General features: G+C 44.7%; 28 non-coding genes across 28 annotated transcripts; 24 read left to right on the forward strand and 4 right to left on the reverse strand.

Moving 5' to 3' along the window:
• The first annotated feature begins 17,840 nt into the window (after nucleotides 1–17,840).
• On the forward strand, nucleotides 17,841–17,913 carry TRNAN-AUU (transfer RNA asparagine (anticodon AUU)). Its single transcript has one exon. It is a non-coding gene; the product is annotated as a tRNA-Asn (tRNA).
• A 75-nt stretch (nucleotides 17,914–17,988) lies between these two features.
• Nucleotides 17,989–18,061, forward strand: TRNAS-GCU (transfer RNA serine (anticodon GCU)). Its single transcript has one exon. It is a non-coding gene; the product is annotated as a tRNA-Ser (tRNA).
• Nucleotides 18,062–19,456: 1,395 nt separating this feature from the next.
• TRNAN-AUU (transfer RNA asparagine (anticodon AUU)) lies at nucleotides 19,457–19,529 on the forward strand. Its single transcript has one exon. It is a non-coding gene; the product is annotated as a tRNA-Asn (tRNA).
• A 75-nt stretch (nucleotides 19,530–19,604) lies between these two features.
• Nucleotides 19,605–19,677, forward strand: TRNAS-GCU (transfer RNA serine (anticodon GCU)). The gene has a single exon. It is a non-coding gene; the product is annotated as a tRNA-Ser (tRNA).
• Nucleotides 19,678–23,267: 3,590 nt separating this feature from the next.
• Nucleotides 23,268–23,340, forward strand: TRNAH-GUG (transfer RNA histidin (anticodon GUG)). Its single transcript has one exon. It is a non-coding gene; the product is annotated as a tRNA-His (tRNA).
• A 10,202-nt stretch (nucleotides 23,341–33,542) lies between these two features.
• TRNAA-GGC (transfer RNA alanine (anticodon GGC)) lies at nucleotides 33,543–33,615 on the forward strand. The gene has a single exon. It is a non-coding gene; the product is annotated as a tRNA-Ala (tRNA).
• A 10,501-nt stretch (nucleotides 33,616–44,116) lies between these two features.
• On the forward strand, nucleotides 44,117–44,189 carry TRNAK-UUU (transfer RNA lysine (anticodon UUU)). Its single transcript has one exon. It is a non-coding gene; the product is annotated as a tRNA-Lys (tRNA).
• Nucleotides 44,190–46,319: 2,130 nt separating this feature from the next.
• TRNAK-UUU (transfer RNA lysine (anticodon UUU)) lies at nucleotides 46,320–46,392 on the forward strand. Its single transcript has one exon. It is a non-coding gene; the product is annotated as a tRNA-Lys (tRNA).
• A 1,396-nt stretch (nucleotides 46,393–47,788) lies between these two features.
• On the forward strand, nucleotides 47,789–47,861 carry TRNAK-UUU (transfer RNA lysine (anticodon UUU)). Its single transcript has one exon. It is a non-coding gene; the product is annotated as a tRNA-Lys (tRNA).
• Nucleotides 47,862–52,176: 4,315 nt separating this feature from the next.
• On the forward strand, nucleotides 52,177–52,249 carry TRNAT-GGU (transfer RNA threonine (anticodon GGU)). The gene has a single exon. It is a non-coding gene; the product is annotated as a tRNA-Thr (tRNA).
• Nucleotides 52,250–62,530: 10,281 nt separating this feature from the next.
• TRNAK-CUU (transfer RNA lysine (anticodon CUU)) lies at nucleotides 62,531–62,603 on the reverse strand. Its single transcript has one exon. It is a non-coding gene; the product is annotated as a tRNA-Lys (tRNA).
• Nucleotides 62,604–66,757: 4,154 nt separating this feature from the next.
• TRNAH-GUG (transfer RNA histidin (anticodon GUG)) lies at nucleotides 66,758–66,830 on the forward strand. The gene has a single exon. It is a non-coding gene; the product is annotated as a tRNA-His (tRNA).
• Nucleotides 66,831–67,638: 808 nt separating this feature from the next.
• TRNAH-GUG (transfer RNA histidin (anticodon GUG)) lies at nucleotides 67,639–67,711 on the forward strand. Its single transcript has one exon. It is a non-coding gene; the product is annotated as a tRNA-His (tRNA).
• Nucleotides 67,712–68,666: 955 nt separating this feature from the next.
• Nucleotides 68,667–68,739, forward strand: TRNAH-GUG (transfer RNA histidin (anticodon GUG)). Its single transcript has one exon. It is a non-coding gene; the product is annotated as a tRNA-His (tRNA).
• Nucleotides 68,740–69,987: 1,248 nt separating this feature from the next.
• Nucleotides 69,988–70,060, forward strand: TRNAH-GUG (transfer RNA histidin (anticodon GUG)). The gene has a single exon. It is a non-coding gene; the product is annotated as a tRNA-His (tRNA).
• A 220-nt stretch (nucleotides 70,061–70,280) lies between these two features.
• Nucleotides 70,281–70,353, forward strand: TRNAH-GUG (transfer RNA histidin (anticodon GUG)). Its single transcript has one exon. It is a non-coding gene; the product is annotated as a tRNA-His (tRNA).
• Nucleotides 70,354–75,123: 4,770 nt separating this feature from the next.
• On the forward strand, nucleotides 75,124–75,196 carry TRNAK-UUU (transfer RNA lysine (anticodon UUU)). Its single transcript has one exon. It is a non-coding gene; the product is annotated as a tRNA-Lys (tRNA).
• Nucleotides 75,197–76,004: 808 nt separating this feature from the next.
• On the forward strand, nucleotides 76,005–76,077 carry TRNAK-UUU (transfer RNA lysine (anticodon UUU)). The gene has a single exon. It is a non-coding gene; the product is annotated as a tRNA-Lys (tRNA).
• A 12,644-nt stretch (nucleotides 76,078–88,721) lies between these two features.
• TRNAT-GGU (transfer RNA threonine (anticodon GGU)) lies at nucleotides 88,722–88,794 on the reverse strand. The gene has a single exon. It is a non-coding gene; the product is annotated as a tRNA-Thr (tRNA).
• A 6,650-nt stretch (nucleotides 88,795–95,444) lies between these two features.
• TRNAH-GUG (transfer RNA histidin (anticodon GUG)) lies at nucleotides 95,445–95,517 on the forward strand. Its single transcript has one exon. It is a non-coding gene; the product is annotated as a tRNA-His (tRNA).
• Nucleotides 95,518–96,325: 808 nt separating this feature from the next.
• TRNAH-GUG (transfer RNA histidin (anticodon GUG)) lies at nucleotides 96,326–96,398 on the forward strand. The gene has a single exon. It is a non-coding gene; the product is annotated as a tRNA-His (tRNA).
• A 955-nt stretch (nucleotides 96,399–97,353) lies between these two features.
• TRNAH-GUG (transfer RNA histidin (anticodon GUG)) lies at nucleotides 97,354–97,426 on the forward strand. Its single transcript has one exon. It is a non-coding gene; the product is annotated as a tRNA-His (tRNA).
• Nucleotides 97,427–98,674: 1,248 nt separating this feature from the next.
• TRNAH-GUG (transfer RNA histidin (anticodon GUG)) lies at nucleotides 98,675–98,747 on the forward strand. Its single transcript has one exon. It is a non-coding gene; the product is annotated as a tRNA-His (tRNA).
• A 220-nt stretch (nucleotides 98,748–98,967) lies between these two features.
• TRNAH-GUG (transfer RNA histidin (anticodon GUG)) lies at nucleotides 98,968–99,040 on the forward strand. The gene has a single exon. It is a non-coding gene; the product is annotated as a tRNA-His (tRNA).
• A 4,770-nt stretch (nucleotides 99,041–103,810) lies between these two features.
• On the forward strand, nucleotides 103,811–103,883 carry TRNAK-UUU (transfer RNA lysine (anticodon UUU)). The gene has a single exon. It is a non-coding gene; the product is annotated as a tRNA-Lys (tRNA).
• An 808-nt stretch (nucleotides 103,884–104,691) lies between these two features.
• Nucleotides 104,692–104,764, forward strand: TRNAK-UUU (transfer RNA lysine (anticodon UUU)). The gene has a single exon. It is a non-coding gene; the product is annotated as a tRNA-Lys (tRNA).
• Nucleotides 104,765–117,408: 12,644 nt separating this feature from the next.
• TRNAT-GGU (transfer RNA threonine (anticodon GGU)) lies at nucleotides 117,409–117,481 on the reverse strand. The gene has a single exon. It is a non-coding gene; the product is annotated as a tRNA-Thr (tRNA).
• Nucleotides 117,482–128,338: 10,857 nt separating this feature from the next.
• On the reverse strand, nucleotides 128,339–128,411 carry TRNAD-GUC (transfer RNA aspartic acid (anticodon GUC)). The gene has a single exon. It is a non-coding gene; the product is annotated as a tRNA-Asp (tRNA).
• Nucleotides 128,412–142,594: the final 14,183 nt, after the last annotated feature.

Raw genomic sequence — 142,594 nt, forward strand, 5'->3', positions numbered from 1 at the left:
CAAATGTGACGATATTCATTCAAAAAAGTGTTAAAATTCAATTTTCAATAAGAAATCGTTGTCACGGATTTTGCATCTTGAAGGAAAAAAAACATGCGATTTTTTCGGTACACTTTTGAATGCATTTTTTTCTGGATAAATTTTTGACCGAATTCAGCTTAATTCCCTATAAAATACTCATTAAAAGTGATTTCACCTCGATTGAACAATAAATAAAAATGTACCTCGATTTTTAATAACATTTTCAAAATCGACGTTTCACGGCCAGAGAAGCATATTTTGAGTATTTCTTCACTATTTTCAAATATAACCACTGAAACCATAATTTTTGTACTTTTTGCTTTAATTCAAGCAAATGTAACGATATTCATTCAAAAAACTGTTAAAATTCAATTTTCAATAAGAAATCGTTGTCACGGATTTTGTATCTTGAAGAAAAAAAAACATGCGATTTTTTCGGTACACTTTTGAATGCATTTTTTTCTGGACAAATGTCTGGCCGAAATCAGCTTAATTCCCTATAAAATACTCATTAAAAGTGATTTCATCTCGATTGAACAATAAATAAAAATGTACCTCGATTTTTAATAACATTTTCAAAATCGACGTTTCACGGCCAGAGAAGCATATTTTGAGTATTTCTTCACTATTTTAAAATATAACCACTGAAACCATAATTTTTGTACTTTTTGCTTTAATTCAAGCAAATGTAACGATATTCATTCAAAAAACTGTTAAAATTCAATTTTCAATAAGAAATCGTTGTCACGGATTTTGTATCTTGAAGAAAAAAAACATGCGATTTTTTCGGTACACTTTTGAATGCATTTTTTTCTGGACAAATGTCTGGCCGAAATCAGCTTAATTCCCTATAAAATACTCATTAAAAGTGATTTCATCTCGATTGAACAATAAATAAAAATGTACCTCGATTTTTAATAACATTTTCAAAATCGACGTTTCACGGCCAGAGAAGCATATTTTGAGTATTTCTTCACTATTTTCAAATATAACCACTGAAACCATAATTTTTGTACTATTTGCTTTAATTCAAGCAAATGTGACGATATTCATTCAAAAAAGTGTTAAAATTCAATTTTCAATAAGAAATCGTTGTAACGGATTTTGCATCTTGAAGGAAAAAAAACATGCGATTTTTTCGGTACACTTTTGAATGCATTTTTTTCTGGATAAATTTTTGACCGAATTCAGCTTAATTCCCTATAAAATACTCATTAAAAATGATTTCACCTCGATTGAACAATAAATAAAAATGTACCTCGATTTTTAATAACATTTTCAAAATCGACGTTTCACGGCCAGAGAAGCATATTTTGAGTATTTCTTCACTATTTTCAAATATAACCACTGAAACCATAATTTTTGTACTATTTGCTTTAATTCAAGCAAATGTGACGATATTCATTCAAAAAAGTGTTAAAATTCAATTTTCAATAAGAAATCGTTGTCACGGATTTTGCATCTTGAAGGAAAAAAAACATGCGATTTTTTCGGTACACTTTTGAATGCATTTTTTTCTGGATAAATTTTTGACCGAATTCAGCTTAATTCCCTATAAAATACTCATTAAAAGTGATTTCACCTCGATTGAACAATAAATAAAAATGTACCTCGATTTTTAATAACATTTTCAAAATCGACGTTTCACGGCCAGAGAAGCATATTTTGAGTATTTCTTCACTATTTTCAAATATAACCACTGAAACCATAATTTTTGTACTTTTTGCTTTAATTCAAGCAAATGTAACGATATTCATTCAAAAAACTGTTAAAATTCAATTTTCAATAAGAAATCGTTGTCACGGATTTTGTATCTTGAAGAAAAAAAAACATGCGATTTTTTCGGTACACTTTTGAATGCATTTTTTTCTGGACAAATGTCTGGCCGAAATCAGCTTAATTCCCTATAAAATACTCATTAAAAGTGATTTCATCTCGATTGAACAATAAATAAAAATGTACCTCGATTTTTAATAACATTTTCAAAATCGACGTTTCACGGCCAGAGAAGCATATTTTGAGTATTTCTTCACTATTTTAAAATATAACCACTGAAACCATAATTTTTGTACTATTTGCTTTAATTCAAGCAAATGTGACGATATTCATTCAAAAAAGTGTTAAAATTCAATTTTCAATAAGAAATCGTTGTCACGGATTTTGCATCTTGAAGGAAAAAAAACATGCGATTTTTTCGGTACACTTTTGAATGCATTTTTTTCTGGATAAATTTTTGACCGAATTCAGCTTAATTCCCTATAAAATACTCATTAAAAGTGATTTCACCTCGATTGAACAATAAATAAAAATGTACCTCGATTTTTAATAACATTTTCAAAATCGACGTTTCACGGCCAGAGAAGCATATTTTGAGTATTTCTTCACTATTTTCAAATATAACCACTGAAACCATAATTTTTGTACTTTTTGCTTTAATTCAAGCAAATGTAACGATATTCATTCAAAAAACTGTTAAAATTCAATTTTCAATAAGAAATCGTTGTCACGGATTTTGTATCTTGAAGAAAAAAAAACATGCGATTTTTTCGGTACACTTTTGAATGCATTTTTTTCTGGACAAATGTCTGGCCGAAATCAGCTTAATTCCCTATAAAATACTCATTAAAAGTGATTTCATCTCGATTGAACAATAAATAAAAATGTACCTCGATTTTTAATAACATTTTCAAAATCGACGTTTCACGGCCAGAGAAGCATATTTTGAGTATTTCTTCACTATTTTAAAATATAACCACTGAAACCATAATTTTTGTACTTTTTGCTTTAATTCAAGCAAATGTAACGATATTCATTCAAAAAACTGTTAAAATTCAATTTTCAATAAGAAATCGTTGTCACGGATTTTGTATCTTGAAGAAAAAAAACATGCGATTTTTTCGGTACACATTTGAATGCATTTTTTTCTGGACAAATGTCTGGCCGAAATCAGCTTAATTCCCTATAAAATACTCATTAAAAGTGATTTCATCTCGATTGAACAATAAATAAAAATGTACCTCGATTTTTAATAACATTTTCAAAATCGACGTTTCACGGCCAGAGAAGCATATTTTGAGTATTTCTTCACTATTTTCAAATATAACCACTGAAACCATAATTTTTGTACTATTTGCTTTAATTCAAGCAAATGTGACGATATTCATTCAAAAAAGTGTTAAAATTCAATTTTCAATAAGAAATCGTTGTAACGGATTTTGCATCTTGAAGGAAAAAAAACATGCGATTTTTTCGGTACACTTTTGAATGCATTTTTTTCTGGATAAATTTTTGACCGAATTCAGCTTAATTCCCTATAAAATACTCATTAAAAGTGATTTCACCTCGATTGAACAATAAATAAAAATGTACCTCGATTTTTAATAACATTTTCAAAATCGACGTTTCACGGCCAGAGAAGCATATTTTGAGTATTTCTTCACTATTTTCAAATATAACCACTGAAACCATAATTTTTGTACTATTTGCTTTAATTCAAGCAAATGTGACGATATTCATTCAAAAAAGTGTTAAAATTCAATTTTCAATAAGAAATCGTTGTCACGGATTTTGCATCTTGAAGGAAAAAAAACATGCGATTTTTTCGGTACACTTTTGAATGCATTTTTTTCTGGATAAATTTTTGACCGAATTCAGCTTAATTCCCTATAAAATACTCATTAAAAGTGATTTCACCTCGATTGAACAATAAATAAAAATGTACCTCGATTTTTAATAACATTTTCAAAATCGACGTTTCACGGCCAGAGAAGCATATTTTGAGTATTTCTTCACTATTTTCAAATATAACCACTGAAACCATAATTTTTGTACTATTTGCTTTAATTCAAGCAAATGTGACGATATTCATTCAAAAAAGTGTTAAAATTCAATTTTCAATAAGAAATCGTTGTCACGGATTTTGCATCTTGAAGGAAAAAAAACATGCGATTTTTTCGGTACACTTTTGAATGCATTTTTTTCTGGATAAATTTTTGACCGAATTCAGCTTAATTCCCTATAAAATACTCATTAAAAGTGATTTCACCTCGATTGAACAATAAATAAAAATGTACCTCGATTTTTAATAACATTTTCAAAATCGACGTTTCACGGCCAGAGAAGCATATTTTGAGTATTTCTTCACTATTTTCAAATATAACCACTGAAACCATAATTTTTGTACTTTTTGCTTTAATTCAAGCAAATGTAACGATATTCATTCAAAAAACTGTTAAAATTCAATTTTCAATAAGAAATCGTTGTCACGGATTTTGTATCTTGAAGAAAAAAAAACATGCGATTTTTTCGGTACACTTTTGAATGCATTTTTTTCTGGACAAATGTCTGGCCGAAATCAGCTTAATTCCCTATAAAATACTCATTAAAAGTGATTTCATCTCGATTGAACAATAAATAAAAATGTACCTCGATTTTTAATAACATTTTCAAAATCGACGTTTCACGGCCAGAGAAGCATATTTTGAGTATTTCTTCACTATTTTAAAATATAACCACTGAAACCATAATTTTTGTACTTTTTGCTTTAATTCAAGCAAATGTAACGATATTCATTCAAAAAACTGTTAAAATTCAATTTTCAATAAGAAATCGTTGTCACGGATTTTGTATCTTGAAGAAAAAAAACATGCGATTTTTTCGGTACACTTTTGAATGCATTTTTTTCTGGACAAATGTCTGGCCGAAATCAGCTTAATTCCCTATAAAATACTCATTAAAAGTGATTTCATCTCGATTGAACAATAAATAAAAATGTACCTCGATTTTTAATAACATTTTCAAAATCGACGTTTCACGGCCAGAGAAGCATATTTTGAGTATTTCTTCAATATTTTCAAATATAACCACTGAAACCAGTATTTTTGTACCTTTTGCTTTAATTCAAGCAAATGTAACGATATTCATTCAAAAAACTGTTAAAATTCAATTTTCAATAAGAAATCGTTGTCACGGATTTTGCACCTTGAAGGAAAAAAAGCATGCGATTTTTTCGGTACACTTTTGAATGCATTTTTTTCTGGACAAATTTTTGACCGAATTCAGCTAAATTCCTTATAAAATACTCATTAAAAGTGATTTCATCTCGATTGAACAATAAATAAAAATGTACCTCGATTTTTAATAACATTTTCAAAATCGACATTTCACGGCCAGAGAAGCATATTTTGAGTATTTCTTCACTATTTTCAAATATAACCACTGAAACCATAATTTTTGTACTTTTTGCTTTAATTCAAGCAAATGTAACGATATTCATTCAAAAAACTGTTAAAATTCAATTTTCAATAAGAAATCGTTGTCACGGATTTTGTATCTTGAAGAAAAAAAACATGCGATTTTTTCGGTACACTTTTGAATGCATTTTTTTCTGGACAAATGTCTGGCCGAAATCAGCTTAATTCCCTATAAAATACTCATTAAAAGTGATTTCATCTCGATTGAACAATAAATAAAAATGTACCTCGATTTTTAATAACATTTTCAAAATCGACGTTTCACGGCCAGAGAAGCATATTTTGAGTATTTCTTCACTATTTTCAAATATAACCACTGAAACCATAATTTTTGTACTATTTGCTTTAATTCAAGCAAATGTGACGATATTCATTCAAAAAAGTGTTAAAATTCAATTTTCAATAAGAAATCGTTGTAACGAATTTTGCATCTTGAAGGAAAAAAACATGCGATTTTTTCGGTACACTTTTGAATGCATTTTTTTCTGGATAAATTTTTGACCGAATTCAGCTTAATTCCCTATAAAATACTCATTAAAAGTGATTTCACCTCGATTGAACAATAAATAAAAATGTACCTCGATTTTTAATAACATTTTCAAGATCGACGTTTCACGGCCAGAGAAGCATATTTTGAGTATTTCTTCACTATTTTCAAATATAACCACTGAAACCATAATTTTTGTACTATTTGCTTTAATTCAAGCAAATGTGACGATATTCATTCAAAAAAGTGTTAAAATTCAATTTTCAATAAGAAATCGTTGTCACGGATTTTGCATCTTGAAGGAAAAAAAACATGCGATTTTTTCGGTACACTTTTGAATGCATTTTTTTCTGGATAAATTTTTGACCGAATTCAGCTTAATTCCCTATAAAATACTCATTAAAAGTGATTTCACCTCGATTGAACAATAAATAAAAATGTACCTCGATTTTTAATAACATTTTCAAAATCGACGTTTCACGGCCAGAGAAGCATATTTTGAGTATTTCTTCACTATTTTCAAATATAACCACTGAAACCATAATTTTTGTACTTTTTGCTTTAATTCAAGCAAATGTGACGATATTCATTCAAAAAAGTGTTAAAATTCAATTTTCAATAAGAAATCGTTGTAACGGATTTTGCATCTTGAAGGAAAAAAAACATGCGATTTTTTCGGTACACTTTTGAATGCATTTTTTTCTGGATAAATTTTTGACCGAATTCAGCTTAATTCCCTATAAAATACTCATTAAAAGTGATTTCACCTCGATTGAACAATAAATAAAAATGTACCTCGATTTTTAATAACATTTTCAAAATCGACGTTTCACGGCCAGAGAAGCATATTTTGAGTATTTCTTCACTATTTTCAAATATAACCACTGAAACCATAATTTTTGTACTATTTGCTTTAATTCAAGCAAATGTGACGATATTCATTCAAAAAAGTGTTAAAATTCAATTTTCAATAAGAAATCGTTGTCACGGATTTTGCATCTTGAAGGAAAAAAAACATGCGATTTTTTCGGTACACTTTTGAATGCATTTTTTTCTGGATAAATTTTTGACCGAATTCAGCTTAATTCCCTATAAAATACTCATTAAAAGTGATTTCACCTCGATTGAACAATAAATAAAAATGTACCTCGATTTTTAATAACATTTTCAAAATCGACGTTTCACGGCCAGAGAAGCATATTTTGAGTATTTCTTCACTATTTTCAAATATAACCACTGAAACCATAATTTTTGTACTTTTTGCTTTAATTCAAGCAAATGTAACGATATTCATTCAAAAAACTGTTAAAATTCAATTTTCAATAAGAAATCGTTGTCACGGATTTTGTATCTTGAAGAAAAAAAAACATGCGATTTTTTCGGTACACTTTTGAATGCATTTTTTTCTGGACAAATATCTGGCCGAAATCAGCTTAATTCCCTATAAAATACTCATTAAAAGTGATTTCATCTCGATTGAACAATAAATAAAAATGTACCTCGATTTTTAATAACATTTTCAAAATCGACGTTTCACGGCCAGAGAAGCATATTTTGAGTATTTCTTCACTATTTTAAAATATAACCACTGAAACCATAATTTTTGTACTATTTGCTTTAATTCAAGCAAATGTGACGATATTCATTCAAAAAAGTGTTAAAATTCAATTTTCAATAAGAAATCGTTGTCACGGATTTTGCATCTTGAAGGAAAAAAAACATGCGATTTTTTCGGTACACTTTTGAATGCATTTTTTTCTGGATAAATTTTTGACCGAATTCAGCTTAATTCCCTATAAAATACTCATTAAAAGTGATTTCACCTCGATTGAACAATAAATAAAAATGTACCTCGATTTTTAATAACATTTTCAAAATCGACGTTTCACGGCCAGAGAAGCATATTTTGAGTATTTCTTCACTATTTTCAAATATAACCACTGAAACCATAATTTTTGTACTTTTTGCTTTAATTCAAGCAAATGTAACGATATTCATTCAAAAAACTGTTAAAATTCAATTTTCAATAAGAAATCGTTGTCACGGATTTTGTATCTTGAAGAAAAAAAAACATGCGATTTTTTCGGTACACTTTTGAATGCATTTTTTTCTGGACAAATGTCTGGCCGAAATCAGCTTAATTCCCTATAAAATACTCATTAAAAGTGATTTCATCTCGATTGAACAATAAATAAAAATGTACCTCGATTTTTAATAACATTTTCAAAATCGACGTTTCACGGCCAGAGAAGCATATTTTGAGTATTTCTTCACTATTTTAAAATATAACCACTGAAACCATAATTTTTGTACTTTTTGCTTTAATTCAAGCAAATGTAACGATTATTCATTCAAAAAACTGTTAAAATTCAATTTTCAATAAGAAATCGTTGTAACGGATTTTGTATCTTGAAGAAAAAAACATGCGATTTTTTCGGTACACTTTTGAATGCATTTTTTTCTGGACAAATTTCTGGCCGAAATCAGCTTAATTCCCTATAAAATACTCATTAAAAGTGATTTCATCTCGATTGAACAATAAATAAAAATGTACCTCGATTTTTAATAACATTTTCAAAATCAAGGTTTCACGGCCAGAGAAGCATATTTTGAGTATTTCTTCACTATTTTCAAATATAACCACTGAAACCATAATTTTTGTACTATTTGCTTTAATTCAAGCAAATGTGACGATATTCATTCAAAAAAGTGTTAAAATTCAATTTTCAATAAGAAATCGTTGTAACGGATTTTGTATCTTGAAGGAAAAAAAACATGCGATTTTTTCGGTACACTTTTGAATGCATTTTTTTCTGGACAAATTTTTGACCGAATTCAGCCAAATTGCTTATAAAATACTCATTAAAAGTGATTTCATCTCGATTGAACAATAAATAAAAATGTTCCTCGATTTTTAATAACATTTTCAAAATCGACGTTTCACGGCCAAAGAAGCGTATTTTGAGTATTTCTCACGATTTTCAAATATAACCACTGAAACCATAATTTTTGTACTTTTTGCTTTAATTCAAGCAAATGTAACGATATTCATTCAAAAAAACTGTTAAAATTCAATTTTCAATAAGAAATCGTTGTAACGGATTTTGTATCTTGAAGGAAAAAAAACATGCGATTTTTTCGGTACACTTTTGAATGCATTTTTTTCTGGACAAATTTTTGACCGAATTCAGCTTAATTCCTTATAAAATACTCATTAAAAGTGATTTCATCTCGATTGAACAATAAATAAAAATGTACCTCGATTTTTAATAACATTTTCAAAATCGACGTTTCACGGCCAGAGAAGCATATTCTCAGTATTTCTTCACTATTTTCAAATATAACCACTGAAACCATAATTTTTGTACTTTTTGCTTTAATTATAGCAAATGTAACGATATTCATTCAAAAAACTGTTAAAATTCAATTTTCAATGAGAATTCGTTGTCACGGATTTTGTATCTTGAAGGAAAAAAAACATGCGATTTTTTCGGTACACTTTTGAATGCATTTTTTTCTGGACAAATTTTTGACCGAATTCAGCTTAATTCCTTATAAAATACTCATTAAAAGTGATTTCATCTCGATTGAACAATAAATAAAAATGTACCTCGATTTTTAATAACATTTTCAAAATCGACGTTTCACGGCCAAAGAAGCGTATTTTGAGTATTTCTCACGATTTTCAAATATAACCACTGAAACCATAATTTTTGTACTTTTTGCTTTAATTCAAGCAAATGTAAATATATTCATTCAAAAAAAACTGTTAAAATTCAATTTTCAATAAGAAATCGTTGTAACGGATTTTGTATCTTAAAGGAAAAAAAACATGCGATTTTTTCGGTACACTTTTGAATGCATTTTTTTCTGGACAAATTTTTGACCGAATTCAGCCAAATTGCTTATAAAATACTCATTAAAAGTGATTTCATCTCGATTGAACAATAAATAAAAATGTTCCTCGATTTTTAATAACATTTTCAAAATCGACGTTTCACGGCCAATGAAGCGTATTTTGAGTATTTCTCACGATTTTCAAATATAACCACTGAAACCATAATTTTTGTACTTTTTGCTTTAATTATAGCAAATGTAACGATATTCATTCAAAAAACTGTTAAAATTCAATTTTCAATGAGAAATCGTTGTGAGGGATTTATATCTTGAAGGAAAAAAAAACATGCGATTTTTTCGGTACACTTTTGAATGCATTTTTTTCTGGACAAATTTTTGACCGAATTCAGCTTAAATCCTTATAAAATACTCATTAAAAGTGATTTCATCTCGATTGAACAATAAATAAAAATGTTCCTCGATTTTTAATAACATTTTCAAAATCGACGTTTCACGGCCAAAGAAGCGTATTTTGAGTATTTCTCACGATTTTCAAATATAACCACTGATACCATAATTTTTGTACTTTTTGCTTTAATTCAAGCAAATGTAACGATATTCATTCAAAAAAACTGTTAAAATTCAATTTTCAATAAGAAATCGTTGTAACGGATTTTGTATCTTGAAGGAAAAAAAACATGCGATTTTTTCGGTACACTTTTGAATGCATTTTTTTCTGGACAAATTTTTGACCGAATTCAGCTTAATTCCTTTTAAAATACTCATTAAAAGTGATTTCATCTCGATTGAACAATAAATAAAAATGTACCTCGATTTTTAATAACATTTTCAAAATCGACGTTTCACGGCCAGAGAAGCATATTCTCAGTATTTCTTCACTATTTTCAAATATAACCACTGAAACCATAATTTTTGTACTTTTTGCTTTAATTATAGCAAATGTAACGATATTCATTCAAAAAACTGTTAAAATTCAATTTTCAATGAGAAATCGTTGTCACGGATTTTGTATCTTGAAGGAAAAAAAACATGCGATTTTTTCGGTACACTTTTGAATGCATTTTTTTCTGGACAAATTTTTGACCGAATTCAGCTTAAATCCTTATAAAATACTCATTAAAAGTGATTTCATCTCGATTGAACAATAAATAAAAATGTACCTCGATTTTTAATAACATTTTCAAAATCGACGTTTCACGGTCAGAGAAGCATATTCTCAGTATTTCTTCACTATTTTCAAATATAACCACTGAAACCATAATTTTTGTACTTTTTGCTTTAATTATAGCAAATGTAACGATATTCATTCAAAAAACTGTTAAAATTCAATTTTCAATGAGAATTCGTTGTCACGGATTTTGTATCTTGAAGGAAAAAAAACATGCGATTTTTTCGGTACACTTTTGAATGCATTTTTTTCTGGACAAATTTTTGACCGAATTCAGCTTAATTCCTTATAAAATACTCATTAAAAGTGATTTCATCTCGATTGAACAATAAATAAAAATGTACCTCGATTTTTAATAACATTTTCAAAATCGACGTTTCACGGCCAGAGAAGCATATTCTCAGTATTTCTTCACTATTTTCAAATATAACCACTGAAACCATTATTTTTGTACTTTTTGCTTTAATTCAAGCAAATGTAACGATATTCATTCAAAAAACTGTTAAAATTCAATTTTCAATAAGAAATCGTTGTAACGGATTTTGTATCTTGAAGAAAAAAACATGCGATTTTTTCGGTACACTTTTGAATGCATTTTTTTCTGGACAAATTTCTGGCCGAAATCAGCTTAATTCCCTATAAAATACTCATTAAAAGTGATTTCATCTCGATTGAACAATAAATAAAAATGTACCTCGATTTTTAATAACATTTTCAAAATCAAGGTTTCACGGCCAGAGAAGCGTATTTTAAGTATTTCTCACGATTTTCAAATATAACCTTTGAAACCATAATTTTTGTACTTTTTGCTTTAATTCAAGCAAATGTAAATATATTCATTCAAAAAAACTGTTAAAATTCAATTTTCAATAAGAAATCGTTGTAACGGATTTTGTATCTTGAAGGAAAAAAAACATATGATTTTTTCGGTACACTTTTGAATGCATTTTTTTCTGGACAAATTTTTGACCGAATTCAGCCAAATTGTTTATAAAATACTCATTAAAAGTGATTTCATCTCGATTGAACAATAAATAAAAATGTTCCTCGATTTTTAATAACATTTTCAAAATCGACGTTTCACGGCCAAAGAAGCGTATTTTGAGTATTTCTCACGATTTTCAAATATAACCACTGAAACCATAATTTTTGTACTTTTTGCTTTAATTATAGCAAATGTAACGATATTCATTCAAAAAACTGTTAAAATTCAATTTTCAATGAGAAATCGTTGTGAGGGATTTATATCTTGAAGGAAAAAAAACATGCGATTTTTTCGGTACACTTTTGAATGCATTTTTTCTGGACAAATTTTTGACCGAATTCAGCTTAATTCCTTATAAAATACTCATTAAAAGTGATTTCATCTCGATTGAACAATAAATAAAAATGTTCCTCGATTTTTAATAACATTTTCAAAATCGACGTTTCACGGCCAAAGAAGCGTATTTTGAGTATTTCTCACGATTTTCAAATATAACCACTGAAACCATAATTTTTGTACTTTTTGCTTTAATTCAAGCAAATGTAACGATATTCATTCAAAAAAACTGTTAAAATTCAATTTTCAATAAGAAATCGTTGTAACGGATTTTGTATCTTGAAGGAAAAAAAACATGCGATTTTTTCGGTACACTTTTGAATGCATTTTTTTCTGGACAAATTTTTGACCGAATTCAGCTTAAATCCTTATAAAATACTCATTAAAAGTGATTTCATCTCGATTGAACAATAAATAAAAATGTACCTCGATTTTTAATAACATTTTCAAAATCGACGTTTCACGGTCAGAGAAGCATATTCTCAGTATTTCTTCACTATTTTCAAATATAACCACTGAAACCATAATTTTTGTACTTTTTGCTTTTATTATAGCAAATGTAACGATATTCATTCAAAAAACTGTTAAAATTCAATTTTCAATGAGAATTCGTTGTCACGGATTTTGTATCTTGAAGAAAAAAACATGCGATTTTTTCGGTACACTTTTGAATGCATTTTTTTCTGGACAAATTTCTGGCCGAAATCAGCTTAATTCCCTATAAAATACTCATTAAAAGTGATTTCATCTCGATTGAACAATAAATAAAAATGTACCTCGATTTTTAATAACATTTTCAAAATCAAGGTTTCACGGCCAGAGAAGCGTATTTTGAGTATTTCTCACGATTTTCAAATATAACCACTGAAACCATAATTTTTGTACTTTTTGCTTTAATTCAAGCAAATGTAAATATATTCATTCAAAAAAACTGTTAAAATTCAATTTTCAATAAGAAATCGATGTAACGGATTTTGTATCTTGAAGGAAAAAAAACATGCAATTTTTTCGGTACACTTTTGAATGCATTTTTTTCTGGACAAATTTTTGTCCGAATTCAGCTTAAATACCTGGAAAATACTCATTAAAAGGGATTTCATCTCGATTGATCAATAAATAAAAATGTACCTCGATATTTAATACCATTTTCAAAATCGACAATTCTCTTCCAGAGAAGCACATTTTGAATATTTTTTCACCATTTTCAAATATTACCACTGAAACCATTATTTTTGTACTTTTTGCTTTAATTCAAGCAAATGTAACGATATTCATCCAAAAAACTAATTAAATTTAATTTTCAATAAGAAATCGTTGTCACAGATTTTGTATCTTGAAGGAAAAAAAAACATGCGATTTTTTCGGTACACTTTTGAATGCATTTTTTTCTGGACAAATTTTTGACCGAATTCAGCTTAAATACCTGGAAAATACTCATTAAAAGTGATTTCATCTCGATTGATCAATAAATAAAAATGTACCTCGATTTTAAATACCATTTTCAAAATCGACGTTTCTCTTCCAGAGAAGCACTTTTTGAGTATTTTTTCACTATTTTAAATATTACCACTGAAACCGTTATTTTTGTACTTTTTGCTTTAATTCAAGCAAATGTAACGATATTCATTCAAAAAACTATTTAAATTCAATTTTCAACAAGAAATCGTTGTCACAGATATTGTATCTTGAAGAAATAAAACATGCGATTTTTTTCTGTTCACTTTTGAATGCATTTTTTTCTGCACAAATTTTTGACCGAATTCAGCTTAAATACCAGTAAAATACTCATTAAAAGTGATTTCATCTCGATTGATCAATAAATAAAAATGTACCTCGATATTTAATATCATTTTCAAAATCGACGTTTCTCTTCCAGAGAAGCACTTTTTGAGTATTTTTTCACTATTATCAAATATTACCACGGAAACCATTATTTTTGTACTTTTTGCTTTAATTCAAGCAAATGTAACGATATTCATTCAAAAAACTAATTAAATTCAATTTTCAATAAGAAATCGTTGTCACAGATTTTGTATCTTGAAGAAAAAAACATGAGATTTTTTCGGTACACTTTTGAATGCATTTTTTTCTGGACAAATTTTTGACCGAATTCAGCTTAAATACCTGGAAAATACTCATTAAAAGGGATTTCATCTCGATTGATCAATAAATAAAAATGTACCTCGATATTTAATACCATTTTCAAAATCGACAATTCTCTTCCAGAGAAGCACATTTTGAATATTTTTTCACCATTTTCAAATATTACCACTGAAACCATTATTTTTGTACTTTTTGCTTTAATTCAAGCAAATGTAACGATATTCATCCAAAAAACTAATTAAATTCAATTTTCAATAAGAAATCGTTGTCACAGATTTTGTATCTTGAAGGAAAAAAAACATGCGATTTTTTCGGTACACTTTTGAATGCATTTTTTTCTGGACAAATTTTTGACCGAATTCAGCTTAAATACCTGGAAAATACTCATTAAAAGTGATTTCATCTCGATTGATCAATAAATAAAAATGTACCTCGATTTTAAATACCATTTTCAAAATCGACGTTTCTCTTCCAGAGAAGCACTTTTTGAGTATTTTTTCACTATTTTAAATATTACCACTGAAACCGTTATTTTTGTACTTTTTGCTTTAATTCAAGCAAATGTAACGATATTCATCCAAAAAACTAATTAAATTCAATTTTCAATAAGAAATCGTTGTCACAGATTTTGTATCTTGAAGGAAAAAAAACATGCGATTTTTTCGGTACACTTTTGAATGCATTTTTTTCTGGACAAATTTTTGACCGAATTCAGCTTAAATACCTGGAAAATACTCATTAAAAGTGATTTCATCTCGATTGATCAATAAATAAAAATGTACCTCGATTTTAAATACCATTTTCAAAATCGACGTTTCTCTTCCAGAGAAGCACTTTTTGAGTATTTTTTCACTATTTTAAATATTACCACTGAAACCGTTATTTTTGTACTTTTTGCTTTAATTCAAGCAAATGTAACGATATTCATTCAAAAAACTATTTAAATTCAATTTTCAATAAGAAATCGTTGTCACAGATTTTGTATCTTGAAGAAATAAAACATGCGATTTTTTTCTGTTCACTTTTGAATGCATTTTTTTCTGGACAAATTTTTGACCGAATTCAGCTTAAATACCAGTAAAATACTCATTAAAAGTGATTTCATCTCGATTGATCAATAAATAAAAATGTACCTCGATATTTAATATCATTTTCAAAATCGACGTTTCTCTTCCAGAGAAGCACTTTTTGAGTATTTTTTCACTATTTTAAATATTACCACTGAAACCGTTATTTTTGTACTTTATGCTTTAATTCAAGCAAATGTAACGATATTCATTCAAAAAACTAATTAAATTCAATTTTCAATAAGAAATCGTTGTCACAGATTTTGTATCTTGAAGAAAAAAAACATGCGATTTTTTTCTGTACACTTTTGAATGCATTTTTTTCTGCACAAATTTTTGACCGAATTCAGCTTAAATACCTGGAAAATACTCATTAAAAGGGATTTCATCTCGATTGATCAATAAATAAAAATGTACCTCGATATTTAATACCATTTTCAAAATCGACAATTCTCTTCCAGAGAAGCACATTTTGAATATTTTTTCACCATTTTCAAATATTACCACTGAAACCATTATTTTTGTACTTTTTGCTTTAATTCAAGCAAATGTAACGATATTCATCCAAAAAACTAATTAAATTCAATTTTCAATAAGAAATCGTTGTCACAGATTTTGTATCTTGAAGGAAAAAAAACATGCGATTTTTTCGGTACACTTTTGAATGCATTTTTTTCTGGACAAATTTTTGACCGAATTCAGCTTAAATACCTGGAAAATACTCATTAAAAGGGATTTCATCTCGATTGATCAATAAATAAAAATGTACCTCGATATTTAATACCATTTTCAAAATCGACAATTCTCTTCCAGAGAAGCACATTTTGAATATTTTTTCACCATTTTCAAATATTACCACTGAAACCATTATTTTTGTACTTTTTGCTTTAATTCAAGCAAATGTAACGATATTCATCCAAAAAACTAATTAAATTCAATTTTCAATAAGAAATCGTTGTCACAGATTTTGTATCTTGAAGGAAAAAAAACATGCGATTTTTTCGGTACACTTTTCAATGCATTTTTTTCTGGACATATTTTTGACCGAATTCAGCTTAAATACCTGTAAAATACTCATTAAAAGAGATTTCATCTCGATTGATCAATAAATAAAAATGTACCTCGATATTTAATACCATTTTCAAAATCGACGTTTCTCTTCCAGAGAAGCACTTTTTGAGTATTTTTTCACTATTTTCAAATATTACCACTGAAACCATTATTTTTGTACTTTTTGCTTTAATTCAAGCAAATGTAACGATATTCATTCAAAAAAATAATTAAATTCAATTTTCAATAAGAAATCGTTGTCACAGATTTTGTATCTTGAAGAAAAAAAACATGCGATTTTTAACTTTTCAACAATACCTGAAAACCATTTAATTTATGAGCTTCCGTGGCTCAATGGTTAGCGCGTTCGGCTGTTAACGAATAGGTTGGTGGTTCGAGCCCACCCGGCAGCGGTGTTGTAGGATCTCAAGTGTAACGTAGAAAGCGTAAGTTTTCCACAATACGTGACTACCATTTAATTTTTGGGCTTCCGTAGCGCAATGGTTAGCGCGTTCAGCTGTTAACCAATAGGTTGGTGGTTCGAGCCCACCCGGCAGCGGTGTTGTGAGGTCTCAGATGTGACGTAAAAAGTCAAGGTTTTTACACAATACCTTACGAGCATTTAGTTTTTGGGCTTCCGTGGCGCAATGGTTAGCGCGTTCGGCTGTTAACCAATAGGTTGGTGGTTCGAGCCCATCCGGGAGCGGTGTTGTGAGGTCTCAGATTTGAAGTAAAAAGTCAAAGTTTTACCTCAATACCTGAGGAAAATTTAATTTTTGGGCTTCAGTGGCGCAATGGTCAGCGCGTTCAGCTGTTAACCGAAAGGTTGGTTGTTCGAGCCTAAACGAGAGAGGTTTTGTGGGGTCTCAGATGCAGCGTGAAAAGTCGTAACATTTCAACAATACCTGACAACCATTTAATTTCTGAGCTTCCGTGGCTCAATGGTTAGCGCGTTCGGCTGCTATTCAAAAGACTGGTGGTTTGAGCTCTCCCAGGAGCGGTGTTGAAACGTCTCAGATGTAACGTAAAATGTCAGAGTTTTTCCACAATACATGACGAACATTTAATTTTTGGGCTTCCGAGGCGCAAAAATTAGCGCGTTAAGCTGTTAATCGAAAGGTTGGTGGTTCAAGCCCACCCAGGAGCGGTGTTTTGGGATCTCAAATGTAACGTAAAAAGCCATAGTTTTCCACAATACCTGACGACCATTTAATTTTTGGGCTTCCGTTGCGCAATGGTCAGCGCGTTCGGCTGTTAACCAATAGGTTGTTGGTTCGAGCCCATCCGGGAGCGGTGTTGTGAGGTCTCAGATGTGACGTAAAAGTCAAGGTTTTTACACAATACCTGACGAGCATTTAGTTTTTGGGCTTCCGTGGGGCAATGGTTAGCGCGTTCAGCTGTTAATCTAAAGGTTGGTGGTTCGAGCCCACCCGGGAGAAGTATTGTGGGGTCTCAGATGTAGCGTAAAAAGTCAAAACTTTTCCACAATACGTGACAACCATTTAATTTCTGAGCTTCCGTGGCTCAATGGTTAGCGCGTTCGGCTATTAACCAATAGGTTGGTGGTTCGAGCCCACCCGGGAGCCGTGTTGTGGGATCTCAAATGTAACGTAGAAAGTCAAAGTTTTTCCACAATACCTGACGACCATTTAATTTTTTAGGCTTCCGTGGCTCAATGGTTAGAGCGTCCGGCTGCTAACCGAAAGGTTGGTGGTTCGAGCCCACCCGGGAGAGGTGTTGTGAGGTCTCAGATGTGACGTAAAAAGTCAAGGTTTTTACACAATACCTTACGAGCATTTAGTTTTTGGGCTTCCGTGGCGCAATGGTTAGCGCGTTCGGCTGTTAACCAATAGGTTGGTGGTTCGAGCCCATCCGGGAGCGGTGTTGTGAGGTCTCAGATTTGAAGTAAAAAGTCAAAGTTTTACCTCAATACCTGAGGAAAATTTAATTTTTGGGCTTCAGTGGCGCAATGGTCAGCGCGTTCAGCTGTTAACCGAAAGGTTGGTTGTTCGAGCCTAAACGAGAGAGGTTTTGTGGGGTCTCAGATGCAGCGTGAAAAGTCGTAACATTTCAACAATACCTGACAACCATTTAATTTCTGAGCTTCCGTGGCTCAATGGTTAGCGCGTTCGGCTGCTATTCAAAAGACTGGTGGTTTGAGCTCTCCCAGGAGCGGTGTTGAAACGTCTCAGATGTAACGTAAAATGTCAGAGTTTTTCCACAATACATGACGAACATTTAATTTTTGGGCTTCCGAGGCGCAAAAATTAGCGAGTTAAGCTGTTAATCGAAAGGTTGGTGGTTCAAGCCCACCCAGGAGCGGTGTTTTGGGATCTCAAATGTAACGTAAAAAGCCATAGTTTTCCACAATACCTGACGACCATTTAATTTTTGGGCTTCCGTTGCGCAATGGTCAGCGCGTTCGGCTGTTAACCAATAGGTTGTTGGTTCGAGCCCATCCGGGAGCGGTGTTGTGAGGTCTCAGATGTGACGTAAAAGTCAAGGTTTTTACACAATACCTGACGAGCATTTAGTTTTTGGGCTTCCGTGGGGCAATGGTTAGCGCGTTCGGCTGTTAACCAATAGGTTGGTGGTTCGAGCCCACCCGGCAGCGGTGTTGTGAGGTCTCAGATGTGCCGTAAAAAGTCAAGGTTTTTACACAATACCTGACGAGCATTTAGTTTTTGGGCTTCCGTGGCGCAATGGTTAGCGCGTTCGGCTGTTAACCAATAGGTTGGTGGTTCGAGCCCATCCGGGAGCGGTGTTGTGAGGTCTCAGATTTGAAGTAAAAAGTCAAAGTTTTACCTCAATACCTGAGGAAAATTTAATTTTTGGGCTTCAGTGGCGCAATGGTCAGCGCGTTCAGCTGTTAACCGAAAGGTTGGTTGTTCGAGCCTAAACGAGAGAGGTTTTGTGGGGTCTCAGATGCAGCGTGAAAAGTCGTAACTTTTCAACAATACCTGACAACCATTTAATTTCTGAGCTTCCGTGGCTCAATGGTTAGCGCGTTCGGCTGCTGTTCAAAAGACTGGTGGTTTGAGCTCTCCCAGGAGCGGTGTTGAAACGTCTCAGATGTAACGTAAAATGTCAGAGTTTTTCCACAATACATGACGAACATTTAATTTTTGGGCTTCCGTGGCTCAATGGTTAGCGCGTTCGGCTATTAACCAATAGGTTGGTGGTTCGAGCCCACCCGGGAGCCGTGTTGTGGGATCTCAAATGTAACGTAGAAAGCCAAAGTTTTTCCACAATACCTGACGACCATTTAATTTTTTAGGCTTCCGTGGCTCAATGGTTAGAGCGTCCGGCTGCTAACCGAAAGGTTGGTGGTTCGAGCCCACCCGGGAGAGGTGTTGTGAGGTCTCAGATGTGACGTAAAAAGTCAAGGTTTTTACACAATACCTGACGAGCATTTAGTTTTTGGGCTTCCGTGGCGCAATGATTAGCGCGTGCAGCTGTTAACCGAAAGGTTGGTGGTTCGAGCCCATCTGGGAGCGGTGTTGTGGGGTCTCAGATGTAGCGTGAAAAGTCAAAACTTTTCCACAATACCTGACGACCATTTAATTTTTGGGGCTTCCGTTGCGCAATGGTTAGCGCGTTCAGCTGTTAATCGAAAGGTTGGTGGTTCGAGCCCACCCGGGAGAGGTGTTGTGGGGTCTCAGATGTAGCGTAAAAAGTCAAAACCTTTCAACAATACGTGACACCATTTAATTTCTGAGCTTCCGTGGCTCAATGGTTAGCTCGTTCGGCTTTTAACCAATAGGTTGGTGGTTCGAGCCCACCCGGGAGCGGTGTTGTGGGATCTCAAGTGTAACGTAGAAAGCCAAAGTTTTCCACAATACCTGACGACCATTAAATTTTTGGGCTTCCGTGGCGCAATGGTTAGCGCGTTCGGCTGTTAACCAATAGGTTGGTGGTTCGAGCCCATCCGGGAGCGGTGTTGTGAGGTCTCAGATGTGACGTAAAAAGTCAAGGTTTTTCCTCAATACCTGACGAAAATTTAATTTTTGGGCTTCAGTGGCTCAATGGTCAATGCGTTCAGCTGTTAACCGAAAGGTTGGTGGTTCGAGCCCAAACGAGAGAGGTTTTGTGGGGTCTCAGATGTAGCGTGAAAAGTCGTTACTTTTCAACAATACCTGACAACCATTTAATTTCTGAGCTTCCGTGGCTCAATGGTTAGCGCGTTCGGCTGTTAACCAATAGGTTGGTGGTTCGAGGCCATCCGGGAGCGGTGTTGTGAGGTCTCAGATGTAACGTAAAATGTCAGAGTTTTTCCACAATACCTGACGACCATTTAATTTTTGGGCTTCCGAGGCGCACTAATTAGCGCGTTCAGCTGTTAATCGAAAGGTTGGTGGTTCGAGCCCATCCGGGAGCGGTGTTGTGAGGTCTCAGATGTAACGTAAATTGTCAGTTTTTCCACAATACCTGACGACCATTTAATTTTTGGGCTTCCGTGGCGCAATGGTTAGATGGTTCAGCTGTTAATCGAAAGGTTGGTGGTTCGAGCCCACCCGGGAGAGGTGTTATGGGGTCAGATGTAGCGTAAAAAGTCAAAACTTTTCCACAATACCCAACAACCATTAAATTTCTGAGCTTCCGTGGCTCAATGGCTAGCGCGTTCGGCTGTTAACCAATAGGTTGGTGGTTATAGCCCATCCGGGAGCGGTGTTGTCACGTCTCAGATGTAACGTAAAATGTCAGAGTTTTTCCACAATACCTGACGAACATTTAATTTTTGGGCTTCCGTGGCGCAATGGTTAGCGCGTTCAGCTGTTAATCGAAAGGTTGGTGGTTCGAGCCCACCCGGAAGAGGTGTTGTAAGGTCTCAGATGTAGCGTAAAAAGTCAAAACGTTTCCACAATACGTGACAACCATTTAATTTCTGAGCTTCCGTGGCTCAATGGTTAGCTCGTTTCGCTGTTAACCAATAGGTTGGTGGTTCGAGCCCACCCGGGAGCGGTGTTGTGGGATCTCAAGTGTAACGTAGAAAGCCAAAGTTTTCCACAATACCTGACGACCATTTAATTTTTTGCTTCCGTGGCGCAATGGTTAGCGCGTTCGGCTGTTAACCAATAGGTTGGTGGTTCGAGCCCATCCGGGAGCGGTGTTGTGAGGTCTCAGATGTGACGTAAAAAGTCAAGGTTGTTCCTCAATACCTGACGAAAATTTAATTTTTGGGCTTCCGTGGCGCAATGGTTAGATGGTTCAGCTGTTAATCGAAAGGTTGGTGGTTCGAGCCCACCCGGGAGGGGTGTTATGGGGTCAGATGTAGCGTAAAAAGTCAAAACGTTTCCACAATACCCAACAACCATTAAATTTCTGAGCTTCCGTGGCTCAATGGTTAGCGCGTTCGGCTGTTAACCAATAGGTTGGTGGATATAGCCCATCCAGGAGCGGTGTTGTCACGTCTCAGATGTAACGTAAAATGTCAGAGTTTTTCCACAATACCTGACGAACATTTAATTTTTGGGCTTCTGTGGCACAATGGTTAGCGCGTTCAGCTGTTAATCGAAAGGTTGGTGGTTCAAGCCCACCCGGAAGAGGTTTTGTGAAGTCTCAGATGTGACGTAAAAAGTCAAGGTTGTTCCTCAATACCTGACGAAAATTTAATTTTGGGCTTCCGTGGCGCAATGGTTAGCGCGTTCAGCTGTTAATCGAAAGGTTGGTGGTTCGAGCCCATCCGGGAGCGGTGTTGTGAAGTCTCAGATGTGACGTAAAAAGTCAAGGTTGTTCCTCAATACCTGACGAAAATTTAATTTTTGGGCTTCCGTGGCGCAATGGTTAGCGCGTTCAGCTGGCTATCGAAAGGTTGGTGGTTCCAGCCCACCCGGAAGAGGTGTTGTGGGGTCTCAGATGTAGCGTAAAAAGTCAAAACGTTTCCACAATACGTGACAACCATTTAATTTCTGAGCTTCCGTGGCTCAATGGTTAGCTCGTTCGGCTCTTAACCAATAGGTTGGTGGTTCGAGCCCACCCGGGAGCGGTGTTGTGGGATCTCAAGTGTAACGTAGAAAGCCAAAGTTTTCCACAATACCTGACGACCATTTAATTTTTTGCTTCCGTGGCGCAATGGTTAGCGCGTTCGGCTGTTAACCAATAGGTTGGTGGTTCGAGCCCATCCGGGAGCGGTGTTGTGAAGTCTCAGATGTGACGTAAAAAGTCAAGGTTGTTCCTCAATACCTGACGAAAATTTAATTTTTGGGCTTCCGTGTTGCAATGGTTAACCCGTTCAGCTGTTAATCGAAAGGTTGGTGGTTCGAGCCCACCCGGAAGAGGTGTTGTGGGGTCTCAGATGTAGCGTAAGAAGTCAAAACTTTTCCACAATAGGTGACAACCTTATAATTTTTGGGCTTCCGTGGCGCAATGGTTAACGCGTTCGGCTGTTAACCAATAGGTTGGTGGTTCGAGCCCATCCGGGAGCGGTGTTGGGTGGTCTCAGATGTGACGTAAAAAGTCAAGGTTTTTCCTCAATACCTGACGAAAATTTAATTTTTGGGCTTCAGTGGCTCAATGGTCAATGCGTTCAGCTGTTAACCGAAAGGTTGGAGGTTCGAGCCCAAACGAGAGAGGTTTTGTGGGGTCTCAAATGTAGCGTAAAAAGTCAAAACTTTTCCACAATACCTGAGGACCATTTAATTTTTGGGGCTTCCGTTGCGCAATGGTTAGCGTGTTCAGCTGTTAATCGAAAGGTTGGTGGTTCGAGCCCAACCGGAAGAGGTGTTGTGGGGTCTCAGATGTAGCGTAAAAAGTCAAAACCTTTCCACAATACGTGACAACCATTTAATTTCTGAACTTCCGTGGCTCGATGGTTAGCTCGTTCGGCTTTTAACCAATAGGTTGGTGGTTCAAGCCCACCCGGGAGCGGTGATGTGGGATCTCAAGTGTAACGTAGAAAGCCAAAGTTTTCCACAATACCTGACGACCATTTAATTTTTGGGCTTCCGTGGCGCAATGGTTTGCGCGTTCGGCTGTGAACCAATAGGTTGGTGGTTCGAGCCCATCCGGGAGCGGTGTTGTGAGGTCTCAGATGTGACGTAAAAAGTCAAGGTTTATCCTCAATACCTGACGAAAATTTAATTTTTGGGCTTCAGTGGCTCAATGGTCAGCGCGTTCAGCTGTTAACCGAAAGGTTGGTGGTTCGAGCCCAAACGAGAGAGGTTTTGTGGGGTCTCAGATGTAGCGTGAAAAGTCGTAACTTTTCAACAATACCTGACAACCATTTAATTTCTGAGCTTCCGTGGCTCAATGGTTAGCGCGTTCGGCTGTTAACCAATAGGTTGGTGGTTCGAGCCAATCCGGGAGCGGTGTTGTGAGGTCTCAGATGTAACGTAAAATGTCAGAGTTTTTCCACAATACCTGACGACCATTTAATTTTTGGGGCTTCCGTTGCGCAATGGTTAGCGCGTTCAGCTGTTAATCGAAAGGTTGGTGGTTCGAGCCCACCCGGAAGAGGTGTTGTGGGGTCTCAGATGTAGCGTAAAAAGTCAAAACCTTTCCACAATACGTGACAACCATTTAATTTCTGAGCTTCCGTGGCTCAATGGTTAGCGCGTTCGGCTGCTATTCAAAAGACTGGTGGTTTGAGCCCTCCCAGGAGCGGTGTTGAAACGTCTCAGATGTAACGTAGAATGTCAGAGTTTTTCCACAATACATGACGAACATTTAATTTTTGGGCTTCCGAGGCGCAATAATTAGCGCGTTCAGCTGTTAATCGAAAGGTTGGTGGTTCGAGCCCATCCGGGAGCGGTGTTGTGAGTTCTCAGATTTAGCATGAAAAGTCAAACTTTTTCCATAATACGTGATAACCATTTATTTTCTGAGCTTCCGTGACTCAATGGTTAGCTCGTTCGGCTGTTAACCAATAGGTTGGTGGTTCGAGCCCACCCGGGAGCGGTATTGTGGGATCTCAAGTGTAACGTAGAAAGCCAAAGTTTTCCACAATACCTGACGAAAATCTAATTTTTGGGCTACCGTGGCGCAATGGTTAGCGCGTTCAGCTGTTAATCGAAAGGTTGGTGGTTCGAGCCCACCCGGAAGAGGTATTGTGGGGTCTCAGATGTAGCTTAAAAAGTCAAAACTTTTCCACAATACGTGACAACCATTTAATTTCTGAGCTTCCGTGGCTCAATGAGTAGCTCGTTCGGCTTTTAACCAAAAGGTTGGTGGTTCGAGCCCACCCGGGAGCGGTGTTGTGGGATCTCAAGTGTAACGTAGAAAGCCAAAGTTTTCCACAATACCTGACGACCATTTAACTTTTGGGCTTCCGTGGCGCAATGGTTAGCGCGTTCGGCTGTTAACCAATAGGTTGGTGGTTCGAGCCCATCCGGGAGCGGTGTTGTGAGGTCTCAGATGTAGCGTGAAAAGTCGTAACTTTTCAACAATACCTGACAACCATTTAATTTTTGGGCTTCCGAGGCGCAATAATTAGCGCGTTCAGCTGTTAATCGAAAGGTTGGTGGTTCGAGCCCATCCGGGAGCGGTGTTGTGAGGTTCCAGATGCGACGTAAAAAGTCAAGGTTTTTTCACAATACCTGATGAGCATTTAATTTTTGGGCTTCCGTGGCGCAATGATTAGCGCGTTCAGCTGTTAATCGAAAGGTTGGTGGTTCAGCCCATCCGGGAGCGGTGTTGTGAGGTTTCAGATTTAGCGTGAAAAGTCAAACTTTTTCCATAATACGTGATAACCATTTATTTTCTGAGCTTCCGTGGCTCAATTGGTCAGCGCGTTCAGCTGTAACCGAAAGGTTGGTGGTTCGAGCCCAAACGAGAGAGGTTTTGTGAGGTCTCAGATGTAGCGTGAAAAGTCGTAAATTTTCAACAATACCTGACAACCATTTAATTTTTGGGCTTCCGAGGCGCAATAATTAGCGCGTTCAGCTGTTAACCGAAAGGTTGGTGGTTCGAGCCCAAACGAGAGAGGTTTTGTGGGGTCTCAGATGTAGCGTGAAAAGTCGTAACTTTTCAACAATACCTGACAACCATTTAATTTCTGAGCTTCCGTGGCTCAATGGTTAGCGCGTTCGGCTGTTAACCAATAGGTTGGTGGTTCGAGCCCATCCGGGAGCGGTGTTGTGAGGTCTCAGATGTAGCGTGAAAAGTCGTAACTTTTCAACAATACCTGACAACCATTTAATTTTTGGGCTTCCGAGGCGCAATAATTAGCACGTTCAGCTGTTAATCGAAAGGTTGGTGGTTCGAGCCCATCCGGGAGCGGTGTTGTGAGGTTCCAGATGCGACGTAAAAAGTCAAGGTTTTTCCACAATACCTGATGAGCATTTAATTTTTGGGCTTCCGAGGCGCAATAATTAGCGCGTTCAGCTGTTAACCGAAAGGTTGGTGGTTCGAGCTCAAACGAGAGAGGTTTTGTGGGGTCTCAGATGTAGCGTGAAAAGTCGTAACTTTTCAACAATACCTGACAACCATTTAATTTCTGAGCTTCCGTGGCTCAATGGTTAGCGCGTTCGGCTGTTAACCAATAGGTTGGTGGTTCGAGCCCATCCGGGAGCGGTGTTGTGAGGTCTCAGATGTAACGTAAAATGTCAGAGTTTTGCCACAATACCTGACGACCATTTAATTTTTGGGCTTCCGTGGCGCAATGGTAAGCGCATTCAGCTGTTAAACGAAAGGTTGGTGGTTCGAGCCCACCCGGGAGAGGTGTTGTGGGGTCTCAGATGTTGCGTAAAAAGTCAAAACTTTTCCACAATACGTGACAACCATCTAATTTCTGAGCTTCCGTGGCTCAATGGTTAGCGCGTTCGGCTGCTATTCAAAAGACTGGTGGTTTGAGCCCTCCCAGGAGCGGTGTTGAAACGTCACAGATGTAACGTAAAATGTCAGAGTTTTTCCACAATACATGACGAACATTTAATTTTTGGGCTTCCGAGGCGCAATAATTAGCGCGTTCAGCTGTTAATCGAAAGGTTGGTGGTTCGAGCCCATCCGGGAGCGGTGATGTGAGGTCCCAGATGTGACATAAAAAGTCAAGGTTTTTCCACAATACCTGATGAGCATTAAATTTTTGAACTTCCGTGGCGCAATGATTAGCGCGTTCAGCTGTTAATCGAAAGGTTGGTGGTTCGAGCCCATGCGGGAGCGGTGTTGTGAGTTCTCAGATTTAGCATGAAAAGTCAAACTTTTTCCTTAATACGTGATAACCATTTATTTTCTGAGCTTCCGTGACTCAATGGTTAGCTCGTTCGGCTTTTAACCAATAGGTTGGTGGTTCGGGCCCACCCGGGAGCGGTATTGTGGGATCTCAAGTGTAACGTAGAAAGCCAAAGTTTTCCTCAATACCTGACGAAAATCTAATTTTTGGGCTTCCGTGGCGCAATGGTTAGCGCGTTCAGCTGTTAATCGAAAGGTTGGTGGTTCGAGCCCACCCGGGAGAGGTGTTGTGGGGTCTCAGATGTAGCGTAAAAAGTCAAAACTTTTCCACAATACCCGACAAAAATTAAATTTCTGAGCTTCCGTGGCTTAATGGTTAGCGCGTTCGGCTGTTAACCGATAGGTTGGTGGTTCGAGCCCATCCGGGAGCGGTTTTGTCACGTCTCAGATGTAACGTAAAATGTCAGAGTTTTTCCACAATACCTGACGAACATTTAATTTTTGGGCTTCCGTGGCGCAAAGGTTAGCGCGTTCAGCTGTTAATCGAAAGGTTGGCTGTTCGAGCCCACCCGGAAGAGGTGTTGTGGGGTCTCAGATGTAGCGTAAAAAGTCAAAACTTTTCCACAATACGTGACAACCATTTAATTTCTGAGCTTCCGTGGCTCAATGGTTAGCTCGTTCGGCTGTTAACCAATAGTTTGGTGGTTCGAGCCCACCCGGGAGCGGTGTTGTGGGATCTCAAGTGTAACGTAGAAAGCCAAAGTTTTCCACAATACCTGACGACCATTTAGTTTTTGGGCTTCCGTGGCGCAATGGTTAGCGCGTTCAGCTGTTAATCGAAAGGTTGGTGGTTCGAGCCCACCCGGGAGAGGTTTTATGGGGTCTCAGATGTAGCGTAAAAAGTCAAAACTTTTCCACAATACCCGACAACCATTAAATTTCTGAGCTTCCGTGGCTCAATGGTTAGCGCGTACGGCTGTTAACCAAAAGGTTGGTGGTTCGAGCCCATCCGGGAGCGGTGTTGTGAGGTCTCAGATGTAGCGTGAAAAGTCAAACTTTTTCCAAAATACGTGATAACCATTTATTTTCTGAGCTTCCGTGGTTAAATGGTTAGCGCGTTCGGCTGTTAACCAATAGGTTTGTGGTTCGAGCCCACCCGGGAACGGTGTTTTGGGATCTCAAATGAAACGTAAATAGCCAAAGTTTTTCCACAATACCTGACGACCATTTAATTTTTGGGCTTCAGTGGCTCAATGGTTAGCGCGTTCAGTTGTTAATCGAAAGGTTGGTGGTTCGAGCCCAAACGAGAGAGGTTTGTGGGTTCTCAGATGTAGCGTGAAAAGTCGTAACTTTTCAACAATACCTGACAACCATTTAATTTCTAATCTTCCGTGACTCAATGGTTAGCGTGTTCGCCTGTTAACCAATAGGTTGGTGGTTCGAGCCCATCCGGGAGCGGTTTTGTCACGTCTCAGATGTAACGTAAAATGTCAGAGTTTTTCCACAATACCTGACGAACATTTAACTTTTGGGCTTCCGTGGCGCAATGGTTAGCTCGTTCGGCTGTTAACCAATAGTTTGGTGGTTCGAGCCCACCCGGGAGCGGTGTTGTGGGATCTCAAGTGTAACGTAGAAAGCCAAAGTTTTCCACAATACCTGACGACCATTTAATTTTTGGGCTTCCGTGGCGCAATGGTTAGCGCGTTCAGCTGTTAATCGAAAGGTTGGTGGTTCGAGCCCACCCGGGAGAGGTTTTATGGGGTCTCAGATGTAGCGTAAAAAGTCAAAACTTTTCCACAATACCCGACAACCATTAAATTTCTGAGCTTCCGTGGCTCAATGGTTAGCGCGTACGGCTGTTAACCAAAAGGTTGGTGGTTCGAGCCCATCCGGGAGCGGTGTTGTCACGTCTCAGATGTAACGTAAAATGTCAGAGTTTTTCCACAATACCTGTCGAGCATTTAATTTTTGGGCTTCCGTGGCGCAATGATTAGCGCGTTCAGCTGTTAATCGAAAGGCTGGTGGTTCGCGCCCATCCGGGAGCGGTGTTGTGAGGTCTCAGATGTAGCGTGAAAAGTCAAACTTTTTCCATAATACGTGATAACCATTTATTTTCTGAGCTTCCGTGGTTCAATGGTTAGCGCGTTCGGCTGTTAACCAATAGGTTGGTGGTTCGAGCCCATCCGGGAGCGGTGTTGTGAGGTCTCAGATGTAGCGTGAAAAGTCGTAACTTTTCAACAATACCTGACAACCATTTAATTTTTGGGCTTCCGAGGCGCAATAATTAGCACGTTCAGCTGTTAATCGAAAGGTTGGTGGTTCGAGCCCATCCGGGAGCGGTGTTGTGAGGTTCCAGATGCGACGTAAAAAGTCAAGGTTTTTCCACAATACCTGATGAGCATTTAATTTTTGGGCTTCCGAGGCGCAATAATTAGCGCGTTCAGCTGTTAACCGAAAGGTTGGTGGTTCGAGCTCAAACGAGAGAGGTTTTGTGGGGTCTCAGATGTAGCGTGAAAAGTCGTAACTTTTCAACAATACCTGACAACCATTTAATTTCTGAGCTTCCGTGGCTCAATGGTTAGCGCGTTCGGCTGTTAACCAATAGGTTGGTGGTTCGAGCCCATCCGGGAGCGGTGTTGTGAGGTCTCAGATGTAACGTAAAATGTCAGAGTTTTGCCACAATACCTGACGACCATTTAATTTTTGGGCTTCCGTGGCGCAATGGTAAGCGCATTCAGCTGTTAAACGAAAGGTTGGTGGTTCGAGCCCACCCGGGAGAGGTGTTGTGGGGTCTCAGATGTTGCGTAAAAAGTCAAAACTTTTCCACAATACGTGACAACCATCTAATTTCTGAGCTTCCGTGGCTCAATGGTTAGCGCGTTCGGCTGCTATTCAAAAGACTGGTGGTTTGAGCCCTCCCAGGAGCGGTGTTGAAACGTCACAGATGTAACGTAAAATGTCAGAGTTTTTCCACAATACATGACGAACATTTAATTTTTGGGCTTCCGAGGCGCAATAATTAGCGCGTTCAGCTGTTAATCGAAAGGTTGGTGGTTCGAGCCCATCCGGGAGCGGTGATGTGAGGTCCCAGATGTGACATAAAAAGTCAAGGTTTTTCCACAATACCTGATGAGCATTAAATTTTTGAACTTCCGTGGCGCAATGATTAGCGCGTTCAGCTGTTAATCGAAAGGTTGGTGGTTCGAGCCCATGCGGGAGCGGTGTTGTGAGTTCTCAGATTTAGCATGAAAAGTCAAACTTTTTCCTTAATACGTGATAACCATTTATTTTCTGAGCTTCCGTGACTCAATGGTTAGCTCGTTCGGCTTTTAACCAATAGGTTGGTGGTTCGGGCCCACCCGGGAGCGGTATTGTGGGATCTCAAGTGTAACGTAGAAAGCCAAAGTTTTCCTCAATACCTGACGAAAATCTAATTTTTGGGCTTCCGTGGCGCAATGGTTAGCGCGTTCAGCTGTTAATCGAAAGGTTGGTGGTTCGAGCCCACCCGGGAGAGGTGTTGTGGGGTCTCAGATGTAGCGTAAAAAGTCAAAACTTTTCCACAATACCCGACAAAAATTAAATTTCTGAGCTTCCGTGGCTTAATGGTTAGCGCGTTCGGCTGTTAACCGATAGGTTGGTGGTTCGAGCCCATCCGGGAGCGGTTTTGTCACGTCTCAGATGTAACGTAAAATGTCAGAGTTTTTCCACAATACCTGACGAACATTTAATTTTTGGGCTTCCGTGGCGCAAAGGTTAGCGCGTTCAGCTGTTAATCGAAAGGTTGGCTGTTCGAGCCCACCCGGAAGAGGTGTTGTGGGGTCTCAGATGTAGCGTAAAAAGTCAAAACTTTTCCACAATACGTGACAACCATTTAATTTCTGAGCTTCCGTGGCTCAATGGTTAGCTCGTTCGGCTGTTAACCAATAGTTTGGTGGTTCGAGCCCACCCGGGAGCGGTGTTGTGGGATCTCAAGTGTAACGTAGAAAGCCAAAGTTTTCCACAATACCTGACGACCATTTAGTTTTTGGGCTTCCGTGGCGCAATGGTTAGCGCGTTCAGCTGTTAATCGAAAGGTTGGTGGTTCGAGCCCACCCGGGAGAGGTTTTATGGGGTCTCAGATGTAGCGTAAAAAGTCAAAACTTTTCCACAATACCCGACAACCATTAAATTTCTGAGCTTCCGTGGCTCAATGGTTAGCGCGTACGGCTGTTAACCAAAAGGTTGGTGGTTCGAGCCCATCCGGGAGCGGTGTTGTGAGGTCTCAGATGTAGCGTGAAAAGTCAAACTTTTTCCAAAATACGTGATAACCATTTATTTTCTGAGCTTCCGTGGTTAAATGGTTAGCGCGTTCGGCTGTTAACCAATAGGTTTGTGGTTCGAGCCCACCCGGGAACGGTGTTTTGGGATCTCAAATGAAACGTAAATAGCCAAAGTTTTTCCACAATACCTGACGACCATTTAATTTTTGGGCTTCAGTGGCTCAATGGTTAGCGCGTTCAGTTGTTAATCGAAAGGTTGGTGGTTCGAGCCCAAACGAGAGAGGTTTGTGGGTTCTCAGATGTAGCGTGAAAAGTCGTAACTTTTCAACAATACCTGACAACCATTTAATTTCTAATCTTCCGTGACTCAATGGTTAGCGTGTTCGCCTGTTAACCAATAGGTTGGTGGTTCGAGCCCATCCGGGAGCGGTTTTGTCACGTCTCAGATGTAACGTAAAATGTCAGAGTTTTTCCACAATACCTGACGAACATTTAACTTTTGGGCTTCCGTGGCGCAATGGTTAGCTCGTTCGGCTGTTAACCAATAGTTTGGTGGTTCGAGCCCACCCGGGAGCGGTGTTGTGGGATCTCAAGTGTAACGTAGAAAGCCAAAGTTTTCCACAATACCTGACGACCATTTAATTTTTGGGCTTCCGTGGCGCAATGGTTAGCGCGTTCAGCTGTTAATCGAAAGGTTGGTGGTTCGAGCCCACCCGGGAGAGGTTTTATGGGGTCTCAGATGTAGCGTAAAAAGTCAAAACTTTTCCACAATACCCGACAACCATTAAATTTCTGAGCTTCCGTGGCTCAATGGTTAGCGCGTACGGCTGTTAACCAAAAGGTTGGTGGTTCGAGCCCATCCGGGAGCGGTGTTGTCACGTCTCAGATGTAACGTAAAATGTCAGAGTTTTTCCACAATACCTGTCGAGCATTTAATTTTTGGGCTTCCGTGGCGCAATGATTAGCGCGTTCAGCTGTTAATCGAAAGGCTGGTGGTTCGCGCCCATCCGGGAGCGGTGTTGTGAGGTCTCAGATGTAGCGTGAAAAGTCAAACTTTTTCCATAATACGTGATAACCATTTATTTTCTGAGCTTCCGTGGTTCAATGGTTAGCGCGTTCGGCTGTTAACCAATAGGTTTGTGGTTCGAGCCCACCCGGGAGCGGTGTTTTGGGATCTCAAATGAAACGTAAATAGCCAAAGTTTTTCCACAATACCTGACGATCATTTAATTTTTGGGCGTCCGTGGCGCAATGGTTAGCGCGTTCAGTTGTTAATCGAAAGGTTGGTGGTTCGAGCCCATCCGCGAGCGGTTTTGTCACGTCTCAGATGTAACGTAAAATATCAGAGTTTTTCCACAATACCTGACGAACATTTAATTTTTGGGCTTCCGTGGCGCAATGGTTAGCGCGTTCAGCTGTTAATCGAAAGGTTGGTTGTTCGAGCCCATCCGGGAGCGGTTTTGTCACGTCTCAGATGTAACGTAAAATGTCAGAGTTTTTCCACAATACCTGACGAACATTTAATTTTTGGGCATCCGTGGCGCAAAGGTTAGCGCGTTCAGCTGTTAATCGAAAGGTTGGTGGTTCGAGCACACTCGGAAGAGGTGTTGTGGGGTCTCAGATGTAGCGTAAAAAGTCAAAACATTTCCACAAAACGTGACAACCATTAAATTTCTGAGCTTCCGTGGCTCAATGGTTAGCTCGTTCGGCTGTTAACCAATAGTTTGGTGGTTCGAGCCCACCCGGGAGCGGTGTTGTGGGATCTCAAGTGTAACGTAGAAAGCCAAAGTTTTCCACAATACTTGACGACCATTAAATTTCTGAGCTTCCGTGGCTCAATGGTTAGCACGTTCGGCTGTTAACCAATAGGTTGGTGGTTATAGCCCATCCGGGAGCGGTGTTGTCACGTCTCAGATGTAACGTAAAATGTCAGAGTTTTTCCACAATACCTGACGAACATTTAATTTTTGGGCTTCCGTGGCGCAATGGTTAGCGCGTTCAGCTGTTAATCGAAAGGTTGGTGGTTCGAGCCCACCCGGAAGAGGTGTTGTGGGGTCTCAGATGTAGCGTAAAAAGTCCAAACTTTTCCACAATACGTGACAACCATTTAATTTCTGAGCTTCCGTGGCTCAATGGTTAGCTCGTTCGGCTGTTAACCAATAGGTTGGTGGTTCGAGCCCACCCGGGAGCGGTGTTGTGGGATCTCAAGTGTAACGTAGAAAGCCAAAGTTTTCCACAATACCTGACGACCATTTAATTTTTTGCTTCCGTGGCGCAATGGTTAGCGCGTTCGGCTGTTAACCAATAGGTTGGTGGTTCGAGCCCATCCGGGAGCGGTGTTGTGAGGTCTCAGATGTGACGTAAGAAGTCAAGGTTGTTCCTCAATACCTGACGAAAATTTAATTTTTGGGCTTCCGTGGCGCAATGGTTAGATGGTTCAGCTGTTAATCGAAAGGTTGGTGGTTCGAGCCCACCCGGGAGGGGTGTTATGGGGTCAGATGTAGCGTAAAAAGTCAAAACTTTTCCACAATACCCGACAACCATTAAATTTCTGAGCTTCCGTGGCTCAGAGGTTAGCGCGTTCGGCTGTTAACCAATAGGTTGGTGGTTATAGCCCATCCAGGAGCGGTGTTGTCACGTCTCAGATGTAACGTAAAATGTCAGAGTTTTTCCACAATACCTGACGAACATTTAATTTTTGGGCTTCTGTGGCGCAATGGTTAGCGCGTTCAACTGTTAATCGAAAGGTTGGTGGTTCAAGCCCATCCGGGAGCGGTGTTGTGAAGTCTCAGATGTGACGTAAAAAGTCAAGGTTGTTCCTCAATACCTGACGAAAATTTAATTTTTGGGCTTCCGTGGCGCAATGGTTAGCGCGTTCAGCTGGCTATCGAAAGGTTGGTGGTTCGAGCCCACCCGGAAGAGGTGTTGTGGGGTCTCAGATGTAGCGTAAAAAGTCAAAACGTTTCCAAAATACGTGACAACCATTTAATTTCTGAGCTTCCGTGGCTCAATGGTTAGCTCGTTCGGCTCTTAACCAATAGGTTGGTGGTTTGAGCCCACCCGGGAGCGGTGTTGTGGGATCTCAAGTGTAACGTAGAAAGCCAAAGTTTTCCACAATACCTGACGACCATTTAATTTTTTGCTTCCGTGGCGCAATGGTTAGCGCGTTCGGCTGTTAACCAATAGGTTGGTGGTTCGAGCCCATCCGGAAGCGGTGTTGTGAAGTCTCAGATGTGACGTAAAAGGTCAAGGTTGTTCCTCAATACCTGACGAAAATTTAATTTTTGGGCTTCCGTGGCGCAATGGTTAACCCGTTCAGCTGTTAATCGAAAGGTTGGTGGTTCGAGCCCACCCGGAAGAGGTGTTGTGGGGTCTCAGATGTAGCGTAAGAAGTCAAAACTTTTCCACAATAGATGACAACCTTATAATTTTTGGGCTTCCGTGGCGCAATGGTTAACGCGTTCGGCTGTTAACCAATAGGTTGGTGGTTCGAGCCCATCCGGGAGCGGTGTTGGGTGGTCTCAGATGTGACGTAAAAAGTCAAGGTTTTTCCTCAATACCTGACGAAAATTTAATTTTTGGGCTTCAGTGGCTCAATGGTCAATGCGTTCAGCTGTTAACCGAAAGGTTGGAGGTTCGAGCCCAAACGAGAGAGGTTTTGTGGGGTCTCAAATGTAGCGTAAAAAGTCAAAACTTTTCCACAATACCTGAGGACCATTTAATTTTTGGGGCTTCCGTTGCGCAATGGTTAGCGCGTTCAGCTGTTAATCGAAAGGTTGGTGGTTCGAGCCCACCCGGAAGAGGTGTTGTGGGGTCTCAGATGTAGCGTAAAAAGTCAAAACCTTTCCACAATACGTGACAACCATTTAATTTCTGAACTTCCGTGGCTCGATGGTTAGCTCGTTCGGCTTTTAACCAATAGGTTGGTGGTTCAAGCCCACCCGGGAGCGGTGTTGTGGGATCTCAAGTGTAACGTAGAAAGCCAAAGTTTTCCACAATACCTGACGACCATTTAATTTTTGGGCTTCCGTGGCGCAATGGTTTGCGCGTTCGGCTGTGAACCAATAGGTTGGTGGTTCGAGCCAATCCGGGAGCGGTGTTGTGAGGTCTCAGATGTAACGTAAAATGTCAGAGTTTTTCCACAATACCTGACGACCATTTAATTTTTGGGGCTTCCGTTGCGCAATGGTTAGCGCGTTCAGCTGTTAATCGAAAGGTTGGTGGTTCGAGCCCACCCGGAAGAGGTGTTGTGGGGTCTCAGATGTAGCGTAAAAAGTCAAAACCTTTCCACAATACGTGACAACCATTTAATTTCTGAGCTTCCGTGGCTCAATGGTTAGCGCGTTCGGCTGCTATTCAAAAGACTGGTGGTTTGAGCCCTCCCAGGAGCGGTGTTGAAACGTCTCAGATGTAACGTAGAATGTCAGAGTTTTTCCACAATACATGACGAACATTTAATTTTTGGGCTTCCGAGGCGCAATAATTAGCGCGTTCAGCTGTTAATCGAAAGGTTGGTGGTTCGAGCCCATCCGGGAGCGGTGTTGTGAGTTCTCAGATTTAGCATGAAAAGTCAAACTTTTTCCATAATACGTGATAACCATTTATTTTCTGAGCTTCCGTGACTCAATGGTTAGCTCGTTCGGCTGTTAACCAATAGGTTGGTGGTTCGAGCCCACCCGGGAGCGGTATTGTGGGATCTCAAGTGTAACGTAGAAAGCCAAAGCTTTCCACAATACCTGACGAAAATCTAATTTTTGGGCTACCGTGGCGCAATGGTCAGCGCGTTCAGCTGTTAATCGAAAGGTTGGTGGTTCGAGCCCACCCGGAAGAGGTATTGTGGGGTCTCAGATGTAGCTTAAAAAGTCAAAACTTTTCCACAATACGTGACAACCATTTAATTTCTGAGCTTCCGTGGCTCAATGATTAGCTCGTTCGGCTTTTAACCAAAAGGTTGGTGGTTCGAGCCCACCCGGGAGCGGTGTTGTGGGATCTCAAGTGTAACGTAGAAAGCCAAAGTTTTCCACAATACCTGACGACCATTTAACTTTTGGGCTTCCGTGGCGCAATGGTTAGCGCGTTCGGCTGTTAACCAATAGGTTGGTGGTTCGAGCCCATCCGCGAGCGGTGTTGTGAGGTCTCAGATGTAGCGTGAAAAGTCGTAACTTTTCAACAATACCTGACAACCATTTAATTTTTGGGCTTCCGAGGCGCAATAATTAGCGCGTTCAGCTGTTAATCGAAAGGTTGGTGGTTCGAGCCCATCCGGGAGCGGTGTTGTGAGGTTCCAGATGCGACGTAAAAAGTCAAGGTTTTTCCACAATACCTGATGAGCATTTAATTTTTGGGCTTCCGTGGCGCAATGATTAGCGCGTTCAGCTGTTAATCGAAAGGTTGGTGGTTCAGCCCATCCGGGAGCGGTGTTGTGAGGTTTCAGATTTAGCGTGAAAAGTCAAACTTTTTCCATAATACGTGATAACCATTTATTTTCTGAGCTTCCGTGGCTCAATTGGTCAGCGCGTTCAGCTGTTAACCGAAAGGTTGGTGGTTCGAGCCCAAACGAGAGAGGTTTTGTGAGGTCTCAGATGTAGCGTGAAAAGTCGTAAATTTTCAACAATACCTGACAACCATTTAATTTTTGGGCTTCCGAGGCGCAATAATTAGCGCGTTCAGCTGTTAACCGAAAGGTTGGTGGTTCGAGCCCAAACGAGAGAGGTTTTGTGGGGTCTCAGATGTAGCGTGAAAAGTCGTAACTTTTCAACAATACCTGACAACCATTTAATTTCTGAGCTTCCGTGGCTCAATGGTTAGCGCGTTCGGCTGTTAACCAATAGGTTGGTGGTTCGAGCCCATCCGGGAGCGGTGTTGTGAGGTCTCAGATGTAGCGTGAAAAGTCGTAACTTTTCAACAATACCTGACAACCATTTAATTTTTGGGCTTCCGAGGCGCAATAATTAGCGCGTTCAGCTGTTAATCGAAAGGTTGGTGGTTCGAGCCCATCCGGGAGCGGTGTTGTGAGGTTCCAGATGCGACGTAAAAAGTCAAGGTTTTTCCACAATACCTGATGAGCATTTAATTTTTGGGCTTCCGTGGCGCAATGATTAGCGCGTTCAGCTGTTAATCGAAATGTTGGTGGTTCAGCCCATCCGGGAGCGGTGTTGTGAGGTTTCAGATTTAGCGTGAAAAGTCAAACTTTTTCCATAATACGTGATAACCATTTATTTTCTGAGCTTCCGTGGCTCAATTGGTCAGCGCGTTCAGCTGTTAACCGAAAGGTTGGTGGTTCGAGCCCAAACGAGAGAGGTTTTGTGAGGTCTCAGATGTAGCGTGAAAAGTCGTAAATTTTCAACAATACCTGACAACCATTTAATTTTTGGGCTTCCGAGGCGCAATAATTAGCGCGTTCAGCTGTTAACCGAAAGGTTGGTGGTTCGAGCCCAAACGAGAGAGGTTTTGTGGGGTCTCAGATGTAGCGTGAAAAGTCGTAACTTTTCAACAATACCTGACAACCATTTAATTTCTGAGCTTCCGTGGCTCAATGGTTAGCTCGTTCGGCTTTTAACCAATAGGTTGGTGGTTCGAGCCCACCCGGGAGCGGTATTGTGGGATCTCAAGTGTAACGTAGAAAGCCAAAGTTTTCCACAATACCTGACGACCATTTAATTTTTGGGCTTCCGTGGCGCAATTGTTAGCGCGTCCGGCTGTTAACCAATAGGTTGGTGGTTCGAGCCCATCCGGGAGCGATGTTGTGAGGTCTCAGATGTGACGTAAAAAGTCAAGGTTTTTCCACAATACCTGATGAGCATTTAATTTTTGGGCTTCCGTGGCGCAATGATTAGCGCGTTCAGCTGTTAATCGAAAGGTTGGTGGTTCAGCCCATCCGGGAGCGGTGTTGTGAGGTTTCAGATTTAGCGTGAAAAGTCAAACTTTTTCCATAATACGTGATAACCATTTATTTTCTGAGCTTCCGTGGCTCTATTGGTCAGCGCGTTCAGCTGTTAACCGAAAGGTTGGTGGTTCGAGCCCAAACGAGAGAGGTTTTGTGAGGTCTCAGATGTAGCGTGAAAAGTCGTAAATTTTCAACAATACCTGACAACCATTTAATTTTTGGGCTTCCGAGGCGCAATAATTAGCGCGTTCAGCTGTTAACCGAAAGGTTGGTGGTTCGAGCCCAAACGAGAGAGGTTTTGTGGGGTCTCAGATGTAGCGTGAAAAGTCGTAACTTTTCAACAATACCTGACAACCATTTAATTTCTGAGCTTCCGTGGCTCAATGGTTAGCGCGTTCGGCTGTTAACCAATAGGTTGGTGGTTCGAGCCCATCCGGGAGCGGTGTTGTGAGGTCTCAGATGTAGCGTGAAAAGTCGTAACTTTTCAACAATGCCTGACAACCATTTAATTTTTGGGCTTCCGAGGCGCAATAATTAGCGCGTTCAGCTGTTAATCGAAAGGTTGGTGGTTCGAGCCCATCCGGGAGCGGTGTTGTGAGGTTCCAGATGCGACGTAAAAAGTCAAGGTTTTTCCACAATACCTGATGAGCATTTAATTTTTGGGCTTCCGTGGCGCAATGATTAGCGCGTTCAGCTGTTAATCGAAATGTTGGTGGTTCAGCCCATCCGGGAGCGGTGTTGTGAGGTTTCAGATTTAGCGTGAAAAGTCAAACTTTTTCCATAATACGTGATAACCATTTATTTTCTGAGCTTCCGTGGCTCAATTGGTCAGCGCGTTCAGCTGTTAACCGAAAGGTTGGTGGTTCGAGCCCAAACGAGAGAGGTTTTGTGAGGTCTCAGATGTAGCGTGAAAAGTCGTAAATTTTCAACAATACCTGACAACCATTTAATTTTTGGGCTTCCGAGGCGCAATAATTAGCGCGTTCAGCTGTTAACCGAAAGGTTGGTGGTTCGAGCCCAAACGAGAGAGGTTTTGTGGGGTCTCAGATGTAGCGTGAAAAGTCGTAACTTTTCAACAATACCTGACAACCATTTAATTTCTGAGCTTCCGTGGCTCAATGGTTAGCGCGTTCGGCTGTTAACCAATAGGTTGGTGGTTCGAGCCCATCCGGGAGCGGTGTTGTGAGGCCTCAGATGTAACGTAAAATGTCTGAGTTTTTCCACAATACCTGACGACCATTTAATTTTTGGGCTTCCGTGGCGCAATGGTAAGCGCATTCAGCTGTTAAACGAAAGGTTGGTGGTTCGAGCCCACCCGGGAGAGGTGTTGTGGGGTCTCAGATGTTGCGTAAAAAGTCAAAACTTTTCCACAATACATGACGAACATTTAATTTTTGGGCTTCCGAGGCGCAATAATTAGCGCGTTCAGCTGTTAATCGAAAGGTTGGTGGTTCGAGCCCATCCGGGAGCGGTGATGTGAGGTCCCAGATGTGACATAAAAAGTCAAGGTTTTTCCACAATACCTGATGAGCATTAAATTTTTGAACTTCCGTGGCGCAATGATTAGCGCGTTCAGCTGTTAATCGAAAGGTTGGTGGTTCGAGCCCATGCGGGAGCGGTGTTGTGAGTTCGCAGATTTAGCATGAAAAGTCAAACTTTTTCCATAATACGTGATAACCATTTATTTTCTGAGCTTCCGTGACTCAATGGTTAGCTCGTTCGGCTTTTAACCAATAGGTTGGTGGTTCGAGCCCACCCGGGAGCGGTATTGTGGGATCTCAAGTGTAACGTAGAAAGCCAAAGTTTTCCACAATACCTGACGACCATTTAATTTTTGGGCTTCCGTGGCGCAATGGTTAGCGCGTCCGGCTGTTAACCAATAGGTTGGTGGTTCGAGCCCATCCGGGAGCGATGTTGTGAGGTCTCAGATGTGACGTAAAAAGTCAAGGTTTTTCCTCAATACCTGACGAAAATCTAATTTTTGGGATTCCGTGGCGCAATGGTTAGCGCGTTCAGCTGTTAATCGAAAGGTTGGTGGTTCGAGCCCACCCGGGAGAGGTGTTGTGGGGTCTCAGATGTAGCGTAAAAAGTCAAAACGTTTCCACAATACCCGACAAAAATTAAATTTCTGAGCTTCCGTGGCCTAATGGTTAGCGCGTTCGGCTTTTAACCGATAGGTTGGTGGTTCGAGCCCATCCGGGAGCGGTTTTGTCACGTCTCAGATGTAACGTAAAATGTCAGAGTTTTTCCACAATACCTGACGAATATTTAATTTTTGGGCTTCCGTGGCGCAAAGGTTAGCGCGTTCAGCTGTTAATCGAAAGGTTGGCTGTTCGAGCCCACCCGGAAGAGGTGTTGTGGGGTCTCAGATGTAGCGTAAAAAGTCAAAACTTTTCCACAATACGTGACAACCATTTAATTTCTGAGCTTCCGTGGCTCAATGGTTAGCTCGTTCGGCTGTTAACCAATAGTTTGGTGGTTCGAGCCCACCCGGGAGCGGTGTTGTGGGATCTCAAGTGTAACGTAGAAAGCCAAAGTTTTCCACAATACCCGACAACCATTAAATTTCTGAGCTTCCGTGGCTCAATGGTTAGCGCGTACGGCTGTTAACCAAAAGGTTGGTGGTTCGAGCCCATCCGGGAGCGGTGTTGTGAGGTCTCAGATGTAGCGTGAAAAGTCAAAATTTTTCCAAAATACGTGATAACCATTTATTTTCTGAGCTTCCGTGGTTCAATGGTTAGCGCGTTCGGCTGTTAACCAATAGGTTTGTGGTTCGAGCCCACCCGGGAGCGGTGTTTTGGGATCTCAAATGAAACGTAAATAGCCAAAGTTATTCCACAATACCTGACGACCATTTAATTTTTGGGCTTCAGTGGCTCAATGGTTAGCGCGTTCAGTTGTTAATCGAAAGGTTGGTGGTTCGAGCCCAAACGAGAGAGGTTTGTGGGTTCTCAGATGTACCGTGAAAAGTCGTAACTTTTCAACAATACCTGACAACCATTTAATTTCTAATCTTCCGTGACTCAATGGTTAGCGTGTTCGCCTGTTAACCAATAGGTTGGTGGTTCGAGCCCATCCGGGAGCGGTTTTGTCACGTCTCAGATGTAACGTAAAATGTCAGAGTTAATCCACAATACCTGACGAACATTTAACTTTTGGGCTTCCGTGGCGCAATGGTTAGCTCGTTCGGCTGTTAACCAATAGTTTGGTGGTTCGAGCCCACCCGGGAGCGGTGTTGTGGGATCTCAAGTGTAACGTAGAAAGCCAAAGTTTTCCACAATACCTGACGACCATTTAATTTTTGGGCTTCCGTGGCGCAATGGTTAGCGCGTTCAGCTGTTAATCGAAAGGTTGGTGGTTCGAGCCCACCCGGGAGAGGTTTTATGGGGTCTCAGATGTAGCGTAAAAAGTCAAAACTTTTCCACAATACCCGACAACCATTAAATTTCTGAGCTTCCGTGGCTCAATGGTTAGCGCGTGCGGCTGTTAACCAAAAGGTTGGTGGTTCGAGCCCATCCGGGAGCGGTGTTGTCACGTCTCAGATGTAACGTAAAATGTCAGAGTTTTTCCACAATACCTGTCGAGCATTTAATTTTTGGGCTTCCGTGGCGCAATGATTAGCGCGTTCAGCTGTTAATCGAAAGGCTGGTGGTTCGCGCCCATCCGGGAGCGGTGTTGTGAGGTCTCAGATGTAGCGTGAAAAGTCAAACTTTTTCCATAATACGTGATAACCATTTATTTTCTGAGCTTCCGTGGTTCAATGGTTAGCACGTTCGGCTGTTAACCAATAGGTTTGTGGTTCGAGCCCTCCTGGGAGCGGTGTTTTGGGATATCAAATGAAACGTAAATAGCCAAAGTTTTTCCACAATACCTGACGATCATTTAATTTTTGGGCGTCCGTGGCGCAATGGTTAGCGCGTTCAGTTGTTAATCGAAAGGTTGGTGGTTCGAGCCCATCCGGGAGCGGTTTTGTCACTTCTCAGATGTAACGTAAAATATCAGAGTTTTTCCACAATACCTGACGAACATTTAATTTTTGGGCTTCCGTGGCGCAATGGTTAGCGCGTTCAGCTGTTAATCGAAAGGTTGGTTGTTCGAGCCCATCCGGGAGCGGTTTTGTCACGTCTCAGATGTAACGTAAAATGTCAGAGTTTTTCCACAATACCTGACGAACATTTAATTTTTGGGCTTCCGTGGCGCAAAGGTTAGCGCGTTCAGCTGTTAATCGAAAGGTTGGTGGTTCGAGCACACTCGGAAGAGGTGTTGTGGGGTCTCAGATGTAGCGTAAAAAGTCAAAACATTTCCACAAAACGTGACAACCATTAAATTTCTGAGCTTCCGTGGCTCAATGGTTAGCTCGTTCGGCTGTTAACCAATAGTTTGGTGGTTCGAGCCCACCCGGGAGCGGTGTTGTGGGATCTCAAGTGTAACGTAGAAAGCCAAAGTTTTCCACAATACTTGACGACCATTAAATTTCTGAGCTTCCGTGGCTTAATGGTTAGCGCGTTCGGCTGGTGACCAATAGGTTGGTGGTTCGAGCCCATCCGGGAGCGGTTTTGTCACGTCTCAGATGTAACGTAAAATGTCAGAGTTGTTCCACAATACCTGACGAACATTTAATTTTTGGGCTTCCGTGGCGCAAAGGTTAGCGCGTTCAACTGTTAATCGAAAGGTTGGTGGTTCGAGCCCACCCGGAAGAGGTGTTGTGGGGTCTCAGATGTAGCGTAAAAAGTCAAAACTTTTCCACAATACGTGACAACCATTTAATTTCTGAGCTTCCGTGGCTCAATGGTTAGCTCGTTCGGCTGTTAACCAATAGTTTGGTGGTTCGAGCCCACCCGGGAGCGGTGTTGTGGGATCTCAAGTGTAACGTAGAAAGCCAAAGTTTTCCACAATACCTGACGACCATTTAATTTTTGGGCTTCCGTGGCGCAATGGTTAGCGCGTTCAGCTGTTAATCGAAAGGTTGGTGGTTCGAGCCCACCCGGGAGAGGTTTTATGGGGTCTCAGATGTAGCGTAAAAAGTCAAAACTTTTCCACAATACCCGACAACCATTAAATTTCTGAGCTTCCGTGGCGCAATGAGTAGCGCGTTCAGCTGTTAATCGAAAGGCTGGTGGTTCGAGCCCATCCGGGAGCGGTGTTGTGAGGTCTCAGATGTAGCGTGAAAAGTCAAACTTTTTCCATAATACGTGATAACCATTTATTTTCTGAGCTTCCGTGGTTCAATGGTTAGCGCGTTCGGCTGTTAACCAATAGGTTTGTGGTTCGAGCCCACCCGGGAGCGGTGTTTTGGGATCTCAAATGAAACGTAAATAGCCAAAGTTTTTCCACAAAACCTGACGACCATTTAATTTTTGGGCTTCCGTGGCCCAATGGTTAGCGCGTTCAGCTGTTAATCGAAAGGTTGGTGGTTCGAGCCCACCCGGGAGAGGTGTTGTGGGGTCTCAGATGTAGCGTAAAAATCAAAACTTTTCCACAATACCCGACAACCATTAAATTTCTGAGCTTCCGTGGCTTAATGGTTAGCGCGTTCGGCTGTTAACCGATAGGTTGGTGGTTCGAGCCCATCCGGGAGCGGTTTTGTCACGTCTCAAATGTAACGTAAAATGTCAGAGTTTTTCCACAATACCTGACGAACATTTAATTTTTGGGCTTCCGTGGCGCAATGGTTAGCGCGTTCAGTTGTTAATCGAAAGGTTGGTGGTTCGAGCCCATCCGGGAGCGGTTTTGTCACGTCTCAGATGTAACGGAAAATGTCAGAGTTTTTCCACAATACCTGACGTACATTTAATTTTTGGGCTTCCGTGGCGCAATGGTTAGCGCGTTCAGCTGTTAATCGAAAGGTTGGTGGTTCGAGCCCACCCGGCAGCGGTGCTGTGAGGTCTCAGATGTAACGTAAAATGTCAAAACTTTTCCACAATACCCGAAAACCATTAAATTTCTGAGCTTCTGTGGCTCAATGGTTAGCGCGTTCGGCTGTTAACCAAAAGGTTGGTGGTTCGAGCCCATCATGGAGCGGTGTTGTCACGTCTCAGATGTAACGTAAAATGTCAGAGTTTTTCCACAATACCTGACGACCATTTATCTTTTTGGGCTTCCGTGGCGCAATGGTTAGAGCGTTCGGCTGTTAACCGAAAGATTGGTGGTTCGAGCCCACCCGGGAGAGGTGTTGTAGGGTCTCAGATGTAACGTAAAAAGTCAAAACTTTTCCACAATACGTGACAACCATTTATTTTCTGAGCTTCCGTGGCTCAATGGTTAGTGCGTTCGGCTGTTAACCAATAGGTTTGTGGTTCGAGCCCACCCGGGAGCGGTGTTTTGGGATCTCAAATGAAACGTAAATAGCCAAAGTTTTTCCTTAATACCTGACGAAAATTTAATTTTTGGGCTTCAGTGGCTCAATGGTCAGCGCGTTCAGCTGTTAACCGAAAGGTTGGTGGTTCGAGCCCACCCGGGAGCGGTGTTGTGGGGTCTCAAATGTAGCGTAAAAAGTCACAACTTTTCCACAATACCTGACGATCATTTAATTTCTGAGCTTCCGTGGCGCAATGGTTAGCGCGTTCAGCTTTTAACCGAAAGGTTGGTGGTTCGAGCCCACCCGGGAGCGGTGTTTTGGGGTCTCAGATGTAACGTAAAAAGTCAGAGTTTTTAAACAATACCTGACAAACATTTAATTTCAGAACTTCCGTGGCGCAATGGTTAGCGCGTTCAGCTGTTAACCGAAAGGTTGGTGACTATAGCCCATCAGGGAGCGGTGTTGTGAGGTCTCAGATGTATCGTAAAAAGTCAAAGTTTTTCAACAATGCCTGACGACCATTTAATTTTTAGGCTTCCGTGGCGCGATGGTTAGCGCGTTCGGCTTTTAACCGAAAGTTTGGTGGTTCGAGCCCATCCGGGAGCGGTGTTGTGAGGTCTCAGATGTAACGTAAAAAGTCAGAGTTTTTAAAACAGTACCTGACAAACATTTAATTTCAGAGCTTCCGTGGCGCAATGGTTAGCGCGTTCAGCTGTTAACTGAAAGGTTTGTGGTTCGAGCCCACCCGGGAGCGGTGTTGTGGTGTCCCAGATGTAGCGTAAAAGTCACAACTTTTCCACAATACCTGACGATCATTTAATTTTTTGGCTTCCGTGGCACAATGGTTTGCGCGTTCAGCTGTTAACCGAAAGGTTGGAGGTTCGAGCCCACCCGGGAGCGGTGTTGTGAAATCTCAGATGTAACGTAAAAAGTCACAGTTTTTCCACAATACCTGACGACCATTTAATTTTCAGGCTTCCGTGGCGCGATGGTCAGCGCGTTCGGCTTTTAACCGAAAGGTTGGTGGTTCGAGCCCATCCGGGAGCGGTGTTGTGGGGTCTCAGATGTAGCGTAAAAAGTCAGAGTTTTTAAACAATACCTGACAAACATTTAATTTCAGAACTTCCGTGGCGCAATGGTTAGCGCGTTCAGCTGTTAACCGAAAGGTTGGTGGTTCGAGCTCACCCGCGAGCGGTGTTAAGGTGTCTCAGACGTAGCGTAAAAAGTCATTATTTTTCCAAAATACCTGATGACCATTTAATTTTTTGGCTACCTTGGCGCGATGGTTAGCGCGTTCGGCTGTTAACCGAAAGGTTTGTGGCTAAAGCCCACCCAGGAGTGGTGTTGAGAGGTCTCAGATGTAACGTAAAAAGTCAGAGTTTTTCCGCAATACCTGACGAAAATTTAATTTTTGGGCTTCAGTGGCTCAATGGTCAGCGCGTTCAGCTGTTAACCGAAAGGTTGATGGTTCGAGCCCAAACGAGAGAGGTTTGTGGAGTCTCAGATGTAGCGTGAAAAGTCGTAACTTTTCAACAATACCTGACAACCATTTAATTTCTGAGCTTCCGTGGCTCAATGGTTAGCGCGTTCGGCTGTTAACCAATAGGTTGGTGGTTCGAGCCCATCCGGGAGCGGTTTTGTCACGTCTTAGATGTAACGTAAAATGTCAGAGTTTTTCCACAATACCTGACGAACATTTAATTTTTGGGCTTCCGTGGCGCAAAGGTTAGCGCGTTCAGCTGTTAATCGAAAGGGTGGTGGTTCGAGCCCACCCGGGAGTGGTGTTGTGGGATCTCAAGTGTAACGTAGAAAGCCAAAGTTTTCCACAATACTTGACAACCATTTAATTTTTGGGCTTCCGTGGCGCAATGGATAGCGCGTTCAGCTGTTAATCGAAAGGTTGGTGGTTCGAGCCCATCCGAGAGCGGTTTTGTCACGTCTCAGATGTAACGTAAAATGTCAGAGTTTTTCCACAATACCTGACGAACATTTAATTTTTGGGCTTCCGTGGCGCAAAGGTTAGCGCGTTCAGCTGTTAATCGAAAGGTTGGTGGTTCGAGCCCACCCGGAAGAGGTGTTGTGGGGTCTCAGATGTAGCGTAAAAAGTCATAACTTTTCCACAATACCTGACGATCATTTAATTTTTTGGCTTCCGTGGCGCAATGGTTAGGGCGTTCAGCTGTTAACCGAAAGGTTGGTGGTTCGAGCCCACCCGGGAGTGGTGTTGTGGGGTCTCAGATGTAGCGTAAAAAGTCATAACTTTTCCACAATACCTGACAAACATTTAATTTCAGAACTTCCGTGGCGCAATGGTTAGCGCGTTCGGCTGTTAACCGAAAGGTTGGTGGTTCGAGCCCACCCGAGAGCGGTGTTGTGGGGTCTCAGATGTAGCGCAAAAAGTCATAACTTTTCCACAATACCTGACGATCATTTAATTTCTGAGCTTCCGTGGCGCAATGGTTAGCGCGTTCAGCTTTTAACCGAAAGGTTGGTGGTTCGAGCCCACCCGGGAGCGGTGTTGTGGGGTCTCAGATGTAACGTAAAAAGTCAGAGTTTTTAAACAATACCTGACAAACATTTAATTTCAGAACTTCCGTGGTGCAATGGTTAGCGCGTTCAGCTGTTAACCGAAAGGTTGGTGGTTCGAGCCCACCCGCGAGCGGTGTTGTGGGGTCTCAGACGTAGCGTAAAAAGTCATTATTTTTCCAAAATACCTGATGACCATTTAATTTTTTTGGCTTCCGTGGCGCGATGTTTAGCGCTTTCGGCTGTTAACCGAAAGGTTGGTGGCTAAATCCCACCCAGGAGCGGTGTTGTGAGGTCTCAGATGTAACGTAAAAAGTCTGAGTTTTTCCACAATTCCTGACGACCATTTAATTTTTAGGCTTCTGTGGCGCGATGGTTAGCGCGTTCTGCTTTTAACCGAAAGGCTGGTGGTTCGAGCCCACCCGGGAGCGGTGTTGTGGCGTCTCAGATGTAGCGTAAAAAGTCATAACTTTTCCACAATACCTGACGACCATTTAATTTTTTGGCTTCCGTGGCGCGATGGTTAGCGCGTGCGGCTTTTAACCGAAAGTTTGGTGGTTCGAGCCCATCAGGGAGCGGTGTTGTGAGGTCTCAGATGTATCGTAAAAAGTCAGAGTTTTTCAACAATGCCTGACGACCATTTAATTTTTAGGCTTCCGTGGCGCGATGGTTAGCGCGTTCGGCTTTTAACCGAAAGTTTGGTGGTTCGATCCCATCCGGGAGCGATGTTGTGAGGTCTCAGAAGTAACGTAAAAAGTCAGAGTTTTTAAAACAGTACCTGACAAACATTTAATTTCAGAGCTTCCGTGGCGCAATGGTTAGCGCGTTCAGCTGTTAACTGAAAGGTTTGTGGTTCGAGCCCACCCGGGAGCGGTGTTGTGGTGTCCCAGATGGGGCGTAAAAGTCATAACTTTTCCACAATACCTGACGATCATTTAATTTTTTTGGCTTCCGTGGCGCAATGGTTTGCGCGTTCAGCTGTTAACCGAAAGGTTGGTGGTTCGAGCCCATCCGGGAGCGGTGTTGTGAGATCTCAGATGTAACGTAAAAAGTCACAGTTTTTCCACAATACCTGACGATCATTTAATTTCAGAGCTTCCGTGGCGCAATGGTTAGCGCGTTCAGCTTTTAACCGAAAGGTTGGTGGTTCGAGCCCACCCAGGAGTGGTGTTGTGGGGTCCCAGATGTATCGTAAAAAGTCATAACTGTTCCACAATACCTGACGATTTATTTTTTTGGCTTCCGTGGCGCAATGGCTAGCGCGTTCAGCTGTTAACCGAAAGGTTGGTGGTTCGAGCCCACCCGGGAGCGGTGTTGTGGGGTCTCAAATGTAGCGTAAAAAGTCACAACTTTTCCACAATACCTGACGATCATTTAATTTCTGAGCTTCCGTGGCGCAATGGTTAGCGCGTTCAGCTTTTAACCGAAAGGTTGGTGGTTCGAGCCCACCCGGGAGCGGTGTTGTGGGGTCTCAGATGTAACGTAAAAAGTCAGAGTTTTTAAACAATACCTGACAAACATTTAATTTCAGAACTTCCGTGGCGCAATGGTTAGCGCGTTCAGCTGTTAACCGAAAGGTTGGTGACTATAGCCCATCAGGGAGCGGTGTTGTGAGGTCTCAGATGTATCGTAAAAAGTCAGAGTTTTTCAACAATGCCTGACGACCATTTAATTTTTAGGCTTCGGTGGCGCGATGGTTAGCGCGTTCGGCTTTTAACCGAAAGTTTGGTGGTTCGAGCCCATCCGGGAGCGGTGTTGTGAGGTCTCAGATGTAACGTAAAAAGTCAGAGTTTTTAAAACAGTACCTGACAAACATTTAATTTCAGAGCTTCCGTGGCGCAATGGTTAGCGCGTTCAGCTGTTAACTGAAAGGTTTGTGGTTCGAGCCCACCCGGGAGCGGTGTTGTGGTGTCCCAGATGTAGCGTAAAAGTCATAACTTTTCCACAATACCTGACGATCATTTAATTTTTTGGCTTCCGTGGCGCAATGGTTTGCGCGTTCAGCTGTTAACCGAAAGGTTGGAGGTTCGAGCCCACCCGGGAGCGGTGTTGTGAGATCTCAGATGTAACGTAAAAAGTCACAGTTTTTCCACAATACCTGACGACCATTTAATTTTCAGGCTTCCGTGGCGCGATGGTCAGCGCGTTCGGCTTTTAACCGAAAGGTTGGTGGTTCGAGCCCATCCGGGAGCGGTGTTGTGGGGTCTCAGATGTAGCGTAAAAAGTCAGAGTTTTTAAACAATACCTGACAAACATTTAATTTCAGAACTTCCGTGGCGCAATGGTTAGCGCGTTCAGCTGTTAACCGAAAGGTTGGTGGTTCGAGCTCACCCGCGAGCGGTGTTAAGGTGTCTCAGACGTAGCGTAAAAAGTCATTATTTTTCCAAAATACCTGATGACCATTTAATTTTTTGGCTTCCTTGGCGCGATGGTTAGCGCGTTCGGCTGTTAACCGAAAGGTTGGTGGTTCGAGCCCACCCGGGAGCGGTGTTGTGGGGTCTCAGATGTAGCGTAAAAAGTCATAACTTTTCCACAATACCTGACGATCATTTAATTTCTGAGCTTCCGTGGCGCAATGGTTAGCGCGTTCAGCTTTTAACGAAAGGTTGGTGGTTCGAGCCCACCCGGGAGCGGTGTTGTGGGGTCTCAGATGTAGCGTAAAAAGTCATAACTTTTCCACAATACCTGACGATCATTTAATTTCTGAGCTTCCGTGGCGCAATGGTTAGCGCGTTCAGCTTTTAACGAAAGGTTGGTGGTTCGAGCCCACCCGGGAGCGGTGTTGTGGGGTCTCAGATGTAACGTAAAAAGTCAGAGTTTTTAAACAATACCTGACAAACATTTAATTTCAGAACTTCCGTGGCGCAATGGTTAGCGCGTTCAGCTGTTAACCGAAAGGTTGGTGGTTCGAGCCCACCCGCGAGCGGTGTTGTGGGGTCTCAGATGTAGCGTAAAAAGTCAGAGTTTTTAAACAATACCTGACAAACATTTAATTTCAGAACTTCCGTGGCGCAATGGTTAGCGCGTTCAGCTGTTAACCGATAGGTTGGTGGTTAGAGTCCACCCGCGAGCGGTGTTGTGGTGTCTCAGACGTAGCGTAAAAAGTCATTATTTTTCCAAAATACCTGATGACCATTTAATTTTTTGGCTTCCTTGGCGCGATGGTTAGCGCGTTCGGCTGTTAACCGAAAGGTTGGTGGCTAAAGCCCACCTAGGAGCGGTGTTGAGAGGTCTCAGATGTAACGTAAAAAGTGAGAGTTTTTCAACAATTCCTGACGACCATTTAATTTTTAGGCTTCCGTAGCGCGATGGTAATTGCGTTCGGCTTTTAACCGAAAGTTTGGTGGTTCGAGCCCATCCGGGAGCGGTGTTGTGGGGTCTCAGATGTAGCGTAAAAAGTCATAGCTTTTCCACAATACCTTACGTTCATTTAATTTTTTGGCTTCCGTGGCGCAATTGTTAGCGCGTTCAGCTGTTAACCGAAAGGTTGGTGGTTCGAGCCCACCCGGTAGCGGTGTTGTTGGGTCTCAGATGTAGCGTAAAAAGTCATAACTTTTCCACAATACCTGACGATCATTTAATTTCTGAGCTTCCGTGGCGCAATGGTTAGCGCGTTCAGCTTTTAACCGAAAGGTTGGTTGTTCGAGCCCACCCGGGAGCGGTGTTGTGGGGTCTCAGATGTAACGTAAAAAGTCAGAGTTTTTAAACAATACCTGACAAACATTTAATTTCAGAACTTCCGTGGCGCAATGGTTAGCGCGTTCAGCTGTTAACCGAAAGGTTGGTGGTTCGAGCCCACCCGCGAGCGGTGTTGTGGGGTCTCAGACGTAGCGTAAAAAGTCATTATTTTTCCAAAATACCTGATGACCATTTAATTTTTTGGCTTCCTTGGCGCGATGGTTAGCGCGTTCGGCTGTTAACCGAAAGGTTGGTGGCTAAAGCCCACCCAGGAGCGGTGTTGAGAGGTCTCAGATGTAACGTAAAAAGTCAGAGTTTTTCCGCAATACCTGACGACCATTGAATTTCGGAGCTTCCGTGGTGCAATGGTTAGCGCGTTCGGCTGTTAACCGAAAGGTTGGTGGTTCGAGCCCACCCGGGAGCGGTGTTGTGGGATCTCAGATGTAGCGCAAAGAGTCATAACTTTTCCACAATACCTGACGATCATTTAATTTTTTGGCTTCCGTGGCGCAATGGTTAGCGCGTTCAGCTGTTAACCGAAAGGTTGGTGGTTCGAGCCCACCCGGGAGCGGTGTTGTGGGGTCTCAGATGTAGCGTAAAAAGTCATAACTTTTCCACAATACCTGACGATCATTTAATTTCTGAGCATCCGTGGCGCAATGTTTAGCGCGTTCAGCTTTTAACCGAAAGGTTGGTGGTTCGAGCCCACCCGGGAGCGGTGTTGTGGGGTCTCAGATGTAACGTAAAAAGTCAGAGTTTTTAAACAATACCTGACAAACATTTAATTTCAGAACTTCCGTGGCGCAATGTTAAGCGCGTTCAGCTGTTAACCGAAAGGTTGGTGGTTCGAGCCCACCCGCGAGCGGTGTTGTGGGGTCTCAGACGTAGCGTAAAAAGTCATTATTTTTCCAAAATACCTGATGACCATTTAATTTTTTGGCTTCTGTGGCGCGATGGTTAGCGCGTTCGGCTGTTAACCGAAAGGTTGGTGGCTAAAGCCCACCCAGAAGCGGTGTTGAGAGGTCTCAGATGTAACGTAAAAAGTCAGAGTTTTTCCACAATTCCTGACGACCATTTAATTTTTAGGCTTCCGTGGCGCGATGGTCATTGCGTTCGGCTTTTAATCGAAAGTTTGGTGGTTCGAGCCCATCCGGGAGCGGTGTTGTGGGGTCTCAGATGTAGCGTAAAAAGTCATAGCTTTTCCACAATACCTGACGTTCATTTAATTTTTTGGCTTCCGTGGCGCAATTGTTAGCGCGTTCAGCTGTTAACCGAAAGGTTGGTGGTTCGAGCCCACCCGGGAGCGGTGTTGTGGGGTCTCAGATGTAGCGTAAAAAGTCATAACTTTTCCACAATACCTGACGATCATTTAATTTCTGAGCTTCCGTGGCGCAATGGTTAGCGCGTTCAGCTGTTAACCGAAAGGTTGGTGGTTCGAGCCCACCCGGGAGCGGTGTTGTGGGGTCTCAGATGTAACGTAAAAAGTCAGAGTTTTTAAACAATACCTGACAAACATTTAATTTCAGAACTTCCGTGGCGCAATGGTTAGCGCGTTCAGCTGTTAACCGAAAGGTTGGTGGTTCGAGCCCACCCGCGAGCGGTGTTGTGGGGTCTCAGACGTAGCGTAAAAAGTCATTATTTTTCCAAAATACCTGATGACCATTTAATTTTTTGGCTTCCGTGGCGCGATGGTTAGCGCGTTCGGCTGTTAACCGAAAGGTTGGTGGCTAAAGCCCACCCAGGAGCGGTGTTGAGAGGTGTCAGATGTAACGTAAAAAGTCAGAGTTTTTCCACAATTCCTGACGACCATTTAATTTTTAGGCTTCCGTGGCGCAATGGTCATTTCGTTCGGCTTTTAACCGAAAGTTTGGTGGTTCGAGCCCATCCGTTAGCGGTGTTGTGAGGTCTCAGATGTAACGTAAAATTGAGAGTTTTTCCGCAATACCTGACGACCGTTTAATTTCAGAGCTTCCGTGGCGCAATGGTCATTGCGTTCGGCTTTTAAGAGCCCATCCGGGAGCGGTGTTGTGAGGTCTCAGATGTAACGTAAAAGTCAGAGTTTTTCCGCAATACCTGACGACCATTGAATTTCAGAGCTTCCGTGGCTTAATGGTTAGCGCGTTCGGCTGGTAACCGAAGGGTTGGTGGTTCGAGCCCACCCGCGAGCGGTGTTGTGGGGTCTCAGACGTAGCGTAAAAAGTCATAACTGTTCCACAATAACTGACGATCATTTAATTTTTGGCTTCCGTGGCGCGATAGTTAGCGCGTTCGGCTGTTAACCGAAAGGTTGGTGGCTAAAGCCCACCTAGGAGCGGTGTTGTGAGATCTCAGATATAACGTAAAAAGTCGTAACTTTTCCACAATACCTGACGATCATTTCATTTCTGAGCTTCCGTGGCTCAATGGTTAGCGCGTTCGGCTTTTAACCGAAAGTTTGGTGGTTCGAGCCCATCCGGGAGCGGTGTTGTGAGGTCTCAGATGTTACGTAAACAGTCTGAGTTTTTCCACAATTCCTGAAGACCATTTAATTTTTAGGCTTCCATGGCGCGATGGTTAGCGCGTTCGGCTGTTAACCGAAAGGTTGGTGGTTCGAGCTCACCCGAAAGCGGTGTTGTGGCGTCTCAGATGTAGCGTAAAAAGTCATAACTTTTCCACAATACCTGACGAACAATTAATTTCAGAGCTTCCGTGGCGCAATGGTTAGCGCGTTCAGCTTTTAACCGAAAGGTTGGTGGTTCGAGCCCACCCAGGAGTGGTGTTGTGGGGTCCCACATGTAGCGTAAAAAGTCATAACTGTTCCACAATAACTGACGATCATTTAATTTTTTGGCTTCCGTGGCGCAATGGTTGGCGCGTTCAGCTGTTAACCGAAAGGTTGGTGGTTCGAGACCACCCGGGAGCGGTGTTGTGGGGTCTCAAATGTAGCGTAAAAAGTCACAACTTTTCCACAATAACTGACGATCATTTAATTTCTGAGCTTCCGTGGCGCAATGGTTAGCGCGTTCAGCTTTTAACCGAAAGGTTGGTGGTTCGAGCCCACCCGGGATTGGTGTTGAGGGGTCTAAGATGTAACGTAAAGAGTTTTTAAACAATACCTGACAAACTTTTAATTTCAGAGCTTCCGTGGCGCAATGGTTAGCGCGTTCCGCTGTTAACCGAAAGGTTGGTGGTTCGAGCCCACCCAGGAGCGGTGTTGAGAGGTGTCAGATGTAACGTAAAATTGAGAGTTTTTCCGCAATACCTGACGACCGTTTAATTTCAGAGCTTCCTTGGCGCAATGGTCATTGCGTTCGGCTTTTAACCGAAAGTTTGGTGGTTCGAGCCCACCCGGGAGCGGTGTTGTGGGGTCTCAGATGTAGCGTAAAAAGTCATAACTTTTCCACAATACCTGACAAACATTTAATTTCAGAGCTTCCGTGGCGCAATGGTTAGCGCGTTCAGCTTTTAACCGAAAGGTTGGTGGTTCGAGCCCACCCAGGAGTGGTGTTGTGGGGTCCCAGATGTAGCGTAAAATGTCATAACTGTTCCACAATAACTGACGATCATTTAATTTTTGGCTTCCGTGGCGCGATAGTTAGCGCGTTCGGCTGTTAACCGAAAGGTTGGTGGCTAAAGCCCACCTAGGAGCGGTGTTGTGAGATCTCAGATATAACGTAAAAAGTCGTAATTTTTCCACAATACCTGACGATCATTTCATTTCTGAGCTTCCGTGGCTCAATGGTTAGCGCGTTCGGCTTTTAACCGAAAGTTTGGTGGTTCGAGCCCATCCGGGAGCGGTGTTGTGAGGTCTAAGATGTTACGTAAACAGTCTGAGTTTTTCCACAATTCCTGAAGACCATTTAATTTTTAGGCTTCCATGGCGCGATGGTTAGCGCGTTCGGCTGTTAACCGAAAGGTTGGTGGTTCGAGCCCACCCGAAAGCGGTGTTGTGGCGTCTCAGATGTAGCGTAAAAAGTCATAACTTTTCCACAATACCTGACGAACAATTAATTTCAGAGCTTCCGTGGCGCAATGGTTAGCGCGTTCAGCTTTTAACCGAAAGGTTGGTGGTTCGAGCCCACCCAGGAGTGGTGTTGTGGGGTCCCAGATGTAGCGTAAAAAGTCATAACTGTTCCACAATAACTGACGATCATTTAATTTTTTGGCTTCCGTGGCGCAATGGTTGGCGCGTTCAGCTGTTAACCGAAAGGTTGGTGGTTCGAGCCCACCCGAAAGCGGTGTTGTGGCGTCTCAGATGTAGCGTAAAATGTCATAACTTTTCCACAATACCTGACGAACAATTAATTTCAGAGCTTCCGTGGCGCAATGGTTAGCGCGTTCAGCTTTTAACCGAAAGGTTGGTGGTTCGAGCCCACCCAGGAGTGCTGTTGTGGGGTCCCAGATGTAGCGTAAAAAGTCATAACTGTTCCACAATAACTGACGATCATTTAATTTTTTGCTTCCGTGGCGCAATGGTTGGCGCGTTCAGCTGTTAACCGAAAGGTTGGTGGTTCGAGCCCACCCGGGAGCGGTGTTGTGGGGTCTCAAATGTAGCGTAAAAAGTCACAACTTTTCCACAATAACTGACAATCATTTAATTTCTGAGCTTCCGTGGCGCAATGGTTAGCGCGTTCAGCTTTTAACCGAAAGGTTGGTGGTTCGAGCCCACCAGGGATTGGTGTTGAGGGGTCTAAGATGTAACGTAAAGAGTTTTTAAACAATACCTGACAAACATTTAATTTCAGAGCTTCCGTGGCGCAATGGTTAGCGCGTTCAGCTGTTAACCGAAAGGTTGGTGGTTCGAGCCCACCCGCGAGCGGTGTTGTGGGGTCTCAGACGTAGCGTAAAAAGTCATTATTTTTCCAAAATACCTGATGACCATTTAATTTTTTGGCTTCCGTGGCGCGATGGTTAGCGCGTTCGGCTGCTAACCGAAAGGTTGGTGGCTAAAGCCCACCCAGGAGCGGTGTTGTGAGGCCTCAGATGTAACGTAAAAAGTCAGAGTTTTTCAACAATGCCTGACGACCATTTAATTTTTAGGCTTCCGTGGCGCGATGGTTAGCGCGTTCGGCTTTTAACCGAAAGTTTGGTGGTTCGAGCCCATCCGGGAGCGGTGTTGTGAGGTCTCAGATGTAACGTAAAAAGTCAGATTTTAAAACAGTACCTGACAAACATTTAATTTCAGAGCTTCCGTGGCGCAATGGTTAGCGCGTTCAGCTGTTAACTGAAAGGTTTGTGGTTCGAGCCCACCCGGGAGCGGTGTCGTGGTGTCCCAGATGTAGCGTAAAAAGTCATAACTTTTCCACAATACCTGACGATCATTTAAATTTTTGGCTTCCGTGGCGCAATGGTTTGCGCGTTCAGCTGTTAACCGAAAGGTTGGAGGTTCGAGCCCTCCCGGGAGCGGTGTTGTGGGGTCTCAGATGTAGCGTAAAAAGTCATAACTTTTCCACAATACCTGACGATCATTAAATTTCTGAGCTTTCGTGGCGCAGTGGTTAGCGCGTTCGGCTGTTAACCGAAAGGTTGGTGGTTCGAGCCCATCCGGGAGCGGTGTTGTGAGATCTCAGATGTAACGTAAAAAGTCACAGTTTTTCCACAATACCTGACGACCATTTAATTTTTAGGCTTCCGTGGCGCGATGGTCAGCGCGTTCGGCTTTTAACCGAAAGTTTGGTGGTTCGAGCCCATCCGGGAGCGGTGTTGTGAGGTCTCAGATGTAACGTAAACGGTCTGAGTTTTTCCACAATTCCTGAAGACCATTTAATTTTTAGGCTTCCATGGCGCGATGGTTAGCGCGTTCGGCTGTTAACCGAAAGGTTGGTGGTTCGAGCCCACCCGAAAGCGGTGTTGTGGCGTCTTAGATGTAGCGTAAAAAGTCATAAATTTTATACAATACCTGACGAACAAATAATTTCAGAGCTTCCGTGGCGCAAAATAATAAATTGTCAGGTATTGTTTAAAAACTCTGACTTTTTACGCTACATTTGAGACCCCACAACACCGCTCCCGGGTGGGCTCGAACCACCAACCTTTCGGTTAACAGCTGAACGCGCTAACCATTGCGCCACGGAAGCCAAAAAAATAAATGACCGTCAGTTATTGTGGAACAGTTATGACTTTTTACGCTACATCTGGGACCCCACAACACCACTCCTGGGTGGGCTCGAACCACCAACCTTTCGGTTAAAAGCTGAACGCGCTAACCATTGCGCCACGGAAGCTCTGAAATTAATTGTTCGTCAGGTATTGTGGAAAAGTTATGACTTTTTACGCTACATCTGAGACGCCACAACACCGCTTTCGGGTGGGCTCGAACCACCAACCTTTCGGTTAACAGCCGAACGCGCTAACCATCGCGCCAAGGAAGCCTAAAAATTAAAGGGTCTTCAGGAATTGTGGAAAAACTCAGACTGTTTACGTAACATCTGAGACCTCACAACACCGCTCCCGGATGGGCTCGAACCACCAAACTTTCGGTTAAAAGCCGAACGCGCTAACCATCGCGCCACAGAAGCCTAAAAATTAAATGGTCGTCAGGAATTGTGGAAAAACTCTGACTTTTTACGATAAATCTGAGACCTCACAACACCGCTCCCTGATGGGCTCGAACCACCAAACTTTCGGTTAAAAGCCGCACGCGCTAACCATCGCGCCACGGAAGCCAAAAAATTAAATGGTCGTCAGGTATTGTGGAAAAGTTATGAATTTTACGCTACGTCTGAGACCCCACAACACCGCTCGCGGGTGGGCTCGAACCACGAACCTTTCGGTTAACAGCTGAACGCGCTATTCATTGCGCCACGGAAGCTCTGAAATTAAATGTTTGTCAGGTATTGTTTAAAAACTCTGACTTTTTACGTTACATCTTAGACCCCACAACACCAATCCCGGGTGGGCTCGAACCACCAACCTTTCGGTTAAAAGCTGAACGCGCTAACCATTGCGCCACGGAAGCTCAGAAATTAAATGATCGTCAGGTATTGTGGAAAAGTTGTGACTTTTTACGCTACATCTGGGACCCCACAACACCACTCCTGGGTGGGCTCGAACCACCAACCTTTCGGTTAACAGCCGAACGCGCTAACCATCGCGCCATGGAAGCCTAAAAATTAAATGGTCTTCAGGAATTGTGGAAGAACTCAGACTGTTTACGTAACATCTGAGACCTCACAACACCGCTCCCGGATGGGCTCGAACCACCAAACTTTCGGTTAAAAGCCGAACGCGCTAACCATTGCGCCACGGAAGCTCAGAAATGAAATGATCGTCAGGTATTGTGGAACAGTTATGACTTTTTACGCTACATCTGGGACCCTACAACACCACTCCTGCGTGGGCTCGAACCACTAACCTTTCGGTTAAAAGCTGAACGTGCTAACCATTGCGCCACGGAAGCTCTGAAATTAATTGTTCGTCAGGTATTGTGGAAAAGTTATGACTTTTTACGCTACATCTGAGACGCCACAACACCGCTTTCGGGTGGGCTCGAACCACCAGCCTTTCGGTTAACAGCTGAACGCGCTAACCATTGCGCCACGGAAGCTCAGAAATTAAATGATCGTCAGGTATTGTGGAACAGTTATGACTTTTTACGCTACATCTGGGACCCTACAACACCACTCCTGGGTGGGCTCGAACCACCAACCTTTCGGTTAAAAGCTGAACGCGCTAACCATTGCGCCACGGAAGCTCTGAAATTAATTGTTCGTCAGGTATTGTGGAAAAGTTATGACTTTTTACGCTACATCTGAGACGCCACAACACCGCTTTCGGGTGGGCTCGAACCACCAACCTTTCGGTTAACAGCCGAACGCGCTAACCATCGCGCCAAGGAAGCCTAAAAATTAAAGGGTCTTCAGGAATTGTGGAAAAACTCAGACTGTTTACGTAACATCTGAGACCTCACAACACCGCTCCCGGATGGGCTCGAACCACCAAACTTTCGGTTAAAAGCCGAACGCGCTAACCATCGCGCCACAGAAGCCTAAAAATTAAATGGTCGTCAGGAATTGTGGAAAAACTCTGACTTTTTACGATAAATCTGAGACCTCACAACACCGCTCCCTGATGGGCTCGAACCACCAAACTTTCGGTTAAAAGCCGCACGCGCTAACCATCGCGCCACGGAAGCCAAAAAATTAAATGGTCGTCAGGTATTGTGGAAAAGTTATGAATTTTACGCTACGTCTGAGACCCCACAACACCGCTCGCGGGTGGGCTCGAACCACGAACCTTTCGGTTAACAGCTGAACGCGCTATTCATTGCGCCACGGAAGCTCTGAAATTAAATGTTTGTCAGGTATTGTTTAAAAACTCTGACTTTTTACGTTACATCTTAGACCCCACAACACCAATCCCGGGTGGGCTCGAACCACCAACCTTTCGGTTAAAAGCTGAACGCGCTAACCATTGCGCCACGGAAGCTCAGAAATTAAATGATCGTCAGGTATTGTGGAAAAGTTGTGACTTTTTACGCTACATCTGGGACCCCACAACACCACTCCTGGGTGGGCTCGAACCACCAACCTTTCGGTTAACAGCCGAACGCGCTAACCATCGCGCCATGGAAGCCTAAAAATTAAATGGTCTTCAGGAATTGTGGAAGAACTCAGACTGTTTACGTAACATCTGAGACCTCACAACACCGCTCCCGGATGGGCTCGAACCACCAAACTTTCGGTTAAAAGCCGAACGCGCTAACCATTGCGCCACGGAAGCTCAGAAATGAAATGATCGTCAGGTATTGTGGAACAGTTATGACTTTTTACGCTACATCTGGGACCCTACAACACCACTCCTGCGTGGGCTCGAACCACCAACCTTTCGGTTAAAAGCTGAACGTGCTAACCATTGCGCCACGGAAGCTCTGAAATTAATTGTTCGTCAGGTATTGTGGAAAAGTTATGACTTTTTACGCTACATCTGAGACGCCACAACACCGCTTTCGGGTGGGCTCGAACCACCAGCCTTTCGGTTAACAGCTGAACGCGCTAACCATTGCGCCACGGAAGCTCAGAAATTAAATGATCGTCAGGTATTGTGGAACAGTTATGACTTTTTACGCTACATCTGGGACCCTACAACACCACTCCTGGGTGGGCTCGAACCACCAACCTTTCGGTTAAAAGCTGAACGCGCTAACCATTGCGCCACGGAAGCTCTGAAATTAATTGTTCGTCAGGTATTGTGGAAAAGTTATGACTTTTTACGCTACATCTGAGACGCCACAACACCGCTTTCGGGTGGGCTCGAACCACCAGCCTTTCGGTTAACAGCTGAACGCGCTAACCATTGCGCCACGGAAGCCAAAAAATTAAATGATCGTCAGTTATTGTGGAACAGTTATGACTTTTTACGTTACATCTTAGACCCCACAACACCAATCCCGGGTGGGCTCGAACCACCAACCTTTCGGTTAAAAGCTGAACGCGCTAACCATTGCGCCACGGAAGCTCAGAAATTAAATGATCGTCAGGTATTGTGGAACAGTTATGACTTTTTACGCTACATCTGGGACCCTACAACACCACCCCTGGGTGGGCTCGAACCACCAACCTTTCGGTTAAAAGCTGAACGCGCTAACCATTGCGCCACGGAAGCTCTGAAATTAATTGTTCGACAGGTATTGTCGAAAAGTTATGACTTTTTACGCTACATCTGAGACGCCACAACACCGCTTTCGGGTGGGCTCGAACCACCAACCTTTCGGTTAACAGCCGAACGCGCTAACCATCGCGCCACGGAAGCCAAAAAATTAAATGATCGTCAGGTATTGTGGAAAAGTTATGACTTTTTACGCTACATCTGGGACACCACAACACCGCTCCCGGGTGGGCTCGAACCACAAACCTTTCAGTTAACAGCTGAACGCGCTAACCATTGCGCCACAGAAGCTCTGAAATTAAATGTTTGTCAGGTACTGTTTTAAAAACTCTGACTTTTTACGTTACATCTGAACCTCACAACACCGCTCCCGGATGGGCTCGAACCACCAAACTTTCGGTTAAAAGCCGAGCGCGCTAACCATCGCGCCACGGAAGCCTAAAAATTAAATGGTCGTCAGGCATTGTTGAAAAACTCTGACTTTTTACGATACATCTGAGACCTCACAACACCGCTCCCTGATGGGCTCGAACCACCAAACTTTCGGTTAAAAGCCGCACGCGCTAACCCACGCGCCACGGAAGCCAAAAAATAAAATGGTCGTCAGGTATTGTGGAAAAGTTACGACTTTTTACGCTACATCTGGGACCTCACAACACCGCTCCTGGGTGGGCTTTAGCCACCAACCTTTCGGTTAACAGCCGAACGCGCTATCCATCGCGCCACGGAAGCCAAAAAATTAAATGGTCATCAGGTATTTTGGAAAAATAATGACTTTTTACGCTACGTCTGAGACCCCACAACACCGCTCGCGGGTGGGCTCGAACCACGAACCTTTCGGTTAACAGCTGAACGCGCTAACCATTGCGCCACGGAAGCTCTGAAATTAAATGTTTGTCAGGTATTGTTTAAAAACTCTGACTTATTACGTTACATCTTAGACCCCACAACACCAATCCCGGGTGGGCTCGAACCACCAACCTTTCGGTTAAAAGCTGAACGCGCTAACCATTGCGCCACGGAAGCCAAAAAATTAAATGATCGTCAGTTATTGTGGAACAGTTATGACTTTTTACGCTACATCTGGGACCCCACAACACCACTCCTGGGTGGGCTCGAACCACCAACCTTTCGGTTAAAAGCTGAACGCGCTAACCATTGCGCCACGGAAGCTCTGAAATTAATTGTTCGTCAGGTATTGTGGAAAAGTTATGACTTTTTACGCTACATCTGAGACGCCACAACACCGCTTTCGGGTGGGCTCGAACCACCAGCCTTTCGGTTAACAGCTGAACGCGCTAACCATTGCGCCACGGAAGCCAAAAAATTAAATGATCGTCAGTTATTGTGGAACAGTTATGACTTTTTACGTTACATCTTAGACCCCACAACACCAATCCCGGGTGGGCTCGAACCACCAACCTTTCGGTTAAAAGCTGAACGCGCTAACCATTGCGCCACGGAAGCTCAGAAATTAAATGATCGTCAGGTATTGTGGAACAGTTATGACTTTTTACGCTACATCTGGGACCCTACAACACCACCCCTGGGTGGGCTCGAACCACCAACCTTTCGGTTAAAAGCTGAACGCGCTAACCATTGCGCCACGGAAGCTCTGAAATTAATTGTTCGACAGGTATTGTCGAAAAGTTATGACTTTTTACGCTACATCTGAGACGCCACAACACCGCTTTCGGGTGGGCTCGAACCACCAACCTTTCGGTTAACAGCCGAACGCGCTAACCATCGCGCCACGGAAGCCAAAAAATTAAATGATCGTCAGGTATTGTGGAAAAGTTATGACTTTTTACGCTACATCTGGGACACCACAACACCGCTCCCGGGTGGGCTCGAACCACAAACCTTTCAGTTAACAGCTGAACGCGCTAACCATTGCGCCACAGAAGCTCTGAAATTAAATGTTTGTCAGGTACTGTTTTAAAAACTCTGACTTTTTACGTTACATCTGAACCTCACAACACCGCTCCCGGATGGGCTCGAACCACCAAACTTTCGGTTAAAAGCCGAGCGCGCTAACCATCGCGCCACGGAAGCCTAAAAATTAAATGGTCGTCAGGCATTGTTGAAAAACTCTGACTTTTTACGATACATCTGAGACCTCACAACACCGCTCCCTGATGGGCTCGAACCACCAAACTTTCGGTTAAAAGCCGCACGCGCTAACCCACGCGCCACGGAAGCCAAAAAATAAAATGGTCGTCAGGTATTGTGGAAAAGTTACGACTTTTTACGCTACATCTGGGACCTCACAACACCGCTCCTGGGTGGGCTTTAGCCACCAACCTTTCGGTTAACAGCCGAACGCGCTATCCATCGCGCCACGGAAGCCAAAAAATTAAATGGTCATCAGGTATTTTGGAAAAATAATGACTTTTTACGCTACGTCTGAGACCCCACAACACCGCTCGCGGGTGGGCTCGAACCACGAACCTTTCGGTTAACAGCTGAACGCGCTAACCATTGCGCCACGGAAGCTCTGAAATTAAATGTTTGTCAGGTATTGTTTAAAAACTCTGACTTATTACGTTACATCTTAGACCCCACAACACCAATCCCGGGTGGGCTCGAACCACCAACCTTTCGGTTAAAAGCTGAACGCGCTAACCATTGCGCCACGGAAGCCAAAAAATTAAATGATCGTCAGTTATTGTGGAACAGTTATGACTTTTTACGCTACATCTGGGACCCCACAACACCACTCCTGGGTGGGCTCGAACCACCAACCTTTCGGTTAAAAGCTGAACGCGCTAACCATTGCGCCACGGAAGCTCTGAAATTAATTGTTCGTCAGGTATTGTGGAAAAGTTATGACTTTTTACGCTACATCTGAGACGCCACAACACCGCTTTCGGGTGGGCTCGAACCACCAACCTTTCGGTTAAGAGCCGAACGCGCTAACCATCGCGCCACGGAAGCCAAAAAATTAAATGGTCATCAGGTATTTAGGAAAAATAATGACTTTTTACGCTACGTCTGAGACCCCACAACACCGCTCGTGGGTGGGCTCGAACCACCAAACTTTCGGTTAAAAGCCGAACGCGCTAACCATTGAGCCACGGAAGCTCTGAAATTAAACGGTCGTCAGGTATTGCGGAAAAACTCTGACTTTTACGTTACATTTGAGATCTCACAACACCGCTCCCGGATGGGCTCGAACCACCAAACTTTCGGTTAAAAGCCGAACGCGCTGACCATCGCACCACGGAAGCCTAAAAATTAAATGGTCGTCAGGTATTGTGGAAAAACTGTGACTTTTTACGTTACATCTGAGATCTCACAACACCGCGCCCGGATGGGCTCGAACCACCAACCTTTCGGTTAACAGCCGAACGCGCTAACCACTGCGCCACGGAAGCTCAGAAATTTAATGATCGTCAGGTATTGTGGAAAAGTTATGACTTTTTACGCTACATCTGAGACCCCACAACACCGCTCCCGGGTGGGCTCGAACCTCCAACCTTTCGGTTAACAGCTGAACGCGCAAACCATTGCGCCACGGAAGCCAAAAAATTAAATGATCGTCAGGTATTGTGGAAAAGTTATGACTTTTACGCTACATCTGGGACACCACAACACCTCTCCCGAATGGGCTCGAACCACCAACCTTTCGATTAACAGCTGAACGCGCTAACCATTGCGCCACGGAAGCCCAAAAACTAAATGCTCGTCAGGTATTGTGTAAAAACCTTGACTTTTTACGTCACATCTGAGACCTCACAACACCGCTCCCGGATGGGCTCGAACCACCAACCTATTGGTTAACAGCCGAACGCGCTATCCATTGCGCCACGGAAGCCCAAAAATTAAATGGTCGTCAAGTATTGTGGAAAACTTTGGCTTTCTACGTTACACTTGAGATCCCACAACACCGCTCCCGGGTGGGCTCGAACCACCAAACTATTGGTTAACAGCCGAACGAGCTAACCATTGAGCCACGGAAGCTCAGAAATTAAATGGTTGTCACGTATTGTGGAAAAGTTTTGACTTTTTACGCTACATCTGAGACCCCATAACACCTCTCCCGGGTGGGCTCGAACCACCAACCTTTCGATTAACAGCTGAACGCGCTAACCATTGCACAACAGAAGCCCAAAAATTAAATGGTCGTCAGGTATTGTGGAAAAACTGACATTTTACGTTACATCTGAGACCTCACAACACCGCTCCCGGATGGGCTCGAACCACCAACCTATTGGTTAACAGCCGAACGCGCTAACCATTGAGCCACGGAAGCTCAGAAATTAAATGGTTGTCAGGTATTGTTGAAAAGTTACGACTTTTCACGCTACATCTGAGACCCCACAAACCTCTCTCGTTTGGGCTCGAACCACCAACCTTTCGGTTAAGAGCTTAACGCGCTGACCATTGAGCCACTGAAGCCCAAAAATTAAATTTTCGTCAGGTATTAAGGAAAAACTTTGACTTTTTACTTCACATCTGAGACCTCACAACACCGCTCCCGGATGGGCTCGAACCACCAACCTTTCGGTTAACACCCGAACGCGCTAACCATTGCGCCACGGACGCCCCAAAATTAAATGGTCGTCAAGAATTGTGGAAAAACTTTGGCTATTTACGTTTCATTTGAGATCCCAAAACACCGCTCCCGGGTGGGCTCGAACCACAAACCTATTGGCTAACAGCCGAACGCGCTAACCATTGAGGCACGGAAGTTCAGAAAATAAATGGTTATCACGTATTATGGAAAAAGTTTGACTTTTCACGCTACATCTGAGACCTCACAACACCGCTCCTGGATGGGCTCGAACCACCAACCTTTCGATTAACAGCTGAACGCGCTAATCATTGCGCCACGGAAGCCCAAAAATTAAATGCTCGTCAGGTATTGTGGAAAAACTCTGACATTTTACGTTACATCTGAGATCCCACAACACCGCTCCCGGGTGGGCTCGAACCACCAACCTTTCGATTAACAGCTGAACGCGCCACGGAAGCCCAAAAATTAAATGGTCGTCAGGTATTGTGGAAAAACTGACATTTTACGTTACATCTGAGACCTCACAACACCGCTGCCGGGTGGGCTCGAACCACCAACCTATTTGTTAACAGCCGAACGAGCTAACAATTGAGCCACGGAAGCTCAGAAATTAAATGGTTGTCACGTATTGTGGAAAAGTTTTGACTTTTTACGTTACATCTGAGACCCTACAACACCTCTCCCGGGTGGGCTCGAACCACCAACCTTTCGGTTAACAGCCGAACGCTCTAACCATTGCGCCACGGAAGCCCAAAAAGTTAAATGGTCGTCAGGTATTGTGGAAAAACTTTGGCTTTCTACGTTACATTTGAGATCCCGCAACACCGCTCCCGGGTGGGCTCGAACCACCAACCTATTGGTTAACAGCGGAACGCGCTAACTATTGAGCCACGGATGCTCAGAAATTAAATGATCGTCAGGAATTGTGGAAAACCTCTGACTTTTTACGTTACATCTGAGACCTCTCAACACCGCTCCTGGGTGGGCTTTAGCCACCAACCTTTCGGTTAACAGACGAACGCGCTAACCATCGCGCCAAGGAAGCCAAAAAATTAAATGGTCATCAGGTATTTTGGAAAAATAATGACTTTTTACGTTACATCTGAGACCCCACAACACCAATCCCGGGTGGGCTCGAACCACCAACCTTTCGGTTAAAAGCTGAACGCGCTAACCATTGCGCCACGGAAGCTCAGAAATTAAATGATCGTCAGGTATTGTGGAAAAGTTATAACTTTTTACGCTACATCTGAGACCCCACAACACCGCTCCCGGGTGGGCTCGAACCACCAACCTTTCGGTTAACAGCTGAACGCGCTAACCATTGCGCCACGGAAGCCAAAAAATTAAATGGTCGTCAGGTATTGTGGAACAATTATGACTTTTTACGCTACATCTGGGACCCCACAACACCACTCCTGGGTGGGCTCGAACCATCAACCTTTCGGTTAAAAGCCGAACGCGCTAACCATCGCGCCACGGAAGCCTAAATATTAAATGGTCGTCAGGTATTGTTGAAAAACTCTGACTTTTTACGTTACATCTGAGACCTGAACAACCGCTCCCGGATGGGCTCGAACCACCAAACTTTCGGTTAAAAGCCGCACGCGCTAACCATTGAGCAACGGAAGCTCTGAAATTAAATGTTCGTCAGGTATTGTGGTTAAATTTTGAATTTTTACGTATCATCTGAGACCTCACAACACCGCTCCCAGGTGTGCTCGAACCATCAACCTTTCGATTAACAGCCGAACGCGCTAACCATCGCGCAACGGAAGCCTAAAAATTAAATGGTCGTCAGGTATTATGGAAAAAGTCTGACTTTTTACGCTACATCTGAGCTTCCGTGGCTCAATGGTTAGCGCGTTCGGCTTTTAACCGAAAGTTTGGTGGTTCGAGCCCATCCGGGAGCGGTGTTGTGAGGTCTCAGATGTTACGTAAACAGTCAGAGTTTTCCACAATTCCTGAAGACCATTTAATTTTTAGGTTTCCATGGCGCGATGGTTAGCGCGTTCGGCTGTTAACCGAAAGGTTGGTGGCTAAAGCCCACCCAGGAGCGGTGTTGAGAGGTCTCAGATGTAACGTAAAAAGTCAGAGTTTTTCCACAATTCCTGACGACCATTTAATTTTTAGGCTTCCGTGGCGCGATGGTCATTGCGTTCGGCTTTTAACCGAAAGTATGGTGGTTCGAGCCCACCCGGGAGCGGTGTTGTGGGGTCTCAGATGTAGCGTAAAAGTCATAACTTTTCCACAATGCCTGACGATCATTTAATTTCTGAGCTTCCGTAGCGCAATGGTTAGCGCGTTCAGCTTTTAACCGAAAGGTTGGTGGTTCGAGCCCACCCTGGAGCGGTGTTGTGGGGTCTCAGATGTAGCGTAAAAAGTCAGAGTTCTTAAACAATACCTGACAAACATTTAAGTTCAGAACTTCCGTGGCGCAATGGTTAGCGCGTTCGGCTTTTAACCGAAAGTTTTCTGGTTCGAGCCCATCCGGGAGCGGTGTTGTGAGGTCTCAGATGTAACGTAAAAGTCAGAGTTTTTCCGCAATACCTGACGACCATTGAATTTCAGAGCTTCCGTGGCGCAATGGTTAGCGCGTTCGGCTGTGAACCGAAAGGTTGGTGGTTCGAGCCCACCCGGGAGCGGTGTTGTGGGGTCTCAGATGTAGCGTAAAAAGGCATAGCTTTTCCACAATACCTGACGACCATTGAATTTCAGAGCTTCCGTGGCGCAATGGTTAGCGCGTTCGGCTGTTAACCGAAAGTTTGGTGGTTCGAGCCCACCCGGGAGCGGTGTTGTGGGGTCTCAGATGTAGCGTAAAAAGTCATAACTTTTCCACAATACCTGACGATCATTTAATTTTTTGGCTTTTGTGGCGCAATGGTTAGCGCGTTCAGCTGTTAACCGAAAGGTTGGTGGTTCGAGCCCACCCGGGAGCGGTGTTGTGGGGTCTCAGATGTAGCGTAAAAAGTCAGAACTTTTCCACAATGCCTGACGATCATTTAATTTCTGAGCTTCCGTAGCGCAATGGTTAGCGCGTTCAGCTTTTAACCGAAAGGTTGGTGGTTCGAGCCCAACCTGGAGCGGTGTTGTGGGGTCTCAGATGTAGCGTAAAAAGTCAGAGTTCTTAAACAATACCTGACAAACATTTAAGTTCAGAACTTCCGTGGCGCAATGGTTAGCGCGTTCAGCTGTTAACCGAAAGGTTGGTGGTTCGAGCCCACCCGCGAGCGGTGTTGTGGTGTCTCAGACGTAGCGTAAAAAGTCATTATTTTTCCAAAATACCTGATGACCATTTTATTTTTTGGCTTCCTTGGCGCGATGGTTAGCGCGTTCGGCTTTTAACCGAAAGTTTTCTGGTTCGAGCCCATCCGGGAGCGGTGTTGTGAGGTCTCAGATGTAACGTAAAAGTCAGAGTTTTTCCGCAATACCTGACGACCATTGAATTTCAGAGCTTCCGTGGCGCAATGGTTAGCGCGTTCGGCTGTGAACCGAAAGGTTGGTGGTTCGAGCCCACCCGGGAGCGGTGTTGTGGGGTCTCAGATGTAGCGTAAAAAGGCATAGCTTTTCCACAATACCTGACGATCATTTAATTTCTGAGCTTCCGTTGCGCAATGGTTAGCGCGTTCAGCTTTTAACCGAAAGGTTGGTGGTTCGAGCCCACCCGGGAGCGGTGTTGTGGGGTCTCAGATGTAACGTAAAAAGTCAGAGTTTTTAAATAATACCTGACAAACATTTAATTTCAGAACTTCCGTGGCGCAATGGTTAGCGCGTTCAGCTGTTAACTGAAAGGTTGGTGGTTCGAGCCCACCCGCGAGCGGTGTTGTGGGGTCTCAGATGTAGCGTAAAAAGTCATAACTTTTCCACAATACCTGACGATCATTTAATTTTTTGGCTTTTGTGGCGCAATGGTTAGCGCGTTCAGCTGTTAACCGAAAGGTTGGTGGTTCGAGCCCACCCGGGAGCGGTGTTGTGGGGTCTCAGATGTAGCGTAAAAAGTCAGAACTTTTCCACAATGCCTGACGATCATTTAATTTCTGAGCTTCCGTAGCGCAATGGTTAGCGCGTTCAGCTTTTAACCGAAAGGTTGGTGGTTCGAGCCCAACCTGGAGCGGTGTTGTGGGGTCTCAGATGTAGCGTAAAAAGTCAGAGTTCTTAAACAATACCTGACAAACATTTAAGTTCAGAACTTCCGTGGCGCAATGGTTAGCGCGTTCAGCTGTTAACCGAAAGGTTGGTGGTTCGAGCCCACCCGCGAGCGGTGTTGTGGTGTCTCAGACGTAGCGTAAAAAGTCATTATTTTTCCAAAATACCTGATGACCATTTTATTTTTTGGCTTCCTTGGCGCGATGGTTAGCGCGTTCGGCTTTTAACCGAAAGTTTTCTGGTTCGAGCCCATCCGGGAGCGGTGTTGTGAGGTCTCAGATGTAACGTAAAAGTCAGAGTTTTTCCGCAATACCTGACGACCATTGAATTTCAGAGCTTCCGTGGCGCAATGGTTAGCGCGTTCGGCTGTGAACCGAAAGGTTGGTGGTTCGAGCCCACCCGGGAGCGGTGTTGTGGGGTCTCAGATGTAGCGTAAAAAGGCATAGCTTTTCCACAATACCTGACGATCATTTAATTTCTGAGCTTCCGTTGCGCAATGGTTAGCGCGTTCAGCTTTTAACCGAAAGGTTGGTGGTTCGAGCCCACCCGGGAGCGGTGTTGTGGGGTCTCAGATGTAACGTAAAAAGTCAGAGTTTTTAAATAATACCTGACAAACATTTAATTTCAGAACTTCCGTGGCGCAATGGTTAGCGCGTTCAGCTGTTAACTGAAAGGTTGGTGGTTCGAGCCCACCCGCGAGCGGTGTTGTGGGGTCTCAGACGTAGCGTAAAAAGTCATTATTTTCCCAAAATACCTGATGACCATTTAATTTTTTGGCTTCCGTGGCGCGATTGTTATCGCGTTCGGCTGTTAACCGAAAGGTTGGTGGCTAAAGCCCACCCAGAAGCGGTGTTGAGAGGTCTCAGATGTAACGTAAAAAGTCAGAGTTTTTCCACAATTCCTGACGACCATTTAATTTTTAGGCTTCCGTTGCGCGATGGTCATTGCGTTCGGCTTTTAACCGAAAGTTTGGTGGTTCGAGCCCATCCGGGAGCGGTGTTGTGAGGTCTCAGATGTAACGTAAAAGTCAGAGTTTTTCCGCAATACCTGACGAACATTGAATTTCTGAGCTTCCGTAGCGCAATGGTTAGCGCGTTCGGCTGTTAACTGAAAGGTTGGTGGTTCGAGCCCACCCGGGAGCGGTGTTGTGGGGTCTCAGATGTAGCGTAAAAAGTCATAACTTTTCTACAATACCTGACGATCATTTAATTTCTGAGCTTCCGTGGCGCAATGGTTAGCGCGTTCAGCTTTTAACCGAAAGGTTGGTTGTTCGAGCCCACCCGGGAGCGGTGTTGTGGGGTCTCAGATGTAGCGTAAAAAGTCATAACTTTTCCACAATACCTGACGATCATTTAATTTTTTGGCTTTTGTGGCGCAATGGTTAGCGCGTTCAGCTGTTAACCGAAAGGTTGGTGGTTCGAGCCCACCCGGGAGCGGTGTTGTGGGGTCTCAGATGTAGCGTAAAAAGTCATAACTTTTCCACAATGCCTGACGATCATTTAATTTCTGAGCTTCCGTAGCGCAATGGTTAGCGCGTTCAGCTTTTAACCGAAAGTTTTCTGGTTCGAGCCCATCCGGGAGCGGTGTTGTGAGGTCTCAGATGTAACGTAAAAGTCAGAGTTTTTCCGCAATACCTGACGACCATTGAATTTCAGAGCTTCCGTGGCGCAATGGTTAGCGCGTTCGGCTGTGAACCGAAAGGTTGGTGGTTCGAGCCCACCCGCGAGCGGTGTTGTGGTGTCTCAGACGTAGCGTAAAAAGTCATTATTTTTCCAAAATACCTGATGACCATTTTATTTTTTGGCTTCCTTGGCGCGATGGTTAGCGCGTTCGGCTTTTAACCGAAAGTTTTCTGGTTCGAGCCCATCCGGGAGCGGTGTTGTGAGGTCTCAGATGTAACGTAAAAGTCAGAGTTTTTCCGCAATACCTGACGACCATTGAATTTCAGAGCTTCCGTGGCGCAATGGTTAGCGCGTTCGGTTGTGAACCGAAAGGTTGGTGGTTCGAGCCCACCCGGGAGCGGTGTTGTGGGGTCTCAGATGTAGCGTAAAAAGGCATAGCTTTTCCACAATACCTGACGATCATTTAATTTCTGAGCTTCCGTTGCGCAATGGTTAGCGCGTTCAGCTTTTAACCGAAAGGTTGGTGGTTCGAGCCCACCCGGGAGCGGTGTTGTGGGGTCTCAGATGTAACGTAAAAATCAGAGTTTTTAAATAATACCTGACAAACATTTAATTTCAGAACTTCCGTGGCGCAATGGTTAGCGCGTTCAGCTGTTAACTGAAAGGTTGGTGGTTCGAGCCCACCCGCGAGCGGTGTTGTGGGGTCTCAGACGTAGCGTAAAAAGTCATTATTTTTCCACAATTCCTGACGACCATTTAATTTTTAGGCTTCCGTTGCGCGATGGTCATTGCGTTCGGCTTTTAACCGAAAGTTTGGTGGTTCGAGCCCATCCGGGAGCGGTGTTGTGAGGTCTCAGATGTAACGTAAAAGTCAGAGTTTTTCCGCAATACCTGACGAACATTGAATTTCTGAGCTTCCGTAGCGCAATGGTTAGCGCGTTCGGCTGTTAACTGAAAGGTTGGTGGTTCGAGCCCACCCGGGAGCGGTGTTGTGGGGTCTCAGATGTAGCGTAAAAAGTCATAACTTTTCTACAATACCTGACGATCATTTAATTTCTGAGCTTCCGTGGCGCAATGGTTAGCGCGTTCAGCTTTTAACCGAAAGGTTGGTTGTTCGAGCCCACCCGGGAGCGGTGTTGTGGGGTCTCAGATGTAACGTAAAAAGTCATTATTTTTCCAAAATACCTGATGACCTTTTTATTTTTTGGCTTCCTTGGCGCGATGGTTAGCGCGTTCGGCTTTTAACCGAAAGTTTAGTGGTTCGAGCCCATCCGGGAGCGGTGTTGTGAGGTCTCAGATGTAACGTAAAAGTCAGAGTTTTTCCGCAATACCTGACGACCATTGAATTTCAGATCTTCCGTGGCGCAATGGTTAGCGCGTTCGGCTGTTAACCGAAAGGTTGGTGGTTCGAGCCCACCCGGGAGCGGTGTTGTGGGGTCTCAGATGTAGCGTAAAAAGGCATAGCTTTTCCACAATACCTGACGATCATTTAATTTTTTGGCTTCCGTGGCGCAATGGTTAGCGCTTCTAGCTGTTAACCGAAAGGTTGGTGGTTCGAGACCACCCGGGAGCGGTGTTGTGGGGTCTCAGATGTAGCGTAAAAAGTCATAGCTTTTCCACAATACCTGACGATCATTTAATTTCTGAGCTTCCGTGGCGCAATGGTTAGCGCGTTCAGCTTTTAACCGAAAGATTGGTGGTTCGAGCCCACCCGGGAGCGGTGTTGTGGGGTCTCAGATGTAACGTAAAAAGTCAGAGTTTTTAAATAATACCTGACAAACATTTAATTTCAGAACTTCCGTGGCGCAATGGTTAGCGCGTTCAGCTGTTAACTGAAAGGTTGGTGGTTCGAGCTCACCCGCGAGCGGTGTTGTGGGGTCTCAGACGTAGCGTAAAAAGTCATTATTTTTCCAAAATACCTGATGACCATTTAATTTTTTGGCTTCCGTGGCGCGATGGTTAGCGCGTTCGGCTTTTAACCGAAAGTTTGGTGGTTCGAGCCCATCCGGGAGCGGTGTTGTGAGGTCTCAGATGTAACGTAAAAGTCAGAGTTTTTCCGCAATACCTGACGACCATTGAATTTCAGATCTTCCGTGGCGCAATGGTTAGCGCGTTCGGCTGTTACCCGAAAGGTTGGTGGTTCGAGCCCACCCGGGAGCGGTGTTGTGGGGTCTCAGATGTAGCGTAAAAAGGCATAGCTTTTCCACAATACCTGACGATCATTTAATTTTTTGGCTTCCGTGGCGCAATGGTTAGCGCGTCTAGCTGTTAACCGAAAGGTTGGTGGTTCGAGACCACCCGGGAGCGGTGTTGTGGGGTCTCAGATGTAGCGTAAAAAGTCATAACTTTTCCACAATACCTGACGATCATTTAATTTCTGAGCTTCCGTGGCGCAATGGTTAGCGCGTTCAGCTTTTAACCGAAAGATTGGTGGTTCGAGCCCACCCGGGAGCGGTGTTGTGGGGTCTCAGATGTAACGTAAAAAGTCCGAGTTTTTAAATAATACCTGACAAACATTTAATTTCAGAACTTCCGTGGCGCAATGGTTAGCGCGTTCAGCTGTTAACTGAAAGGTTGGTGGTTCGAGCTCACCCGCGAGCGGTGTTGTGGGGTCTCAGACGTAGCGTAAAAAGTCATTATTTTTCCAAAATACCTGATGACCATTTAATTTTTTGGCTTCCGTGGCGCGATGGTTAGCGCGTTCGGCTGTTAACCGAAAGGTTGGTGGCTAAAGCCCACCCAGGAGCGGTGTTGAGAGGTCTCAGATGTAACGTAAAAAGTCAGAGTTTTTCCACAATTCCTGACGACCATTTAATTTTTAGGCTTCCGTGGCGCGATGGTCATTGCGTTCGGCTTTTAACCGAAAGTTTGGTGGTTCGAGCCCATCCGGGAGCGGTGTTGTGAGGTCTCAGATGTAACGTAAAAGTCAGAGTTTTTCCGCAATACCTGACGAACATTGAATTTCTGAGCTTCCGTAGCGCAATGGTTAGCGCGTTCGGCTGTTAACTGAAAGGTTTGTGGTTCGAGCCCACCCGGGAGCGGTGTTGTGGGGTCTCAGATGTAGCGTAAAAAGTCATAACTTTTCTACAATACCTGACGATCATTTAATGTCTGAGCTTCCGTGGCGCAATGGTTAGCGCGTTCAGCTTTTAACCGAAAGGTTGGTTGTTCGAGCCCACCCGGGAGCGGTGTTGTGGGGTCTCAGATGTAACGTAAAAAGTCATTATTTTTCCAAAATACCTGATGACCATTTTATTTTTTGGCTTCCTTGGCGCGATGGTTAGCACGTTCGGCTTTTAACCGAAAGTTTGGTGGTTCGAGCCCATCCGGGAGCGGTGTTGTGAGGTCTCAGATGTAACGTAAAAGTCAGAGTTTTTCCGCAATACCTTACGACCATTGAATTTCAGATCTTCCGTGGCGCAATTGGTTAGCGCGTTCGGCTGTTAACCGAAAGGTTGGTGGTTCGAGCCCACCCGGGAGCGGTGTTGTGGGGTCTCAGATGTAGTGTAAAAAGTCATAACTTTTCTACAATACCTGACGATCATTTAATTTCTGAGCTTCCGTGGCGCAATGGTTAGCGCGTTCAGCTTTTAACCGAAAGGTTGGTTGTTCGAGCCCACCCGGGAGCGGTGTTGTGGGGTCTCAGATGTAACGTAAAAAGTCATTATTTTTCCAAAATACCTGATGACCATTTTATTTTTTGGCTTCCTTGGCGCGATGGTTAGCGCGTTCGGCTTTTAACCGAAAGTTTGGTGGTTCGAGCCCATCCGGGAGCGGTGTTGTGAGGTCTCAGATGTAACGTAAAAGTCAGAGTTTTTCCGCAATACCTGACGACCATTGAATTTCAGATCTTCCGTGGCGCAATGGTTAGCGCGTTCAGCTGTTAACCGAAAGGTTGGTGGTTCGAGACCACCCGGGAGCGGTGTTGTGGGGTCTCAGATGTAGCGTAAAAAGGCATAGCTTTTCCACAATACCTGACGATCATTTAATTTTTTGGCTTCCGTGGCGCAATGGTTAGCGCGTTTAGCTGTTAACCGAAAGGTTGGTGGTTCGAGACCACCCGGGAGCGGTGTTGTGGGGTCTCAGATGTAGCGTAAAAAGTCATTATTTTTCCAAAATACCTGATGACCATTTAATTTTTTGGCTTCCTTGGCGCAATGGTTAGCGCGTTCGGCTGTTAACCGAAAGGTTGGTGGCTAAAGCCCACCCAGGAGCGGTGTTGAGAGGTCTCAGATGTAACGTAAAAAGTCAGAGTTTTTCCGCAATACCTGACGACCATTGAATTTCAGAGCTTCCGTGGCGCAATGGTTAGCGCGTTCGGTTGTTCACCGAAAGGTTGGTGATTCGAGCCCACCCGGGAGCGGTGTTGTGGGGTCTCAGATGTAGCGAAAAAGTCATAACTTTTCCACAATACCTGACGATCATTTAATTTTTTGGGTTCCGTGGCGCAGTGGTTAGCGCGTTCAGCTGTTAACCGAAAGGTTGGTGGTTCGGGCCCACCCGGGAGCGGTGTTGTGGGGTCTCAGATGTAGCGTAAAAAGTCATAACTTTTCCACAATACCTGACGATCATTTAATTTCTGAGCTTCCGTGGCGCAATGGTTAGCGCGTTCAGCTTTTAACCGAAAGGTTGGTTGTTCGAGCCCACCCGGGAGCGGTGTTGTGGGGTCTCAGATGTAGCGTAAAAAGTCATTATTTTTCCAAAATACCTGATGACCATTTAATTTTTTGGCTTCCTTGGCGCAATGGTTAGCGCGTTCGGCTGTTAACCGAAAGGTTGGTGGCTAAAGCCCACCCAGGAGCGGTGTTGAGAGGTCTCAGATGTAACGTAAAAAGTCAGAGTTTTTCCGCAATACCTGACGACCATTGAATTTCAGAGCTTCCGTGGCGCAATGGTTAGCGCGTTCGGTTGTTCACCGAAAGGTTGGTGGTTCGAGCCCACCCGGGAGCGGTGTTGTGGGGTCTCAGATGTAGCGAAAAAGTCATAACTTTTCCACAATACCTGACGATCATTTAATTTTTTGGGTTCCGTGGCGCAGTGGTTAGCGCGTTCAGCTGTTAACCGAAAGGTTGGTGGTTCGGGCCCACCCGGGAGCGGTGTTGTGGGGTCTCAGATGTAGCGTAAAAAGTCATAACTTTTCCACAATACCTGACGATCATTTAATTTCTGAGCTTCCGTGGCGCAATGGTTAGCGCGTTCAGCTTTTAACCGAAAGGTTGGTGGTTCGAGCCCACCCGGGAGCGGTGTTGTGGGGTCTCAGATGTAACGTAAAAAGTCAGAGTTTTTAAATAATACCTGACAAACATTTCATTTCAGAACTTCCGTGGCGCAATGGTTAGCGCGTTCAGCTGTTAACTGAGAGGTTGGTGGTTCGAGCCCACCCGCGAGCGGTGTTGTGGGGTCTCAGACGTAGCGTAAAAAGTCATTATTTTTCCAAAATACCTGATGACCATTTAATTTTTTGGCTTCCGTGGCGCGATGGTTATCGCGTTCGGCTGTTAACCGAAAGGTTGGTGGCTAAAGCCCACCCAGGAGCGTTGTTGAGAGGTCTCAGATGTAACGTAAAAAGTCAGAGTTTTTCCACAATTCCTGACGACCATTTAATTTTTAGGCTTCCGTGGCGCGATGGTCATTGCGTTCGGCTTTTAACCGAAAGTTTGGTGGTTCGAGCCCATCCGGGAGCGGTGTTGTGAGGTCTCAGATGTAACGTAAAAGTCAGAGTTTTTCCGCAATACCTGACGAACATTGAATTTCAGAGCTTCCGTGGCGCAATGGTTAGCGCGTTCGGTTGTTCACCGAAAGGTTGGTGGTTCGAGCCCACCCGGGAGCGGTGTTGTGGGGTCTCAGATGTAGCGCAAAAAGTCATAACTTTTCCACAATACCTGACGATCATTTAATTTTTTGGGTTCCGTGGCGCAGTGGTTAGCGCGTTCAGCTGTTAACCGAAAGGTTGGTGGTTCGGGCCCACCCGGGAGCGGTGTTGTGGGGTCTCAGATGTAGCGTAAAAAGTCATAACTTTTCCACAATACCTGACGATCATTTAATTTCTGAGCTTCCGTGGCGCAATGGTTAGCGCGTTCAGCTTTTAACCGAAAGGTTGGTGGTTCGAGCCCACCCGGGAGCGGTGTTGTGGGGTCTCAGATGTAACGTAAAAAGTCAGAGTTTTTAAATAATACCTGACAAACATTTAATTTCAGAACTTCCGTGGCGCAATGGTTAGCGCGTTCAGCTGTTAACTGAGAGGTTGGTGGTTCGAGCCCACCCGCGAGCGGTGTTGTGGGGTCTCAGACGTAGCGTAAAAAGTCATTATTTTTCCAAAATACCTGATGACCATTTAATTTTTTGGCTTCCGTGGCGCGATGGTTATCGCGTTCGGCTGTTAACCGAAAGGTTGGTGGCTAAAGCCCACCCAGGAGCGTTGTTGAGAGGTCTCAGATGTAACGTAAAAAGTCAGAGTTTTTCCACAATTCCTGACGACCATTTAATTTTTAGGCTTCCGTGGCGCGATGGTCATTGCGTTCGGCTTTTAACCGAAAGTTTGGTGGTTCGAGCCCATCCGGGAGCGGTGTTGTGAGGTCTCAGATGTAACGTAAAAGTCAGAGTTTTTCCGCAATACCTGACGAACATTGAATTTCAGAGCTTCCGTGGCGCAATGGTTAGCGCGTTCGGCTGTTAACCGAAAGGTTGGTGGTTCGAGCCCACCCGGGAGCGGTGTTGTGGGGTCTCAGATGTAGCGTAAAAAGTCATAACTTTTCTACAATACCTGACGATCATTTAATTTCTGAGCTTCCGTGGCGCAATGGTTAGCGCGTTCAGCTTTTAACCGAAAGGTTGGTTGTTCGAGCCCACCCGGGAGCGGTGTTGTGGAATCTCAGATGTAACGTAAAAAGTCATTATTTTTCCAAAATACCTGATGACCATTTTATTTTTTGGCTTCCTTGGCGCGATGGTTAGCGCGTTCGGCTGTTAACCGAAAGGTTGGTGGCTAAAGCCCACCCAGGAGTGGTGTTGAGAGGTCTCAGATGTAACGTAAAAAGTCAGAGTTTTTCCGCAATACCTGACGACAATTGAATTTCAGAGCTTCCGTGGCGCAATGGTTAGCGCGTTCGGCTGTTAACCGAAAGGTTGGTGGTTCGAGCCCACCCGGGAGCGGTAATGTGGGGTCTCAGATGTAGCGCAAAAAGTCATAAATTTTCCACAATACCTGACGATCATTTAATTTTTTGGCTTCCGTGGCGCGATGGTTAGCGCGTTTGGCTGTTAACCGAAAGGCTGGTGGTTCGAGCCCACCCGAAAGCGGTGTTGTGGCGTCTCAGATGTAGCGTAAAAAGTCATAACTTTTCCACAATACCTGACGAACAATTAATTTCAGAGCCTCCGTGGCGCAATGGTTAGCGCGTTCAGCTTTTAACCGAAAGGTTGGTGGTTGTGGAAAAACCTTGACTTTTTTACGTCACATCTGGGACCTCACAACACCGCTCCCGGATGGGCTCGAACCACCAACCTTTCGATTAACAGCTGAACGCGCTAATTATTGCGCCTCGGAAGCCCAAAAATTAAATGTTCGTCATGTATTGTGGAAAAACTCTGACATTTTACGTTACATCTGAGACGTTTCAACACCGCTCCTGGGAGGGCTCAAACCACCAGTCTTTTGAATAGCAGCTGAAAGCGCTAACCATTGCGCCACGGAAGCCCAAAATTTAAATGGTCGTCAGGTATTGTGGAAAAAACCTTGACTTTTTACGTCACATCTGAGACGTCCCAACACCGCTCCCGGATGGGCTCGAACCACCAAACTATAGGTTAACAGCCGAACGCGCTAACCATTGAGCCACGGAAGCTCAGAAATTAGATGGCTGTTAGGTATTGTGGATGAGTTATGACTTTTTACGTTACATCTGAGACCCTACAACACCTCTCCCGGGTGGGCTCGAACCACCAACCTTTCGGTTAACAGCCGAGCGCGCTAACCATCGCGCCATGGAAGCCTAAAAATTAAATGGTCTTCAGGAATTGTGGTAAACTCAGACTGTTTACGTAACATCTGAGGCCTCACAACACCGCTCCCGGATGGGTTTGAACCACCAAACTTTCGGTTAAAAGCCGAACGCAATGACCATTGTGCCACGGAAGCTCTGAAATTAAACGGTCGTCAGGTATTGCGGAAAAACTTTGAATTTTACGTTACATCTGAGACCTCACAACACCGCTCCCGGATGGGCTCGAACCACCAAACTTTCGGTTAAAAGCCGAACGCAATGACCATTGTGCCACGGAAGCTCTGAAATTAAACGGTCGTCAGGTATTGCGGAAAAACTCTGAATTTTACGTTACATCTGAGACCTCACAACACCGCTCCCGGATGGGCTCGAACCACCAACCTTTCGATTAACAGCTGAACGCGCTAATCATTGCGCCACGGAAGCCCAAAAATTAAATGCTCGTCAGGTATTGTGGAAAAACCTTGACTTTTTACGTCACATCTGAGACGTCAAAACACCGCTCCCGGATGGGCTCGAACCACCAACCTATTGGTTAACAGCCGAACGCGCTAACCATTGAGCCACGGAAGCTCAGAAATTAGATGGCTGTTAGGTATTGTGGATGAGTTATGACTTTTTACGTTACATCTGAGACCCTACAACACCTCTCCCGGGTGGGCTCGAACCACTAACCTTTCGATTAACAGCTGAACGCGCTAATTATTGCGCCACGGAAGCCCAAAAATTAAATGCTCGTCAGGTATTGTGGAAAAACCTTGACTTTTTACGTCACATCTGGGACCTCACAACACCGCTCCCGGATGGGCTCGAACCACCAACATTTCGATTAACAGCTGAACGCGCTAATTATTGCGCCTCGGAAGCCCAAAAATTAAATGGTCGTCGGGTATTGTGGAAAAGTTATGACTTTTTACGTTAAATCTGAGACCCTACAACACCTCTCTCGTTTGGGCTCGAACCACCAACCTTTCGGTTAACAGCTGAACGCGCTGACCATTGCGCCACGGAAGCTCATAAATTAAATGGTTGTCACGTATTGTGGAAAAGTTTTGACTTTTTACGCTACATCTGAGACCCCACAACACCTCTTCCGGGTGGGCTCGAACAGCCAACCTTTCGATTAACAGCTGAACGCGCTAACCTTTGCGCCACGGAAGCCCAAAAATTAAATGTTCGTCAGGTATTGTGGAACAACTCTGACATTTTACGTTACAGCTGAGACGTGACAAAACCGCTCCCGGATGGGCTCGAACCACCAACCTATTGGTCACCTCCGAACGCGCTAACCATTAAGCCACGGAAGCTCAGAAATTTAATGGTTGTCGGGTATTGTGGAAAAGTTTTGACTTTTTACGCTACATCTGAGACCCCATAACACCTCTCCCGGGTGGGCTCGAACCACCAACCTTTCGATTAACAGCTGAACGCGCTAACCATTGCGCCACGGAAGCCCAAAAATTATATGGTCGTCAGGTATTGTGGAAAAACTGACATTTTACGTTACATCTGAGACCTCACAACACCGCTCCCGGATGGGCTCGAACCACCAACCTATTGGATAACAGCCGAACGCGCTAACCATTGAGCCACGGAAGCTCAGAAATTAAATGGTTGTCAGGTATTGTTGAAAAGTTACGACTTTTCACGCTACATCTGAGACCCCACAAACCTCTCTCTTTTGGGCTCGAACCACCAACCTTTCGGTTAACAGCTGAACGCGCTGACCATTGAGCCACTGAAGCCCAAAAATTAAATTTTCGTCAGGTATTAAGGAAAAACTTTGACTTTTTACCTCTCCGTGTGACGTAGTCCAGGAGAGGTTCTGTAACGGCCGTGTCTGTCTGTGTGTCTGTGTGTCTGTCTGTCTGTCTGTGTGTCTGTCTGTCCGTTGTTACACCCACGTGACCGCGTTCGCAGTTTGCGTATCGGAGCAAACGTGTTCGCCATTTCCGAACTGCTTTCACAGTCACGGAAATGGCTCCTCTACTTGAGTTCTCACACCACCATCTTCTGGTCTTCGTCCATCCCACACGGACACCAGTCTGTTCTTACTGGCTTCTAATCACCACCATCTTCTGTTCTTTGTCAATCCCAACATTGACACCAGTCTGCACTTACACTGGCTTCTAACACCACCATCCACTGGTCTTCCGTCTATTCCACATAGACACCAATCTGTATCATTGGCTTCTACTCTATTATCATCGTTTGGTTTTAGGATATACGCGGCGATCAGCTAGGGTTACGAGAAACGTCTAGCCTCCCTAAGGAGGGATCGCCACCAAAGGTTTTCGCAATTGCGCTTTTTCCTTACTATTATAATGGAAACGAATCGTATATATACCCCAAATTTGAAAAAAGCGGGCAAGAGGGGTACCCTTCACTTTAAACGTCAATATTAGCAAAGTTTGAAAAGATAATAGGTATAACTTTATTTTAAACGATTTAACTATTATTAATGTTAATTATTGAAGATTAAAATAATTAAAAATAATTGTATTTATTTAAATATTAAAGATAAACCTCTCGTGCAAAGAGAGAGATTATCATTGCCTCCTATATCTACCAAGGCCCGTGCATGCGATATATTTCCTTCGTTGCCTCCTATATCTATCAAGGCCCGTGCATTGTGATATATTTCATTCATTGCCTCCTATATCTATCAAGGCCCGTGCATTGCGATATATTTTTCAAAACAACAACAAAAATGGGAAACCCCAACTCAGAAACATAATAACGTTTTTATTGGATACTTAAGTTTATATAATCTTCTTGACACGGAGAGGTAATATTTTGGTTTTCCCAACTTGTTACTTCACATCTGAGACCTCACAACACCGCTCCCGGATGGGCTCGAACCACCAACCTTTCGGTTAACACCCGAACACGCTAACCATTGCGCCACGGACGCCCAAAAATTAAATGGTCGTCAGGTATTGTGGAAAAACTTTGGCTATTTACGTTTCATTTGAGATCCCAAAACACCGCTCCCGGGTGGGCTCGAACCACAAACCTATGGGTTAACAGCCGAACGCGCTAACCATTGAACCACGGAAGCTCAGAAAATAAATGGTTATCACGTATTATGGAAAAAGTTTGACTTTTCACGCTACATCTGATACCTCACAACACCGCTCCCGGATGGGCTCGAACCACCAGCCTTTCTATTAACAGCTGAACGCGCTAATCATTGCGCCACGGAAGCCCAAAAATTAAATGCTCGACAGGTATTGTGGAAAAACTCTGACATTTTACGTTACATCTGAGACGTGACAACACCGCTCCCGGATGGGCTCGAACCACCAACCTTTGGTTAACAGCCGCACGCGCTAACCATTGAGCCACGGAAGCTCAGAAATTTAATGGTTTTCGGGTATTGTGGAAAAGTTTTGACTTTTTACGCTACTTCTGAGACCCCATAAAACCTCTCCCGGGTGGGCTCGAGCCACCAACCTTTCGATTAACAGCTGAACGCGCTAACCATTGCGCCACGGAAGCCCAAAAATTAAATGGTCGTCAGGTATTGTGGAAAACTTTGGCTTTCTACGTTACACTTGAGGTCCCACAACAGCGCTCCCGGGTGGGCTCGAACCACCAAACTATTGGTTAACAGCCGAACGAGCTAACCATTGAGCCACGGAAGCTCAGAAATTAAATGGTTGTCACGTATTGTGGAAAAGTTTTGACTTTTTACGCTACATCTGAGACCCCACAACACCTCTTCCGGGTGGGCTCGAACAGCCAACCTTTCGATTAACAGCTGAACGCGCTAACCTTTGCGCCACGGAAGCCCAAAAATTAAAGGTTCGTCAGGTATTGTGGAAAAACTCTGACATTTTACGTTACATCTGAGACGTGACGAAACCGCTCCCGAATGGGCTCGAACCACCAACCTTTCGATTAACAGCTGAACGCGCTAACCATTGCGCCACGGAAGCCCAAAAATTAAATGTTCGTCAAGTATTGTGGAAAAATTCTGACATTTTACGTTACATCTGAGACGTGACGAAACCGCTCCCGGATGGGTTCGAACCACCAACCTTTTGATTAACAGCTGAACGCGCTAACTATTGCGCCACGGAAGCCCAAAAATTAAATGTTCGTCAGGTATTGTGGAAAACTTTGGCTTTCTACGTTACACTTGAGATCCCACAACACCGCTCCCGGGTGGGCTCGAACCACCAAACTATTGGTTAACAGCCGAACGAGCTAAACATTGAGCCACGGAAGCTCAGAAATTAAATGGTTGTCACGTATTGTGGAAAAGTTTTGACTTTTTACGCTACATCTGAGACCCCACAACACCTCTTCCGGGTGGGCTCGAACAGCCAACCTTTTGATTAACAGCTGAACGCGCTAACCTTTGCGCCACGGAAGCCCAAAAATTAAATGTTCGTCAGGTATTGTGGAAAAACTCTGACATTTTACGTTACATCTGAGACGTGACAAAACCGCTCCCGGATGGGCTCGAACCACCAACCTATTGGTCACCAGCCGAACGCGCTAACCATTAAGCCACGGAAGCTCAGAAATTTAATGGTTGTCGGGTATTGTGGAAAAGTTTTGACTTTTTACGCTACATCTGAGACCCCATAACACCTCTCCCGGGTGGGCTCTAACCACCAACCTTTCGATTAACAGCTGAACGCGCTAACCATTGCGCCACGGAAGCCCAAAAATTATATGGTCGTCAGGTATTGTGGAAAAGTTACGACTTTTCACGCTAAATCTGAGACCCCACAAACCTCTCTCGTTTGGGCTCGAACCACCAACCTTTCGGTTAACAGCTGAACGCGCTGACCATTGAGCCACTGAAGCCCAAAAATTAAATTTTCGTCAGGTATTAAGGAAAAACTTTGACTTTTTACTTCACATCTGAGACCTCACAACACCGCTCCCGGATGGGCTCGAACCACCAACCTTTCGGTTAACACCCGAACACGCTAACCATTGCGCCACGGACGCCCAAAAATTAAATGGTCGTCAGGTATTGTGGAAAAACTTTGGCTATTTACGTTTCATTTGAGATCCCAAAACACCGCTCCCGGGTGGGCTCGAACCACAAACCTATGGGTTAACAGCCGAACGCGCTAACCATTGAACCACGGAAGCTCAGAAAATAAATGGTTATCACGTATTATGGAAAAAGTTTGACTTTTCACGCTACATCTGATACCTCACAACACCGCTCCCGGATGGGCTCGAACCACCAGCCTTTCTATTAACAGCTGAACGCGCTAATCATTGCGCCACGGAAGCCCAAAAATTAAATGCTCGACAGGTATTGTGGAAAAACTCTGACATTTTACGTTACATCTGAGACGTGACAACACCGCTCCCGGATGGGCTCGAACCACCAACCTTTTGGTTAACAGCCGCACGCGCTAACCATTGAGCCACGGAAGCTCAGAAATTTAATGGTTTTCGGGTATTGTGGAAAAGTTTTGACTTTTTACGCTACTTCTGAGACCCCATAAAACCTCTCCCGGGTGGGCTCGAGCCACCAACCTTTCGATTAACAGCTGAACGCGCTAACCATTGCGCCACGGAAGCCCAAAAATTAAATGGTCGTCAGGTATTGTGGAAAACTTTGGCTTTCTACGTTACACTTGAGGTCCCACAACAGCGCTCCCGGGTGGGCTCGAACCACCAAACTATTGGTTAACAGCCGAACGAGCTAACCATTGAGCCACGGAAGCTCAGAAATTAAATGGTTGTCACGTATTGTGGAAAAGTTTTGACTTTTTACGCTACATCTGAGACCCCACAACACCTCTTCCGGGTGGGCTCGAACAGCCAACCTTTCGATTAACAGCTGAACGCGCTAACCTTTGCGCCACGGAAGCCCAAAAATTAAAGGTTCGTCAGGTATTGTGGAAAAACTCTGACATTTTACGTTACATCTGAGACGTGACGAAACCGCTCCCGAATGGGCTCGAACCACCAACCTTTCGATTAACAGCTGAACGCGCTAACCATTGCGCCACGGAAGCCCAAAAATTAAATGTTCGTCAAGTATTGTGGAAAAATTCTGACATTTTACGTTACATCTGAGACGTGACGAAACCGCTCCCGGATGGGTTCGAACCACCAACCTTTTGATTAACAGCTGAACGCGCTAACTATTGCGCCACGGAAGCCCAAAAATTAAATGTTCGTCAGGTATTGTGGAAAACTTTGGCTTTCTACGTTACACTTGAGATCCCACAACACCGCTCCCGGGTGGGCTCGAACCACCAAACTATTGGTTAACAGCCGAACGAGCTAAACATTGAGCCACGGAAGCTCAGAAATTAAATGGTTGTCACGTATTGTGGAAAAGTTTTGACTTTTTACGCTACATCTGAGACCCCACAACACCTCTTCCGGGTGGGCTCGAACAGCCAACCTTTTGATTAACAGCTGAACGCGCTAACCTTTGCGCCACGGAAGCCCAAAAATTAAATGTTCGTCAGGTATTGTGGAAAAACTCTGACATTTTACGTTACATCTGAGACGTGACAAAACCGCTCCCGGATGGGCTCGAACCACCAACCTATTGGTCACCAGCCGAACGCGCTAACCATTAAGCCACGGAAGCTCAGAAATTTAATGGTTGTCGGGTATTGTGGAAAAGTTTTGACTTTTTACGCTACATCTGAGACCCCATAACACCTCTCCCGGGTGGGCTCTAACCACCAACCTTTCGATTAACAGCTGAACGCGCTAACCATTGCGCCACGGAAGCCCAAAAATTATATGGTCGTCAGGTATTGTGGAAAAGTTACGACTTTTCACGCTACATCTGAGACCCCACAAACCTCTCTCGTTTGGGCTCGAACCACCAACCTTTCGGTTAACAGCTGAACGCGCTGACCATTGAGCCACTGAAGCCCAAAAATTAAATTTTCGTCAGGTATTAAGGAAAAACTTTAACTTTTTACTTCACATCTGAGACCTCACAACACCGCTCCCGGATGGGCTCGAACCACCAACCTTTCGGTTAACACCCGAACACGCTAACCATTGCGCCACGGACTCCCAAAAATTAAATGGTCGTCAGGTATTGTGGAAAAACTTTGGCTATTTACGTTTCATTTGAGATCCCAAAACACCGCTCCCGGGTGGGCTCGAACCACAAACCTATTGGTTAAAAGCCGAACGCGCTAACTATTGAACCACGGAAGCTCAGAAAATAAATGGTTATCACGTATTAAGGAAAAAGTTTGACTTTTCACGCTACATCTGAGACCTCACAACACCGCTCCCGGATGGGCTCGAACCACCAGCCTTTCTATTAACAGCTGAACGCGCTAATCATTGCGCCACGGAAGCCCAAAAATTAAATGCTCGACAGGTATTGTGGAAAAACTCTGACATTTTACGTTACATCAGAGACGTGACAACACCGCTTCCGGATGGGCTCGAACCACCAACCTTTTGGTTAACAGCCGCACGCGCTAACCATTGAGCCACGGAAGCTCAGAAATTTAATGGTTGTCGGGTATTGTGGAAAAGTTTTGACTTTTTACGCTACTTCTGAGACCCCATAAAACCTCTCCCGGGTGGGCTCGAACCACCAACCTTTCGATTAACAGCTGAACGCGCTAACCATTGCGCCACGGAAGCCCAAAAATTAAATGGTCGTCAGGTATTGTGGAAAACTTTGGCTTTCTACGTTACACTTGAGATCCCACAACACCGCTCCCGGGTGGGCTCGAACCACCAAACTATTGGTTAACAGCCGAACGAGCTAACCATTGAGCCACGGAAGCTCAGAAATTAAATGGTTGTCACGTATTGTGGAAAAGTTTTGACTTTTTACGCTACATCTGAGACCCCACAACACCTCTTCCGGGTGGGCTCGAACAGCCAACCTTTCGATTAACAGCTGAACGCGCTAACCATTGCGCCACGGAAGCCCAAAAATTAAATGTTCGTCAAGTATTGTGGAAAAACTCTGACATTTTACGTTACATCTGAGACGTGACGAAACCGCTCCCGGATGGGCTCGAACCACCAACCTTTCGATTAACAGCTGAACGCGCTAACTATCGCGCCACGGAAGCCCAAAAATTAAATGTTCGTCAGGTATTGTGGAAAACTTTGGCTTTCTACGTTACACTTGAGATCCCACAACACCGCTCCCGGGTGGGCTCGAACCACCAAACTATTGGTTAACAGCCGAACGAGCTAACCATTGAGCCACGGAAGCTCAGAAATTAAATGGTTGTCACGTATTGTGGAAAAGTTTTGACTTTTTAATTTACATCTGAGACCCCACAACACCTCTTCCGGGTGGGCTCGAACAGCCAACCTTTCGATTAACAGCTGAACGCGCTAACCTTTGCGCCACGGAAGCCCAAAAATTAAATGTTCGTCAGGTATTGTGGAAAAACTCTGACATTTTACGTTACATCTGAGACGTGACAACACCGCTCCCGGATGGGCTCGAACCACCAACCTTTTGGTTAACAGCCGTACGCGCTAACCATTGAGCCACGGAAGCTCAGAAATTTAATGGTTGTCGGGTATTGTGGAAACGTTTTGACTTTTTACGCTACATCTGAGACCCCATAACACCTCTCCCGGGTGGGCTCGAACCACCAACCTTTCGATTAACAGCTGAACGCGCTAACAATTGCACCACGGAAGCCCAAAAATTAAATGGTCGTCAGGTATTGTGGAAAAACTGACATTTTACGTTACATCTGAGACCTCACAACACCGCTGCCGGGTGGGCTCGAACCACCAACCTATTGGTTAACAGAAGAACGAGCTAACCATTGAGCCACGGAAGCTCAGAAATTAAATGGTTGTCACGTATTGTGGAAAAGTTTTGGATTTTTACGTTACATCTGAGACCCTACAACACCTCTCCCGGGTGGGCTCGAACCACCAACCTATCGGTTAACAGCCGAACGCTCTAACCATTGCGCCACGGAAGCCCAAAAAGTTAAATGTTCGTCAGGTATTGTGGAAAAACTTTTGCTTTCTACGTTACATTTGAGATCCCGCAACACCGCTCCCGGGTGGGCTCGAACCACCAACCTATTGGTTAACAGCGGAACGCGCTAACTATTGAGCCACGGAAGCTCAGAAATTAAATGGTTGTCACGTATTGTGGTAAAGTTTTGACTTTTTACGCTACATCTGAGACCCCACAACACCTCTCCCGGGTGGGCTCGAACCACCAACCTTTCGATTAACAGCTGAACGCGCTAACCATTGCGCCACGGAAGCCCAAAAACTAAATGCTCGTCAGGTATTGTGTAAAAACCTTGACTTTTTACGTCACACCTGAGACCTCACAACACCGCTCCCGGAATGGCTCGAACCACCAACCTATTGGTTAGCAGCCGAACGCGCTATCCATTGCGCCACGGAAGCCCAAAAATTAAATGGTCGTCAAGTATTGTGGAAAACTTTGGCTTTCTACGTTACACTTGAGATCCCACAACACCGCTTCCGGGTGGGCTCGAACCACCAAACTATTAGTTAACAGCCGAACGAGCTAACCATTGAGCCAGGAAGCTCAGAAATTAAATGGTTGTCACGTATTGTGGAAAAGTTTTGACTTTTTACGCTACATCTGAGACCCCACAACACCTCTTCCGGGTGGGCTAGAACCACCAACCTTTCGATTAACAGCTGAACGCGCTAACCTTTGCGCCACGGAAGCCAAAAATTAAATGTTCGTCAGGTATTGTGGAAAAACTCTGACATTTTACGTTACATCTGAGACGTGACAAAACCGCTCCCGGATGGGCTCGAACCACCAACCTTTCGATTAACAGCTGAACGCGCTAACCTTTGCTCCACGGAAGCCAAAAATAAAATGTTCGTCAGGTATTGTGGAAAAACTCTGACATTTTACGCTACATCTGAGACGTGACAAAACCGCTCCCGGATGGGCTCGAACCACCAACCTATTGGTTAACCGCCGAACGCGCTAACCATTAAGCCACGGAAGCTCAGAAATTTAATGGTTGTCGGGTATTGTGGAAAAGTTTTGACTTTTTACGCTACATCTGAGACCCCATAACACCTCTCCCGGGTGGGCTCGAACCACCAACCTTTTGGTTAACAGCTGAACGCGCTGACCATTGAGCCACTGAAGCCCAAAAATTAAATTTTCGTCAGGTATTAAGGAAAAACTCGGACATTTTACGTTACATCAGAGACGTGACAACACCGCTCCCGGATGGGCTCGAACCACCAACCTTTTGGTTAACAGCCGAACGCGCTAACCATTGAGCCACGGAAGCTCAGAAATTTAATGGTTGTCGGGTATTGTGGAAAAGTTTTGACTTTTTACGCTATATCTGAGACCCCATAACACCTCTCCCGGGTGGGCTCGAACCACCAACCTTTCGGTTAACAGCTGAACGGGCTGACCATTGAGCCACTGAAGCCCATAAATTAAATTTTCGTCAGGTATTGTGGAAAAACTTTGGCCATTTACGTTACATTGTAGATCCCAAAACACCGCTCCCGGGTGGGCTCGAACCACCAACCTTTCGATTAACAGCTGAACGCGCTAATTATTGCGCCTCGGAAGCCCAAAAATTAAATGGTTGTCAGGTATTGTTGAAAAGTTACGACTTTTCACGCTACATCTGCGACCCCATAAAACCTCTCTCGTTTGGGCTCGAACCACCAACCTTTCGGTTAACAGCTGAACGCGCTGACCATTGAGCCACGGAAGCTCAGAAAATAAATGGTCATCACGTATTATGGAAAAAGTTTGACTTTTCACGCTAAATCTGAGACCTCACAACACCGCTCCCGGATGGGCTCGAACCACCAACCTTTCGAGTACCAGCTGAACGCGCTAATCATTGCGCCACGGAAGCCCAAAAATTAAATGCTCATCAGGTATTGTGGAAAAACCTTGACTTTTTACGTCACATCTGGGACCTCACAACACCGCTCCCGGATGGGCTCGAACCACCAACCTTTCAATTAACAGCTGAACGCGCTAATTATTGCGCCTCGGAAGCCCAAAAATTAAATGGTTGTCAGGTATTGTTGAAAAGTTACGACTTTTCACGCTACATCTGAGACCCCATAAAACCTCTCTCGTTTGGGCTCGAACCACCAATTTTTCGGTTAACAGCTGAACGCGCTGACCATTGAGCCACTGAAGCCCAAAAATTAAATTTTCGTCAGGTATTGAGGAAAAACCTTGACTTTTTACGTCACATCTGAGACCTCACAACACCGCTCCCGGATGGGCTCGAACCACCAACCTATTGGTTAAAAGCCGAACGCGCTAACCATTGCGCCACGGAAGCCCAAAAATTAAATGGTCGTCAGGTATTGTGGAAAACTTTGGCTTTCTACGTTACACTTGAGATCCCACAACACCGCTCCCGGGTGGGCTCGAACCACCAACCTATTGGTTAAAAGCCGAACGAGCTAACCATTGAGTCACGGAAGCTCAGAAAATAAATGTTTATCACGTATTATGGAAAAAGTTTGACTTTTCATGCTAAATCTGAGAACTCACAACACCACTTCCGCATGGGCTCGAACCACCAACCTTTCGATTAACAGCTGAACGCGCTAATCATTGCGCCACGGTAGCCCAAAAATTAAATGCTCATCAGGTATTGTGGAAAAACCTTGACTTTTTACGTCACATCTGGGACCTCACAACACCGCTCCCGGATGGGCTCGAACCACCAACCTTTCGATTAACAGCTGAACGCGCTAATTATTGCGCCTCGGAAGCCCAAAAATTAAATGTTCGTCATGTATTGTGGAAAGACTCTGACATTTTACGTTACATCTGAGACGTTTCAACACCGCTCCTAGGAGGGCTCAAACCACCAGTCTTTTGAATAGCAGCCGAACGCGCTGACCATTGAGCCACGGAAGCTCAGAAATTAGATGGTTGTCACGTATTGTGGAAAAGTTTTGACTTTTTACGTTACATCTGAGACCTCACAACACCGCTCCCGGATGGGCTCGAACCACCTACCTATTGGTTAACAGCCGAACGCGCTAACCATTGAGCCACGGAAGCTCAGAAATTAAATGGTTGTCAGGTATTGTTGAAAAGTTACGACTTTTCACGCTACATCTGAGACCCCACAAAACCTCTCTCGTTTGGGCTCGAACCACCAACCTTTCGGTTAACAGCTGAACGCGCTAATTATTGCGCCTCGGAAGCCCAAAAATTAAATGGTTGTCAGGTATTGTTGAAAAGTTACCACTTTTCACGCTACATCTGAGACCCCACAAAACCTCTCTCGTTTGGGCTCGAACCACCAACCTTTCGGTTAACAGCTGAACGCGCTGACCATTGAGCCACGGAAGCCCAAAAATTAAACGCTCATCAGGTATTGTGGAAAAACCTTGACTTTTTACGTCACATCTGGGACCTCACAACACCGCTCCCGGATGGGCTCAAACCACCAACCTTTCGATTAACAGCTGAACGCGCTAATTATTGCGCCTCGGAAGCCCAAAAATTAAATGGTTGTCAGGTATTGTTGAAAAGTTACGACTTTTCACGCTACATCTGAGACCTCACAACACCGCTCCCGGACGGGCTCGAACCACCAACCTATTGGTTAACAGCCGAACGCGCTAACCATTGCGCCACGGAAGCCCAAAAATTAAATGGTCGTCAGGTATTGTGGAAAACTTTGGCTTTCTACGTTACACTTGAGATCCCACAACACCGCTCCCGGGTGGGCTCGAACCACCAACCTTTTGGTTAACAGCCGAACGAGCTAACCATTGAGCCACGGAAGCTCAGAAATTAAATGTTTGTCACGTATTGTGGAAAAGGTTTGACTTTTTACGCTACATCTGAGACCCCACAACACCTCTTCCGGGTGGGCTCGAACAGCCAACCTTTCGATTAACAGCTGAACGCGCTAACCTTTGCGCCACGGAAGCCCAAAAATTAAATGTTCGTCAGGTATTGTGGAAAAACTCTGACATTTTACGTTACATCTGAGACGTGACAAAACCGCTCCCGGATGGGCTCGAACCACCAACCTATTGGTCACCAGCCGAACGCGCTAACCATTAAGCCACGGAAGCTCAGAAATTTAATGGTTGTCGGGTATTGTGGAAACGTTTTGACTTTTTACGCTACATCTGAGACCCCATAACACCTCTCCCGGGTGGGCTCTAACCACCAACCTTTCGATTAACAGCTGAACGCGCTAACCATTGCGCCACGGAAGCCCAAAAATTATATGGTCGTCAGGTATTGTGGAAAAGTTACGACTTTTCACGCTACATCTGAGATCCCACAAACCTCTCTCGTTTGGGCTCGAACCACCATCCTTTCGGTTAACAGCTGAACGCGCTGACCATTGAGCCACTGAAGCCCAAAAATTAAATTTTCGTCAGGTATTAAGGAAAAACTTTGACTTTTTACTTCACATCTGAGACCTCACAACACCGCTCCCGGATGGGCTCGAACCACCAGCCTTTCGGTTAACACCCGAACACGCTAACCATTGCGCCACGGACGCCCAAAAATTAAATGGTCGTCTGGTATTGTGGAAAAACTTTGGCTATTTACGTTTCATTTGAGATCCCAAAACACCGCTCCCGGGTGGGCTCGAACCACAAACCTATTGGTTAACAGCCGAACGCGCTAACTATTGAACCACGGAAGCTCAGAAAATAAATGGTTATCACGTATTATGGAAAAAGTTTGACTTTTCACGCTACATCTGAGACCTCACAACACCTCTCCCGGGTGGGCTCGAATACCAACCTTTCGATTAACAGCTGAACGCGCTAACCATTGCGCCACGGAAGCCCAAAAATTAAATGCTCGTCAGGTATTGTGGAAAAACTCTGACATTATACGTTACATCTGAGACGTCACAACACCGCTCCCGGGTGGGCTCGAACCTCCAACCTTTCGGTTAACAGCTGAACGCGCAAACCATTGCGCCACGGAAGCCAAAAAATTAAATGATCGTCAGGTATTGTGGAAAAGTTATGACTTTTACGCTACATCTGGGACACCACAACACCTCTCCCGAATGGGCTCGAACCACCAACCTTTCGATTAACAGCTGAACGCGCTAACCATTGCGCCACGGAAGCCCAAAAACTAAATGCTCGTCAGGTATTGTGTAAAAACCTTGACTTTTTACGTCACATCTGAGACCTCACAACACCGCTCCCGGATGGGCTCGAACCACCAACCTATTGGTTAACAGCCGAACGCGCTATCCATTGCGCCACGGAAGCCCAAAAATTAAATGGTCGTCAAGTATTGTGGAAAACTTTGGCTTTCTACGTTACACTTGAGATCCCACAACACCGCTCCCGGGTGGGCTCGAACCACCAAACTATTGGTTAACAGCCGAACGAGCTAACCATTGAGCCACGGAAGCTCAGAAATTAAATGGTTGTCACGTATTGTGGAAAAGTTTTGACTTTTTACGCTACATCTGAGACCCCATAACACCTCTCCCGGGTGGGCTCGAACCACCAACCTTTCGATTAACAGCTGAACGCGCTAACCATTGCACAACAGAAGCCCAAAAATTAAATGGTCGTCAGGTATTGTGGAAAAACTGACATTTTACGTTACATCTGAGACCTCACAACACCGCTCCCGGATGGGCTCGAACCACCAACCTATTGGTTAACAGCCGAACGCGCTAACCATTGAGCCACGGAAGCTCAGAAATTAAATGGTTGTCAGGTATTGTTGAAAAGTTACGACTTTTCACGCTACATCTGAGACCCCACAAACCTCTCTCGTTTGGGCTCGAACCACCAACCTTTCGGTTAAGAGCTTAACGCGCTGACCATTGAGCCACTGAAGCCCAAAAATTAAATTTTCGTCAGGTATTAAGGAAAAACTTTGACTTTTTACTTCACATCTGAGACCTCACAACACCGCTCCCGGATGGGCTCGAACCACCAACCTTTCGGTTAACACCCGAACGCGCTAACCATTGCGCCACGGACGCCCCAAAATTAAATGGTCGTCAAGAATTGTGGAAAAACTTTGGCTATTTACGTTTCATTTGAGATCCCAAAACACCGCTCCCGGGTGGGCTCGAACCACAAACCTATTGGCTAACAGCCGAACGCGCTAACCATTGAGGCACGGAAGTTCAGAAAATAAATGGTTATCACGTATTATGGAAAAAGTTTGACTTTTCACGCTACATCTGAGACCTCACAACACCGCTCCTGGATGGGCTCGAACCACCAACCTTTCGATTAACAGCTGAACGCGCTAATCATTGCGCCACGGAAGCCCAAAAATTAAATGCTCGTCAGGTATTGTGGAAAAACTCTGACATTTTACGTTACATCTGAGATCCCACAACACCGCTCCCGGGTGGGCTCGAACCACCAACCTTTCGATTAACAGCTGAACGCGCCACGGAAGCCCAAAAATTAAATGGTCGTCAGGTATTGTGGAAAAACTGACATTTTACGTTACATCTGAGACCTCACAACACCGCTGCCGGGTGGGCTCGAACCACCAACCTATTTGTTAACAGCCGAACGAGCTAACAATTGAGCCACGGAAGCTCAGAAATTAAATGGTTGTCACGTATTGTGGAAAAGTTTTGACTTTTTACGTTACATCTGAGACCCTACAACACCTCTCCCGGGTGGGCTCGAACCACCAACCTTTCGGTTAACAGCCGAACGCTCTAACCATTGCGCCACGGAAGCCCAAAAAGTTAAATGGTCGTCAGGTATTGTGGAAAAACTTTGGCTTTCTACGTTACATTTGAGATCCCGCAACACCGCTCCCGGGTGGGCTCGAACCACCAACCTATTGGTTAACAGCGGAACGCGCTAACTATTGAGCCACGGATGCTCAGAAATTAAATGATCGTCAGGAATTGTGGAAAACCTCTGACTTTTTACGTTACATCTGAGACCTCTCAACACCGCTCCTGGGTGGGCTTTAGCCACCAACCTTTCGGTTAACAGACGAACGCGCTAACCATCGCGCCAAGGAAGCCAAAAAATTAAATGGTCATCAGGTATTTTGGAAAAATAATGACTTTTTACGTTACATCTGAGACCCCACAACACCAATCCCGGGTGGGCTCGAACCACCAACCTTTCGGTTAAAAGCTGAACGCGCTAACCATTGCGCCACGGAAGCTCAGAAATTAAATGATCGTCAGGTATTGTGGAAAAGTTATAACTTTTTACGCTACATCTGAGACCCCACAACACCGCTCCCGGGTGGGCTCGAACCACCAACCTTTCGGTTAACAGCTGAACGCGCTAACCATTGCGCCACGGAAGCCAAAAAATTAAATGGTCGTCAGGTATTGTGGAACAATTATGACTTTTTACGCTACATCTGGGACCCCACAACACCACTCCTGGGTGGGCTCGAACCATCAACCTTTCGGTTAAAAGCCGAACGCGCTAACCATCGCGCCACGGAAGCCTAAATATTAAATGGTCGTCAGGTATTGTTGAAAAACTCTGACTTTTTACGTTACATCTGAGACCTGAACAACCGCTCCCGGATGGGCTCGAACCACCAAACTTTCGGTTAAAAGCCGCACGCGCTAACCATTGAGCAACGGAAGCTCTGAAATTAAATGTTCGTCAGGTATTGTGGTTAAATTTTGAATTTTTACGTATCATCTGAGACCTCACAACACCGCTCCCAGGTGTGCTCGAACCATCAACCTTTCGATTAACAGCCGAACGCGCTAACCATCGCGCAACGGAAGCCTAAAAATTAAATGGTCGTCAGGTATTATGGAAAAAGTCTGACTTTTTACGCTACATCTGAGCTTCCGTGGCTCAATGGTTAGCGCGTTCGGCTTTTAACCGAAAGTTTGGTGGTTCGAGCCCATCCGGGAGCGGTGTTGTGAGGTCTCAGATGTTACGTAAACAGTCAGAGTTTTCCACAATTCCTGAAGACCATTTAATTTTTAGGTTTCCATGGCGCGATGGTTAGCGCGTTCGGCTGTTAACCGAAAGGTTGGTGGCTAAAGCCCACCCAGGAGCGGTGTTGAGAGGTCTCAGATGTAACGTAAAAAGTCAGAGTTTTTCCACAATTCCTGACGACCATTTAATTTTTAGGCTTCCGTGGCGCGATGGTCATTGCGTTCGGCTTTTAACCGAAAGTATGGTGGTTCGAGCCCACCCGGGAGCGGTGTTGTGGGGTCTCAGATGTAGCGTAAAAGTCATAACTTTTCCACAATGCCTGACGATCATTTAATTTCTGAGCTTCCGTAGCGCAATGGTTAGCGCGTTCAGCTTTTAACCGAAAGGTTGGTGGTTCGAGCCCACCCTGGAGCGGTGTTGTGGGGTCTCAGATGTAGCGTAAAAAGTCAGAGTTCTTAAACAATACCTGACAAACATTTAAGTTCAGAACTTCCGTGGCGCAATGGTTAGCGCGTTCGGCTTTTAACCGAAAGTTTTCTGGTTCGAGCCCATCCGGGAGCGGTGTTGTGAGGTCTCAGATGTAACGTAAAAGTCAGAGTTTTTCCGCAATACCTGACGACCATTGAATTTCAGAGCTTCCGTGGCGCAATGGTTAGCGCGTTCGGCTGTGAACCGAAAGGTTGGTGGTTCGAGCCCACCCGGGAGCGGTGTTGTGGGGTCTCAGATGTAGCGTAAAAAGGCATAGCTTTTCCACAATACCTGACGACCATTGAATTTCAGAGCTTCCGTGGCGCAATGGTTAGCGCGTTCGGCTGTTAACCGAAAGTTTGGTGGTTCGAGCCCACCCGGGAGCGGTGTTGTGGGGTCTCAGATGTAGCGTAAAAAGTCATAACTTTTCCACAATACCTGACGATCATTTAATTTTTTGGCTTTTGTGGCGCAATGGTTAGCGCGTTCAGCTGTTAACCGAAAGGTTGGTGGTTCGAGCCCACCCGGGAGCGGTGTTGTGGGGTCTCAGATGTAGCGTAAAAAGTCAGAACTTTTCCACAATGCCTGACGATCATTTAATTTCTGAGCTTCCGTAGCGCAATGGTTAGCGCGTTCAGCTTTTAACCGAAAGGTTGGTGGTTCGAGCCCAACCTGGAGCGGTGTTGTGGGGTCTCAGATGTAGCGTAAAAAGTCAGAGTTCTTAAACAATACCTGACAAACATTTAAGTTCAGAACTTCCGTGGCGCAATGGTTAGCGCGTTCAGCTGTTAACCGAAAGGTTGGTGGTTCGAGCCCACCCGCGAGCGGTGTTGTGGTGTCTCAGACGTAGCGTAAAAAGTCATTATTTTTCCAAAATACCTGATGACCATTTTATTTTTTGGCTTCCTTGGCGCGATGGTTAGCGCGTTCGGCTTTTAACCGAAAGTTTTCTGGTTCGAGCCCATCCGGGAGCGGTGTTGTGAGGTCTCAGATGTAACGTAAAAGTCAGAGTTTTTCCGCAATACCTGACGACCATTGAATTTCAGAGCTTCCGTGGCGCAATGGTTAGCGCGTTCGGCTGTGAACCGAAAGGTTGGTGGTTCGAGCCCACCCGGGAGCGGTGTTGTGGGGTCTCAGATGTAGCGTAAAAAGGCATAGCTTTTCCACAATACCTGACGATCATTTAATTTCTGAGCTTCCGTTGCGCAATGGTTAGCGCGTTCAGCTTTTAACCGAAAGGTTGGTGGTTCGAGCCCACCCGGGAGCGGTGTTGTGGGGTCTCAGATGTAACGTAAAAAGTCAGAGTTTTTAAATAATACCTGACAAACATTTAATTTCAGAACTTCCGTGGCGCAATGGTTAGCGCGTTCAGCTGTTAACTGAAAGGTTGGTGGTTCGAGCCCACCCGCGAGCGGTGTTGTGGGGTCTCAGATGTAGCGTAAAAAGTCATAACTTTTCCACAATACCTGACGATCATTTAATTTTTTGGCTTTTGTGGCGCAATGGTTAGCGCGTTCAGCTGTTAACCGAAAGGTTGGTGGTTCGAGCCCACCCGGGAGCGGTGTTGTGGGGTCTCAGATGTAGCGTAAAAAGTCAGAACTTTTCCACAATGCCTGACGATCATTTAATTTCTGAGCTTCCGTAGCGCAATGGTTAGCGCGTTCAGCTTTTAACCGAAAGGTTGGTGGTTCGAGCCCAACCTGGAGCGGTGTTGTGGGGTCTCAGATGTAGCGTAAAAAGTCAGAGTTCTTAAACAATACCTGACAAACATTTAAGTTCAGAACTTCCGTGGCGCAATGGTTAGCGCGTTCAGCTGTTAACCGAAAGGTTGGTGGTTCGAGCCCACCCGCGAGCGGTGTTGTGGTGTCTCAGACGTAGCGTAAAAAGTCATTATTTTTCCAAAATACCTGATGACCATTTTATTTTTTGGCTTCCTTGGCGCGATGGTTAGCGCGTTCGGCTTTTAACCGAAAGTTTTCTGGTTCGAGCCCATCCGGGAGCGGTGTTGTGAGGTCTCAGATGTAACGTAAAAGTCAGAGTTTTTCCGCAATACCTGACGACCATTGAATTTCAGAGCTTCCGTGGCGCAATGGTTAGCGCGTTCGGCTGTGAACCGAAAGGTTGGTGGTTCGAGCCCACCCGGGAGCGGTGTTGTGGGGTCTCAGATGTAGCGTAAAAAGGCATAGCTTTTCCACAATACCTGACGATCATTTAATTTCTGAGCTTCCGTTGCGCAATGGTTAGCGCGTTCAGCTTTTAACCGAAAGGTTGGTGGTTCGAGCCCACCCGGGAGCGGTGTTGTGGGGTCTCAGATGTAACGTAAAAAGTCAGAGTTTTTAAATAATACCTGACAAACATTTAATTTCAGAACTTCCGTGGCGCAATGGTTAGCGCGTTCAGCTGTTAACTGAAAGGTTGGTGGTTCGAGCCCACCCGCGAGCGGTGTTGTGGGGTCTCAGACGTAGCGTAAAAAGTCATTATTTTCCCAAAATACCTGATGACCATTTAATTTTTTGGCTTCCGTGGCGCGATTGTTATCGCGTTCGGCTGTTAACCGAAAGGTTGGTGGCTAAAGCCCACCCAGAAGCGGTGTTGAGAGGTCTCAGATGTAACGTAAAAAGTCAGAGTTTTTCCACAATTCCTGACGACCATTTAATTTTTAGGCTTCCGTTGCGCGATGGTCATTGCGTTCGGCTTTTAACCGAAAGTTTGGTGGTTCGAGCCCATCCGGGAGCGGTGTTGTGAGGTCTCAGATGTAACGTAAAAGTCAGAGTTTTTCCGCAATACCTGACGAACATTGAATTTCTGAGCTTCCGTAGCGCAATGGTTAGCGCGTTCGGCTGTTAACTGAAAGGTTGGTGGTTCGAGCCCACCCGGGAGCGGTGTTGTGGGGTCTCAGATGTAGCGTAAAAAGTCATAACTTTTCTACAATACCTGACGATCATTTAATTTCTGAGCTTCCGTGGCGCAATGGTTAGCGCGTTCAGCTTTTAACCGAAAGGTTGGTTGTTCGAGCCCACCCGGGAGCGGTGTTGTGGGGTCTCAGATGTAGCGTAAAAAGTCATAACTTTTCCACAATACCTGACGATCATTTAATTTTTTGGCTTTTGTGGCGCAATGGTTAGCGCGTTCAGCTGTTAACCGAAAGGTTGGTGGTTCGAGCCCACCCGGGAGCGGTGTTGTGGGGTCTCAGATGTAGCGTAAAAAGTCATAACTTTTCCACAATGCCTGACGATCATTTAATTTCTGAGCTTCCGTAGCGCAATGGTTAGCGCGTTCAGCTTTTAACCGAAAGTTTTCTGGTTCGAGCCCATCCGGGAGCGGTGTTGTGAGGTCTCAGATGTAACGTAAAAGTCAGAGTTTTTCCGCAATACCTGACGACCATTGAATTTCAGAGCTTCCGTGGCGCAATGGTTAGCGCGTTCGGCTGTGAACCGAAAGGTTGGTGGTTCGAGCCCACCCGCGAGCGGTGTTGTGGTGTCTCAGACGTAGCGTAAAAAGTCATTATTTTTCCAAAATACCTGATGACCATTTTATTTTTTGGCTTCCTTGGCGCGATGGTTAGCGCGTTCGGCTTTTAACCGAAAGTTTTCTGGTTCGAGCCCATCCGGGAGCGGTGTTGTGAGGTCTCAGATGTAACGTAAAAGTCAGAGTTTTTCCGCAATACCTGACGACCATTGAATTTCAGAGCTTCCGTGGCGCAATGGTTAGCGCGTTCGGTTGTGAACCGAAAGGTTGGTGGTTCGAGCCCACCCGGGAGCGGTGTTGTGGGGTCTCAGATGTAGCGTAAAAAGGCATAGCTTTTCCATAATACCTGACGATCATTTAATTTCTGAGCTTCCGTTGCGCAATGGTTAGCGCGTTCAGCTTTTAACCGAAAGGTTGGTGGTTCGAGCCCACCCGGGAGCGGTGTTGTGGGGTCTCAGATGTAACGTAAAAATCAGAGTTTTTAAATAATACCTGACAAACATTTAATTTCAGAACTTCCGTGGCGCAATGGTTAGCGCGTTCAGCTGTTAACTGAAAGGTTGGTGGTTCGAGCCCACCCGCGAGCGGTGTTGTGGGGTCTCAGACGTAGCGTAAAAAGTCATTATTTTTCCACAATTCCTGACGACCATTTAATTTTTAGGCTTCCGTTGCGCGATGGTCATTGCGTTCGGCTTTTAACCGAAAGTTTGGTGGTTCGAGCCCATCCGGGAGCGGTGTTGTGAGGTCTCAGATGTAACGTAAAAGTCAGAGTTTTTCCGCAATACCTGACGAACATTGAATTTCTGAGCTTCCGTAGCGCAATGGTTAGCGCGTTCGGCTGTTAACTGAAAGGTTGGTGGTTCGAGCCCACCCGGGAGCGGTGTTGTGGGGTCTCAGATGTAGCGTAAAAAGTCATAACTTTTCTACAATACCTGACGATCATTTAATTTCTGAGCTTCCGTGGCGCAATGGTTAGCGCGTTCAGCTTTTAACCGAAAGGTTGGTTGTTCGAGCCCACCCGGGAGCGGTGTTGTGGGGTCTCAGATGTAACGTAAAAAGTCATTATTTTTCCAAAATACCTGATGACCTTTTTATTTTTTGGCTTCCTTGGCGCGATGGTTAGCGCGTTCGGCTTTTAACCGAAAGTTTAGTGGTTCGAGCCCATCCGGGAGCGGTGTTGTGAGGTCTCAGATGTAACGTAAAAGTCAGAGTTTTTCCGCAATACCTGACGACCATTGAATTTCAGATCTTCCGTGGCGCAATGGTTAGCGCGTTCGGCTGTTAACCGAAAGGTTGGTGGTTCGAGCCCACCCGGGAGCGGTGTTGTGGGGTCTCAGATGTAGCGTAAAAAGGCATAGCTTTTCCACAATACCTGACGATCATTTAATTTTTTGGCTTCCGTGGCGCAATGGTTAGCGCTTCTAGCTGTTAACCGAAAGGTTGGTGGTTCGAGACCACCCGGGAGCGGTGTTGTGGGGTCTCAGATGTAGCGTAAAAAGTCATAGCTTTTCCACAATACCTGACGATCATTTAATTTCTGAGCTTCCGTGGCGCAATGGTTAGCGCGTTCAGCTTTTAACCGAAAGATTGGTGGTTCGAGCCCACCCGGGAGCGGTGTTGTGGGGTCTCAGATGTAACGTAAAAAGTCAGAGTTTTTAAATAATACCTGACAAACATTTAATTTCAGAACTTCCGTGGCGCAATGGTTAGCGCGTTCAGCTGTTAACTGAAAGGTTGGTGGTTCGAGCTCACCCGCGAGCGGTGTTGTGGGGTCTCAGACGTAGCGTAAAAAGTCATTATTTTTCCAAAATACCTGATGACCATTTAATTTTTTGGCTTCCGTGGCGCGATGGTTAGCGCGTTCGGCTTTTAACCGAAAGTTTGGTGGTTCGAGCCCATCCGGGAGCGGTGTTGTGAGGTCTCAGATGTAACGTAAAAGTCAGAGTTTTTCCGCAATACCTGACGACCATTGAATTTCAGATCTTCCGTGGCGCAATGGTTAGCGCGTTCGGCTGTTACCCGAAAGGTTGGTGGTTCGAGCCCACCCGGGAGCGGTGTTGTGGGGTCTCAGATGTAGCGTAAAAAGGCATAGCTTTTCCACAATACCTGACGATCATTTAATTTTTTGGCTTCCGTGGCGCAATGGTTAGCGCGTCTAGCTGTTAACCGAAAGGTTGGTGGTTCGAGACCACCCGGGAGCGGTGTTGTGGGGTCTCAGATGTAGCGTAAAAAGTCATAACTTTTCCACAATACCTGACGATCATTTAATTTCTGAGCTTCCGTGGCGCAATGGTTAGCGCGTTCAGCTTTTAACCGAAAGATTGGTGGTTCGAGCCCACCCGGGAGCGGTGTTGTGGGGTCTCAGATGTAACGTAAAAAGTCCGAGTTTTTAAATAATACCTGACAAACATTTAATTTCAGAACTTCCGTGGCGCAATGGTTAGCGCGTTCAGCTGTTAACTGAAAGGTTGGTGGTTCGAGCTCACCCGCGAGCGGTGTTGTGGGGTCTCAGACGTAGCGTAAAAAGTCATTATTTTTCCAAAATACCTGATGACCATTTAATTTTTTGGCTTCCGTGGCGCGATGGTTAGCGCGTTCGGCTGTTAACCGAAAGGTTGGTGGCTAAAGCCCACCCAGGAGCGGTGTTGAGAGGTCTCAGATGTAACGTAAAAAGTCAGAGTTTTTCCACAATTCCTGACGACCATTTAATTTTTAGGCTTCCGTGGCGCGATGGTCATTGCGTTCGGCTTTTAACCGAAAGTTTGGTGGTTCGAGCCCATCCGGGAGCGGTGTTGTGAGGTCTCAGATGTAACGTAAAAGTCAGAGTTTTTCCGCAATACCTGACGAACATTGAATTTCTGAGCTTCCGTAGCGCAATGGTTAGCGCGTTCGGCTGTTAACTGAAAGGTTTGTGGTTCGAGCCCACCCGGGAGCGGTGTTGTGGGGTCTCAGATGTAGCGTAAAAAGTCATAACTTTTCTACAATACCTGACGATCATTTAATGTCTGAGCTTCCGTGGCGCAATGGTTAGCGCGTTCAGCTTTTAACCGAAAGGTTGGTTGTTCGAGCCCACCCGGGAGCGGTGTTGTGGGGTCTCAGATGTAACGTAAAAAGTCATTATTTTTCCAAAATACCTGATGACCATTTTATTTTTTGGCTTCCTTGGCGCGATGGTTAGCACGTTCGGCTTTTAACCGAAAGTTTGGTGGTTCGAGCCCATCCGGGAGCGGTGTTGTGAGGTCTCAGATGTAACGTAAAAGTCAGAGTTTTTCCGCAATACCTTACGACCATTGAATTTCAGATCTTCCGTGGCGCAATTGGTTAGCGCGTTCGGCTGTTAACCGAAAGGTTGGTGGTTCGAGCCCACCCGGGAGCGGTGTTGTGGGGTCTCAGATGTAGTGTAAAAAGTCATAACTTTTCTACAATACCTGACGATCATTTAATTTCTGAGCTTCCGTGGCGCAATGGTTAGCGCGTTCAGCTTTTAACCGAAAGGTTGGTTGTTCGAGCCCACCCGGGAGCGGTGTTGTGGGGTCTCAGATGTAACGTAAAAAGTCATTATTTTTCCAAAATACCTGATGACCATTTTATTTTTTGGCTTCCTTGGCGCGATGGTTAGCGCGTTCGGCTTTTAACCGAAAGTTTGGTGGTTCGAGCCCATCCGGGAGCGGTGTTGTGAGGTCTCAGATGTAACGTAAAAGTCAGAGTTTTTCCGCAATACCTGACGACCATTGAATTTCAGATCTTCCGTGGCGCAATGGTTAGCGCGTTCAGCTGTTAACCGAAAGGTTGGTGGTTCGAGACCACCCGGGAGCGGTGTTGTGGGGTCTCAGATGTAGCGTAAAAAGGCATAGCTTTTCCACAATACCTGACGATCATTTAATTTTTTGGCTTCCGTGGCGCAATGGTTAGCGCGTTTAGCTGTTAACCGAAAGGTTGGTGGTTCGAGACCACCCGGGAGCGGTGTTGTGGGGTCTCAGATGTAGCGTAAAAAGTCATTATTTTTCCAAAATACCTGATGACCATTTAATTTTTTGGCTTCCTTGGCGCAATGGTTAGCGCGTTCGGCTGTTAACCGAAAGGTTGGTGGCTAAAGCCCACCCAGGAGCGGTGTTGAGAGGTCTCAGATGTAACGTAAAAAGTCAGAGTTTTTCCGCAATACCTGACGACCATTGAATTTCAGAGCTTCCGTGGCGCAATGGTTAGCGCGTTCGGTTGTTCACCGAAAGGTTGGTGATTCGAGCCCACCCGGGAGCGGTGTTGTGGGGTCTCAGATGTAGCGAAAAAGTCATAACTTTTCCACAATACCTGACGATCATTTAATTTTTTGGGTTCCGTGGCGCAGTGGTTAGCGCGTTCAGCTGTTAACCGAAAGGTTGGTGGTTCGGGCCCACCCGGGAGCGGTGTTGTGGGGTCTCAGATGTAGCGTAAAAAGTCATAACTTTTCCACAATACCTGACGATCATTTAATTTCTGAGCTTCCGTGGCGCAATGGTTAGCGCGTTCAGCTTTTAACCGAAAGGTTGGTTGTTCGAGCCCACCCGGGAGCGGTGTTGTGGGGTCTCAGATGTAGCGTAAAAAGTCATTATTTTTCCAAAATACCTGATGACCATTTAATTTTTTGGCTTCCTTGGCGCAATGGTTAGCGCGTTCGGCTGTTAACCGAAAGGTTGGTGGCTAAAGCCCACCCAGGAGCGGTGTTGAGAGGTCTCAGATGTAACGTAAAAAGTCAGAGTTTTTCCGCAATACCTGACGACCATTGAATTTCAGAGCTTCCGTGGCGCAATGGTTAGCGCGTTCGGTTGTTCACCGAAAGGTTGGTGGTTCGAGCCCACCCGGGAGCGGTGTTGTGGGGTCTCAGATGTAGCGAAAAAGTCATAACTTTTCCACAATACCTGACGATCATTTAATTTTTTGGGTTCCGTGGCGCAGTGGTTAGCGCGTTCAGCTGTTAACCGAAAGGTTGGTGGTTCGGGCCCACCCGGGAGCGGTGTTGTGGGGTCTCAGATGTAGCGTAAAAAGTCATAACTTTTCCACAATACCTGACGATCATTTAATTTCTGAGCTTCCGTGGCGCAATGGTTAGCGCGTTCAGCTTTTAACCGAAAGGTTGGTGGTTCGAGCCCACCCGGGAGCGGTGTTGTGGGGTCTCAGATGTAACGTAAAAAGTCAGAGTTTTTAAATAATACCTGACAAACATTTCATTTCAGAACTTCCGTGGCGAAATGGTTAGCGCGTTCAGCTGTTAACTGAGAGGTTGGTGGTTCGAGCCCACCCGCGAGCGGTGTTGTGGGGTCTCAGACGTAGCGTAAAAAGTCATTATTTTTCCAAAATACCTGATGACCATTTAATTTTTTGGCTTCCGTGGCGCGATGGTTATCGCGTTCGGCTGTTAACCGAAAGGTTGGTGGCTAAAGCCCACCCAGGAGCGTTGTTGAGAGGTCTCAGATGTAACGTAAAAAGTCAGAGTTTTTCCACAATTCCTGACGACCATTTAATTTTTAGGCTTCCGTGGCGCGATGGTCATTGCGTTCGGCTTTTAACCGAAAGTTTGGTGGTTCGAGCCCATCCGGGAGCGGTGTTGTGAGGTCTCAGATGTAACGTAAAAGTCAGAGTTTTTCCGCAATACCTGACGAACATTGAATTTCAGAGCTTCCGTGGCGCAATGGTTAGCGCGTTCGGTTGTTCACCGAAAGGTTGGTGGTTCGAGCCCACCCGGGAGCGGTGTTGTGGGGTCTCAGATGTAGCGCAAAAAGTCATAACTTTTCCACAATACCTGACGATCATTTAATTTTTTGGGTTCCGTGGCGCAGTGGTTAGCGCGTTCAGCTGTTAACCGAAAGGTTGGTGGTTCGGGCCCACCCGGGAGCGGTGTTGTGGGGTCTCAGATGTAGCGTAAAAAGTCATAACTTTTCCACAATACCTGACGATCATTTAATTTCTGAGCTTCCGTGGCGCAATGGTTAGCGCGTTCAGCTTTTAACCGAAAGGTTGGTGGTTCGAGCCCACCCGGGAGCGGTGTTGTGGGGTCTCAGATGTAACGTAAAAAGTCAGAGTTTTTAAATAATACCTGACAAACATTTAATTTCAGAACTTCCGTGGCGCAATGGTTAGCGCGTTCAGCTGTTAACTGAGAGGTTGGTGGTTCGAGCCCACCCGCGAGCGGTGTTGTGGGGTCTCAGACGTAGCGTAAAAAGTCATTATTTTTCCAAAATACCTGATGACCATTTAATTTTTTGGCTTCCGTGGCGCGATGGTTATCGCGTTCGGCTGTTAACCGAAAGGTTGGTGGCTAAAGCCCACCCAGGAGCGTTGTTGAGAGGTCTCAGATGTAACGTAAAAAGTCAGAGTTTTTCCACAATTCCTGACGACCATTTAATTTTTAGGCTTCCGTGGCGCGATGGTCATTGCGTTCGGCTTTTAACCGAAAGTTTGGTGGTTCGAGCCCATCCGGGAGCGGTGTTGTGAGGTCTCAGATGTAACGTAAAAGTCAGAGTTTTTCCGCAATACCTGACGAACATTGAATTTCAGAGCTTCCGTGGCGCAATGGTTAGCGCGTTCGGCTGTTAACCGAAAGGTTGGTGGTTCGAGCCCACCCGGGAGCGGTGTTGTGGGGTCTCAGATGTAGCGTAAAAAGTCATAACTTTTCTACAATACCTGACGATCATTTAATTTCTGAGCTTCCGTGGCGCAATGGTTAGCGCGTTCAGCTTTTAACCGAAAGGTTGGTTGTTCGAGCCCACCCGGGAGCGGTGTTGTGGAATCTCAGATGTAACGTAAAAAGTCATTATTTTTCCAAAATACCTGATGACCATTTTATTTTTTGGCTTCCTTGGCGCGATGGTTAGCGCGTTCGGCTGTTAACCGAAAGGTTGGTGGCTAAAGCCCACCCAGGAGTGGTGTTGAGAGGTCTCAGATGTAACGTAAAAAGTCAGAGTTTTTCCGCAATACCTGACGACAATTGAATTTCAGAGCTTCCGTGGCGCAATGGTTAGCGCGTTCGGCTGTTAACCGAAAGGTTGGTGGTTCGAGCCCACCCGGGAGCGGTAATGTGGGGTCTCAGATGTAGCGCAAAAAGTCATAAATTTTCCACAATACCTGACGATCATTTAATTTTTTGGCTTCCGTGGCGCGATGGTTAGCGCGTTTGGCTGTTAACCGAAAGGCTGGTGGTTCGAGCCCACCCGAAAGCGGTGTTGTGGCGTCTCAGATGTAGCGTAAAAAGTCATAACTTTTCCACAATACCTGACGAACAATTAATTTCAGAGCCTCCGTGGCGCAATGGTTAGCGCGTTCAGCTTTTAACCGAAAGGTTGGTGGTTGTGGAAAAACCTTGACTTTTTTACGTCACATCTGGGACCTCACAACACCGCTCCCGGATGGGCTCGAACCACCAACCTTTCGATTAACAGCTGAACGCGCTAATTATTGCGCCTCGGAAGCCCAAAAATTAAATGTTCGTCATGTATTGTGGAAAAACTCTGACATTTTACGTTACATCTGAGACGTTTCAACACCGCTCCTGGGAGGGCTCAAACCACCAGTCTTTTGAATAGCAGCTGAAAGCGCTAACCATTGCGCCACGGAAGCCCAAAATTTAAATGGTCGTCAGGTATTGTGGAAAAAACCTTGACTTTTTACGTCACATCTGAGACGTCCCAACACCGCTCCCGGATGGGCTCGAACCACCAAACTATAGGTTAACAGCCGAACGCGCTAACCATTGAGCCACGGAAGCTCAGAAATTAGATGGCTGTTAGGTATTGTGGATGAGTTATGACTTTTTACGTTACATCTGAGACCCTACAACACCTCTCCCGGGTGGGCTCGAACCACCAACCTTTCGGTTAACAGCCGAGCGCGCTAACCATCGCGCCATGGAAGCCTAAAAATTAAATGGTCTTCAGGAATTGTGGTAAACTCAGACTGTTTACGTAACATCTGAGGCCTCACAACACCGCTCCCGGATGGGTTTGAACCACCAAACTTTCGGTTAAAAGCCGAACGCAATGACCATTGTGCCACGGAAGCTCTGAAATTAAACGGTCGTCAGGTATTGCGGAAAAACTTTGAATTTTACGTTACATCTGAGACCTCACAACACCGCTCCCGGATGGGCTCGAACCACCAAACTTTCGGTTAAAAGCCGAACGCAATGACCATTGTGCCACGGAAGCTCTGAAATTAAACGGTCGTCAGGTATTGCGGAAAAACTCTGAATTTTACGTTACATCTGAGACCTCACAACACCGCTCCCGGATGGGCTCGAACCACCAACCTTTCGATTAACAGCTGAACGCGCTAATCATTGCGCCACGGAAGCCCAAAAATTAAATGCTCGTCAGGTATTGTGGAAAAACCTTGACTTTTTACGTCACATCTGAGACGTCAAAACACCGCTCCCGGATGGGCTCGAACCACCAACCTATTGGTTAACAGCCGAACGCGCTAACCATTGAGCCACGGAAGCTCAGAAATTAGATGGCTGTTAGGTATTGTGGATGAGTTATGACTTTTTACGTTACATCTGAGACCCTACAACACCTCTCCCGGGTGGGCTCGAACCACTAACCTTTCGATTAACAGCTGAACGCGCTAATTATTGCGCCACGGAAGCCCAAAAATTAAATGCTCGTCAGGTATTGTGGAAAAACCTTGACTTTTTACGTCACATCTGGGACCTCACAACACCGCTCCCGGATGGGCTCGAACCACCAACATTTCGATTAACAGCTGAACGCGCTAATTATTGCGCCTCGGAAGCCCAAAAATTAAATGGTCGTCGGGTATTGTGGAAAAGTTATGACTTTTTACGTTAAATCTGAGACCCTACAACACCTCTCTCGTTTGGGCTCGAACCACCAACCTTTCGGTTAACAGCTGAACGCGCTGACCATTGCGCCACGGAAGCTCATAAATTAAATGGTTGTCACGTATTGTGGAAAAGTTTTGACTTTTTACGCTACATCTGAGACCCCACAACACCTCTTCCGGGTGGGCTCGAACAGCCAACCTTTCGATTAACAGCTGAACGCGCTAACCTTTGCGCCACGGAAGCCCAAAAATTAAATGTTCGTCAGGTATTGTGGAACAACTCTGACATTTTACGTTACAGCTGAGACGTGACAAAACCGCTCCCGGATGGGCTCGAACCACCAACCTATTGGTCACCTCCGAACGCGCTAACCATTAAGCCACGGAAGCTCAGAAATTTAATGGTTGTCGGGTATTGTGGAAAAGTTTTGACTTTTTACGCTACATCTGAGACCCCATAACACCTCTCCCGGGTGGGCTCGAACCACCAACCTTTCGATTAACAGCTGAACGCGCTAACCATTGCGCCACGGAAGCCCAAAAATTATATGGTCGTCAGGTATTGTGGAAAAACTGACATTTTACGTTACATCTGAGACCTCACAACACCGCTCCCGGATGGGCTCGAACCACCAACCTATTGGATAACAGCCGAACGCGCTAACCATTGAGCCACGGAAGCTCAGAAATTAAATGGTTGTCAGGTATTGTTGAAAAGTTACGACTTTTCACGCTACATCTGAGACCCCACAAACCTCTCTCTTTTGGGCTCGAACCACCAACCTTTCGGTTAACAGCTGAACGCGCTGACCATTGAGCCACTGAAGCCCAAAAATTAAATTTTCGTCAGGTATTAAGGAAAAACTTTGACTTTTTACCTCTCCGTGTGACGTAGTCCAGGAGAGGTTCTGTAACGGCCGTGTCTGTCTGTGTGTCTGTGTGTCTGTCTGTCTGTCTGTGTGTCTGTCTGTCCGTTGTTACACCCACGTGACCGCGTTCGCAGTTTGCGTATCGGAGCAAACGTGTTCGCCATTTCCGAACTGCTTTCACAGTCACGGAAATGGCTCCTCTACTTGAGTTCTCACACCACCATCTTCTGGTCTTCGTCCATCCCACACGGACACCAGTCTGTTCTTACTGGCTTCTAATCACCACCATCTTCTGTTCTTTGTCAATCCCAACATTGACACCAGTCTGCACTTACACTGGCTTCTAACACCACCATCCACTGGTCTTCCGTCTATTCCACATAGACACCAATCTGTATCATTGGCTTCTACTCTATTATCATCGTTTGGTTTTAGGATATACGCGGCGATCAGCTAGGGTTACGAGAAACGTCTAGCCTCCCTAAGGAGGGATCGCCACCAAAGGTTTTCGCAATTGCGCTTTTTCCTTACTATTATAATGGAAACGAATCGTATATATACCCCAAATTTGAAAAAAGCGGGCAAGAGGGGTACCCTTCACTTTAAACGTCAATATTAGCAAAGTTTGAAAAGATAATAGGTATAACTTTATTTTAAACGATTTAACTATTATTAATGTTAATTATTGAAGATTAAAATAATTAAAAATAATTGTATTTATTTAAATATTAAAGATAAACCTCTCGTGCAAAGAGAGAGATTATCATTGCCTCCTATATCTACCAAGGCCCGTGCATGCGATATATTTCCTTCGTTGCCTCCTATATCTATCAAGGCCCGTGCATTGTGATATATTTCATTCATTGCCTCCTATATCTATCAAGGCCCGTGCATTGCGATATATTTTTCAAAACAACAACAAAAATGGGAAACCCCAACTCAGAAACATAATAACGTTTTTATTGGATACTTAAGTTTATATAATCTTCTTGACACGGAGAGGTAATATTTTGGTTTTCCCAACTTGTTACTTCACATCTGAGACCTCACAACACCGCTCCCGGATGGGCTCGAACCACCAACCTTTCGGTTAACACCCGAACACGCTAACCATTGCGCCACGGACGCCCAAAAATTAAATGGTCGTCAGGTATTGTGGAAAAACTTTGGCTATTTACGTTTCATTTGAGATCCCAAAACACCGCTCCCGGGTGGGCTCGAACCACAAACCTATGGGTTAACAGCCGAACGCGCTAACCATTGAACCACGGAAGCTCAGAAAATAAATGGTTATCACGTATTATGGAAAAAGTTTGACTTTTCACGCTACATCTGATACCTCACAACACCGCTCCCGGATGGGCTCGAACCACCAGCCTTTCTATTAACAGCTGAACGCGCTAATCATTGCGCCACGGAAGCCCAAAAATTAAATGCTCGACAGGTATTGTGGAAAAACTCTGACATTTTACGTTACATCTGAGACGTGACAACACCGCTCCCGGATGGGCTCGAACCACCAACCTTTGGTTAACAGCCGCACGCGCTAACCATTGAGCCACGGAAGCTCAGAAATTTAATGGTTTTCGGGTATTGTGGAAAAGTTTTGACTTTTTACGCTACTTCTGAGACCCCATAAAACCTCTCCCGGGTGGGCTCGAGCCACCAACCTTTCGATTAACAGCTGAACGCGCTAACCATTGCGCCACGGAAGCCCAAAAATTAAATGGTCGTCAGGTATTGTGGAAAACTTTGGCTTTCTACGTTACACTTGAGGTCCCACAACAGCGCTCCCGGGTGGGCTCGAACCACCAAACTATTGGTTAACAGCCGAACGAGCTAACCATTGAGCCACGGAAGCTCAGAAATTAAATGGTTGTCACGTATTGTGGAAAAGTTTTGACTTTTTACGCTACATCTGAGACCCCACAACACCTCTTCCGGGTGGGCTCGAACAGCCAACCTTTCGATTAACAGCTGAACGCGCTAACCTTTGCGCCACGGAAGCCCAAAAATTAAAGGTTCGTCAGGTATTGTGGAAAAACTCTGACATTTTACGTTACATCTGAGACGTGACGAAACCGCTCCCGAATGGGCTCGAACCACCAACCTTTCGATTAACAGCTGAACGCGCTAACCATTGCGCCACGGAAGCCCAAAAATTAAATGTTCGTCAAGTATTGTGGAAAAATTCTGACATTTTACGTTACATCTGAGACGTGACGAAACCGCTCCCGGATGGGTTCGAACCACCAACCTTTTGATTAACAGCTGAACGCGCTAACTATTGCGCCACGGAAGCCCAAAAATTAAATGTTCGTCAGGTATTGTGGAAAACTTTGGCTTTCTACGTTACACTTGAGATCCCACAACACCGCTCCCGGGTGGGCTCGAACCACCAAACTATTGGTTAACAGCCGAACGAGCTAAACATTGAGCCACGGAAGCTCAGAAATTAAATGGTTGTCACGTATTGTGGAAAAGTTTTGACTTTTTACGCTACATCTGAGACCCCACAACACCTCTTCCGGGTGGGCTCGAACAGCCAACCTTTTGATTAACAGCTGAACGCGCTAACCTTTGCGCCACGGAAGCCCAAAAATTAAATGTTCGTCAGGTATTGTGGAAAAACTCTGACATTTTACGTTACATCTGAGACGTGACAAAACCGCTCCCGGATGGGCTCGAACCACCAACCTATTGGTCACCAGCCGAACGCGCTAACCATTAAGCCACGGAAGCTCAGAAATTTAATGGTTGTCGGGTATTGTGGAAAAGTTTTGACTTTTTACGCTACATCTGAGACCCCATAACACCTCTCCCGGGTGGGCTCTAACCACCAACCTTTCGATTAACAGCTGAACGCGCTAACCATTGCGCCACGGAAGCCCAAAAATTATATGGTCGTCAGGTATTGTGGAAAAGTTACGACTTTTCACGCTAAATCTGAGACCCCACAAACCTCTCTCGTTTGGGCTCGAACCACCAACCTTTCGGTTAACAGCTGAACGCGCTGACCATTGAGCCACTGAAGCCCAAAAATTAAATTTTCGTCAGGTATTAAGGAAAAACTTTGACTTTTTACTTCACATCTGAGACCTCACAACACCGCTCCCGGATGGGCTCGAACCACCAACCTTTCGGTTAACACCCGAACACGCTAACCATTGCGCCACGGACGCCCAAAAATTAAATGGTCGTCAGGTATTGTGGAAAAACTTTGGCTATTTACGTTTCATTTGAGATCCCAAAACACCGCTCCCGGGTGGGCTCGAACCACAAACCTATGGGTTAACAGCCGAACGCGCTAACCATTGAACCACGGAAGCTCAGAAAATAAATGGTTATCACGTATTATGGAAAAAGTTTGACTTTTCACGCTACATCTGATACCTCACAACACCGCTCCCGGATGGGCTCGAACCACCAGCCTTTCTATTAACAGCTGAACGCGCTAATCATTGCGCCACGGAAGCCCAAAAATTAAATGCTCGACAGGTATTGTGGAAAAACTCTGACATTTTACGTTACATCTGAGACGTGACAACACCGCTCCCGGATGGGCTCGAACCACCAACCTTTTGGTTAACAGCCGCACGCGCTAACCATTGAGCCACGGAAGCTCAGAAATTTAATGGTTTTCGGGTATTGTGGAAAAGTTTTGACTTTTTACGCTACTTCTGAGACCCCATAAAACCTCTCCCGGGTGGGCTCGAGCCACCAACCTTTCGATTAACAGCTGAACGCGCTAACCATTGCGCCACGGAAGCCCAAAAATTAAATGGTCGTCAGGTATTGTGGAAAACTTTGGCTTTCTACGTTACACTTGAGGTCCCACAACAGCGCTCCCGGGTGGGCTCGAACCACCAAACTATTGGTTAACAGCCGAACGAGCTAACCATTGAGCCACGGAAGCTCAGAAATTAAATGGTTGTCACGTATTGTGGAAAAGTTTTGACTTTTTACGCTACATCTGAGACCCCACAACACCTCTTCCGGGTGGGCTCGAACAGCCAACCTTTCGATTAACAGCTGAACGCGCTAACCTTTGCGCCACGGAAGCCCAAAAATTAAAGGTTCGTCAGGTATTGTGGAAAAACTCTGACATTTTACGTTACATCTGAGACGTGACGAAACCGCTCCCGAATGGGCTCGAACCACCAACCTTTCGATTAACAGCTGAACGCGCTAACCATTGCGCCACGGAAGCCCAAAAATTAAATGTTCGTCAAGTATTGTGGAAAAATTCTGACATTTTACGTTACATCTGAGACGTGACGAAACCGCTCCCGGATGGGTTCGAACCACCAACCTTTTGATTAACAGCTGAACGCGCTAACTATTGCGCCACGGAAGCCCAAAAATTAAATGTTCGTCAGGTATTGTGGAAAACTTTGGCTTTCTACGTTACACTTGAGATCCCACAACACCGCTCCCGGGTGGGCTCGAACCACCAAACTATTGGTTAACAGCCGAACGAGCTAAACATTGAGCCACGGAAGCTCAGAAATTAAATGGTTGTCACGTATTGTGGAAAAGTTTTGACTTTTTACGCTACATCTGAGACCCCACAACACCTCTTCCGGGTGGGCTCGAACAGCCAACCTTTTGATTAACAGCTGAACGCGCTAACCTTTGCGCCACGGAAGCCCAAAAATTAAATGTTCGTCAGGTATTGTGGAAAAACTCTGACATTTTACGTTACATCTGAGACGTGACAAAACCGCTCCCGGATGGGCTCGAACCACCAACCTATTGGTCACCAGCCGAACGCGCTAACCATTAAGCCACGGAAGCTCAGAAATTTAATGGTTGTCGGGTATTGTGGAAAAGTTTTGACTTTTTACGCTACATCTGAGACCCCATAACACCTCTCCCGGGTGGGCTCTAACCACCAACCTTTCGATTAACAGCTGAACGCGCTAACCATTGCGCCACGGAAGCCCAAAAATTATATGGTCGTCAGGTATTGTGGAAAAGTTACGACTTTTCACGCTACATCTGAGACCCCACAAACCTCTCTCGTTTGGGCTCGAACCACCAACCTTTCGGTTAACAGCTGAACGCGCTGACCATTGAGCCACTGAAGCCCAAAAATTAAATTTTCGTCAGGTATTAAGGAAAAACTTTAACTTTTTACTTCACATCTGAGACCTCACAACACCGCTCCCGGATGGGCTCGAACCACCAACCTTTCGGTTAACACCCGAACACGCTAACCATTGCGCCACGGACTCCCAAAAATTAAATGGTCGTCAGGTATTGTGGAAAAACTTTGGCTATTTACGTTTCATTTGAGATCCCAAAACACCGCTCCCGGGTGGGCTCGAACCACAAACCTATTGGTTAAAAGCCGAACGCGCTAACTATTGAACCACGGAAGCTCAGAAAATAAATGGTTATCACGTATTAAGGAAAAAGTTTGACTTTTCACGCTACATCTGAGACCTCACAACACCGCTCCCGGATGGGCTCGAACCACCAGCCTTTCTATTAACAGCTGAACGCGCTAATCATTGCGCCACGGAAGCCCAAAAATTAAATGCTCGACAGGTATTGTGGAAAAACTCTGACATTTTACGTTACATCAGAGACGTGACAACACCGCTTCCGGATGGGCTCGAACCACCAACCTTTTGGTTAACAGCCGCACGCGCTAACCATTGAGCCACGGAAGCTCAGAAATTTAATGGTTGTCGGGTATTGTGGAAAAGTTTTGACTTTTTACGCTACTTCTGAGACCCCATAAAACCTCTCCCGGGTGGGCTCGAACCACCAACCTTTCGATTAACAGCTGAACGCGCTAACCATTGCGCCACGGAAGCCCAAAAATTAAATGGTCGTCAGGTATTGTGGAAAACTTTGGCTTTCTACGTTACACTTGAGATCCCACAACACCGCTCCCGGGTGGGCTCGAACCACCAAACTATTGGTTAACAGCCGAACGAGCTAACCATTGAGCCACGGAAGCTCAGAAATTAAATGGTTGTCACGTATTGTGGAAAAGTTTTGACTTTTTACGCTACATCTGAGACCCCACAACACCTCTTCCGGGTGGGCTCGAACAGCCAACCTTTCGATTAACAGCTGAACGCGCTAACCATTGCGCCACGGAAGCCCAAAAATTAAATGTTCGTCAAGTATTGTGGAAAAACTCTGACATTTTACGTTACATCTGAGACGTGACGAAACCGCTCCCGGATGGGCTCGAACCACCAACCTTTCGATTAACAGCTGAACGCGCTAACTATCGCGCCACGGAAGCCCAAAAATTAAATGTTCGTCAGGTATTGTGGAAAACTTTGGCTTTCTACGTTACACTTGAGATCCCACAACACCGCTCCCGGGTGGGCTCGAACCACCAAACTATTGGTTAACAGCCGAACGAGCTAACCATTGAGCCACGGAAGCTCAGAAATTAAATGGTTGTCACGTATTGTGGAAAAGTTTTGACTTTTTAATTTACATCTGAGACCCCACAACACCTCTTCCGGGTGGGCTCGAACAGCCAACCTTTCGATTAACAGCTGAACGCGCTAACCTTTGCGCCACGGAAGCCCAAAAATTAAATGTTCGTCAGGTATTGTGGAAAAACTCTGACATTTTACGTTACATCTGAGACGTGACAACACCGCTCCCGGATGGGCTCGAACCACCAACCTTTTGGTTAACAGCCGTACGCGCTAACCATTGAGCCACGGAAGCTCAGAAATTTAATGGTTGTCGGGTATTGTGGAAACGTTTTGACTTTTTACGCTACATCTGAGACCCCATAACACCTCTCCCGGGTGGGCTCGAACCACCAACCTTTCGATTAACAGCTGAACGCGCTAACAATTGCACCACGGAAGCCCAAAAATTAAATGGTCGTCAGGTATTGTGGAAAAACTGACATTTTACGTTACATCTGAGACCTCACAACACCGCTGCCGGGTGGGCTCGAACCACCAACCTATTGGTTAACAGAAGAACGAGCTAACCATTGAGCCACGGAAGCTCAGAAATTAAATGGTTGTCACGTATTGTGGAAAAGTTTTGGATTTTTACGTTACATCTGAGACCCTACAACACCTCTCCCGGGTGGGCTCGAACCACCAACCTATCGGTTAACAGCCGAACGCTCTAACCATTGCGCCACGGAAGCCCAAAAAGTTAAATGTTCGTCAGGTATTGTGGAAAAACTTTTGCTTTCTACGTTACATTTGAGATCCCGCAACACCGCTCCCGGGTGGGCTCGAACCACCAACCTATTGGTTAACAGCGGAACGCGCTAACTATTGAGCCACGGAAGCTCAGAAATTAAATGGTTGTCACGTATTGTGGTAAAGTTTTGACTTTTTACGCTACATCTGAGACCCCACAACACCTCTCCCGGGTGGGCTCGAACCACCAACCTTTCGATTAACAGCTGAACGCGCTAACCATTGCGCCACGGAAGCCCAAAAACTAAATGCTCGTCAGGTATTGTGTAAAAACCTTGACTTTTTACGTCACACCTGAGACCTCACAACACCGCTCCCGGAATGGCTCGAACCACCAACCTATTGGTTAGCAGCCGAACGCGCTATCCATTGCGCCACGGAAGCCCAAAAATTAAATGGTCGTCAAGTATTGTGGAAAACTTTGGCTTTCTACGTTACACTTGAGATCCCACAACACCGCTTCCGGGTGGGCTCGAACCACCAAACTATTAGTTAACAGCCGAACGAGCTAACCATTGAGCCAGGAAGCTCAGAAATTAAATGGTTGTCACGTATTGTGGAAAAGTTTTGACTTTTTACGCTACATCTGAGACCCCACAACACCTCTTCCGGGTGGGCTAGAACCACCAACCTTTCGATTAACAGCTGAACGCGCTAACCTTTGCGCCACGGAAGCCAAAAATTAAATGTTCGTCAGGTATTGTGGAAAAACTCTGACATTTTACGTTACATCTGAGACGTGACAAAACCGCTCCCGGATGGGCTCGAACCACCAACCTTTCGATTAACAGCTGAACGCGCTAACCTTTGCTCCACGGAAGCCAAAAATAAAATGTTCGTCAGGTATTGTGGAAAAACTCTGACATTTTACGCTACATCTGAGACGTGACAAAACCGCTCCCGGATGGGCTCGAACCACCAACCTATTGGTTAACCGCCGAACGCGCTAACCATTAAGCCACGGAAGCTCAGAAATTTAATGGTTGTCGGGTATTGTGGAAAAGTTTTGACTTTTTACGCTACATCTGAGACCCCATAACACCTCTCCCGGGTGGGCTCGAACCACCAACCTTTTGGTTAACAGCTGAACGCGCTGACCATTGAGCCACTGAAGCCCAAAAATTAAATTTTCGTCAGGTATTAAGGAAAAACTCGGACATTTTACGTTACATCAGAGACGTGACAACACCGCTCCCGGATGGGCTCGAACCACCAACCTTTTGGTTAACAGCCGAACGCGCTAACCATTGAGCCACGGAAGCTCAGAAATTTAATGGTTGTCGGGTATTGTGGAAAAGTTTTGACTTTTTACGCTATATCTGAGACCCCATAACACCTCTCCCGGGTGGGCTCGAACCACCAACCTTTCGGTTAACAGCTGAACGGGCTGACCATTGAGCCACTGAAGCCCATAAATTAAATTTTCGTCAGGTATTGTGGAAAAACTTTGGCCATTTACGTTACATTGTAGATCCCAAAACACCGCTCCCGGGTGGGCTCGAACCACCAACCTTTCGATTAACAGCTGAACGCGCTAATTATTGCGCCTCGGAAGCCCAAAAATTAAATGGTTGTCAGGTATTGTTGAAAAGTTACGACTTTTCACGCTACATCTGCGACCCCATAAAACCTCTCTCGTTTGGGCTCGAACCACCAACCTTTCGGTTAACAGCTGAACGCGCTGACCATTGAGCCACGGAAGCTCAGAAAATAAATGGTCATCACGTATTATGGAAAAAGTTTGACTTTTCACGCTAAATCTGAGACCTCACAACACCGCTCCCGGATGGGCTCGAACCACCAACCTTTCGAGTACCAGCTGAACGCGCTAATCATTGCGCCACGGAAGCCCAAAAATTAAATGCTCATCAGGTATTGTGGAAAAACCTTGACTTTTTACGTCACATCTGGGACCTCACAACACCGCTCCCGGATGGGCTCGAACCACCAACCTTTCAATTAACAGCTGAACGCGCTAATTATTGCGCCTCGGAAGCCCAAAAATTAAATGGTTGTCAGGTATTGTTGAAAAGTTACGACTTTTCACGCTACATCTGAGACCCCATAAAACCTCTCTCGTTTGGGCTCGAACCACCAATTTTTCGGTTAACAGCTGAACGCGCTGACCATTGAGCCACTGAAGCCCAAAAATTAAATTTTCGTCAGGTATTGAGGAAAAACCTTGACTTTTTACGTCACATCTGAGACCTCACAACACCGCTCCCGGATGGGCTCGAACCACCAACCTATTGGTTAAAAGCCGAACGCGCTAACCATTGCGCCACGGAAGCCCAAAAATTAAATGGTCGTCAGGTATTGTGGAAAACTTTGGCTTTCTACGTTACACTTGAGATCCCACAACACCGCTCCCGGGTGGGCTCGAACCACCAACCTATTGGTTAAAAGCCGAACGAGCTAACCATTGAGTCACGGAAGCTCAGAAAATAAATGTTTATCACGTATTATGGAAAAAGTTTGACTTTTCATGCTAAATCTGAGAACTCACAACACCACTTCCGCATGGGCTCGAACCACCAACCTTTCGATTAACAGCTGAACGCGCTAATCATTGCGCCACGGTAGCCCAAAAATTAAATGCTCATCAGGTATTGTGGAAAAACCTTGACTTTTTACGTCACATCTGGGACCTCACAACACCGCTCCCGGATGGGCTCGAACCACCAACCTTTCGATTAACAGCTGAACGCGCTAATTATTGCGCCTCGGAAGCCCAAAAATTAAATGTTCGTCATGTATTGTGGAAAGACTCTGACATTTTACGTTACATCTGAGACGTTTCAACACCGCTCCTAGGAGGGCTCAAACCACCAGTCTTTTGAATAGCAGCCGAACGCGCTGACCATTGAGCCACGGAAGCTCAGAAATTAGATGGTTGTCACGTATTGTGGAAAAGTTTTGACTTTTTACGTTACATCTGAGACCTCACAACACCGCTCCCGGATGGGCTCGAACCACCTACCTATTGGTTAACAGCCGAACGCGCTAACCATTGAGCCACGGAAGCTCAGAAATTAAATGGTTGTCAGGTATTGTTGAAAAGTTACGACTTTTCACGCTACATCTGAGACCCCACAAAACCTCTCTCGTTTGGGCTCGAACCACCAACCTTTCGGTTAACAGCTGAACGCGCTAATTATTGCGCCTCGGAAGCCCAAAAATTAAATGGTTGTCAGGTATTGTTGAAAAGTTACCACTTTTCACGCTACATCTGAGACCCCACAAAACCTCTCTCGTTTGGGCTCGAACCACCAACCTTTCGGTTAACAGCTGAACGCGCTGACCATTGAGCCACGGAAGCCCAAAAATTAAACGCTCATCAGGTATTGTGGAAAAACCTTGACTTTTTACGTCACATCTGGGACCTCACAACACCGCTCCCGGATGGGCTCAAACCACCAACCTTTCGATTAACAGCTGAACGCGCTAATTATTGCGCCTCGGAAGCCCAAAAATTAAATGGTTGTCAGGTATTGTTGAAAAGTTACGACTTTTCACGCTACATCTGAGACCTCACAACACCGCTCCCGGACGGGCTCGAACCACCAACCTATTGGTTAACAGCCGAACGCGCTAACCATTGCGCCACGGAAGCCCAAAAATTAAATGGTCGTCAGGTATTGTGGAAAACTTTGGCTTTCTACGTTACACTTGAGATCCCACAACACCGCTCCCGGGTGGGCTCGAACCACCAACCTTTTGGTTAACAGCCGAACGAGCTAACCATTGAGCCACGGAAGCTCAGAAATTAAATGTTTGTCACGTATTGTGGAAAAGGTTTGACTTTTTACGCTACATCTGAGACCCCACAACACCTCTTCCGGGTGGGCTCGAACAGCCAACCTTTCGATTAACAGCTGAACGCGCTAACCTTTGCGCCACGGAAGCCCAAAAATTAAATGTTCGTCAGGTATTGTGGAAAAACTCTGACATTTTACGTTACATCTGAGACGTGACAAAACCGCTCCCGGATGGGCTCGAACCACCAACCTATTGGTCACCAGCCGAACGCGCTAACCATTAAGCCACGGAAGCTCAGAAATTTAATGGTTGTCGGGTATTGTGGAAACGTTTTGACTTTTTACGCTACATCTGAGACCCCATAACACCTCTCCCGGGTGGGCTCTAACCACCAACCTTTCGATTAACAGCTGAACGCGCTAACCATTGCGCCACGGAAGCCCAAAAATTATATGGTCGTCAGGTATTGTGGAAAAGTTACGACTTTTCACGCTACATCTGAGATCCCACAAACCTCTCTCGTTTGGGCTCGAACCACCATCCTTTCGGTTAACAGCTGAACGCGCTGACCATTGAGCCACTGAAGCCCAAAAATTAAATTTTCGTCAGGTATTAAGGAAAAACTTTGACTTTTTACTTCACATCTGAGACCTCACAACACCGCTCCCGGATGGGCTCGAACCACCAGCCTTTCGGTTAACACCCGAACACGCTAACCATTGCGCCACGGACGCCCAAAAATTAAATGGTCGTCTGGTATTGTGGAAAAACTTTGGCTATTTACGTTTCATTTGAGATCCCAAAACACCGCTCCCGGGTGGGCTCGAACCACAAACCTATTGGTTAACAGCCGAACGCGCTAACTATTGAACCACGGAAGCTCAGAAAATAAATGGTTATCACGTATTATGGAAAAAGTTTGACTTTTCACGCTACATCTGAGACCTCACAACACCTCTCCCGGGTGGGCTCGAATACCAACCTTTCGATTAACAGCTGAACGCGCTAACCATTGCGCCACGGAAGCCCAAAAATTAAATGCTCGTCAGGTATTGTGGAAAAACTCTGACATTATACGTTACATCTGAGACGTCACAACACCGCTCCCGGGAGGGCTCGAACCACCAACCTTTCGGTTAACAGCTGAACGCGCTGACCATTGCGCCACTGAAGCCCAAAAATTAAATTTTCGTCAGGTATTGAGGTAAAACCTTGTCTTTTTACTTCACATCTGAGACCTCACAACACCGCTCCCGGATGGGCTCGAACCACCAACCTTTCGGTTAACAGCTGAACGCGCTAACCATTGCGCACGGAAGCCCAAAAATTAAATGGTCGTCAGGTATTGTGGAAAAACTTTGGCTATTTACGTTACATTTGAGATCCAAAAACACCGCTCCCGGGTGGGCTCGAACCACCAAGCTATTGGTTAACAGCCGAACGCGCTAACCATTGAGCCACGAAAGATCAGAAAATAAATGGTTATCACGTATTATGGAAAAAGTTTGACTTTTCACGCTACATCTGAGACCCCACAACACCTCTCCCGGGTGGGCTCGAACCACCAACCTTTCGATTAACAGCTGAACGCGCTAACCATTGCGCCACGGAAGCCCAAAAAATAAATGCTCGTCAGGTATTGAGGTAAAACTTTGACTTTTTACTTCACATCCGAGACCTCACAACACCGCTCCCGGATGGGCTCGAACCACCAACCTTTCGATTAACAGCCGAACGCGATAACCATTGAGCCACGGAAGCTCAGAAATTAAATGGTTGTCACGTATTGTGGAAAAGTTTTGACTTTTTACGCTACATCTGAGACCCCACATCACCTCTTCCGGGTGGGCTCGAACCACCAACCTTTCGATTAACAGCTGAACGCGCTAACCATTGCGCCACGGAAGCCCAAAAAATAAATGTTCGTCAGGTATTGTGGAAAAACTCTGACATTTTACGTTACATCTGAGACATCACAACACCGCTCCCGGATAGGCTCGAACCACCAACCAATTGGTTAACAGCCGAACGCGAACCATTGAGCCACAGAAGCTCAGAAATTAAATGGTTGTTAGGTTTTGTGGATAAGTGTGACATTATGCTTTGTATTATTAGTAGGCCAGTTTATGAACAGCCCCATATTAGCTTAATGTCTATTATTTATCTAATCTCTCGTGTATAAAAAGGCCCCCTCTCTGTGTTAAAAATTCAGTCTATCTCGGACCTCGATCATGTATAAATCATTGTAAATAAAACCATAGTTTTAAAGTATCAACTCCTGTGTAGTCGTACAAACACACAACATGGTGTCAGAAGTTCGTTAATGTGGTATTTAGTCGCGCGATATCACGGTTAGCTTTAATTCGTTAATCAGTAATCGACTAGATTTGCGGTCTACCTCGACACGGAAAATGCAGAACGCCGCAGCCTTTCAAGTGCAACCGCCTTGCCAATTCAACTTTTCGAATTCCAATAAGTGGCCCCGATGGAGGAGGAGGTTCGAGAGATTCAGATCCGCGTCCGGTCTTAGTTCCAAGACAGGAGAGGAACAAGTCAACGCGTTAATATACATGATGGGCGACAAAGCTGATGACGTATTCTTGTCATTTACGTTTGCCACCGATGCAGAGAAGTCTGACTTCAATGTCGTTATGAATAAATTCCAACGACATTTCATTCTCCGGAGGAACGTTATCTACGAGCGAGCAACCTTCAACTCACGAGTTCAGCAAGATGGCGAACTGGTAGAAGAGTTTATCACCGCGTGTCGAGCCCAGATTGAGAAATGTGCCTACGGAACTCTCCAAGACGAATTGCTGAGAGACCGAATAGTAGTCGGGGTGCGAGACAAAGCCCTGTCGGAAAAAATGCAATTAGACGGAAACCTTACACTGGAGAAAGCGATCTCAACCGCCCGCCATGCCGAAGAAGTTCGCCGACAACAACAAGAATTAAACGCAGGAAGTTATAAAAACGGAACTCCGGCTGTTGTCGAAAAGCTTGGCTCTCGAAACACCTCTCAGACGAAGGAGAACAGGCGACCAAGAGCAACTCATCCTTCAAGACCAATTCAACGCGATCAAAAGGTTACTTCAGATACCTGCAAGAAATGCGGAATGTTCGAGAAACACAATCGAGAGCGATGCCCAGCATATAGAGCAGTTTGCAGGAAGTGTAAGAAGATTGGCCGCTACGAGCGTGTGTGTCAAAGGTCAACCACCAACTATAATCGTGAGGTCACATCGCAAATGATCTCTGTGGATGAAGATGACTCAACGCCAATGGATACGTTCTTGGGAAAAGTCAGCAGCGACGAGATACAAGATCGTTGGATGGTAAACATTAGGATTAATGCAAAACAAGTTCAATTCAAGATAGATACCGGCGCGGACGTTTGCGTATTACCAGACTAGCTACACAAGGCGAAATTTCAAGACTTAGCACTGAATAAATCTGACCGACGTCTGCCCTTACAAAAATCTTCTTAAGAACTCTTAAGAAAATTCCTTGGGAAATTTCTTTGGAAATCCTTATGGCGTTCTTTAGGAAATTGGGGAATATTGGCCTCTTTTTCTTTGGAAATTGCTTTGGAAATATCTTTGGAATTTTCTTGGGAAATATCTTTGGAATTTGCTTGGGAAATATCTTTGGAATTTGCTTGGGAAATATCTTTGGAATTTTCTTGGGAAATATCTTTGGAATTTTCTTGGGAAATATCTTTGGAATTTTCTTGGGAAATATCTTTGGAATTTTCTTGGGAAATATCTTTGGAATTTTCTTGGGAAATATCTTTGGAATTTTCTTGGGAAATATCTTTGGAATTTTCTTGGGAAATATCTTTGGAATTTTCTTGGGAAATATCTTTGGAATTTTCTTGGGAAATATCTTTGGAATTTTCTTGGGAAATATCTTTGGAATTTTCTTGGGAAATAGCTTTGGAATTTTCTTGAGAAATGTCTTTGGAATTTTCTTGAGAAATGTCTTTGAAATTTACTTGGGAAATGTCTTTGGAAATTACTAGGGAAATTTCTTTGGAATTTACTTGGGAAATGTCTTTGGAATTTACATGGGAAATGTCTTTGGAATTTACATGGGAAATAACTTTGGAATTTTCTTGGGAAATATCTTGAGAAGTGGGTAAATTAATTTAGCCACTTGAAACGAGGATAGTTCTTACACGCAGAACCATATCCCAATACAGGGAGTGTAGTGAACTTCACCCCATATTGCGAAGGAAGTTCTCGCATGCAGTGTGAAATTGCTTATAAAGTCAGACATTTAATCGACTTAAAAACATCCGTGAACGGCAGAAAGTTTTAACCTGGTGCAATTGTATGGTGTATTATGTGGGTTTTGAAGGCTTTAACGGCCAAGCAGTAGATACAGACGTTGTTGTTAAATTTAATAATGTATATTCACTAAGAGTTTTTCAAGTATCAGAAACACGTTTAACCTAATTTTCTCTACAATGTTTTCTAAAAAATATTTATTTTGGACTCTAATTACGCTCGAAATAAAGATAAAACATGCCATAAGAGAATTAAGCAAAAATTCCGACTGACAGCTTAGATTCCCTGTAAATCTAAACATAACGATTTTAATTATATACTCTTATTTTACTTTTAAAGAATTAGTGCCAGCCAGGAGTGTGGCGCACTCCTGTAAGCCAAGCTTCTGGGCGGCAAAGTTTGAGGGAATTAGACACGTGTCGGCGATCCTACCGTATAGGTGCCGACTGCCCCGTGTCCGCCGGAGGTGACTTGACCCCCACACCCCTTCCGTCACCTCCCAAGTAAACCTCATTTCCTTCCCTGCTTAAACACATACTGAACCCTGACTAATCGCATCCCTGTCGCGGACGTATGTGCCCTACTTACATTGAAACATCCACAATAGAAAAAAAAAATAGTTAGTGCCATAATTTTCGTCATCCACAAACTTAAAATGTGAAAAACTTTGGAAAATAAACCCTAAACCTTCTTTGGAAATTGATCTCAAGAATTCCTAAAGAATTTCGTTGGAAAATATTCCCTAGACGTTCTTTGGAAATTTATCTCTAGAAATCCTAAAGAATTTCTTTAGAAAATAATCCCAAGAAATTCTTTGGGAATTTACCTCTAGAATTCCTAAAGAATTTCTTTAGAAAATAATCCTAAGAAATTCTTTGGAAATTTATCTCTAGAATTCCTAAAGAATTTTTCAGAAAATAATCCCAAGAAATTCTTTGGAAATTTATCTCTAGAATTCCTAAAGAATTTCTTTAGAAAATAATCCCTAGACCTTCTTTGGAAATTTATCTCTAGAATCCCTAAAGAATTTTTTCAGAAAATAATCCCAAGAAATTCTTTGGAAATTTATCTCTAGAATTCCTAAAGAATTTCTTTAGAAAATAATCGCAAGACATTCTTTGGAAATTTATCTCTAGAATTCCTAAAGAATTTCATTAGAAAATAATCCCAAGAAATTCTTTGGAAATTTATCTCAAGAATTCTTTAGGAAATTCCAAGGAAGTCTTTGGAAATTAATTCTTTAGAAAATGATCCCAAGGGCTCCGTAGGGTTCCAAAGAAATTCCTTTAGAACTCTTATGAAGTTTTTTGTAAGGGTTTGGACCAGGGAAGACCTTGATTAACTGCAAAGGTTTCATTGAAGCCTACCTGTCAAGTAGAGATACCACCATCCATGACAAGGTCTATGTCATCGACCAATTGCAAGTTCCACTTCTAAGCCTCAGAGCAAGTGAAGACCTGAAAATAGTTCAAAGAATCGATGAGCTGCAACTCACGGAGACGAGTATAAGACCGAAGGACCATTATCCTCAACTATTTACCGGCTTAGGACGAGTCAAACGAAGCTACAAACTGAAGCTGAAACCGAACGCAGTACCGTATGCAGTGACGACTCCACGTCGAGTTGCGATTCCTTTGATGTCACAAGTCGAAGCTGAATTGAAACGAATGGTGGACTTGGGAGTAATCCGGAGAGTCGAGGACCCCACAGACTGGTGCGCTCCCATGGTGGTCGTGAGAAAGGATTCTGGCGAATTAAGGATATGCGTGGATTATACGCAACTGAATAACTACGTACAACGTGAACGGTACCAGATACCGGCTGTAGACCATACGCTTGGACGACTGGCTGGAGCCGAGATCTTCTCAAAACTTGATTGTAATTCCGGTTATTGGCAGATACCGCTACATCCAGACTCCATATTACTAACGACTTTCATGACGCCATTTGGAAGATATTGCTGCAATTGCCTGCCCTTTGGTTTAACATCTGCATCCGAGCACTACCAAAGCCAAATGTCTTCGTATATTGAAGGCGTCAAGAACACAGTTTGTCATCAGGACGACATTCTAGTATGGGGCAAGGACATGGCCGAACATGATGAAAACCTAAAGGAAGTTCTCGAAAGATTGAAAGACCAAGGAGTCACGCTCAATGAAAGGAAATGCCTCTTTGGAGTCAAAAGGATCAAGTTTTTGGGGCACGTAATAGACAGTGCCGGGATCAGTCCAGACGAGGAGAAGGTTCGAGCCTTAGTCGAGATGAAATCACCATCTGATGTCGCAGAGCTACGTCGTCTATTAGGAATGGTAAATTATCTTGGAAAGTTCATTCCCCGAATGGCCGAGCAGCTTAAACCACTAAGTAGTCTATTGAGCACCAAGAACAGCTGGATTTGGGGCCCAAGTCAAGAAATGGCCTTCAAATACCTCAAGACGACGCTCACAAGCAAGCCTGTTTTGGGTATCTTCGATCCGAGGAAGCCAACAGTAGTATCCGCCGATGCGTCAAGCTATGGGATTGGAGCAATACTTCGACAAGAACAAGCCAATGGAACTTACAAAGTCATTGCCTATGCCTCGAAGACGTTATCCTCGACAGAACAACGCTATGCGCAGATCGAGAAGGAGGCGTATGCATTAACGTGGGCATGCCAGCGATTTGAGGATTTCATAACGGGTATAACAATAAAGCTAGAAACTGATCATCAGCCCCTTGTTTCCATATTGCATTCGAAACAACTGGACGATTTATCTCCGAGACTGCAAAGGCTACGTCTACGCATGATGCGATACTCGTACAAGGTCTCCTACGTGCCTGGAAAATCCTTAGTTGCCGCTGATACATTGTCTAGAGCTCCGTTGATAGACGTTGACGACAACGAGCTACAACAAGAAATTTCTGCTCACGTACAGTTAGTAATGATGAACCTACCCACTACAGATCCAAAGCTTGCGGAAATTCTTCATAAACAACAGGAAGATGCTACATGCAGAACATTACAACGTTACCTCGAACATGGATGGCCGGAGAAAAAACGCGTACACAGTAGTTGTAATGACTACTTCAGCTACAGGCATGAAATCACCATCCAAGACGGAATCATCATGAAAGGCAGCAGACTGCTCATTCCAAGTTCCATGCGTCCAGAAATAATGGATCGAATTCATCAAGGTCACATGGGAATCGTCAAATGTCGAGAAAGAGCCAAACAATCCGTCTGGTGGCCTGGAATTTCACGGGAAATCGAAGATAAGGTGAAAAGATGCGAACGATGTCTCAAAGAATCAGTCAACTTTCAAGAGCCCTTAAAGCCAACAAGCTTACCCGAACGACCATGGCAAGCAGTTGCCATAGATATGCTACATCATGGGGGAAAATGGTACCTGGTCATGATGGACTACTACTCAAAATATCTGGAATTGGCTCGAATGAAAGATCAAACTACAAAAACTGTCATCGAGATCATCGAAGATATATTTGCACGACACGGAATTCCAGAGGTGGTCCGCAGCGATAATGGCACTAATTTATCAGCGACAAGAACCTTGGAATTCATCGCATTCTCCAAGAAATATGGATTTCGATCTATCACGAGCAGCCCAAGATATCCTCAAAGTAATGGGTTCGCAGAAGCAGCAGTAAAGACAGCGAAATCCATTTTAAAGAAATCTGACAACATCCCTTTGGCACTCTTGGCGTACCGATCTACACCGACGTCCAATGGTTTCAGTCCAGCACAAATGCTTATGAGTCGCCATCTCCGAACAACGCTCCCATTACCGTCAAACATGCTTGTCCCGACGATCTTATCAGCAGAACGTATCAAAGAAACATCACTAACGCAGAAAAAATCTCAGAAACGAAATTACGACCAACGCCATAGAGTCAGAGAGCTACACAAATTAGATCTTGGGAAAAGGGTATGGATAACCGATTTACGCAAAGAAGGAACCGTTGTCGAGAAAGCAGAGGAGCCCCGATCATATATAATCGAGACGTCTAAAGGAAGGATTCGAAGAAACCGGTTCCATCTAGTTCCCCTACCGGACAGTCATCAAAATCACGGAATCAAGTCTTTCACTCCGGAATCAAGTATTGGCCCAGAGGACGTCATAGATCCACCAAACATCATTGATCGAGAGGAACCTGTCTCTGAGCCAGCCCACGACAATCATCCATGCAATGCTGAAAACATTCAAGATACCGACAGAGAGAACTTGCGAGCTGATCCATCTGAGTCCAATACCACGAGGTCACCGGAAAGTACGAATAAGAGAAAGACAAGAAGCAAATTGCCAAAAGACGACAAAGGGACAGTAACACGATCCGGAAGAATCTCAAAGCCATCGACTAAGTTAAATTTATAAAACGCATTCTTATTTGTATAAAAAAAGGGGATGTGACATTATGCTTTGTATTATTAGTAGGCCAGTTTATGAACAGCCCCATATTAGCTTAATGTCTATTATTTATCTAATCTCTCGTGTATAAAAAGGCCCCCTTTCTGTGTTAAAAATTCAGTCTATCTCGGACCTCGATCATGTATAAATCATTGTAAATAAAACCATAGTTTTAAAGTATCAACTCCTGTGTAGTCGTACAAACACACAATAATAAGTTATGACTTTTTACGTTACATCTGAGACCCTACAACACCTCTCCCAGGTGGGCTCGAACCACCATCCTTTCGGTTGACAGCCGAACGCGCTAACCATTGCGCCATGGAAGCCCAAAAATTAAATGGTAGTCAGGTATTGTGGAAAAACTTTGGCTTTCTACGTTACATTTGAGATCCCACAACACCGCTCCCGGGTGGGCTCGAACCACCAACCTTTCGATTAACAGCTGGACGCGCTAATTATTGCGCCACGGAAGCCCAAAAATTGAATGGTCGTCATTTATTGTGCAAAAACTTTGGCTTTCTACGTTACATTTCAGATCCCACAACACCGCTCTCGGGTGGGCTCGAACCACCAACCTATTGGTTAACAGCCGAACGCGCTAACCATTGCGCCACGGAAGCCCAAAAGTTAAATGCTCGTCAGGTATTATGTAAAAACCTTGACTTTTTACGTCACATCTGAGACCTCACAACACCGCTCCCGGATGGGGTCGAACCACCAACCTATTGGTTAACAGCCGAACGCGCTAACCATTGCGCCACGGAAGCCCAAAAATTAAATGGTCGTCATTTATTGTGCAAAAACTTTGGCTTTCTACGTTACATTTCAAATCCCACAACACCGCTCCCGGGTGGGCTCGAACCACCAACCTATTGGTTAACAGCCGAACGCGCTAACCATTGAGCCACGGAAGCTCCGAAATTAAATGGTTGTCAGGTATTGTGGAAAACCTTGACTTTTTACGTCACATCTGAGACCTCACAACACGGCTCCCGGATGGGCTCGAACCACCAACCTATTGGTTAACAGCCGAACGTGCTAACCATTGCGCCACGGAAGCCCAAAAATTAAATGGTCGTCAGGTATTGTGGAAAAAGGTTTGGCTTTCTACGTTACATTTGAGACCCCACAACACCTTTCCCGGGTGGGCTCGAACCACCAACCTTTCGATTAACAGCTGAACGCGCTAACCATTGCGCCACGGGAGCCAAAAATTAAATGCTCGTCAGGTATTGTGTAAAAACCTTGACTTTTTACGTCACATCTGAGACCTCACAACACCGCTCCCGGATGGGCTCGAACCACCAACCTATTGGTTAACAGCCGAACGCGCTAACCATTGCGCCACGGAAGCCCAAAAGTTAAATGCTCGTCAGGTATTGTGTAAAAACCTTGACTTTTTACGTCAAATCTGAGACCTCAAAACACCGCTCCCGGATGGGGTCGAACCACCAACCTATTGGTTAACAGCCGAACGCGCTAACCATTGTGCCACGGAAGCCCAAAAATTAAATGGTCGTCATTTATTGTGCAAAAACTTTGGCTTTCTACGTTACATTTGAGATCCCACAACACCGCTCCCGGGTGGGCTCGAACCACCAACCTATTGGTTAACAGCCGAACGCGCTAACCATTGAGCCACGGAAGCTCAGAAATTAAATGGTTGTCAGTTATTGTGGAAAAACTTTGGCTTTCTACGTTACATTTGAGATCACACAACACCGCTCCCGGGTGGGCTCGAACCACCAACCTATTGGTTAACAGCCGAACGCGCTAACCATTGCGCCACGGAAGCCCAAAAGCTTAATGCTCGTCAGGTATTGTGCAAAAAACTTGACTTTTTACGTCACATCTGAGACCTCACAACACCGCTCCCGGATGGGCTCGAACCACCAACCTATTGGTTAAGGTGCCTTCAGAGAAAAAATAGCAAAATGACTGTTTTTGCCATCTCGCAAAAACCCGTTTTTCAGTTGAAGGTGATTATACACCGACATGAAATTTTTAGCATTAAAATAACAAATATCCGCCTATAATTTGATATATTTTTGGTTTTCATAGTTTAAATTTTCTTGGTTTTATTTAAGTTTTAAAATTGCCATTTTAAAGTTGAGGGGGTCTCAGTTAGAGGAGTTCATACTCTTCCCAAATGAAACGTTTCCATCGCAACAGGCATATAATTTACGAGCACAGGATAGGCTATCCATTGATCTATGTAAAAACTAAATCGGCCTTACCATTAAAATAACAATTTGTCTTAATCGATTTACTCAAAATATCTGATTCAGTATTTTTAAGATTAAAGCTAGAGCTTTTATCACACAATAAAAAAAAGTACATCATTGGATGGATCGTGATTTACCGATAATTTTAAGCTCTGTTTTGTAATTTTGACATAAAAAATCATTGATCTGAACTCCTTCATAGATTTCTCGTAATACATTTCAGTGCTAAAACTTTAGGCAACTAGTTCGTATATTTTCCGTAGATGGCAGGATATAAGTAGTGACTTTTTTCAAGGGGGGTAACAAGAGGGGTCCGTAGTCTACAGACTGAAAGACGTTTACCAATTAAGGGATGTCGGCATCATGTCGCACGCACCGGCGCCTTAACCCACAGTACCCACCCCTCACAGTAAACCACCCAAACTTTCGGGTCAGGTGGAAGAGAAAAAGACATACAAAGCACTTACCGGGAAGAAGGGGGGGGGGTAGAAAGAGGCGAATTTTGAAAGACCCTATGCACAATTATTGAAGAATAGGCGATATCTTCTTCTTCTATTTCCCGTTCCACTTTTGCAAGTAGAACAAGAAAAGGCTTATACAATATCACTAGTCATTTCTGAAAACTAAAAACGGAGCTCCTTTCCTAAAATTTTCCTACTTTACCTAAAAACAAATGGCTAGAAAAAACGGAATTGTAATGAACAGTCGGAGCAAACGGGCTCAAAAAATTAGATCATTCCATCGAGATAAACGGGAAAAATTATTAATACAAACATCAGAGGTGGGTGATTGTACTGAACTTATAAACTTACAAGTCCCAACCAACCATGTGAAAGAAATGTTTACACTGTAAAAAATTGTGGTGTATAAATAGTGCCATAATGGTGTTAGAACAATGTGCACTATTTGTACACCTTGACAAGGTGCTGAAATAGTACGAAAATAGTTCGGTATTTTAAAAACACCATTAGCTTAAACGAATGGTGTAGAAATGGGTTTATAAAACATAATTCTTTAAAAGGTGTGCAAATGATACCTTAATTAAATAAAATAACCCCATCGAATACCCCAATGGTGCTCAAATGGCATAGAATTAGTACGATATCTTTTAAACACCATCCATTAAAAGGCGCACAAATGATACCTAAACGATATAAAATAACACCTTCGCAAGGCCCATATAAAAGTATTCAAATAATGTGAAAATAGAGTGAGGATTTCCCACGTCTATCCGATTTTCTGAAGGCCATTCAAATCAACATGTGAACACAAAATAAGATTTTATGGATCGCGGGGGGGGGGTGTTAGCTCTAGAATAGAGGCTCATTGGAAAAAAGTCTAGTTATTGAAATGCCCTAAAATAGGTTGGCGCCCCATACTAATAGTAATATATAAAGCACTTTACCCCGAGTGCGCGAACTTAGACGCGGGAAGGAGTAATGCCGACCATCTCTGCTTTCTCCCCTATCCCACTTTAGAAAGTCGAGCAAGAAAACAAACAGATACTATCGCTACAGGCGATTACAAAAAATACGTTTTCACCAGGTTGGGGGCGCGGATGTGAAGAAAGCCCGCGACTAAATTTTTGGTATAGGGAACTTTCTCTTTTGTTCGATTTCAGGGGTGGGGTCGCCTACTGATAATTCAAAGGGTTTCCACGAATTTCCTTTCTATACGTTCCAACAACTTCGGGTGTCAGAACCCAGGAGCGTCGATGTTATAAACATAGGTTTTTACTTCGCTGTAAAGAGCTCTGGTGGTCTCAACTTTAGTGGGACAAGTTATAAAATCGTCAAAAGTTTTGCAAAAACGGACCACTATTGCTATTTTTGAGCCCCTAGCGGAAAAATTTGTAAACTTTTTTCTCTGAAGGCACCTTAACAGCCGAACGCGCTAACCATTGCTCCACGGAAGCCCAAAAGTTAAATGCTCGTCAGGTATTGTGTAAAAACCTTGACTTTTTACGTCACATCTGAGACCTCACAACACCGCTCCCGGATGGGCTCGAACCACCAACCTATTGGTTAACAGCCGAACGCGCTAACCATTGAGCCACGGAAGCTCAGAAATTAAATTGTTGTCAGGTATTGTGGAAAAACTTTGGCTTTCTACGTTACATTTGAGACCCCACAACACCTCTCCCGGGTGGGCTCGAACCACCAACCTTTCGATTAACAGCTGAACGCGGTAACCATTGTGCCACGGAAGCCCAAAAATTAAATGCTCGTCAGGTATTGTGTAAAAACCTTGACTTTTTACGTCACATCTGAGACCTCACAACACCGCTCCCGGATGGGCTCGAACCACCAACCTATTGGTTAACAGCCGAACGCGCTAACCATTGCGCCACGGAAGCCCAAAAATTAAATGGTCGTCAGGTATTGTGGAAAAAGTTTGGCTTTCTACGTTACACTTGACATCACACAACACCGCTCCCGGGTGGGCTCGAACCACCAACCTATTGGTTAACAGCTGAACGCGCTAACCATTGAGCCACGGAAGCTCAGAAATTAAACGGTTGTCAGGTATTGTGGAAAAACTTTGGCTTTTTACTTCACATCTGAGACCTCACAACACCGCTCCCGGATGGGCTCGAACCACCAACCTTTCGGTTAACAGCCGAACGCGCTAACCATTGCGCCACGGACGCCCAAAAAAAATGGTCGTCAGGTATTGCGGAAAAACTTTGGCTATTTACGTTACATTTGAGATCCAAAAACACCGCTCCCGGGTGGGCTCGAACCACCAAGCTATTGGTTAACAGCCGAACGCGCTAACCATTGAGCCACGAAAGATCAGAAAATAAATGGTTATCACGTATTATGGAAAAAGTTTGACTTTTCACGCTACATCTGAGACCTCACAACACCTCTCCCGGGTGGGCTTGAACCACCAACCTTTCGATTAACAGCTGAACGCGCTAACCATTGCGCCACGGAAGCCCAAAAATTAAATGCTCGTCAGGTATTGTGGAAAAACTCTGACATTTTACGTTACATCTGAGACGTCACAACACCGCTCCCGGGAGGGCTCGAACCACCAACCTTTCGGTTAACAGCTGAACGCGCTGACCATTGCGCCACTGAAGCCCAAAAATTAAATGGTCGTCAGGTATTGTGGAAAAGTTTTGACTTTATACGCTACATTTGAGATCACACAACACCGCTCCCGGGTGGGCTCGAACCACCAACCTATTGGTTAACAGCTGAACGCGCTAACCATTGAGCCACGGAAGCTCAGAAATTAAACGGTTGTCAGGTATTGTGGAAAAACTTTGGCTTTCTACGTTACATTTGAGACCCCACAACACCTCTCCCGGGTGGGCTCGAACCCACAACCTTTCGATTAACAGCTGAACGCGCTAACCATTGCGCCACGGAAGCCCAAAAATTAAATGCTCGTCAGATATTGTGTAAAAACCTTGACTTTTTACGTCACATCTAAGACCTCACAACACCGCTCCCGGATGGGCTCGAACCACCAACCTATTGGTTAACAGTCGAACGCGCTAACCATTGCGCCACGGACGCCCAATAATTAAATGGTTGTCAGGTATTGTTGAAAAGTTACGACTTTTCACGCTACTTCTGAGACCCCACAAATCCTCTCTCGTTTGGGCTCGAACCACCAACCTATTGCTTAACAGCTGAACGCGCTAACCATTGAGCCACGGAAGCTCAGAAATTAAACGGTTGTCAGGTATTGTGGAAAGACTTTGGCTTTCTACGTTACATTTGAGACCCCACAACACCTCTCCCGGGTGGGCTCGAACCACCAACCTTTCGGTTAACAGCTGAACGCGCTAACCATTGCGCCACTGAGGCCCAAAATTTAAATGGTCGTCAGGTATTGTGGAAAAACTTTGGCTATTTACGTTACATTTGAGATCCAAAAACACCGCTCCCGGGTGGGCTCGAACCACCAACCTATTGGTTAACAGCCGAACGCGCTAACCATTGAGCCACGGAAGATCAGAAATTAAATGGTTGTCACGTATTGTGGAAAAGTTTTGACTTTTAACGCTACATCTGAGACCCCACAACACCTCTTCCGGGTGGGCTCGAACCACCAACCTTTCGATTAAGAGCTGGACGCGCTAATTACTGCGCCACGGAAGCTCCGAAATTAAATGGTTGTCAGGTATTGTGGAAAAACTCTGACATTTTACGTAATATCTGAGACGTCACAACACCGCTCCCGGATGGGCTCGAACCACCAACCTTTCGGTTAACAGCCGAACGCGCTAGCCATTGCGCCACGGACGCCCAAAAATTAAATGGTTGTCAGGTATTGTTGAAAAGTTACGACTTTTCACGCTACATCTGAGACCCCACAAAACCTCTCTCGTTTGGGCTCGAACCACCAACCTTTCGGTTAACAGCTGAACGCGCTGACCATTGCGCCACTGAAGCAGAAAAATTAAATTTTCGTCAGGTATTGAGGTAAAAATTTGACTTTTTACTTCACATCTGAGGCCTCACAACACCGCTCCCGGATGGGCTCGAACCACCAACCTTTCGGTTAACAGCCGAACGCGCTAACCATTGCGCCACGGACGCCCAAAAAAAAATGGTCGTCAGGTATTGCGGAAAAACTTTGGCTATTTACGTTACATTTGAGATCCAAAAACACCGCTCCCGGGTGGGCTCGAACCACCAAGCTATTGGTTAACAGCCGAACGCGCTAACCATTGAGCCACGAAAGATCAGAAAATAAATGGTTATCACGTATTATGGAAAAAGTTTGACTTTTCACGCTACATCTGAGACCTCACAACACCTCTCCCGGGTGGGCTCGAACCACCAACCTTTCGATTAACAGCTGAACGCGCTAACCATTGCGCCACGGAAGCCCAAAAATTAAATGTTCGTCAGGTATTGTGGAAAAACTCTGACATTTTACGTTACATCTGAGACGTCACAACACTTCTCCCGGATGGGCTCGAACCACCAACCTATTGGTTAATAGCCGAACGCGCTAACCATTGCGCCACTGAAGCCCAAAAATTAAATTTTCGTCAGGTATTGAGGTAAAACTTTGACTTTTTACTTCACATCTGAGGCCTCACAACACCGTTCCCGGATGGGCTCGAACCACCAACCTTTCGGTTAACAGCCGAACGCGCTAACCATTGCGCCACGGAAGCCCAAAAATTAAATGGTCGTCAGGTATTGTGGAAAAACTTTGGCTTTCTACGTTACATTTGAGATCACACAACACCGCTCCCGGGTGGGCTCGAACCACCAACCTATTGGTTAACAGCTGAACGCGCTAACCACTGAGCCACGGAAGCTCAGAAATTAAACGGTTGTCAGGTATTGTGGAAAAACTTTGGCTTTCTACGTTACATTTGAGACCCCACAACACCTCTCCCGGGTGGGCTCGAACCACCAACCTTTCGATTAACAGCTGAACGCGCTAACCATTGCGCCACGGAAGCCCAAAAATTAGATGCTCGTCAGATATTGTGTAAAAACCTTGACTTTTTACGTCACATCTAAGACCTCACAACACCGCTCCCGGATGGGCTCGAACCACCAACCTATTGGTTAACAGCCGAACGCGCTAACCATTGCGCCACGGACGCCCAATAATTAAATGGTTGTCAGGTATTGTTGAAAAGTTACTTTTCACGCTACTTCTGAGACCCCACAAATCCTCTCTCGTTTGGGCTCGAACCACCAACCTTTCGATTAACAGCTGAACGCGCTAACCATTGCGCCACGGAAGCCCAAAAGTTAAATGTTCGTCAGGTGTTTTGGAAAAACTCTGACATTTTACGTTACATCTGAGACGTCACAACACCGCTCCCGGGAGGGCTCGAACCACCAACCTTTCGGTTAACAGCCGAACGCGCTAACCATTCGCCACGGACGCCCAAAAATTAAATGGTCGTCAGGTATTGTGGAAATATTTTGGCTATTTACGTTACATATGAGATCCAAAAACACCGCTCCCGGGTGGGCTCGAACCACCAACCTATTGGTTAACAGCCGAACGCGCTAACCATTGAGCCACGAAAGCTCGGAAAATAAATGGTTGCCACGTATTGTGGAAAAGTTTTGTCTTTTTACGCTACATATGAGACCCAACAACACCTCTCCCGGGTGGGCTCGAACCACCAACCTTTCGATTAACAGCTGAACGCGCTAACCATTGCGCCACGCAAGCCCAAAAATTAAATGTTCGTCAGATATTGTGGAAAAACTCTGACATTTTACGTTACATCTGAGACGTCACAACACTTCTCCCGGATAGGCTCGAAAAACCAACCAATTGGTTAACAGCCGAACGCGCTAACCATTGAGCCACAGAAGCTCAGAAATTAAATGGTTGTTAGGTTTTGTGGATAAGTTATGACTTTTTACGTTACATCTGAGACCCTACAACACCTCTCCCAGGTGGGCTCGAACCACCATCCTTTCGGTTAACAGCCGAACGCGCTAACATTGAGCCACGGACGCCCAAAAATTAAATGGTTGTCAGGTATTGTTGAAAAGTTACGAATTTTCACGCTACATCTGAGACCCCACAAATCCTCTCTCGTTTGGGCTCGAACCACCAACCTTTCGGTTAACAGCTGAACGCACTAACCATTGCGCCAAGGAAGCCCAAAAATGAAATGGTCGTCAGGTATTGTGGAAAAACTTTGGCTATTTACGTTACATTTGAGATCCCAAAACACCGCTCCCGGGTGGGCTCGAACCACCAACCTATTGGTTAACAGCTGAACGCGCTAAACACTGAGCCACGGAAGCTCAGAAATTAAACGGTTGTCAGGTATTGTGGAAAAACTTTGGCTTTCTACGTTACATTTGAGACCCCACAACACCTCTCCCGGGTGGGCTCGAACCACCAACCTTTCGATTAACAGCTGAACGCGCTAACCATTGCGCCACGGAAGCCCAAAAATTAGATGCTCGTCAGATATTGTGTAAAAACCTTGACTTTTTACGTCACATCTAAGACCTCACAACACCGCTCCCGGATGGGCTCGAACCACCAACCTATTGGTTAACAGCCGAACGCGCTAACCATTGCGCCACGGACGCCCAATAATTAAATGGTTGTCAGGTATTGTTGAAAAGTTACTTTTCACGCTACTTCTGAGACCCCACAAATCCTCTCTCGTTTGGGCTCGAACCACCAACCTTTCGATTAACAGCTGAACGCGCTAACCATTGCGCCACGGAAGCCCAAAAGTTAAATGTTCGTCAGGTGTTTTGGAAAAACTCTGACATTTTACGTTACATCTGAGACGTCACAACACCGCTCCCGGGAGGGCTCGAACCACCAACCTTTCGGTTAACAGCCGAACGCGCTAACCATTCGCCACGGACGCCCAAAAATTAAATGGTCGTCAGGTATTGTGGAAATATTTTGGCTATTTACGTTACATATGAGATCCAAAAACACCGCTCCCGGGTGGGCTCGAACCACCAACCTATTGGTTAACAGCCGAACGCGCTAACCATTGAGCCACGAAAGCTCGGAAAATAAATGGTTGCCACGTATTGTGGAAAAGTTTTGTCTTTTTACGCTACATATGAGACCCAACAACACCTCTCCCGGGTGGGCTCGAACCACCAACCTTTCGATTAACAGCTGAACGCGCTAACCATTGCGCCACGCAAGCCCAAAAATTAAATGTTCGTCAGATATTGTGGAAAAACTCTGACATTTTACGTTACATCTGAGACGTCACAACACTTCTCCCGGATAGGCTCGAAAAACCAACCAATTGGTTAACAGCCGAACGCGCTAACCATTGAGCCACAGAAGCTCAGAAATTAAATGGTTGTTAGGTTTTGTGGATAAGTTATGACTTTTTACGTTACATCTGAGACCCTACAACACCTCTCCCAGGTGGGCTCGAACCACCATCCTTTCGGTTAACAGCCGAACGCGCTAACATTGAGCCACGGACGCCCAAAAATTAAATGGTTGTCAGGTATTGTTGAAAAGTTACGAATTTTCACGCTACATCTGAGACCCCACAAATCCTCTCTCGTTTGGGCTCGAACCACCAACCTTTCGGTTAACAGCTGAACGCACTAACCATTGCGCCAAGGAAGCCCAAAAATGAAATGGTCGTCAGGTATTGTGGAAAAACTTTGGCTATTTACGTTACATTTGAGATCCCAAAACACCGCTCCCGGGTGGGCTCGAACCACCAACCTATTGCTTAACAGCCGAACGCGCTAACCATTGAGCCACGGAAGCTCAGAAAATAAATGGTTATCACGTATTATGGAAAAAGTTTGACTTTTCACGCTACATCTGAGACCTCACAACACCGCTCCCGGATGGGCTCGAACCACCAACCTTTCGATTAACAGCCGAACGCGCTAACATTGAGCCAAAGAAGCCCAAAAATTAAATGTTCGTCAGGACAATAAATAAAAATGTACCTCGATTTTTAATTTTCAGCTGTTAACCGAAAGGTTGGTGGTTCGAGCCCTCCCGGGAGCGGTGTTGTGACGTCTCAGATGTAACGTAAAATGTCAGAGTTTTTCCACAATACCTGACGAGCATTTAATTTTTGGGCTTCCGTGGCGCAATGGTTAGCGCGTTCAGCTGTTAATCGAAAGGTTGGTGGTTCGAGCCCACCCGGGAGAGGTGTTGTGAGGTCTCAGATGTAGCGTGAAAAGACAAACTTTTTCCATAATACGTGATAACCATTTATTTTCTGATCTTTCGTGGCTCAATGGTTAGCGCGTTCGGCTGTTAACCAATAGATTGGTGGTTCGAGCCCACCCGGGAGCGGTGTTTTTGGATCTCAAATGTAACGTAAATAGCCAAAGTTTTTCTACAATACCTGACGACCATTTAATTTTTGGGCTTCCGAGGCGCAATGGTTAGTGCGTTCAGCTGTTAACCGAAAGGTTGGTGGTTCGAGCCCAAACGAGAGAGGATTTGTGGGGTCTCAGATGTAGCGTGAAAATTCGTAACTTTTCAACAATACCTGACAACCATTTAATTTTTGGGCGTCCGTGGCGCAATGGCTAGCGCGTTCGGCTGTTAACCGAAAGGTTGGTGGTTCGAGCCCATCCGGGAGCGGTGTTATGACGTCTCAGATGTTACGTAAAATGTCAGAGTTTTTCCACAATACCTGACGAACATTTAATTTTTGGGCTTCCGTGGCGCAGTAATTAGCGCGTCCAGCTCTTAATCGAAAGAATGGTGGTTTGAGCCCACCCGGAAGAGGTGTTGTGGGGTCTCAGATGTAGCGTTAAAAGTCAAAACTTTTCCACAATACGTGACAACCATTTAAATTCTGATCTTCCGTGGCTCAATGGTTAGCGCGTTCGGCTGTTAACCAATAGGTTGGTGGTTCGAGCCCACCCGGGAGCGGTGTTTTTGGACCTCAAATGTAACGTAAATAGCCAAAGTTTTTCCACAATACCTGACGACCATTTAATTTTTGGGCGTCCGTGGCGAATGGTTAGCGCGTTCGGCTGTTAACCGAAAGGTTGGTGGTTCGAGCCCATCCGAGAGCGGTGTCGTGAGGTCTCAGATGAGAAGTAAAAAGTCAAGGTTTTACCTCAATACCTGACGAAAATTTAATTTTTGGGCTTCAGTGGCGCAATGGTCAGCGCGTTCAGCTGTTAACCGAAAGGTTGGTGGTTCGAGCCCTCCCGGGAGCGGTGTTGTGACGTCTCAGATGTAACGCAAAATGTCAGAGTTTTTTCACAACACCAGACGAACATTTAACTTTTGGGCTTCCGTGGCGCAATGGTTAGCGCGTTCGGCTGTTAACCAATAGGTTGGTGGTTCGAGCCCATCCGGGAGCGGTGTTGTGAGGTCTCAGATGTGACGTAAAAAGTCAAGGTTTTTACACAATACCAGACGAGCATTTAATTTTTGGGATTCCGTGGCGCAATGGTTAGCGCGTTCAGCTGTTAATCGAAAGGTTGGTGGTTCGAGCCCACCCGGGAGAGGTGTTGTGGGGTCTCAAATGTAACGTAGAAAGCCAAAGTTTTTCCACAACACCTGACAACCATTTAATTTCTGAGCTTCCGTGGCTCAATGGTTAGCGCGTTCGGCTGTTAACCAATAGGTTGGTGGTTCGAGCCCATCCGGGAGCGGTGTTGTGAGGTCTCAGATGTGACGTAAGAAGTCAAGGTTTTTACACAATACCTGACGAGTATTTAACTTTTGGGCTTCCGTGGCGCAATGGTTAGCGCGTTCGGCTGTTAACCAATAGGTTGGTGGTTCGAGCCCATCCGGGAGCGGTGTTGTGAGGTCTCAGATGTGACGTAAAAAGTCAAGTTTTTGCACAATACCTGACGAGCATTTAGGTTTTGGGCTTCCGTGGCGCAATGGTTAGCGCGTTCGGCTGTTAACCAATAGGTTGGTGGTTCGAGCCCACCCGGGAGCGGTGTTGTGTGATCTCAAATGTAACGTAGAAAGCCAAAATTTTTCCACAATACCTGACGACCATTTAATTTTTGGGCTTCCGTGGCGCAATGGTTAGCACGTTCGGCTGTTAACCAATAGGTTGGTGGTTCGAGCCCATCCGGGAGCGGTGTTGTGAGGTCTCAGATGTGACGTAAAAAGTCAAGGTTTTTACACAATACCTGACGAGCATTTAATTTTTGGGATTCCGTGGCGCAATGGTTAGCGCGTTCAGTTGTTAATCGAAAGGTTGGTGGTTCGAGCCCACCCGGGAGAGGTGTTGTGGGGTCTCAAATGTAACGTAGAAAGCCAAAGTTTTTCCACAACACCTGACAACCATTTAATTTCTGAGCTTCCGTGGCTCAATGGTTAGCGCGTTCGGCTGTTAACCAATAGGTTGGTGGTTCGAGCCCATCCGGGAGCGGTGTTGTGAGGTCTCAGATGTGACGTAAATTGTCAAGGTTTTTACACAATACCTGACGAGCATTTAACTTTTGGGCTTCCGTGGCGCAATGGTTAGCGCGTTCGGCTGTTAACCAATAGGTTGGTGGTTCGAGCCCACCCGGGAGCGGTGTTGTGTGATCTCAAATGTAACGTAGAAAGCCAAAATTTTTCCACAATACCTGACGACCATTTAATTTTTGGGCTTCCGTGGCGCAATGGTTAGCACGTTCGGCTGTTAACCAATAGGTTGGTGGTTCGAGCCCATCCGGGAGCGGTGTTGTAAGGTCTCAGATGTGACGTTAAAAGTCAAGGTTTTCCACAATACCTGACAACCATTTAATTTCTGAGCTTCCGTGGCTCAATGGTTAGCGCGTTCGGCTGTTAACCAATAGGTTGGTGGTTCGAGCCCACCCGGGAGCGGTGTTGTGGGATCTGAAATGTAACGTAGAAAGCCAAAGTTTTTGCACACTAAATGACGACCATTTAATTTTTGGGCTTCCGTGGTGCAATGGTTAGCGCGTTCGGCTGTTAACCAATAGGTTGGTGGTTCGACCCCATCCGGGAGCGGTGTTGTGAGGTCTCAGATGTGACGTAAAAAGTCAAGGTTTTTACATAATACCTGACGAGCATTTAACTTTTGGGCTTCCGTGGCGCAATGGTTAGCGCGTTCGGCTGTTAACCAATAGGTTGGTGGTTCGAGCCCACCCGGGAGCGGTGTTGTGTGATCTCAAATGTAACGTAGAAAGCCAAAGTTTTTCCACAATACCTGACGACCATTTAATTTTTGGGCTTCCGTGGCGCAATGGTTAGCGCGTTCAGCTGCTATTCAAAAGACTGGTGGTTTGAGCTCTCCCGGGAGCGGTGTTGTGACGTCTCAAATGTAACATAAAATGTCAGAGTTTTTCCACAATACCTGTCGAACATTGAATTTTCGGGCTTCCGTGGCGCAATGGTTAGCGCGTTCAGCTGTTAATCGAGAGGTTGGTGGTACGAGCCCACCCGGGAGAGGTGTTGTGGGGTCTCAGATGTAGCGTAAAAAGTCAAAACCTTTCCACAATACGTGACAACCATTTAATTTCTGGGCTTCCGTGGCTCAATGATTAGCGCGTTCGGCTGTTAACCAATAGGTTGGTGGTTCGAGCCCATCCGGGAGCGGTGTTGTGTGATCTCAAATGTAACGTAGAAAGCCAAAGTTTTTGCACAATAAATGACGACCATTTAATTTTTGGGCTTCCGTGGCGCAATGGTTAGCGCGTTCGGCTGTTAACCAATAGGTTGGTGGTTCGAGCCCACCCGGGAGCGGTGTTGTGGGATCTGAAATGTAACGTAGAAAGCCAAAGTTTTTGCACACTAAATGACGACCATTTAATTTTTGGGCTTCCGTGGTGCAATGGTTAGCGCGTTCGGCTGTTAACCAATAGGTTGGTGGTTCGACCCCATCC

This window comes from Phalangium opilio, unplaced genomic scaffold (genome assembly GCF_054372755.1).
Source record: "Phalangium opilio isolate 3A_F unplaced genomic scaffold, DU_Popi_V2 ptg000390l_1, whole genome shotgun sequence".
Lineage (NCBI taxonomy): Eukaryota > Metazoa > Arthropoda > Arachnida > Opiliones > Phalangiidae > Phalangium > Phalangium opilio.